Here is a 102854-nt window from a genome sequence, read left to right on the forward strand (position 1 = left end):
GCATTTTTTTTTGTTTACAAATATATCATTGTTTGGAATGAAAAAAAATACTTTTTTTTGAAAATAAATATTAAATAAGCATTTACATATTAAATTATAAATTTATTAATTTAATTACACATAAATTCTCTCAAAAAAAGAAAAAACAAACTTACACGCCTAAAATCTAAAGAGATTGGGTCGATACAAGTACCAATTTAAACGGAATCAAAGACACATAATTATTGTTAGGTATTGATAAAAAATTAGATGTGAAAAGAAACGAGGGCCAAATGTTGTGTTGGGGGTCTGCTGTAATTTTGTTTTACAGCAGACCCCACCTTAATAAATATAAGGTACTTAAAATTTTCTAAAAATAAAATTATGAACGTGTTTTGATTGAGTTTATGAATCCAACGGTATATTTTTTGTCCCAAATAAAAATCAAATTCATTAAAAGATAGACATATAATATTTCAATTTTATATTTCATTTCTTTTTCATATTCAATTTGATTTTTTTACCATACAAAAAAATACCGTTACACTCGTAAACCCGATTAATACATATTCATAATTTTCAAAAAATAAAATAATTTTTTTTAAATGACTTTAGAGCTATTACAGTGGGATGTGTTGTAAAATTGGCCAATTGAGGCTTAATTGCATGTGATGGCTAATTGGCTACTGGTGGTTGGAACTTGGCCAAGTGTTAGCATATGAAACACGAAGGAAAGAAAGCAAAAACTAAATTGACAAGCTTGCATTAAATGATGCATGTGTAAGTGTAACAATAATCACAATGGTGTAAATTTATTAATGGTGTAAATTTGTTAGAGCCAACAAAATGTATTAAAGAATGTGTTTTGTTGATGTCGATGGTTATTTTATTGATGTGATTGGGTTAACAAAATATATTGATACAATGATGTAAATTTGATGACTTACTTTTTGATGTAATAAAGGTGAGACCCAATATTGATTTTTGGTATAATTATGAGTGTGGTATAAGTGGACCCATGTGTTGAAGCCAACATGAAAGCCACCCATATTCCCTTTCTCCATATCGTTTCCAACAAAATTGGGATAACAAATTATCACCATTGGAGGAATTTTCTTCCCATGTCACATTAAAAGAGACAATAAAAGGCATCTATTCCCCCTTCAAATGGAGTCATTGTGGTTGCTCTAATAAAAGCTTTGGATGTGTGAGATTTGTCATGCAGAAGTGACAGAGAAAATGTGCCATGCAAATGATCCAAGTCGGTAGGATATGTTTTACAACTCAATGAGATGGGAGGGGCTCCAATTATCTCGTTGTGTGAAAATGACGTATTAGAGTTTAGGAGTTCGAAATTAGTGTTTAGGGTTTATAGTTGATGGTTTAGGATTTAAAATTTAGTATTCAAAATTTTTTTTCTCAAAATATATTATATTATGACATTATGAACACCAAAATACTTTAGGCTCAAAGGTTTCACTCGAGTGTATAGATACAAGATAGTGTAATGAAACTCTCAATCTTTTCTTTATGTCGGAGATTTTAGAGAAAATAAGAAATAACAAGATAGATTATTTGTGCTCACGGGAGGGAAGATAGAGAGAATAAGTCTTTGCTTTGAAAATTTCTTTGATTAATGCAAATGATTCCTAGCTAACTCAACTCTTCTCTTATCTTCTTGTGTAATAAATCTGGGCTCCATATTCTTCCCTCTAAAAGGACTATTAGAGAAAAGGAAGGCTTATTTCTATATACAGACCTTTCACTTGGTTCGCAGTCGATGTGGGAGGTTTGACACCCCCCTCACGTGTGTGGGTCGTGTGCTAGACTTGGGCTTCACACGCCACGCACACGTGCAAACAAGAACAGGATCCACATCGGATTGAGCCTAAACGCTCCGATACTATGTAATAAATTTGAGCCCTCATATTCTTCCCATTAAAAGGCCTATTAGAGGGAATGAAGACTTGTTTCTATATACAAACCCTTCACTTGGTTCCCAACTGATGTGGGAGGTTTGACATCTTGTTAAATAGATGGGTGTACTAATAGTGCAGCACTTGTCTTCATAAGTGATAGGCGCACCACAAGAAGTGTGGTCTTAGGCTTCTTCTTACAACCGGCTAGGATTTCTTTGTCTTGAAATCGGCTTTTAATGCTTTGATCTATATAATTCAGCTTTAAACTTTGGAAACTTTCTTGAGGTAATGATGCTCAGTAATTTCCTACGAAATCTCTTCTAAATATATACGCAATAAAAAACTTCCATTTTGTTCCAACAACCAGCTAAGATTTCTTCACTTTTGGCTTTGATATATATATATATATATGCCATAATGTCTTGATGTACCCTCCACATAATCAGCTACTTATTTGTCTCCACAGGTTAATTTTAATAATTGGATAGCCCGAAACCTTTCCTAGATCATTCTTGAGCTACCATATATTTTAGGTAACTTTGACATTTCTTTTACTTAACCTGAAAAATGTAAATGGTGTATTACACCACATTATGCTTGTAAGTTCAAAGGAGTTCCATGCTTTGCATATAAGTTAGTCAATATATATATAAATTTAAAGTGAAAAATTAATTTAACTGCACGACAATTTATATTTATCATTTAGAAATATTCATGTCGATTTTTATGCCAATCTATATTTATCATTTAGAAATATTCATGTCGATTTTTATGCCAATCGAATGTCATTTGTATGAAAAATAGGAATTGCACCTGATTAGGATTCCTAGTTAATTACCGAATTATTAAGTACCATTTTGTACACGTTAGATTTAATCATGTAGCATATAAATTCATCACATCAAATATTTAATCAAATAACACGACATGGTACCGTCATCAAAACTAAAATGTAGGACATTTGGTCTAACATCCCCATCATAAGAATAAAGACGACTGCCTCTCTTTTTCTTTATGGATCATGTGACATGTTTGCACCATTTGAATGTAATTTCTCAAATACCTTGGTGTTCCTATTGGAAGAATTCATCTATAGACAACTCATCCTCCTCCTTTGGGTGGGGTAATGTTCTTTCAATTGCAACTTGATTTCACCTGTTTGGGCACTTGAGGTTTTCTCATGATTGTCAAGGTGATCGTCTAATTTAATTTTCTCACTCAATTCACTATGGTATGCTTTCTAAACAAGGATAATTGGCAAGAAGATATATCCTGTAGATCTCCTAAAGTTTCAGAATTCTTCAATCGTGTGGTTTACATGTTTTTTTCTGCGACAGAGCCTCGATGTAATATAGGTTCATTGAATTGTCTGTAATATATTCTAAATCTAATGAAGTCTAATTTCGGGTCATTATAAACAATGAATGAGCTGTCAACATGGGAGCCGAAGAGAAAAAGGTCTGGTGCCACAAGAAAATTCAAGTTTGGCCTGTCCTAGTACGAACTGTCCACTCACCGACACACAATATTTGACTGAGAGACTTTTTTTTTTTTTTTTAATGGGGAGGGAGATTTGAGTACTGATTATCATGGTGATACACATCATCTTTACTGTTGGATTTGTTGGTGAAAAACGCAACTTTTTGGTGCAGTAGAGTTTTACCCGTCCAGACGGCTAATGCAAATTGATAGTTTTTTAAACACGAATTTAGTTTTGATTTCTGGGTTTCTTAGGTGTTTTAGGATTTTAAGTCGTCTAAAGCTCCTCATTTAGTATAAGTAGGCTATATGTTGTAAACCCTAGGCACTACAACAAAAAATTAGGCATATTTTTTTCTTTGCGGTAACCCTTTGGTAACTTTAGGGTGGGTTTTGTTGATCTGCTTTGTTTAGGAAGAGTGTGAGAGAGTTGATTATTATTCCGGGTGAGATTTTGGGTAGTTCTTGACATAGAGAGCTTTTCTCTTTGGAATTCTTTGTAACATTGATTCATATTAGTGGAACCTTCATTGTCTTCGCTCGAGGATTAGACAACTAGTGACTCGAGTGTATTAATAGACCTCCCTTTGTCGCAACATTATCTTTATTTTTTTCGTACAACTAGGTTAATTGCCCTTTTTAAAATATATCATAATCAGATTCAGAAATTGGGAGAGTGAACGTGTGGTTGAAAATTGAATATTGTATTCTAAAGTTTGACAAACACTTTTGTCTGTCAGTCAAAATCCAAGAAAAAAACAAAGAAGGGATGAGAAAAATGGTGAAAAGCCAACATCAGGAATCAAGAATTGGCTCAAGGGATCACCAAAGGGCCATGTTGTCTTGTCTCCCTAAAACTATAACCCCCTCGCATTCCCTATTAGCCATTCGCCGTCCCCAGTAGTTACACTACCTAGCGTGACCCACTGACCCTTTCCTCATTTGTTAACCACGACCCTTTCCTTATTCGTTAACCACGACCCTCTTCTCTCTCTTTCTAGGTAGCTTGGTGCTTGGAAAACCCGCTCCATGCTTCCGCTCATTGGCTGTTCGGGGACTCCATGCGCCACTTCACATGAACAATGTGCGCCCCTTCTTTCATTAGTTCGTTCTTTCACTTATTGCCGCCGCATGCATGCATGGACTGTTGAAAATCCCGAGACATACTCACATCATAGATATTGTCATCTTCCCCGTGAATACATCGAACCCACACGACTTTGATTCTCCCTAACTAACAAGTGGACCAAGACCCAACTCACTTAATTAGGGAAAAGACCTCTTACGTGTAGTAGGGACTTGGACAAACTTATATACCACATGGCTGGATATCACTTAACCGATGTGGTATTCTTACATGGACTACACCAAACACACAAACACTAATTTCACTGCCTTAATAAATTTAACCTTCTCAATTTTATAGGGTACAAATGTCGTAAGGACACTTGTCAAGGATTGACTACAATATATCACAATATGTCATGTGTCATGCATACTCTCTCACTTAATTTTTTTAAACTTAAAATACATATATTTTTCAGATTTCAATGCACATTTTTCACCATTATCTAGTGTGCGCCCTGAGGACACTCATTATGATTTTCCTTTATAAAATAGCTCTATATATTAAAATAATTTATTAAAAATGATCCAGGGATGGTTTATCTATAAAATTTGTTCAAAACAAATATACCACATTCAATTGGGTAAGTCCCAACCGATTGGTATATAAGTGCAAAGTCCACACCTAACATTACAATAACTCAATAAGGCTTTTTCTTAGTCTAATGTGCTGGACTTTGACCCATATAGTTGCTGGGCTTGCACAGTGAGTTGGATTTCGGCCTGTAATAGTTGGGATAAGAATGAACAAAACTGTGTGGGTTCGATGTATCCATGGAAAACAAATGACCCAAAGTGAACAACATTGCTGACATGTATGGAGGTGTGGATTTCTGAAAATACTTTTTTTTACCCTTACCAACAATGGACGTATGAGCAGCTAATTCAACATTGCACCTCATGCAAGGGGTGTACCCAAGTTAGAACAATGCTACAAACTCCAAATTTATGACTTTCAATTTACTCCTAATTCATAGTCATTAATTATAAACACACATGTAAATCACCTTAACTTCCAACACTTCCACATGAATCGGAGGTAAAATGAGAGTCACAAATTAGGCGTCTCATATATTTTTCCCAAAGTTCTTAGCTGATTTGAGGCAATTTTATAATTCTTGAAGGGTTAGGTCAAGGTTTTAAATTTTTAGTTGGTTCAAAATACTAAAATTTGTTGGGGAAATAGTATGATTATAAATATTTTTTATATGATTTTTCTTTCCAATAGAGTCAACTGACCCCAGAAAATTGGTCTTGGGTCCATCCTTGCCTCAATGGATAATTTATAACTTATTTTAGGCTAGATTTTGCATGAACTGATCATGATGGAGAACCAAAAATTATATTTTTAATTTGTTTTGTAGTTATATAAAGGATTTGGAAAATCAACAAATATCGATCCCTCCTTTAGTGTCCCCTCGAGAGTTAACTCTTTCTTCTTTCTTGTCACCATCCCTCCAAAAAAATTATCCATTAAAATCCAGATAATTTCTCACTTTTGGAATTTGTAAATCTAAAAAGAAAATTGTTTACGCAATGTCAACGTGGTTATAAAATTATATACTGATATCGTCCAAAATTGTGTACTCGGAGGACCTCTCTGATCCGACGCTCAAGTCGTATTAGCAAGCAGTGCAGGGGTACAAAATTAAGATCGTTTAGCTATAGTAGAGTCTCCTTTTATATGAGTTGGATGACTTCTAGTTTTCATAGGAGTATATCTCTTCTCCCTCCCCGATCTTAGATGGATTTCCAGGAAAGTGAATCATATTTTCATTCTTTTCCTAAGTGGAGTTGGTATCCTCTTGAACTCCTGATTTCCTTGAGGTTTTTGGTCACTGCGAGTTACCAAAAGATATATATGTCTAGGGAGAGTTTTGATCGTTAACGAGATACTCTCTCCTCAGTTATCATTCCTCTCGCGAGTTCTTTAGATATCTTCTCTTTAGTTAGTATCCTCGGCTCTACCTTGTTCCGTGATCGAGGAAGCTTCTCGATTCATCTTGTTAAAGTCTCATATCGAAATATGTGGGCGCTAATGCCTTATTTATAAGGTCAAACCCACCCTTAACCACTAACAAGGCATTTTCCTAGGCTTGAATGAGTTAAGACTAGCCCACTTGTTTGGGTCTAAGGAGAAACAAAGTCGTACAGAACCGATGTATCCACCGGAACTGGACAATCCAAAGCAGACAATATTGTTGGTGTGTATGAGGGTGCGGATTTATAACATGGTATCGGAGCAATTCAGTCCAGTTGGACATGACATCTACTCCATTTATTGGGTCTGACATAACCCAGTCCACAAGTGCGTGGAAATATTAAAGTCTCACATCGAAATATGGGGGCATTAATGCATTATTTATAAGGTCAAGCCCACCCTTTACCACTAACAATGCATTTTCTTAGGCTTGAGTAAGTTGGGCCTAACCCACTTGCTTGGACTTAAAGAGAAACAAAGTTGTACGGGACCGATATATTCACGGAAACTAGACGTATTTTCCTTGCACGTATCAAAATTCGAGTGTTGGTTATTTTGTTACTATCATATACAAAACTTGTCTAGTTTGAGTGACTTACAGATCATTGTACGGATTAATTTGTTTATTCAGTGTATGACTGAAGGATTTCTATTTAAAATCTGGAGTTTATTAACCATACTAAAATGGTATGTTGCCCACTTGTTCTTGCTATTTGAGGATTTTTTTTTCCTACTCTTTTTTATTTTTTATTTTATGTGGTACATATTTATCATAGGATAGCCGCGTATTCTCTCTGTGGCTCTAGCCACTAGCAAGTAGCAATAAACCATATCGCACACAGCAACCACTCAAGCCACGGCTCCACCCTTAGCCGAATCGACACTCTCTCATTACACAGACTCTCGATCTGACGTCACTGGTTTTTTGTCCAACGCAACCGTATGAGTTTAGTTGGTCCCACAGCGTCCCTTTGACACGTTTTGTACCACTCCACACCACGAGTCCTATACTCCTATGGCTATATATAAGTCCATCACCACTGCAACTCTTTCGCAGCAGCAGAGAAGAGGAGAGAGAGAGTGAGATTTTCCTTTTCTTATTATCTATTGACGCTGTAAAAAAGATCTCTCATGGCGGCCTCAGTCGATAACGGCCACTTTACAACTTCGTTGAATGGCGTTGTTCGGTCACTGAAGCCAGGTACAAACCACAGGTCCGGCTCGCCGGCACGGAATTGTAATTTCTCATCTCCGGTACATGAACTCACTCAGCCCAAAAAAGCAGTCCAAATGGCGGATGACTTGTCAAGCGAAGACGATGAGGATGAGAATGATTATAAGGCTTTGATTCTAAAAGGCAACAATGAATTGGAGCCTTCGATTTTGGATCCTAGAGATGAAGGCACGGCGGACAATTGGATTGAGCGGAACCCTTCCATGATCCGGCTCACAGGGAAACACCCCTTCAATTCTGAACCGCCGCTTAACCGGCTTATGCATCACGGTTTCATTACTCCGGTCTCTCTCCACTATGTTCGGAACCACGGATATGTCCCCAAAGCTAACTGGGATGAGTGGACAGTCGAGGTCACCGGTTTAGTCAAAAGACCGACCCGGTTCACCATGGACCAGCTTGCTAACGACTTCCCGAGCAGGGAATTCCCGGTCACGCTTGTTTGCGCAGGGAACAGGCGCAAGGAACAAAACCTGGTCAAGCAAACAATTGGTTTCAATTGGGGCGCTTCAGGAGTATCCACTTCAGTGTGGCGGGGTGTACCGTTGCGTATCTTGCTCAAGCGATGTGGCATCTATAGTAGAAAAGGTGGGGCCCTCAACGTGTGCTTCGAAGGAGCCGAAGATTTACCCGGTGGCGGCGGATCCAAATACGGGACAAGTATCCGTAAAGAGATCGCTATGGATCCATCGCGTGACATCATTCTCGCTTACATGCAAAACGGCGATGTCTTAAAGCCGGATCACGGGTTCCCGGTTCGGGTTATCATGCCCGGTTTCATCGGTGGTCGTATGGTGAAATGGTTAAAACGCATCGTAGTGACGACAAAGGAATCCGACAATTACTACCATTACAAGGACAATAGGGTCCTTCCATCTCATGTTGACGCCGAGCTCGCTAATGCTGAAGGTATTTTTAATGAATCAAACGTAGTGGCACATGAATTTTGTCTTTGTGTGAAATATTTTTTGTTCGAACCTATTTGAATTTTGTTTGACGCGTTTGGGTTTTGTTGGTTTCTTCTGCTGCAGCCTGGTGGTACAAGAAGGAGTATATCATCAATGAACTCAACATTAACTCGGTCATAACGACGCCGTGTCATGAGGAGATATTGCCGATAACTTCATGGACCACTCAAAGGCCATACACCATGAGGGGATACGCATATTCCGGTGAGTTTTATTGAAATTCCAAGTCCAAACACATCAATAATATTATTTTATTTGAGTTTATCGAATCAATGTCAATACATCGAGGCCGTAAAATGTTTTTTTTGATGTCTCATTATGGTACTTGAGCACGGAAAACAAGATATGATATTTGTTTATAAACCACTCAATCGAGTTATTGCATGTGATATTATAGTCGTGACAAGTCTTGCGAGTTCTATCCAAATGTTCGTTTTGTGGGGACATAAAACAAAAACTTGAAGTGGAAGTAGTTCTAATTTTGGAAGTACCGCTAATTTTGTTACCTTGACAGGAGGTGGGAAGTACGTGACACGTGTCGAGGTAACAATGGACGGTGGGGAGACGTGGCACGTGTGTAGTTTGGACCACCCTGAGAAGCCCAACAAGTATGGTAAATATTGGTGTTGGTGCTTCTGGTCCGTGGAGGTGGAGGTGCTGGACCTACTTGGGGCCAAGGAAATTGCAGTCCGAGCCTGGGACGAGACCCACAACACCCAGCCCGAGAAGCTTATTTGGAATCTTATGGTATATTCTCCTCTCTTTTTTCCTGCCCAAATACTGTTACTAGTGCCGTCCATTCTGGGTGTTGGTGCCTAAGAGATGGTCAAAATGGATGTTTCTGTCATGGCCTCTGACTTGTTAGTGCTTGCATCACCTTCATAGGCTAACCATTTTTGATTGATTGAATAATCGATCGAGTTGGTGACAAATTTGCCAGCTGGGTCTTATGAAGGTGATTTGATGAGCTAGGGTCATGAAGGTGATGTGAGAGTCTTATTCATGCTTTCAACTTTAGATTCCTTTTATTAATTTCGGCCCCATAAGTGTGGAAGTGGAGGCTGATATATCTTTGTCTAGTTAGGCGGCTAATTAGAAATTAGAACTCTTTTTTATATGTTCGAAGTTGGTACATACGTAGTTGCCCCAGTTGCCATTAGTTTTATCAAAGAAAGTTACCAAGACAGTAGTCTTTGGAAAAGTCAAAAGTTCTCCTAAGCTATTATATTGCTAGTGACTAATATGGTGCATTAGTATATATAGTTTTCATAAATGATAAAGATTTCAATAGTTAGTATTTCAATTATCCTCGGAGTTGGTATACGCATCGGATTCAATTAAATTCGTGGACTTTACATGTCTTATATGAAATCAGATACGTATAATTTAAATAGTTGAGATAACTAGGATACCAACTGTTAATATCCTTATGTATAGTATTTTATGTGATGACATCAAAGTAGTTGACTGAGTTGAATTTATTATGACATGGTGTTTTGATTTATAGAAATTGTATTATAATGTGCAGGGAATGATGAACAACTGCTGGTTCCGAGTCAAAACCAATATTTGTAAACCTCACAAGGGTGAAATTGGTATAATATTTGAACACCCAACACTCCCAGGCAATCAATCTGGTGGATGGATGGCTAAAGAGAGACGCCTAGAAATATTATCGGAGACCCAACAAGCCTTAAAGAAGAGCGTCTCATCGCCCTTCATAAACACTTCTTCAAAGTCCTTCTCATTGTCGGAGGTCAAGAAGCACCACTCCCCTGATTCTGCCTGGATTATCATCCACGGCCACGTCTACGACTGCACACGCTTCCTCAAAGACCACCCCGGAGGCGTCGACAGTATTCTGATAAATGCTGGCACAGATTGTACTGAAGAATTTGATGCAATCCATTCTGATAAGGCCAAGAAGATGCTGGAAGACTATCGAATTGGTGAGTTGATCACCGTCGATTATAGCTCGGATTCAGCTGCCTCGTCTCCTAATAGCTCCGTCCACGGTGCCTCTAACTTGACACATTTAGCTCCGATCACTGAAGTTGCACCGGCAAGGCCTGTTGCTCTTGTTCCACGCGAAATTATTCACTGCAAGCTTATCGAAAAGATATCGTTATCTCACGACGTTCGTCTCTTTCGGTTCGCATTGCCATCTGAGGATCAAGTTCTTGGATTACCAGTAGGAAAACACATATTTTTACGTGCCACCATTGAAGACAAATTGTGCATGAGAGCTTATACTCCAACAAGCACCATTGATGAAGTTGGTCACTTTGATCTAGTGATCAAGATTTATTTCAAGGGCGTCCACCCCAGATTTCCCAATGGTGGGCTCCTCTCACAACACCTTGATTCGCTCCCGATTGGGTCTATTTTGGACGTGAAGGGGCCATTGGGACACATTGAATATAACGGGCGTGGAAATTTCATGGTTCATGGAAAACCCAAGTTCGCCAAGAAGCTAGCAATGTTGGCCGGTGGGACCGGGATCACACCAATTTACCAAGTGGTTCAAGCCATTTTGAAGAACCCAGAGGATGAAACAGAGATGTACGTGGTCTATGCGAACAGAACAGAGGAGGATATACTGTTGAAGGAAGAATTTGATTCCTGGGCTTCAAAGCATGATAGGCTAAAGGTGTGGTACGTGATTCAAGAGTCGATCAGGGAAGATTGGAAATATAGTGTGGGATTCATTACAGAGAGTATCTTGAGAGATCATATTCCAGAAGGATCAAATGATACTCTGGCTCTGGCATGTGGGCCACCACCAATGATCCAGTTTGCAGTGCAGCCAAATTTGGAGAAGATGAATTATGATGTCAAGAATTCTTTGTTGATCTTTTAGAGAGAAAATTCGTACGTGTTGTTGATCTTTTTGAAGAAATAATGCTTTGTAGTTTGTGTATATATATATATATGATTTTTCTAAGCATGTTTCGCGTGAAATTATCAACCCGACTTCATGGGTTGGTTAACCGTTGATTATCAACTGGCCGATAATAAGTCGATTGGTTGATAATAGCCGATAAAATCAACACAGTACCAACCCTAATTTTATGTCTTGATATTAGCCAAAGGCAGAGGATAAGAGAATGGTTGAGGCAAAAAAACATAAAGTGGTCAATGATGTGGAGAAATCAATAACAATATGATTTAAAATAAAACCTTCTTGTATGGATTGCATGCCTTCGGCATACATATATCAAATGTAATAATGGTTTTTATGTTTTGTGCACCTATTTGGCAGTTACAATAGTGGAAAAGAAAAACCCTGTTTTCTTAGTAGTTTTTAGTTATAAAATAATCTCAAATATTTATTATTAAATTATCTTGTGTTTGGATATGCTTAAAATACAACGTTTTGGTTGAAAATATATATTTTTTGAAATAACACATAGAAATTATGTTTACGGTTGGAATCGAATATTGTGCACATATATGCCTAACACTACCAATTGTCAACCAAGTCAACCCTCATTGGTTTCAAATAGAATTTTCTTATTTGAAAACCAAAAAAAAATTGTATTTTTTTATTCATAATCTAGACCCCTTGTTCAACAATATATTCATAGTTTGTATTTACATGTCCGGACTCTAACTTGAATTGGATTTTAGACGTATTTAATTGACTAAATTCGGATTGGTTTAAATCTGGACAAGTAGATCGGATGATGATCTAATTCAGATTAGGAGCCGGACAAGTAGATCGGATAAGATTTCAGTGTTTAGACCCTAACTCGGTTTTTAACCAAGCAAAAATTTTATGTTTGGACTCGAATTTCGAACATATACTTTATGTCCAAACTTAATTTAATCCGGGTCGGACAACTTCGATCATCTGATACATATATAGTTTTCCCACCCCTTGATTTATCCATAATATCTTGGCGCCGCCGCCGAATTCATGCCCCAAAATCCCGCACCTCGCAAACCAGCCGAGGGTCGTTCAAGGCCCCACAAACCCGGTTGTTGCTTGGTGCGTGGAAGGGTCACCCACTTTGCCACTTAGCCACATACATTAATATGACCCCAAATCAATTTTGTAATCATATAAATATGACCTCGTTAAAGTTTAATAATTACCCGCACATGTAATGGAATCATCCAACATAATAATCATTAATCAATAATTTATTTTTGTATTCTCTTCAATGATTAATTATTAATCTTCAATAAACTCAATCGTCACAACCTATTTTGGCATACATTGTAACATTGACACGTATATAAATTATAATACAATGCATCTTCTTACTTTCTTAGGGTTTCTACAATTTGCTGTGCTTTTCAAGTGTGATGAAATCAGATTAGGCAGCAAAATATCTTGCGAAATTTAAAAACAAAATATATAAGACAACGCAATGATGTGGAAATTAAAAATAAAAGAAAGGAGGGTGACGTGGTCGTTGCTCATATTTTAATGAGGCAGCTTGAACTTGGTGTTAGTTGGTAGGGGTTCTTGACTAGGTATTAAAAATGTACACAACTTGGACAATTGAGCCACTGGTTGATCAAATATGGCTCCAGAAATCCTGGGAATTTTCAATTAATTTTACAGTGCATACACGGCTGTCATGTATGAGACACAAATCTTCCAATTTCAGTCACTTTTCTCACTGTTTTTTGTATTAATTTATACGCAACTAGGAGATAAGGTGGTGAGTTTTGAATCCACAACCTCTATTACTCTGCTGTGTGTGGACTACAAATACTATGGGTCAAGCAAACTGGACCAAGTTTAGGTTTAATTTGCTAAACCTAAGCCTAAGCCCAGCCCAAAAGTGTCTAAACTCATCTCATAACCTAACCCCAGCACAAAAGGTGGGCTCTGCCGGCCGCGGACCATATGGCACATTATTGATACTTTGATAGGATGTCAATAATGAGGTCGAATCATGGACCAGGGCCGCAGGCCCATGTTTCTTGTTGGGTAGTCGTTTTGATTCCCCTAAATGTTTTATTTTCTTCAGGGACGAGGAAGATTTCTCTAGGGTTTTAGTTAAATATCAATGTATTGTTTTGGTTTATTTTTGCTGTATAAATTTTGAAAAATCTTTCTGATCATCCAATAATGGGGAGAAGGAAGAAAGGATGCACAGAAACTAAAATGTTGGCCGCAATCACATACCTGACGAAATACTGAATTAAGATGAATTGACTTAATCTTGAATTTACTTTGATCGTTAAATCTTATCGGTTAGAAATCAAAGCCCAAAAACATCGAGAAATATTATTTGTTCTGGGTCATGCATTCGCACGGATTTGTTTATATTGGCCATCTCCGACTTGATAGTACTTAGGTTCAGGAAAAAAAAAAATTTGTTGTGTGAAAGATGCAAGACTTTACTTATATGTCATTTGGTTGTGTTATATCAATGCTATGTGGTATTGTAAGTCTTGACATTATATGTAGTACAATTATTTTTAACTTGTATTTTATGCTTTGTGCAAATCACATTCTTGATATGGTACCAGATCCTAATAGAACATCAATAATGGTAATTGCTAGCTGGAAGCAACTCCAGGGAATCAAAATGACTTTTTTTAGTGGCCAAGTGAAATTATTTGGTATTTAGAATCACTTATAAGTTGATGGCACGTCTCAGATGGATCGAAATTAGATCGGATACAGTGCTATTAGTGAAAATCTTTAAACTGAAATATCAACAAACGTAAGTTACGAAGTCTAACCCAAGATGTTTTTCTTTGGAAAAGATACTCTGATACTTAAGTCAGAAAAACAGAAAGAATAAAGCCAACAACTTGAATGATCAAAGATCTTAGCCAAAGCTGTGTATGAATATTTACCTGGCCGGGATGCCTTTATATAGTGATGGATTAATTCGAGTATGTAAAGGAGTAGGAGCGTTGTCTTCTGTTTTGTTTAGAAGACGTTGATCTTAGTTCTTTGAGTTAGAGTTGGAGTCATATATTACTTTTGTATAACTCTATTGCATTCAAGCAAGATGTACTCCTCAGTGTCGAGAAAGATTTCTCGGGACCGAGATAAGTCTTACGTGGCTTACCAACTTTGACAGATGAGGACATCATCCTATACTATTTAAGAGAGAGAATTTTTGCTCATCTCGGTTAGGCCACGTGTCTCCTTCTGATTGGGGTTTAGAGTGGTATTATTCAGAAGTGTTATTAGATAATACTTGCATGGGAATATATATATATTCCAATGCAATTGAGGATAAGAATCAAAAACTTTCAAGCGCATAAGAATCTTTCTTCCTTTCTACTTTTATCTCTACTTGTGAGTCACGATTCCTCAATTCCCACCATTTATAAGAGCAGTTCATCAAGAACAAGAAAATAAAAGTGAAGTTGCCCATCAGCTCCTACAATTAATCTAAGCATAATTCCAATGGCTCAGTTGGGTTCTCTCTCTGCAGAAACTGAGACACTGAGTTATGCCCTAAGCCTCATTGAGGCATTTAGGGCATTCGACTCCGACAACGATGGATCGATCACTGCTGCAGAGCTCGGAGGAGTCCTGGCTTCACTCGGGTACAACGCAAGCGAAGAAGACACAGGAGCCATGATGCAACAAGGAGACAAAAACAAAGATGGGTTACTAAGCATTGAGGAGTTCTTAGAGATGAACACCAGAGATTTGGAACATGGTGGACTTGCAAGTTTACTCAGAGACGCTTTCGAGCATCTTGACCTTAACAATGATCAAAGTGTCACAGCAGAGGAACTCTGTCAGAATATGGAGAATATGGGATTGGAGTTGTCTTTGGAGGATTGCCAAAGTATTATTGCTTCAATGGATGCTGATGGGGATGGAGCTGCTAGTCTTGAAGATCTCAAGCTCATACTCAATTCCCTTCTCTAGATCAATCTTTAGTGTCATATATATATATATATATATAGATATAGATATAGATTGTGTGTACGACTATGATCGTGGAAGCTTTTTCTATCTCAAATAAGAAGTTAGAAATGGAATTGTTGCAGTATACGTGTGGTGTATGTTTGGATGATCATGAACTACCTAAGATGGGTGTTAGCATATTGAGGTGAACTTTTATTGTAACATTAAACATGTCTTTACATTTCTATATATATATGTTTATGTTTAGATACTTACGACTAGCTAGTTAAAACTAATTCAAACCTTCATCTATTGAGAACTACTAAAAAAATTATATATGGAGACTAATCATGCAAGAAACATAACTTAATATTAACAGCACCATTAGGTATCCACAGTTTATCTCAACATGACATGACGAACTGACTCAGCAAGTGACATGTAAAAATTGATTTTTTTTTTGAACCAAAATACTCTTATTTTTATAAAACTATCAGTCCAATTACTCTCCGACACATGCTGACATCATTTTTTATTTGTCCATTCTTATAGTCCATTGTCTTGTTGAAACACAATGGAATTTCAAAAAGTGATGAAATTTTACTGTTTTTCAAAAACAATAGAGTTTATTAAATAGTGAGATTAAGTCTTAAAATGTGAGATTAGGACTAAATTCATATTCTAAAAAAATAACGATATTCGCAAACAGTGAAATTTGGACTAAATTTACAATTAAAAAATAATGGAATTTAATAAAAAAAAACAATGGAATTTATTAAAATATTAAAATTAGCCTTAAGAGGTGAAATTAATTATAATTCACATTCCAAAAAAGTAATGAAATTGGCCCTAAAATGTAAAATTGGACTAAATTCAAAGTTAAAAAAAACAATAGAATTTCCAAAAATGATATAATTTCATTGTTTTTAAAAAAATAATGAAATTTATTAAAACATTGAAATAATGAAATTAAGCCTATGCAGCCACGAAAATGTCATAGTGAAGTTTTTCGCCATTATCAAGGCATACACATGTTGTTATCAAGGACAATTAGAAATGCCCATAAAACCAAAATTAAAGGAAAATGGTTTGGCATAATTTATGATAAAAAATCATAAAATGCATAATAATCCCTCTTGAAATCACACCAACAGGCCAGTAAATAATGGGGCCTTCTTGGGCCCGCATAGAAAGAGACAAGAAATGGCCCAATGCAGGACTAATGGGCTGCAAACTTGGGCTACAAAATTGACCCGGGAAATCTAAGTGGATCTGGGTACCCAATCCAGTGGTTTTTCTGCAACGAAGATGTAAAACGGCTGTGCAACCTTCTCTTCGTCGCTCTCGCTCTCGCTCTCGCTCTCGCCGTCACATATTTCAGCCATGTTTGGATTTCGCAGTTCGGTGGCAGCCGCATCTGATATTGGGCTCCGTCTTCTTCGAAATACGTCGGTAAGTGCCATTGACTCCGTTTCAGTCAGCAAATCCTTATGTGGCTAAGAGATTCATCTAATTTGGTTGCCTAGGGTTTTGTAAGTAGGATTTATTTCTGCGATTTCTTGTTGAATAGGTGAAATAAGTTATAATACGAGAGTAGAATAGGTGTTCAGCGATCATGTCGAGTCTTATCAGTTTTGCTTGCTTGTTTCGTCCTTCGATTTGTAATTATTAGGGTTTAGGGTTTATTTTGAAAAGTTGTCGGGAGGGATGCCAAACTCTAATGTACTTACAATTGCTTGGCTGATCACAACTAACTGATCTGCCAACATTGATGACATTTTCACATCTACTTGGGATTTCCTTATATTGACTTTATTATCATTTCATAGTTGTGCTTGCTAATGAGGAAAATAACGAATTTGTGAAATTCAGAAATATACTTTCTTCAAAAAACTTTATAATATCTTCTATTTTACCCCTTTTGAGGCAAAGACTTGAATGATTTTTGTTGAAAAGAAATTCTAGACTACTGCTTTTGAAATTGTAACTGAACCGTGGGTCGAGTTTTGGTGGACATACAAATATGGCTGAAATAGTTATTCCATAATGTTTTATGGTATCAACTTGTTAATCTGGGATTGATGTTATTCTACAGATCAACTCGAGGTTTAGTCTTTTAGTTACGGTTATTCAGTATTCCAACATAGGGTGAGAGTTTCTGTTTGTTTACACCTCAATCTCTTAATGTATTTGCTGTCTACGAGTAGAATTGAAATCATATGAATGGGGCATTTAAGATTGTAAGTTCTTGGAACCTCCCTGTTGTGTTCTGCTCTGCAGTTTCATGGTCTGTGGGTCCAATGCTTTCGTTTGGGAAACACAGAGATTCCAATCAACAAGCGACTGGCAGTCTCTCTTCAGCACATCCATGGAGTTGGCCGTGCCAGAGCCAACCAAATTCTCGCTGACCTCAGTATGGTGAACAAGCCCACTTGTGATTTGACTGCATTTGAAATCAATTCTCTGCGCGAGGAAGTCCGAAAGTATATGATAGGAGAAGATTTGGTAATTCTTTGATCTATCCTTTGCTTTCGATTTCATATGTTTGACTATTTGTAACTTAAATTTCTGGTGTTGTAGAAACGAGCTGTTAGAAGTGATATACATAGACTGATAGACGTCCAATGCTACAAAGGGATTCGGCATACTCAGGGGTTGCCAGTCAGAGGACAGCGCACGAAAACGAATGCTCGGACAGTTAAGGGTCGGGGGGCTGCTGTTCCGGGAAAGAAGAAACCTACTAGATAATCTGAATTCTCACCCCCCATTGTTTTCTTGTTTTATTATAAGGTATGTTTTTGGTTATATCTGAAATGGTTAAGCCGCTATGGTTTCTTTTTACTGGAAATTGTAGACATTAGCTGTTGGATTTTGCTTTTGCTTTGCATTAGCTTTTGGGGAAACAATGGCACGAGTTAGGGGAAGCCTATTGCTGTTTCAGGAAAGGTGAAACCCTCTAGTTTTTTTGATAACCCAGATGAGACCCTCTTGTTAATCTGACGCAATAATCAATACCCCCTCCCCCAAAAACTTATTTTCGTCTTTTATTCTAAGTTGGATTTTTTGTTTATATCCCAAATGGTGTTAAGGTTGCTTGTTACTGGAAATTTTTAGCATTTGTAGTTGAATTTGACTTGGGCCTTGCGTTAGCCTTTAGCCGTTGAGGCAACAATGGCACCTCTCCCATGGTGGAATTGAGTGTACTTGCAGTGTTTTAAAGCTAATATTGCAAACCTGGCGGCTGATTGGCTTGTGAGGATATTATAACTGTTCTATCTTTCTGAATTTGTTTGTAGCAATGAATTTGGAAGTCATTACAGTCATGGATTAAGGAATGCATGTATGTTGAAGTGCCTCATAGGAATTTCATTTGCTTAAATGACAATCTTGTAGGAAAGTTGCGTTTAAGCAATGTTGGTCTATTCGATGGAAATTATTAAGATTTAAGAGCACTCTTCGTGGACCAACATGATTATCCTTCTTGAGCAATGCAGGCAAATATGATTAGATTCTCAATTTGTGAATTGTGACCTCGTCGATAATAGTTCAGCGAGAGAGTACATCTTGCCTGTCGCTCCGTTCATTGTGAAAATTTTGTGCACAATATTTGTTTAAAAAGTCTTTAGCATTATACGTCTTTGGTTGTAGATGTCATGTTCTCTGGAGTGAATTAATCCCCCTTTCCTGTTGTCAGCCAAACTATTATTATGAAGTTCTTGGTCTTCCTCTATGCTCACTTGTCTGTTTCTTATGACTGCAGGACTCTATGGACAAGCAGAACTTAGGTAAACCGGGCATTTCTAGGCTTAACCAATAAATTATGTAAAACATAATGAACATACATAATGAAAACCTTCCGAGGTTGTGTTGCTTTTGTTGCTCCAACTGTTATTGCATGGTACACAGAATTTCGAGTCTTTGTGTGCCATGTGGCACAATTGTTCAGTGCATTATACTTGTCACTGAGTTCCACATTTTCATCAGCGCTGAACGAGTGGATTGGGAAGGCAGGCATTAGATTCATACATATATTTATGTATGTATATAAAACTCTTTAACTAAGCAAAACGTACATAGATATATTTATGTCTATATATATATATATATATATTGAACGTTATACTAAAAATTTTCCTTCGAAGTACAAAAATTGACCTATCAATTAAGAAGCCTTTCTTTCATCTGACAAGTATAAGCAAATATATTAGCCCGTGCACCAAAATCATCCAAAAGACGATCACAGGAGAGGCTGGGCCTCGCTTAAAAATAATTTTGGATCACATCAAGAGCCCGACTCCGACTAGCCCAGCCTAATGATCAAGCCATACATCACTAATGAGAAAGTGAATGAATTAGAATCAAAAAAACCATGAGTGTCTCATGAAAAGACATCTTTTAAGGCAAAATCTCATTGAAGCAAAAATAGTAAACCATCTGAAATGAGATTCATGAAGTGTTTCAACTGCAAAATCTTCAGCTAGTGCAGCAAAAAGTGTATTCATAAAGCTTGCAGAGCAAAAGTAAACGTTACACGCAGACATACCATTAGTGTCCTAATATCACTGAATTGTAATCATCCAAAATCTCGACCACAAAGACTAATAAGAGAGCAAGATCTCATCACATCACATCAAAACTCTCGAATCAATCGAGTCATGAAAAAGCAAAGAACTAAACACTGGATTTACTGAATCACCAATTCAATACATTTAAGTAATCTAAAGTCTAAACCCATGGCAGATTAGGCAAATATATACACATACATGATTACATTTCCTTACATTTCTCACTTAAGGAAGCAACTTGGAAAGATTAGTTTGTTAATTTCATTATCTCACTTTCTAAGTATTCCAATACATAGGTGCCGGCGTACAAACTTGCATATACAAATCATAAGGAATGAAGAGGGGTTAAAAGTAAAAAAGAAGCCATTTGGAAGTAATCTAAAACCAATGTGCGATGATACAACCCTTTCACTTAACCAAGATCATGAGAACCGCGATAAACAGCGAACAAAAAGGTTTCACGCAACATCACTAGGTCTTGTGTAATATTTGGAACCCACACAAAGTCCCACATTAGAAAATAGAAAGAAATTATGTGGTTTATAAGAGGCATGGGGAGACCCAACTCATTTGCAGTTATATGGGTTTTCCTCCATTGTCAAGTAAGCCCACATGTGTTAAACCCATGTGACAGCTCACCCCCCAATCTAAATTCTTAAAACATTCTATCGAAGCCCGGTTGGGGGTATGTGTTTAAGGGCTTAGTTGGTGACATAGGTTGCCATGGGCACTATGTTAAAGGGTGGGAGGGTCGTGTGTTTGATTCCCACCAACAACCTGCCTGCCTTGGGAGGGGGTGATGGGTTGGGGGTAGCGGTCCAAGGGCCCGGCTGGAGCCTGCCGGTTGACTAGTCGTTAAAATAAAATAAGTACCTCTGAACATGGATTCGATAAGACGATGACATGTGTATCACCACGTCTGAGCACGCAAAGACGTGACAAGTGGATAAATACCTCTAAGCATGGATTCTATAAGACGATGACATGTGAATCACCACGTCTGAACACGCAAAGACGTGACAAGTGGATAAGTAACTCTAAGCATGGATTCGATGTAACAAGTAACATGACAAGTGGATAAGTAACTCTAATCATTGATTCGATGTTACAAGTGGAATGGGATTTAAGGGACTTGTGTGTGAGGGGGAGTGTTGGAAGTCACACAAAATCCCACATTAAAAAAATAGAAAGGAGATGTGTGATTTATAAGGCATGAGGTGGTCCAACTCATTGGCTTAAACTTTTGGGTTAAATGAGTTTTCCTCCAACACCAAGTAAACTCATCGCTATTCGCGACCAAGTATTCAATTTTATCATCAATCCAATCACCGTTCACGTTTTTTCTTTTTCTTATCAATTAATAGATCTCTTTACTTGTATGTCTCGTATTTTCTCGAAAAAGTGATTCGATTGATGGGATTTGGTATGATACTTATGAGATCGATGAGATTGATATTCAAATATTTCTTCTTAGAACATATTGATTTGACCCCATAAGTGGGACTACCACCCCATAGCATGTTGCCATCAGAAACATAACCCCGTATTTTTTTCTAAAGAATCTCCTAATTGTTCCAGAGCAACTAGAAAGAGATTCTTTAACCAGAAAGAATTTAGTAGTGTTAGGCCTACGTAACGTGGGCTCACCCCGTCCAAATTCTTAACTTAACCGAGTAGCTGCAATCTAACAAATAACTGGCAGTTTCCTCCCTTGAAATAGAGTCTCCTATCTTCTAGGAATTCATGCGATTATGTACACTTGCACTGGCAATTATGTTACGTATGATCTACACCCAACAATCTCACACAATTGAGCATACTACCAATTTATAACAATTATTCAAACATCCATGCAGAACACACTCAATATGAATGGAAGCCATGTTTGGTAGGCAAAAAATCATAAATATACACAAGAAAAGAAATCAACCAATTATCATTAACACTGCCAATAATTACAAAGAGAAGCAACATAGATAATACATATCAGATCAGTAAACAATCTCAGAATTGAATAACTGTTGTTTTAGTATATATGCAATAACATCACCAAATGACAGAACTGCATTCTTCAACAAGTTTATAAGCAAGCAAACTGAGTTTAGCATTTCTTGAACCAACAAGAGGTTTTAAGACATACAAGATTTGCACAGGAAAATGAAATTGAATGGTCTGAACACCAACCGAATCATCCCCAATTAAGAAAAAGTAAACAACTTCCGTTGGGTAGGGTCGAGGACAAACATGATATATGTAAATCTAATTGTATGAAAATCTTATCGTTACCACCACATAATATGTAGAGAGATTGTTCTCAGAAATTGATCATGTGACCAACTCTACCACTAGACCACATTTTCGTAAGTAAACAACTCTCGCGCACAAGACACTACAGTCTGCAGCAGGCAAAGTCGGGGATAAAAAAGTTGTACACATCCCCAATCTCGTAGCAAAATTGAGATTACCTAATTTTGTTCATTCTAAAGAAAGAAGCTGCATTTACTAGAGTAGCAAGGAAATACATGTTCATGGACAGAAACTAACAGTAGATAGCAAGACACAACAAAGCTAGCATACACCGGATCAGGGTATGTGTATACAACACAACACAAACTACCGTTCCAATGTTTCCAGTTCACCCCAGATTTTTGCAGAAATCTTAGGGAGACAATGAAAACAAAGGCATCCAAACCTAGGAATAGTCAACTGAAAGGAAACACATACAACATACCGCCACGTAGGATGATGAACCAACTGTACCGTGCACCGGTCATGGAAGCTCAAAGTCTAGCTAGTTCCGAACCCTAGAAAGCTACACGCGCCTGCCAACGCGAGTGGCTTGGGTGCGAACGAAACCATCACGCGGCGGAGAGAAAACCACTGGAAGGTAACTGTCCCTACGACACGGAAATGCAGAATTCTTGAAGTGGTTCTGGAGAGCGTCTTTACCCTGTAAATTCAACAGTATTTCACTTGCATATGAGACCAATCATCGAAAGAAGACAAATTGTTCATTGCATCCAAGTGCAAAAAACTAGAGAGGACCTGGATTTTGGCGATGGTAACTTGACAAATTTTCCTGCTCACAGACACCCGCCAATGGTACTCCTCAAAGGCCTTCGCAAACCTAGACGCCGCTACTGCAGTGGTGAAGTTGACAAACGCATATCCCTTGTTCGCTCCGCGTCTGAAAATTTGCACAAAATTGTTGATAAAGAAAGAAGACAAAAGTTTATCAATAAAGAAAGAAGGGAGACGAAATAACGATTGTGTATTGGAGAAGAAACAATGGAAGGCTGAGACACCTGAAATCCATCGGCAGATACAGAAAGTCATACTCGGACCGAATGAAATTGGGCTTATCTGCATCCGAAGAAGTCTTCGTGTTCTCTTCACGGCAGTGTTTGTCTAGAATATCGACTAGTGTGTCACTCCTGATGAATTATATATATCAGACCAAAAAAACCCCAGTGCTTCATTAATGGCCAATAATCAAACAACAATTTCTAAAAACAGAATCTTTTAAGAGATCAGAAAGGAGGAAGATGACGAGGGACCTACTCGAACTGATTCGGTATGTTCTTGATCATGACACTAGAAGTCGTTCCGTTAAACATTTGTGGTTCAGGTACAGAGGAAGAAGACGACGGAGGAGGAACAACATCGGCGTTTTTCTTGGGGCACCAAATCTTCTGATGCAAAACTCGTCGACCGTTCACATACTTTCTTCTAGAAATAAATTTCCTTGCACTTGTCCGAAATTTCTTCTTCTCACAAACCAAGCTGGTTCGAGAACACTCCATCGCCGCCTTTTCCCGAACCGCCGGTACTAGTGCAGCTCTGGAGAGGAATGGTGGAGCATATGGATTTAGGGGTTTTGAGGAGTTAGGGTTCATTTTCGGTTTTGGAGATCGAGGAATTCGACGAAGAGTTGATGGTTTCGAATTTCCAAAATATATGGAAGGAGAAACTGGCACAAACAGTATAGGGGATGAGTTTTTGGTGGAGCTGGTGACTACTGTGCAGCAATGGTGGTGGAGGTTATTGAACAGACTAGTAGGTATAGACTGAAGGGTTTATTTTTACGTATGAAATCGTGTGTAATGATGATTGCATTAAATGACATGCAGACAAAATCCTTACATTTTGGCGGCGTGAATGATAGAGAAAGAAAGACGGAGAGACGGAGAGTGACACGGATAGCTTACTCGCAGGGTTGTATGATCTGCAGGTTCCACGATCATGCAACAACCACTTTCTTGGGCTAAAAATACCAACGGGAGATTTTTTGTGTTTATGTTGGCTTTGGAACTTGAGCAAAGCAATCATCATTAACGTATCCTTTCAAAGATCCACAATATATTTCACTTGCAAATTGCACTATAGGGTGAGTGTATAGCATATAGTAGTGTATGTTATCATTATATGTGTCCGGTGAATTCAACGATAGATCTCTATTGGTATTATAGTCTTAGTGCTTAGGGTTTAGGGTTTAGTCTTCCTTCTCTTTTCATGATCTATTTAAAAGAGAATTCAATATTACTTGATCCTATTGGTCATGAATAGATCCCATAAATATTTGTTTGTGTTGTTTTCAATGTTGTGTACAAACGGACCTATATTTCAAAGGATTAAAAAGAAGAACCATTTTTTGCTCCAAATTAATAGGGTCCCATACCATTTTTTGGTGTCAAAGACTACCACATTATGGATAATAATTGGTAATGCGATTTTTGGTTCAGGTAACTCTTTATTTGCATATATTTGACTTCATCTTCTCTTTAATACTTGCCAAATATAATTTGTTGAAATTTAATTTAGATTGTGGTATGCTTCTCTTTTAAAAGAAGCAATCCTTACTCTCTCTTTTTTCTAATCTCAATCATTCCTCTAATCTAAGTTGATTGAGATGTATGGGAAATGTGGAGAGTATGAGAGAGACGCTCATGCAAGAAATTTTACATAGGAATAGAAATCAAAAGCAATAAAAGCCTACTAATTGTAAATAACATATATGGAAGAGACATTTTTTCATAAATATAGGTAACCTTCGTTCATACTAGGCTTTCAACCTCATTGTCAAAAATGACAAATATCCCTTTAAATTCCCCTTCACAGTTTCTGCTAGCTTTTTTCTTCCATGGTCCATGTTTTCCTTCATATTCATTAAAATGAAAACTTTTCCAAGTCGAGAGAGAGCACAAACACTTGTTGCACATAATCTTCTCTCTGTCTTTCTCTGAACTCCACCATTCATATATAGCTTTTATGCTATAATCATGCAAGATAGAGCTAAAGTGTATTTGGCAGGTTTGACTATGCCCACTAATGGGTTAAACCCATTGGGTTTTCACTTGGTGACTTGTTTTTAGCTGAAATAGAAACCCATGCTTATTCTGACAATTTGAAGTGCCATAACAAACCAAACAAGTTAATAGTACAATTGGGTTTCCATTTTGGCCATTCTAGGTGCTCATGCTTTCTTGCCAAATGCATCAACTGTCTTTTCTCTATTTTTTTTGCATTTGCATATAAAGACATACTACACCAAGGAAAAGAAGAAAGTGGAGTTATAGCATGAATATACCTTGTGTGTCCCAATCCAAAACCCAAAAAGAGACAAACCTTATTGAATATACCTTCTCATTAAAACCAAAAAAAAACTTGCATTCGCGAACAAATACCAGTCGGGAGGGCTCCAATTTTAATTTCAATTCTCCCCTAAAATCATGTTAAATTATTATTTTATTTGCTTAAAAATAACATATTAGAGTTTAAGAATTACTCCGTATTTAGGGTTTAGGATTTTGAATTTCTTTTTAAAATCTACTATATTCCAATATTATAAATACCAAAATATTCAAAAACACATTTTTATTTATAATTTAAAAAAATTTGGAGGAAAAATTGTAGTTACAATTATAGCCAAAAACAGTTTCTCCTTCAAAATTTAATTAGATATATTAGAAATTAGGCATGCATGCTTATATAAAAAAAAAAACATTAGGCATGCATATAATAATGAATATTTTGCTTGCACGTAATTTGAGTTTTGAGTTGAGACGAGAAAGGACATAATGATTGTAGAGAAGCTTCGGATTGGATTGGAGGAATGGGTGGGAGATATGGAGGTCATCAGCAATCAGATCATCTGATATTAAGTCTAGAGAGAGAATTATAGCTTTTGTATTCACACTTTCACAGTGCCTACTGCCATAGTATTGCCCTATTTTCACTATTTCGTATATATATAAATGAGATGAAGAAAGTTTATACGAAAAGTATAAAATCTCAACAATAGTATTCTATTGTCTGGTTTACTTGTTCGGACTATAACTCGGATTAGATTATTGTTCAATTTACTTATTCGTGTTTGGTCAATTAAGTACGATTGAAATCCAATCCGAACATACAAATATTTTATAAACACGTGATGTTATCTGATCCGAAACCGATTGTTTTTTGCCACTGCTAGGCCTTTAACCCAACCCAATTCACCAAACAAAAGACTTGCATTATTTCGTCCAATGACACGTGGACACGTTTGGGCTGCGGAAACAAATTAAATTCCGGGCTTGGGCTTCTGATCAAAAAGGTGAATGCAAAGAGTTTGTGGTTGTCTTAAGGCCCAAATGTAGGAAGACCCCGTCATTGATTGGGCTTGCTAAGCTGTTGCGGCGTTGCCCTTCGTCTTCTTCCATTATTGGTTTGGGTCTGTTCTTTACTAGTATGTTTTCAATCATTGTGGGCCGAATATGGACTTAGATTGGGCTCAATTAGACATCAGATCCACTATTTAATTGAAATCTATGTGTTATGCTATACGGTGCACAATCCTAAAAAATAATCAAAAACACATGAATTTCTTTCTTTTTCCCGAGCAAAAAAGATATACTTTAATTGAATGATTTTGATTAAAGTTGGTCCTCGGATACTTCCTAATTCCTATAAAATGCAAAAAATAAAATAAAAAATCGAGTTAACCAAATAACAATATAAAACATTAAATGAGAGATACTTTCATGATTAAAGTCTAGTGATTGTGAAAAAGATTGAAAACTTTAATCGAAATGTAGGTCCCATTTAAACTACTCATTTTTTGTCAAGACTGAAGATGATTGATAAATATCGAGTCATATTGAAGATCCAACAATCCTATGAATCAGTTGAGACCTACATTGTAGGTCTAAAGCCCAGTACATGAACACACTGTTATACATCTTTAACCCAAAAAGAAAACATATATTTGTCTATTCATTGGGACAATGAGTTAACCAAGAACAAAGCTTTCTTATAATGATAATTACTTGTACTTACGAATACAAAAAGGATAAAAAGAAAAATTAATATAATCACTTGTAATTATGAAAGCTTTCTAAAAGGTGCATGTATGTGTGTATAAAGCCTATAAGATGGGTACTTGTACATTTTCCAAAGAAAATAATAATAATATGTATAACCTTTTTGTAGTTGAGACATTATAATTATGTTGCCCTTTGTGACCTTTCTCATGTAGTTTGAAATTTACATTATGTGTAGTTTGATTAAGCAATAGATAAGTAAACCCAAGAAAATAGTTGGGCAAGTGTCTCCTTCTATGGAACCTCATGTTGGCAATGATAGAGACCTCTCTTATAACACCAATATTAGCCCCGCTTTCTCATTTTCAAAATTCCAATCTGGCCAGTTTAGGTCATTGAAGGGTCGACATACTACGTTTTTGTTAACGACAATATTATATAAGTTTGTCCTTTAAATGTTTGATATTGACTTAAACTCATGTCATCAGATTTATAAAAATTTATTGTTTAACGACATAATAAATTAAGTCAAAACAAGATAATTGAACACGCCACCTTTTCTTTTCTAATTTATTTGTTGTCTTGATGGTCATCACCTTTTCATGTGTCGGTTTATCTAACTCCAATTTCTAAATTAATATAATATTCGATTAATTGGGGAAAAAAAGAGTAACGACAAAGGGTAACTCCAATTTCTAAATTAATATAATATTCGATTAATTGGGGAAAAAAAGAGTAACGACAAAGGGTGTATCATGAGTTTTGAATATTTGTCCTTTAACTATTAGTTTTTGTTTTGAAAATAACTACTACTTCCTATATCAGTCACTATTAAAGAGAATACATGACTTTAGACTATTATAAAATTAACTTGGAAATAAATACTATTATTTTTTTTAGAGAAATAAAAAAACAAGAAAAACATGGTAATTGTCAACAACGAAGTGTGTATCACGTAGAGGGTGTGGCATCATTAGTTATAGGAAATCTACAAGTTGACATACATACGATACGATGTCCATCAATATTCGTCTACGTGCCATGCGCAATTAGCGCAAAGATGCTGTCCATGTACATTATTATTTACTAAATTAATATTATATAGTAAAACAGTCTGCATTAATAAGTAAAAAACTGGTCATTTTGACCAACACAAAACGCAAAAAGCAAAGGGAGAGTAGGTGCACATATGCTAGCTTGCCAATATTTTTATTGCACACCCATGCTTGAATTGAAAGTTTGATATAGGAATGGTTGAAAGTTGGAGCTATTAATCAAAAGTACCGGTTAGTAAAAATTATTTGATTGGTTGAAGAGAAACGAAGTTATGAACCGAACCAGTTGTCTTTGGCACTGGCCTCGTCATGTTTCACGAAATTCCATTATTTATGGTCTCCAATAGGCCGTTTTCTACCTTTTTTAGGGATATTTTCATAATTTTACATTTTATGTCATAGGGTTATAGTCAACCCTAATGGTCATTATCTTCTATTTGATGAAATATATCAAACCCCTATAGATGTTTCTCTCATTTTCTAATAGATTCCAATGTTATTCATTACGTTGGTTTGTTTCTTTTGTTGTTCTATCTAAGTTAAAGGTAATTAATGAAAATTACAGTTTTTTTTTTTTTGTTTATGGTGTCTCCATTAAGCATATGTAAAATATATAGTTGTATCTACATTTAATCTAGTACAAAGGCAAAGCCCATTATGTCTAGCGGAGCCACCCTATCTCATAATGGACGTAGTATTATGGACAATAATGTCCATTAATTAGGCACACCAACTATACATCATTGAAAAGAAAGAGGGGGGAAAAAAATCTGAGATAGCATGGGGAAGGGGGTTGTCTCCTCGAGGACAAGTCTTGTGTCGGGTATGATTATAGCCTTTTCCCGACATATGACCGCACCACATTTAAGAATTTGAGGCCACGAAGAACATCATGTATATATAGGTCCACATAACATTAGACCAGGCGATCGTATCATGTAATAGTTTAAGGGGAATGATAACGAGTGTCGATGATGTATTAGATAAAGATGAAAAGATATGAATTGTAAAATTAAAAAATACGATGATGGAGTGTTCATCGTATATGACATATTTTGATATGTTGTAGTCAATTATTAACAAGTGTTCTTAAGGTATGTGTTATCAATACCCATAATTTAATTAATGCTGAAATTCAAAGATTTATGTTTCCATTTGTGAACAACATTCCATGTTCGTTTTGTAGCTACTTACACGTCTCATTACATATAATTAAGTCATTCAACATTTAATTTAAATGTGGGTGACACCACAACCTGTATTTATAAATTAACACAACATTTTTTTTTAAAAAAAAATCGAGAACTACCCACACTTACAATAAGACCCTTTAATTGAGCATACTGAGTTAGGGTTTAACCCATAATGATTGAGTTTGCTCAATGAGTTAGGCTTAAATCCGTAATAACAAGTGTATTCTTTGGATAATCCACTTAACCTAAATTCGAACCGGACTACGCACGCGAAAAGCAACACAACACCACATCGGTGATATGGTAATAATTCCAAGATTTCATGATAAAATAATGGACATTAGTCACTTGTCTTTCGATCGTTTGTTCGTTCGTTGTTGCTTTCAAAGTTGTTCCATCACACGTGGTGTGAACCAGCTCTAAATTAATGCGAACATGATTGTCGACACTGATCGTGGAATCGGTAGGGGGTAGGTTTGGAATTTGGACCGGGCTTTGGGACAGTTATTGGGGCCCACAGGAGTGTTTTTGTGGTTAATGCCCAAGAGAGTTGGCAATAATATTGTTATTAATGCATTTTATTTAATTGATGATTTTAACACCACAAAAATACATGTGACATGGAGCCCAAGTCACACCCACATATTATAATCATTTGAAAAAAATTGAGAGGTATTATTAGAGTAAGGAGTTGAGAATTAAAAGAAGAATGTGACAAGATTTGATCCAAGTTAACTCACTTGTGATATTGTCCGTTCGAAGTCTAAATTCATACGATTTTATTTGTTAAAAAGATTCTCAACTGTTTTGAATTTAAGTTTCATCTTAGAGCATCTCCAATGGAAAACATCAAAATGGAGCATCAAATTTATCATTTGATGCCCAATTTGTAATTTGATGTCCCATTTCATGTTTCAATAAAGTGATGCATTCCAACCCAAATAATCAAAAGAGTCATCAAATTTTAAACTTACTCAAATTAGCCCATATCCTACCGGTAGGATACTTAAGTATCGTCTAATTACAATATCCTACCTATAGGATACATAAGTATCCTATCACTAGGATACATAAGTATCCTATCACTAGGATACATACCGTATCCTATCGATAGGATACATTAAGTATCCTATCACTATGCTACAATATATGCTTGCACCGTAATCCATCCAGATAAATATAAAAATAAAAAACAAAAAGTCAAGAACCACATATAGCACCAAAACCCAGATAGCTCACCGATCCAAAACCCATACAAAGAAGAAGATAAATACCATATCCAGAATAACAAAGCAGATCTGTTTAATGGAGACACAAAGAAGAAGATAAAGACATACAAGATCAAAATCAAGAATTACAAAGCCTTGGAGAAAGAAACAAATAGTCGTTGGAGACAAATACCAGATCCAGATCTTCAGAGCCTTGGAGAAAGAAACAAATGTGTATTCTCAAAGGAAGAGATAGAGAGAGGATGAACTGACATATTTTTCAAGTTTGGAAGACTATTTAAAGATTTGAATAGAGTCGTTGAAGGAAAAAATAGCCGTTGATGAGAGCCGTTGGTGACCCGCCACAAATTTGATGTCTCTGATTTTCTCTCTCCTTTGGAGGTATATTTGCATCCAGAAGCTTGAAGCATCAAATTGATGTCTCAATTTGATGTTTGCGTTGGAGACCTTAAAAAGCATATTAAGGCATCAAATTGGCAGTTAGCCAATTTGATGTCTCATTTGATGCTCCGGTTGGAGCTGCTCTTATAAACCAAATCACTTAATTTTTACCGAGCGATTCGATACATTTTTTTAAAAGTTTTTTTTAACACATATTATCATTGATTGGTAGACTCGATCGATAGATAGGGGCCAAGTTTTGTTTTGGTGGCTGTGGTAATTGGATGGGTTGTTTTCAAGAGATATATATATATATATAACTCCAACCAACACTGATTGGATTAATTAACGTGGCTTGAAATTAAGAACAAAATAGCTAGTTGGATATAACTAGTAGCCTGCATCAATCATAACCAGCCCTCTCTTATTGCTTATGCCATCGCATCTTGGGGTCCTGTTGTAATGCTGCTGGGGTGCATATATATTGGGTCGCTTCTGAACCCTCCTAATCAAAAATCAAAACAAATTGATATATAATATTTTAAAAACTGAAACGCTTAGAGTTTATATGTCGCGCCATGTGATGATAGGTCGATAGCCAATAAGAAATTTTTTTACTAAACAATAATTTATTTTTTTTAAATTTGTATGCTAATAATTGTATCTGGACTCTATAAATACTAGTCATTAATCTGTGTGATACACAAGAAGTTATTAAAAAAAAAATTTGTCAAGTACTCTTGAATTAATTTGATTCTTTGGCCATTTACATCTAAATGTTAAAGTAATTAGCTTTTTTTTTTTAATTCTATTGAACTCGTATACTGGCTCAAATAAGATTGTATTTTGACATCAGAAATTGTGTAAATATGTAGGTCATATTTCTTTATATGACCTACAAATTTACATAAATTCAAAAGAATTAAAAAAAGAAGTTACCTTAACAGTTAGATGTAAATGGCGAAAATATCATATTAATTAATTTAAGAATACTTGATAAGCAAAATATTTAATATCATTCCGTATATCCTACGGATTAATGAATAATTATACATAATTAATAATAATACATAGATATACATTGATTTTCAATTGGAGTTGTAATTCTTGTATCTTTTGAAACGGAAAAGGGGAGATTCGAACCCTTATCACCAGGATGATACACACCATCCTCACCACTCAAACCCTGATCAACAGGGTAATTAATTCTTGTGTCTTACTGCTACTATTATTATTATCATACATAGGTCATGACCGAGGAAGAATCTTCTCCAAGAAGACTCATAGCCTCCCTCTAAGGTTGGTTTGGGACTATGAAAAAGGGCATTTTGTACTCCAAAAAAATGATAAAGCAACAAAATGAGGACTAGATCCCTTTGAATTCATCTAGCATTAGTCAATAATAGTGTACTAGTTATGTCCTATTTTGTCGAATTAAAATCAACAATGTACGTCCTTATTAGATGCAACAAAAAGCAGAATCAAACGGGATACAAGGAACGTGTCTCTAGTTGATGTAATTTGAAGCACTTATTAGAGTTCAAACCTTCCAGAGGAAGCATAGCATATATTGTCCAGTGTGCTTTTGTTTGAGATTAAGATATTTATCTCACTTGTTGAAGTTTATCATTGAGGGCCTTCCCAGGGGCAGCGTCTCAGATATTTGGATTATTTATTAATTATGTCGCTAAAAATAAGAAAGCTAATAGCTGTGTCCAGAATGAATTGCTCGTTGACTTGAATTGAGATTGCCACGCGCCATAAATATAAGGTCAAATGAAGCCTAGACTAGAAGGTCGGAATGGGTGGCCAAAAGGCAGTTTCTGCCCCGAAAGCTTAACCAAGAGACGACTTGTAGGACAAAGACAAACCAACAGATGCCGATTGAGGATCTATGACTTGAGACTGAGAGGTTTAGACTATATAATAGAGTTCATGAAGCGAATGTTTTCTAATTGTTTGGTGTGAGTGGTACGAGAGGATTGACATATATGAAATTTATCGTGAATAGGGTCCAATATAGTCGTGTCGTGGATGAGTTTTTCCTAAAAAAAAAGATTTTTTCGTAAATTTCAAATGCAATAACTTTAATGAAATATCTAAAATGCAGATTTTCCAGCTATTGAAAAATCATTTTAGTGATGATTTTGTGGATTCAGAGGTGAAATATTGGTAGATTTTTATAGAGGAATGTTAATAGCTAGGAAGATGACATGAATGCATGACTGGCACAGGCGGCGGGTGTGTCGTGGTTAAGAAAGACAGGGAGCACCATTTACATTAATTATCTATTTCAACATAATAATAAATGCTCCACAAAACACAGACTCTGAAAGATCAGATCATCATCAGATCCATATCCTCTTTCACTGAAAGCACTCATATTACATGTATTTAACATATCTTATTTCACTCATTCGTACCAATAAAAAGTAACAACTATTTTACATTCTTATTTTAAACCTTTATATGAAAGAAAAAAAAAATATATATATATATATGTATGGTTTCAAAACCCGATTATATATATATATGTAAAATTAAAGAGGAAACAAAAATAACAACCACAAACCTATGTTGTTTCTTAAAAATGGGCTTGACCCAAAAAATGGACTTTTGAATAAGAGAGTTCAAACACATGTTAAGCTGAGCTGCTAATAATTTCCATATGAGACCAATTAATGCCCAAATAAGGGAAAGAAAGTGGACTTGGGTTTCAAATTTGATAGGCACCAACAAATATCTAAAATGTCAATCACATTTCAAACTTAGAGACCTCACACGTGGTTTGGCCATAAGTTTCAGACAACATAAATCATTTCTGTTTTTTTTTTAACTGTGGAACTGTCTTTATCTTATGTTAGTTAACCCGAAGCACAAATAATTTCCAAACCTCATGTTCTTATAATAGAATGAAATAATTTCTTATTATGTGTAAAGTAATTTCAATGAGTTTCTTTTTACAATTTTATTGTTTTAACTTATTATGCTAAAAATCCTACTTAATAAATAATATTTCATTCATTGACAAGTTATATAATAATAATAATACTGAATTTGTGGGCATTAAAATGGCCAAAAATCAGAATATATTGCACACATGATCAAATTGGACAAGCCAACTTGGTGGACAAATCAAGCGAATCTTGCAGGAAAATGTTAAAATTGAGAGTGATACAGACGGGTGGCTTTGGGTGTGAGTGAATTAGATGTTAGAAGCTCCCAAAAGAGCGAGCAAAGTCAAAAAGAGAAGCAAAATACTAAATACTACTGTTTCAACCCAACCTAGCCAGCCAGACTTTGACCTATCCTGTCTACTTACTTGTATAAACCTAGCACGAGTCACGATGACATAATATATAACGCACTTGAACTGACAGTTTTGCCCTCACAATCTCCTGGAATGATTTCTATTTGCTTATGCCTGCCACGTGTCAGCTGATTCCAACCAAACTGAATGGGCCCATTCAGTTGAATACTAGCAAATGGCTACAGTTGCTCTCGCCTGGATTCAAAAAATAGTAGTGGTGAAAATGAAATCAGAGGGATTTTTTTCTTACTTTTGATTTTCGAGGAAAAAATAGTATATATATATATATGCAGATATATACACAAGAACAGTAAAAAGAGAAGGGGAAACAAAGTGAGGTGGTACAAGAAACAAAACACTTTCTCGTGCTTTCTCTGCTTTTCATGGCAAGCTTGGCTCTACCTGCACAATCCCCTTACCTTTCACTGCTAAAAGCAAATCAAAGGACCCATTTCTATACAACAGACATTTATATATAACAGAGAGAATGCAAAAAGAGAGATCCCATGGGTCCTCTTTGAGAGAGAGAGAGAGAGAAGGATGTGATTCAAACATTTTCTTTTAATAAAATATCCCCCCAAAAAAATATTCAAGAAACTCTCCATAAAACTATCTCCAACTTTTCTTCTATACGCTGTACACTTTCTTATTCCACAGTCACCCCACCCAGCACTCTGAATCTTCAGAGGGAAAAACGTTTTCCCAGTTCCCTATATACCTATCTTTCAAATGTTCACAATTCACATAACCCAGTGAACAACAAAAATTCCAAAAAACAAATCAGGATAGTGTGATCCCCAGATGCTTCCTCGCTTTCCCATGTACAATAATGAATAATCTGCCCCCCCTTCAACACCATGGCTGTTCCACAAAATTCAGCCAGTAACACCCCAAAAAATAGCCGAAAACTCCTGCCACATTGCAGTGGCTTGCTAGATTTCATTAACCCACAAATCATTTGCTCCATCCACTATTCATGCTCTGCGAAGCTGCAAGCCCTGGCACTAGAAGGGTGCAGCTGAGGTTTCGTCGAATTTCCTTCGAGAAAAAACGATGTGCTTGTCTTCAATTCTCCCATTGCTACCTGTCTTCTATAAAGATTCTCCCGATGAAGTCACGGAACCTCTTAGAATAGAGTTTGGGATCCACTGCCGAGATTGAAGCAGGGTCTGCTTGCAAGGATTTGTAGGCATGCTCCAGCTTTTTGCTAATATCATAGTCTTGTAAGATGTCGATAATCCCAAAATAAAGGACTACTTCACAGATCTCACCACTGCGTGAAGGGGTCAAATCACTAAATCCACCAGGGGTGTACTGATCAAAGTCACTTCTCCGAGCCATCCGCTCTGCTCTTGCTGGCATGTTTGCTCCTAACCTGATCAAAGGCTTCCTGGTGAAGAAATTGTTTCAGTCAGTCCACTGTAAAAATCATCGTATTGGTATTTCAGATATCAATATTTTCATATATAGTTACACCACGAAGATCTAACTGCATTTTACATTAACATTTTACTTTTATTTCTCTTAAATTTCATTTTCCCTCAAACATTTTAGCACAAGGGGGACAATAGAAAAGGAGGACTTGTCTCCCCAGATTATAAAGAGGATATTGGTGAAATGTTCTTTTCAAATGAACGTAACACTTAACGAGAGTGAAGCCCTTTGATCTTTGCAGAGAATTTGCAGCAAGGAATTCTCTATGATAATGCTAGTTTCTATCTAGAACAGAAATTGCCTGTATATGCCCCACAACCAAGTTTGCAGCAACACAAAAAGCAATAATAATAACAAATGAACAAAAAGGTAACACAAACTCACCGCCCAGATAAAACTCGGTCCATGTCTTGCAGTTCTGCTTCAAGGAAGCGGTGGCCACGCATGAACTTCATATTTTGAAAAGAATCTTTCTTCCCTGTATGACAATAATACATGGTAAGGAATAAGAAAATTGCATCTACTTTTTTTTTTTTTATAAACAAGGAAGTTGTCGTCAAACAAAAACTGTGGCAAAATCGGGAAGGAATGTTTAATTACCGGTACGCAAAAGAAAAGGCGACAAGCCTATCTTGTCATACTTGTTGTCGTCGCGAAAATGAAGACCAACTAGAAGACTGTAATCCATTATTTTCTCAGCTTCCAAAAACTCACAGTCCCGTTCAATTTGCCTGGAAATTATTCGTATAGCATCACAAAAGACGCAAGAAACCGAGGGAACAAAACCTGTTAAGCAAACACCACAAAAGCAAATGGATCCCCAGTACTTACTTCATAAGATCCTGGAACCAGTTCAGCTGCAGGCGAAAAACAAAATTGAGGTCCAAGTCTTTTAGTGTTGTTGTTTCATCAATCTCACCCTCAGGCTTATCAGTTGTGCGGCCATGAGAGGATCCTTTCAGGTCAAATCTCCTATGTATTAGGTACTCGGAGCAGAACAAATTACCCATCACTATAAATCGTGTCTGGTTCCCAATCAAAACATGCAGTTAGATGTTTGCAGGAAAATCATAACAGACGAAGCACAGCAATGAAAATTTAATTCAGAAGTAACAAACATGTACCTTCTGGCCACCAATAGGTTTAACACAATGTACACCATAAAACTTTGTCACGAGGGAGTTCTCGTACCGACAAACATGGTCGTAGTAGCTAGGAAGCATCCTTATGAGCACCTGATCATAATTAGCATACTATAAGAACCAATGATGTCTTATGTATCATTAAATTATGAGTAGACCTTAAGCAAAAAAAAATAAAAAATCCACAAGTTGCTTAGTAGGCCAGCTAGACATTATCAAAATCATCAAGATAAAAGTCAATGCGGTAGGCACAGACCTTGATTTCTGATTTCCTCACTGTTTTTATCATGAATCTATCATCCTGAGTTAGGTAAAAGAAGCTTCCACTCTTCCCTGGAGAAGAAAGTTCCCTAAGGGCATCATTTCCACATATGGCCAGCATGTAATCAGCAGGATCCACCTGGAAAAGCTCCCTCAATCGCCTATTGTTTCCAGAAGAAAATTCGAGTTAGCACCATAGAAAAAAGACTACGGCAAAATTGCAAACTGTTTAAGAAACAATATCATCCGATCAACACGAAACCTTGGGGTAGAGAATAGGCACATATCCACCGATGCCAACCCTTAACATCTGAATAATATAATCAGAAATAAGAATTACATCTGAGTAACTTAAAGAATGGCAATTACCTAAAGACTACAGGACAATAATCCTTCCACCGAAAATCCCCTGATTGATGCGGCGGAGTTATCTTCGACCCTCCCGGTGGGAACCTCGTCCAGAACTTCTCCTTCGGATCAAAATCACTGGGCTTCAGTTCCCGTATTATGGAAGCATGTTTCCCGACCGAATACCTGAAGAATCACCCATAAAACCCCAAGCTGAACAGCCCGCAGAAATTTAAAGAAATCAACACAATAAAATGTTTACAAATAGAGACCGACCCACGAATCATTCCATAAATTACCTGATACCCAGTTGTAAATTAAGCATCAATTCGTAATTCTTGTGCCCCTTCGATATCGTCTGTCCAGGCTTCTTCACCTCGCCACTAAAGCAACATGGATTCCTCTTGAACTGCTTAATTTCATCGCGACCGAGGCCCAAACCCTCCCTGTAAATCATCGAAGCCTCAACATTGTCAATAATATCACAGGTAATGTCCCCAGCTTCCCCATCGGACTCCCAAATGCATATCCTCGGAAAATTCCTCTCCGTCAGGCTACCCCTTACACCATCCACCGACGACCTCTTCCTTGTGGCCACCATCAAATTACTCACCATACTGTTCTCGTACTCTTTCAACGAATGATCCTTCCCGTTCCCTGGATAGAATGTCCCGGTCAGTTGCTGCACCTTGACGTCCTTGTTCCAGGTCCCAAGGTAGCAGCTGCCATCGGGCCAAGTGAAGACTCCATCTCCCTTAGGAACTCCGTTCTCCCACTGCCCATCATAACGATTTCCATTCGACCAAATCAAGACTCCGCGACCAGCAATTACGCCGTTCTTCCATTCGCCGACATACTCGTTCCCATTCTTCCACACGTACCGGCCCCGCCCGTCTTGAAGATTTCTTTTCCAGGTTCCTTCGTAGAATTCTCCGTTGGCGTAGCGCTTCTGTCCATACCCGTGCTTGCGATCCGAACTCCAGGTTCCACGGTAGGTGATGTGAAGTTTAGTACCCGCTAAAAATATAGCGATTATAAACCCAAATTATACTCGCAAGTGCACGAATCAATTGTAGTATAGAAGTGGCAAATACGAGTGTCGTACCCACAGGGACTGAATATTAAATATCTGCAATTCCAACTCTTTGTAATTATCAATGGAAACAAAATAAATAAGGATTAACACAAATAAACAAACACTAAGGATCCGATTTCACCAACTCTATTGTATTTAAATTATTTAGCCAATAATTATCATTTCATTCATGCATGCAAAGATCAAGTCCCCTAATTTATGTAATAGTCATGGGCATTTGACTTACCACGTCTATTCCCAATTGCAACCATCCATGGGCATTTGGATTGGCTAGGACAATCAAGAATGCATTAGGATTTATGGTAACTTATGTAGCGATCACAAAGATCCTAGCATATGACATTTATGTCTAGGTAACTCCGGTGTTAACTGCAAGAAGCTGGTCTCAAATTGGACATGGGCATTTGCCTCAATTTGCATCATGGTAATCAAACCTAGATGGTAGCTAAGCATCAAGATTTAATTATCAATAAGGAATAGCTAATTAACACTTGACATAGCATAAATAAACTAATAATCAAACCAAATTTATTTAGACACAATAGAGTGGATCCATCATCACCCTAGTAAGAGGATTAGTTCCTCATACTAGGTTTACACCACCAACAATTGATCTCACAAAATTCTAGAAAGAATATGTGAGCAAATTGCTGTAAAAGAGAAAATAAAACTCAAGAACTCACTCCTTGATTTCTTTCTCCTCTTCCTCCTTGATTTCTTCTCCTCTTTCCTCTCTGATTTCTTCTCTGGTTTTTGTGATGTCTTTCTTCAATGTTTTCCGTCTCTATTTATAGAAGAAAAAAAAGACGAAGAAATAATATAATTACTATTCATCATGCGACTTTACATATATTACTGTTCATGAATAGTAAATATTACTATACATTCTGCGACTTTTATGTATTACTATTCATGAATAGTAATGTTACTATGCACTTTACGACTTATATATATAACAGAATACAAAGTCAAACAAAACTAAGATTGTTTATGGAATAAAGCCTGACCTGAAATATGAGTTATATGTTTTTGGGCCTAAAAATATAGAAATAAATATAAAGTGATTAAAAAAAATGACATTTGTACTTTTAATTGTGTAATAATCACTTTACGCCCAAATTATATGACAAATGTTCATGATAATTTATCATTTAAAGTGTATATTTGAACATTTATCACAACCCCCAACCAGCTTATTGCTAGTCCCTAGTAATTGAAGCGCTCAAACAATTCATGTCATATATGTAAATAATCCAATTATCTCATAAGTATGAATATATGCAAGAATCTACCAACCACCATCACTAGAAGCAATCATTCTGACTAAATCTCATACCACCCATTCTATCTTAGCGTGATGTGTAGTGCGTAGCGAATTTAACATAAATACGTGGCTTTAATTTAATCTTAACACAAATATTGCAATATCACAAGAATCATCAGACTCAATGAATAATTAATATCAAGGGATTTTATTTATTGACTTTTCATTTTTTTTTTTATATATATATAATATTATGTGACTTGTGCAATGCTCAGTCTCATTAAGCTTTCTAAATGACCCTTGTAACAAGCGTTCAACCAATGACTCCCAATCCAGTTGGCTCAGGGCATTAGGTGTAAAGACACCCCAACGGGTTTAATAACTCGAGTCAAAAAGGCTACAAAACTTCGCTTGTCACATGGGTTGATGTCTTGATTTTTCTACCTTTTTACGCGAACACTCACTGCTTACTGAGGCAAGAGGCCCGGTTACTCAGCAGAAAAACTTACAAACACTCCCATTTATTCATAATGTACTCTCTTTTTTTTTTTTTCTTTTTAATATAAATATGAATATATACATGTATCCCAAGATATTAATATTCAAAGAATTCTAATTCAACTCAAGAAAATCACAGTATTCATAATTAATCTTAAATATCGTACCTCACAAATATGTAATTCTGTGCAATTGATCCAATTATTAAATAGAATAGGTGAGACAAAACTAAAGTCAGAAAAAAAAAATCCACAAGTGATTATGGGTATTCAACTCAAATTGTTATCCACACTTCAGAGATATTCAGACCAATTTAGAAATATGATAAGAACATGACTTCCAAATCACAATTATTTATTTATTTTTTTTAGCAATCATTAAACAGAATAGATATTTAACAAACAAACGGTTCTAAGACTCAATATTCCCAAAGCACCGTAAATAAACGGAATTTGTCTCAACACCAGGATCCTTGAGACTGGATGCTAGGTTACTATCAACCTAACTAAAGAGATGTACCCCGTAGCAAGGGCAAAAGGCTAACAAGGCCTTACAATAGGTTGTCATTCTCTAAGAGTTTCTGGTCGGCTCAATAGAACCCAAGCCAAGGTCAACAATCCTTTGTATCTCCACTTTGGGGCTTTACAATTATGGACATTTCGTCCAGTCCATGCTTAGGACTCCCAAATACCTTATCGGTGGTTGTTTCCTGGACAAACTACTAATTACTTAGCTGGTTGAGTTGGCATCCCTCTAAGAGATCAACTACAAGTGTTTCAAGCTTGCACCTAAAGTAGCACAGCACTTGCCTCCTCTAGCTACCATTTTTTTTTTTTTTTAAATATCAAACCAATTCCTCCCCCTCTTAAAATCTGGCATTGTCCTCAATGGGAAAAGAAAAATAAAATAAAAAATAAAAAAATAAAAAAAATAAAAAAAATAAAAAAAATAAAAAAAATAAAAAAAAAGGAAAATTTGAAAAGTACATATGCAAAGCTATGGTTCAGAAAAATACAACCTGACACAAAAACAATTCTGACCGTTGGATGGCTATGTTTTCACTTTCGTATCATATCCATGAGTGCGGCCATCATGTGCTCCAGTCTGTGTTGTCCATCCTCTAGTGTTTGTAGCCCCATCTCTAGCCGGGCTATTGCTGCACTTATGTGATCTGATTGTGGAGACACTGCAACTCCTGATGAGGAATCTCCAGGTGGTGATGTTGAGGGAGCTTCTTGGGTCTGCTTCTGTCTAGCAGAAGTTGTTTTCAAATGGCTGATGCTCTGACGCCATGTCCATTTTTCCAGCATGGTGACCTGATAACCCAAAGATGCTTGAGGCCGAGGAGGTCGAATGCTTTTGAACAAAAGCAACCTTGTGATAAGCCGTGGGAAAAATAACTTCCCCACCTTTTTTGGCTTATTCTCAACAACATATTTGGCTTTGCAGATCATGGCCAGATAGATCTTTCCAATATCAAACCAACACCCTTTATACATATAGTATAAAACTGAGAGGAATTTTCCCCGTCGTTCTTGCTCATGGCCTATAGGACAAAGATTTTTCCTAATAGCATCATCCAACAACCACATCTTTGATGGCAAGTAGGCGCGGCGTGCAGCGTTATTGTGTTTATTCATCTTTCCACCGCACATATCATCAATCATTTCTTGCTTTGATGCATAGATTGGTTGTCGAGATCCAGTGGGCTCATCATCTGTTGGTGGATACCCTAAGCAGCAACACAGATCTGCTGTTGTGAATTGAACTTTCACACCAGCAATGATAACCTGATAAACCAGTTGATCCCTAGTCCGCTCGCTTCGTGGTAACTCGATGAGAGTGTGATAGAAAGAGCGAATGATCTGAGGATACACCAGTAAGTTATTTTCTGGATCTGGATCTACGAGAAACAACAAAGAATGCTCCCTCAAGTAGTTCATCGCCCATCTGTTGATGGCTTCTCGTTGTATCGTTTTGTCAATTTGACACTCCGGAATTATTTCAGCTTTATTGAACAACGCAAGCCTGGATTGCAATTGTGATACGATGGTGCGTGGTTGCCTCGGCATGGCTTCTGATCTCTGTTAAAGAGAAAACACACTCTTGCCAGAAAATGAGTGAGATGAAAATGAAAACTGATCGAGACAATAAAGAAAGAAATTCGTGGTGCTTGTCACATCAGTACTTACTTTACTGTCACGCTTTGCGGCTCATTATCACACTCGAGGATGACTTTTTTTTTTTTTTCTCTTTTGTTTTTTTTTTTTTTAAATCAGATAATATATAAAAAATAAAATAAAATAAAATAAAATAAAGAAAGAAAAAAAATAGATGAAAAAGAAATATGGGTTGCCTCCCATAAGCGCTGTATTTATCGTCTGGGCAAGACGGAGTGTTCCCAACACTCAATTACCTGGATCTTGGAGAGTAATGTCTGGGCAAGACAAAGTGTTCTCACCAGCTGCATTGTAATGAAAATTCAACTTTTTTATTACCCAGAATGCTTTATGCTCGAGCTCCATAAGAAGATGGCTACCCTTGCTAAAAATCAAACGATATGGAGACATGCCAATTGGAGTTTTGTATGCAGTGCGATATGCCCAAAGAGCATCATTCAATTTTATACTCCAGTCAGTTCTTTTGATATTCACAGTCTTCTCCAAAATTCGTTTAATTTCACCATGAGGAATATCAACTGGGCAGATTGTCGAGTCAACCATTAGAGAATGATGGTGGAAAGGCCAAAATGAAATTTTTTTTTTTTTTTTAATTTTAAAATTTTTTTTTTTTAATTTTTTTTTAATTTTTACTTTTTATGCAAGGTGAACTTGTAGTTTTTTTTTTTTCAACAAAATTAAAAGAGTTAATATACACAAAATAAAAAAATTAATATAAAAGACAGTAAAATGGGGCATAAAGGCCAACCATAAGTATTAACAGAAATAAAAAGTTATAGTAGGCGGCTTAGCCGACCATATAAGTATATATGTACAGGTGGGGCAGTGTAAAGCCAACCACAAATATAAATAATACTGTATAAATAAATAAATGAATAAATGTTAGTAAGTTAGTAAATGTTTGTGACAGTTATTATAAACAGATATAGGCGGTAGCAGTAGAACCAGCCAATAATATATAGTTAGATGGGGCGGTAAAGCCATCCACAAAAAAATAAAAATAAATAAATAAATAAAATGAAATGAAAAATGAAAAACCTTCCATTAAGGAGGTGTAGTATACTAATATTAATATATACATATATACATATATACAAGAGTTAGATAACAATATATTAAATCAGTCCCCGGCAACGGCGCCAAAAACTTGATGTGAGATTTAATACCCGCTAAAAATATAGCGATTATAAACCCAAATTATACTCGCAAGTGCACGAATCAATTGTAGTATAGAAGTGGCAAATACGAGTGTCGTACCCACAGGGACTGAATATTAAATATCTGCAATTCCAACTCTTTGTAATTATCAATGGAAACAAAATAAATAAGGATTAACACAAATAAACAAACACTAAGGATCCGATTTCACCAACTCTATTGTATTTAAATTATTTAGCCAATAATTATCATTTCATTCATGCATGCAAAGATCAAGTCCCCTAATTTATGTAATAGTCATGGGCATTTGACTTACCACGTCTATTCCCAATTGCAACCATCCATGGGCATTTGGATTGGCTAGGACAATCAAGAATGCATTAGGATTTATGGTAACTTATGTAGCGATCACAAAGATCCTAGCATATGACATTTATGTCTAGGTAACTCCGGTGTTAACTGCAAGAAGCTGGTCTCAAATTGGACATGGGCATTTGCCTCAATTTGCATCATGGTAATCAAACCTAGATGGTAGCTAAGCATCAAGATTTAATTATCAATAAGGAATAGCTAATTAACACTTGACATAGCATAAATAAACTAATAATCAAACCAAATTTATTTAGACACAATAGAGTGGATCCATCATCACCCTAGTAAGAGGATTAGTTCCTCATACTAGGTTTACACCACCAACAATTGATCTCACAAAATTCTAGAAAGAATATGTGAGCAAATTGCTGTAAAAGAGAAAATAAAACTCAAGAACTCACTCCTTGATTTCTTTCTCCTCTTCCTCCTTGATTTCTTCTCCTCTTTCCTCTCTGATTTCTTCTCTGGTTTTTGTGATGTCTTTCTTCAATGTTTTCCGTCTCTATTTATAGAAGAAAAAAAAGACGAAGAAATAATATAATTACTATTCATCATGCGACTTTACATATATTACTGTTCATGAATAGTAAATATTACTATACATTCTGCGACTTTTATGTATTACTATTCATGAATAGTAATGTTACTATGCACTTTACGACTTATATATATAACAGAATACAAAGTCAAACAAAACTAAGATTGTTTATGGAATAAAGCCTGACCTGAAATATGAGTTATATGTTTTTGGGCCTAAAAATATAGAAATAAATATAAAGTGATTAAAAAAAATGACATTTGTACTTTTAATTGTGTAATAATCACTTTACGCCCAAATTATATGACAAATGTTCATGATAATTTATCATTTAAAGTGTATATTTGAACATTTATCAGTAGGTATCGCCATCAGATCCGATGAAGGTCCCAAACCCCTCCATTTTTGCCGACTTAAACTCTCCCTCGTATGTGGCACCGGACGGCCAAGAGAACTTCCCTTTCCCCGAGGCCTTCCCTCTCCGCCAGTCGCCCTCGTACATGCACCCGTCCGTCCACAAATACTTTCCCGATCCGTGCGGGACGTTCCCGCACAAGCTTCCAATGTAGAGATCGCCGTTTGGGAGCGGCTTCTCGACCACTGAGTCTGCCGTCCCGGCGGCTATGGTGGTGTCAGGTAAAGTGATAGTGGTCGGAGTTACACGGCGAGTGGCCGCCTGAGATCGACTACGGTTAACTATAGGTGGTGGTGCGGGCACCAGTAATTTTTCCGTCACCGTACCCTTATCTTCGTCGGATTTCTTCTTCTTAGTGCTTGAAACGACATCGTTAGGCTCCACAAGCAGAACTGGTTCCGGCATTTTTCTCTCATAAACTCTCTCTCCTCTATCTCTCTCGTTTTTCGTTCCTCTCTTATTGCATTTCTAGGGATAACTGCTTGTGGATTGGATTCTAGGTATTACGCAGCCTCAGAGAGCGTGCAAATGAAGTGGAAACGACGCCGGAAAGAGGAGCATTTCCGGCGATATGGTTCTAGCTATAAATTTCTCTGCTTGTGTTTGGGAAAATTTGGTGGGAATCCTACTAACAGAAACAACACACAACTACATAGGATAGAGAGAGAAGGGAAGAGAGAAATGTGTGTAATGAAAAAAGTAAAAATTGAAAAATAAAAAATAAAAAATAAAAAATAAAAATAAAAAGGAGAGAGAGAGAGAGAGTATGTACTGGACTAATGAGCCGGCTTTTGCCTAGGGAACGTAGCCGGGGTAGCTCTACGCCTCTACCATGCAAAGTAAATATACGAACAGCTCAGCTTTAATAATTTAATGACGAATATGCCCTCGTGATTTGTCCGTAATTCTGCGATAGAATCTTCGCCTGGTTCCGTCGTGCCGTGACGGAATGGCCTATTCGGCTAGGAAGTGGCAAAAACCAAAGGGGGTGATGACTGATGAGTGCGTAATTTTTCGAAAACCTTTCCTTGCCCTTTGTCTTTTGCTTTAACTACAAAAGTGCCATTTTTATTTTGTGGTCCAATCCAATGGTCCCAAAAAAGGCAGTAGCGGTGAGCAGTCTAAGATTTGACGACTCTAATTTGTTTGGTTGAAATTTAGTTTTAAAAAATCATTTCAATTCAGACCAAACAGAAGCATAATAGAGTCCCAAAACTCATGCTTTATAAGGATTACTGTCTTATGTTGTGATCAACAAGGGAATATTATTTTGGCTTTTGCAACGACGTCGTATCTGTCATATATATATATATATATATATATATATGGACCGAAATCGACGTGGCCCACCTTTGAGCCCAACTCGTTTTGACTGGACTTTCTTGGATTTGGAACCGCACGCACGAGGCTACCATGTGAGTATCATTCCCATTTCTATGCAACAAATGCCCTAATTGGGTTTAGATTATCCAACACAAAATTTATCCTCCTATTAGATAAAACTTAATTGGACTTGAGATGCGAATGGGAGGAAAATAAGAGGACTTGATGAGCAATTTTTTTTTGTATAAAATTGATATGAAAATCTGTTAGAGACCAATGTACCACATCTAAGATTGTGGGCATACAATCTAACTTATAAGTATAGATTCATAACCTTTTCTCAAAGATGTGTCTTTTCTAATAAAAGGATAAAGTCGTACGAGTCTGATGTATCAAAGGGAACTGGACAATTCAAAGTGGATAATACCTATGGTGGATTAGATTGGGCCCAATTTATAAGAAAATCACTATGTTTAGCAAAAAATCATTTAGATGTGGACCATTAGTAGCAACAAATAACAAACTAATAACGACTTAAGTAAAGACTACATAATTCCACAAATTGGAGAAAAAAAAAATATCGTTGGAAATTTGTTTGACTTTAAAGGCATTAATTAAATGAATATAATATAAATAATATGCACATAATAAATTTGTTTGTGAACCAGAAATAATCACTTGGTCCTCCTCTCTCGTGAGTAGCAACCCATATAATTAATAAGGTCCATTATTTATTGTTCTTAAATTACAGTAAGCGAACCCCATCTCTCTTTCTATATATATATAGCTAGAATTAATGACTTAGAGTACATATACTTTCAAATGCCCATGCATCAATTTAATTATAACAGCTATGTATATATAGCTAGGAAGGTAGCTCAACACATGCATGTCTTGAATTTTCATGGGTCATCGGTCTTAATTGGTGCAATTTGCTCCGTATGTAATTAAGTACGGGCTATATGCCTTCCATGTGGGGTAGAAATCTCAACTCACTTACATCAATAATATTATTTATTTTGGTTTATCGGTCGATTTTCATTAATACATCGGGCCGCACGATTTTATTTTTCTCGAGCCGTCTCTCTATAATACTTAGATCAAAGAAAATTTTATTGTTAACAGAGAGGGAATGAAAATTTTCTTATAAACCACGTTGTTTGGGTTTACCAAACGATATAAGACATATAGCAAGTTTATAAGCTAGTTTATAAGCTGTTTTGCTTTTGGGTGTCATCCACAGATTCACTAAATTACCTTATAAGCTAATTATAATCTTCACTGTATTTTTTTCACAATGATTCAAGGGCTCAATTATACACAATATTATAATATGTTGTGCGGTGCACTTTCTATCAGGATATGCCCCCATGGGTAGTCCTACCAATGTGTAAATAGGACAATATTCACTTTAGATCAGGTTTTTATTAATTTAACTTTTAACCTTGCATCATTGAAGATTACCACCACACCTATACTCATTAGTATTAAGATTATTATCAACAAACACAATGTTATTAATATAAATTTAATAAGTTGTCCATAATTTATCCTACCATAATTCACTACTTAATTGATTATTACTCCTACTTTGATGGTAAGGTGTAATTAAGACTATCGACTTTATTCAAAATCAATCCATAATTTCAATTGAGTTTTTAAAGGTGATAATACCAAAATAACCTCCACCCAAATATTGACACGTGGTCTGACACGCGATGCTTCACACCAGGGCGATGTTTTTTGTTATCGACTGAAGACATCAACTGAGAAAGTGGATTTGACCAGATCCCACAAAGGATGACATTGGAAGAGAATAACAGGACCTTGGCGAGACCAAGGAGCTCCTTCGGTGAAGTACCGAGCACACATTCTCGGTAATCTACGGTGACCAAACATCGTAAGGAGAGCAAGTGTCCAAAGGAGGACCAATTCTATCAAGAAAAGGAATCAATATATAATTCACATCGCTTCTGCCTGAGATCATAAATAAGACATATATTTCCGCCAAAACTAGAACTCTTCTACCTCATACAAAAGGTGAGTTAACAATTTCAATTTTTACACTCCTGCATAGTTTACTAGCTATTTGAGAGAGAGTGCTCCGAACACTCCATCTCCATTTGATAGTTACTGACTTAAGAATCATAGAGATCGTCAAGTACACCCTCGGAGCCCCATATAGCTCACGTGTTCTCTTGTTTAGGCAATCCTCAGCATAACCGAGGACGACTTCTGACGTCTGTCTTCCCATCAGGCTCTTCAACAAGACTGATAACAGTTTCGGACGTCATCGGAAGGGATAGACTTATAATTTATTACATAACACTAAGGAGATCAAATTGAGCAAAGTATGATAGTTATGTTTAGTTTGTAGTCAATAAAGCATGAGAAAGAATAATAAAATTATTGACATGTTAATGACACTCACATATTATTAGCACTTTCTGCGTTGCCGGCTCCGCTTTGTTTTCTAATGCAGTTGGTGTTTTTTTTCTTCTTGTTTTGAACTTTTGGTTGTTCAGTAAAAAACACACTGGTTTCTTGTCTCAACCATTATTGAATCTTAAGAGTCCGGCTTTTGTCTTTGCAGGAGAAAAAAGAAAAAGAAAAGGAATGAATACTTCATATTCATTACTCATTTGCTTACAATCTAAAAACTAATTGACTAAATATGTTTTGTTATTCACCATATCCCTCTAATTAATATTAATGGTCAAATTTATATGAAGTTGTTGTGATCCAACTAAAAATTATATTATCTCAAAATTGGACACTGTTGCGATTTTTTTTTCTTTTTTAAAATACCGTTGAGAAATATGCATTTTATTGGAATCAGATATTGAACAAATACGTCTAATCCAGTCGATTGTTAACTGAACCACCTCTTGTTAGTGACACCATTGCGACTTGATAATTGTATCCAATTCTTTATAGATCAATATCTCCTCTTCTCATTGATATTAAATTGAGTTCCCGAAGTTAATCATCCAATAACCTTCTGCCATTTTTTTCCATAATATTTACATATAATTATGCAAACCTGCTCATTGTTTTTTTTTTTTTAAAAGTACCGTTGAGAAATACGTTTATCATTGGAATCGAACATTGAATATACATATAAGTATAACCCAATCAATTATCAATCGGGTCACCTCTCGTTGGTTATTATTATTTGATATTATCACCAACTTCTTTTATTTTTAATGCAAGAATTACTATTTATTATTGGTTTTTTCGCGTTAGAATAAAAAAGAAGGAAGCCAAAGAACCGCTTTTATGGTTGGACCGCAGCGGCCCGAGCTGGCACGTTGTGGGACCGCGTAGTGTGTTGCGAAATGCGGGGGCCCATGATAGACGGCGTCGTTTTCGTAAACAGGCAGACGTGCAAAGCTGTCCGAGGCCATCTCGCCAGTTCAACGGGACAGTATCGTCAAGCACGCCTCCACCTGTCACACTATGCGGAAGCTGACCACCTGTCACACTGCCAGGTCTGATGCTCTTCGTTTATTTGTTTTTTTTTTTTCACCGAAATTAATAAGGAAGACGGCAGGGCAGGAATTATTAATTTTTGTTTGTAAGAAAAAACAGAAACATTAAAAGTGGGTTTATCATTTAATTTGGGATGGAATTATTGAAGGAACATAAGAAGAAAATGTGTTGTCAAAAGGACAAACATGGAGTTGGATGGGGCATGTCTGAACAAGACAACACAAAAACAAACGCAGGCATCTCCATCTTCTCTCCTTGACTTCATCAACCCGAAGAGGAGAGATGGTCGGTGCATTCACGCGCTTGTAATCTTTACTGGCACATTTATTGGGGGGAAAATCACTCGGCTCTTTTTTGGTGGGGGTGTACAAACAATAAATACCCTAATCAGTGAATTTTTCTTGCATGGTAATCTAATTGATAAATTTTTTGAGGGTAAATTGTATGGATTCGTCAGCGTTCGATTTTCATCCTATCATCAACTGAGTAAATTTTATATTTATATCGGATGTTTAAATAAAAAATTCATATGATGTTATTCTTGATTAGTAAAAAAAAAAAAACACGTTGTGACCCCTTCCTGCAACAAATTTCTTCGCCACTAAACCATATATTATTATTGTAAAATCTCCGGCCTTTTAAGTTATTATATATGAGTAATGCATCAGAAGGAATACACATGGAGTCATTGAAGGATCTTGAGTAGACAAATGTTAGCATGGGCCAGAGGCCCAGAACCGTACATATATGGGCCCATCATATTCGGTTCCAAAATTCAGCTTCACCTCCCTTACTGCCTTACACAGTCAGACTGATGAAACAGCTTGTCACTATTAAACTGCAGTGCAAGTAGCTCTGCCATTTACGCAGGGCTAAGGTCATCGCTTGTCGTCCATTAGGTCATTGAAACAAAAAAAGAAAAAGAAAAAGAAAAAGGAAGGGTTAATATCACTTGGTAGAAATTAAATATTATCACAGAACTCAGTTTGTGATTTAAGGTACGAATTCTCAAACAACACACCAGTACACCACCTCCTCGTATTCTAATTAATTCTAACATTAGAACTTTAATTTACTACCAATCGTTCGTGCATTGTGTTTTGTGTGGCTGTGCAATTATCATTCTCGAGATGGGAGCATTACAGATGATGGAACAGCAAGAAACCGACCAGATGGAGATATTGAGTCACAGTCGCCGCCCTATGCTCTGCACCTTATGGAGAGAATTAGACCATGAAACATGAATGAGAGATGACATAACAGTAAAGTGCCTCGTTTGCATGCATGAAGTGGGTGAAATTTGTTTGGAAGACCGTGATCACAAAACCATCACAAATCAGTATCAGATGAATGATGATGATGATCTTGTGTTTGTTGGTTTTTTGTTCTGATGGGTCCCTATCGAGTGATTGAACGGTCAAGATTGATCAGACAGTTAGATCATGTCGTGACGATATATATATATGTCTAATCCATATATATTAAGACAGAGAAGAGAAAACAGAATAAGAGGATGGAGGGAGGGAGAGAGAGGCCGAGTGATTAAAACGCTCTCATGTAATTTTTTAAATTAAAAATAAGTATATTTTTTAGATTTCAATACATTTTTTTAATCTTTATCTAGTGTTCTAACAACACATATTATCATTTTCCTATAAGAATTCATGTAAATGTCAAATTTTGAATTGTTCCCCTCCCCAAATATTTTTTTTTAATGTCAATACAATGGTTAAAATGATTTTGACATTATCCCATTTGCCCTCAGAAACATTACAAACCGAAAAACATAGGATTTCGACATGCTGTAGAGTGTAGACGGAGAATGAATTGGAGATTCCAATAAAATGACATGTAAGCCATTAGTTTGGGAGCCCAATAGCTTTATTCCATTGATTGAATCAATGAAATAATTTTATTTCACTCTTTTATCCCATAGTTCATCGTCCAAAATTTATTGTTTTAATATAGATTTCATTGTTTTTTAAAGCGTAATATAGAATTTATTGTTTTAGTTTTAAATAAATTGTTTTTGAAATTTCATTAAAAAAACAATGAAATTAACGTCCATCCGATAAAACTCATTGACCATGATCTTGTTAGAAAGAACTTTATGCATTGATTCCGAATATGTAATTTTTTTTTTAAAAATCTAACATGTATTTTGAGAAAGAGAACGTTTTAAAATTTTGTTTAAGAAACTTGATCTTCCATGGACTATGAGCTACTTAACACTGCTGTTAGTTAACATTTAAGGCAAATATTTGATTAACGTTTAACTTTTTACTATCCCATGTCTAATATCGTCCGCATCTTATTATCTTCACGTTGGCAATAACTTTTTAGAGTAAATAGAACAGCATGGCTCATGAGCACGAAGCAGTAATCCGAGTAACAGCAAACCAGGCCATACCTGACCGCTCTGGCCAGAAAACCAAAACAGCCAGGCATCAGAGTTGGCATCCTCATCCCATTCCTACTCGAGCAGGGCTGTTGAACCAATGGATCATCGCATGTTACGATCTCAAGTTCTACATCGAACTCTCCAACCTCACAAGCTAGTTTTTTGGGTGTGGTTCTCTCAAGGCTCATATCAAATGGTACCATACTAAATCCCTAATCACAACAGTCTAGAACACTTTCAAGAGAATTACAGACCTCTTTTACTTTCAATCAACTGCCATGACTTAATTGGTATACTATCTCTAAGAAGCCCATTGACGATGCCTCTGAAATCTGAGTAACTAGTTACAAGGTAGAAGCCAAGCTGGCGCCTTTCCCAGATACTGAAGGGACCAAATGCACCACAACCTAGCTAAGACATTGCCTAAAAAAGAGCCATTTCTCTTGTTGTAACAGCCCTATGTCACGCTGAGGGTGACAGCAGATGCTGAGCATTCGCAATGCATGCAAACAGGGGATAGGCATATGCCAGTGCAGGCTTGGTGACATGCCGTCCGCGCATAAATATCCACATCATTCAAATAAAAGGACAGGAAATAAGGTAAAAAAAAAATTCTTTTATTACCTGGCAATACCTGTGCGTTTACTTAAATGAATTTTGTGGCACTTCAACTGCTTCGTTACAGAAGAAGTCATTAGCCCAGAAAAATGATCAAAAACGAGCCGAGAACCAAAGATAAGGCGATTGAAGAAATTTATTCCAGGGGCTGATCAGAATGGGTAGGACCAAATATATCAGGACATGAGCCCCAATTGCCCTGTTCTCTGGCCTCCCAATATCCACCAATATAGCGATACGTGTGGCTTCCTTTATCCATTGCAAACCAACGAGGCTTCCATCCACTCTCTTGCATCTTCCGCGCCTGATTTGCAAAGGAAACAATAGACCAATTAGATGCCATCAGAATAGCCCAAGCTTCTAAGCAGATATTTTAATGTAGATAATGTCCAAGAAATTCTCATCAAAAAGCATCTCCACCCTAGATATTGGTACCAAATTGCTTCATAAGCTTCACTATATCTTGTGATGCATGATATCTAGTGTGTAGATTTTTCCCCATACGTTATAAATTCTGCACAGATGTCGTTAGTATGTGTACTTTTTACTCAGTTGCACATCCTACATTAACACGTCAAAGGCAGGAAAAGTAGAATTTGTTTTGTATCTAAGATGACAAAACCAATCCGAAAGCTAAAATATTAATATCCAAAGGCATTACAGGAACCAGTTATAAAATGCAAAGCAGTGCATAATTTATCCTACAAGCTTCTAAACATGTCCCCAAGAATTATTTGTTCTGTGCTCATTCCACATGGTATTGATGCCCATAAAAATGATAACAATAATTCACCTGACGTTGCTGCTGCTCTAGCCGCAGTTTTTCTGAATTGGCCATATCGAATTCCCCATTCTCTAAACACCATTGATCAGGTCTCAGCCTTGAATCTGTAGGTGGCAACTGTTCCTACACAAGAATAAGGAGGGAGAGGGACAGAAATATTCAATCAAAATGCACAAACTACAGATAGGGCATCCTCATTCTGTAAACAGAAGTATATTTTCTCAACTTTCTGAATATCTCTAGAATAGCGAGAATCAACTAATTAGTCGAAAAGTTGAAACAATTCCATGGATGACTAGTGAGTTCTTCCGGCCTTAATAAATCAAGTATAATTACAGAGTACACCCCTAAATACCATGAGCACGAATAAGTGTGTGTACTGTGAACCCACATACGAACACATACATGGGCACCAGGCTGAATTGCAATCAGCTTGTTATAGCACTCACCTTCAGTCCAGGCATCAGCTCGTTCAATGTAATGGCGAAGCTTGTAAAGTTATAACGAGTGGGAAATCTGGGAGGCTTGCTCCGCTTCCAAAGCAAATGTTGTTCAGAGGGAGTCCCTGGTCCTTTCCCCTTACCAGAATAGTCACCAATCATATAATGCATGCTCTCATCCCACTTTCCAAATAGGGTTGCCACTGTTTTCCCATTCTTATCTTGAACTATACCTTGCACCTGACAAGCATTCCAGTTTGAATAAGTCAATAAAGTCCTTTTGTTTCTTCAAAAAATAATTTCACACACTGATGGAAGCAAAATCCCATCATGTCTTAGTTTTTTTAGTTTTTAGAAATGACGTAAACCGCAGTAAACTATTCAAAAATCTTGGATTTTCCCATCAAAAGATATAATTCAAGTTACTAGTATCAAATTTTAAGAGTGCGTATTGCAAAGCATTGCAATGAGAATGGGATTCAGAATCCAACTGCCATGACCACAAGTTGTGATATAACTTAAAGCCCAAGTTGAGTAAGTAATGGACAATCAATAATTGGATTCCTTTTGCTCACAAAAGGGAAAAAAAAAATGGATAACCATTCTCATTACATACTTGTGCAAGAAAAGTAGCCTCAATATTTGAAAGTAAGAACTGAATTTGAAGCTCAAAAACTTTCACCTAGGACTTAACCCCAGCAAGTTATATTCCCACAATACAAAGAACAGGAGAATAACTTAAAACTGCACAACTTAGGAACATCCCAAAGCAAACATAATGGAATCCTGGCATCAAGTATTTGCTAATGAGAGGTGAATTGGGATCCAGCTTATACAAAGTAAGAACGTAGTCACATTTTTTTTGTGCCCCTTATTTATTAATTTCTATGACAGCATAATGTGGAACTCTGCCACTATTTTGCATCACTTGTCAGGACTATAAAGAATAAGTCACATATGCATAAACTAATTTGATCTTACATCAGCAAATGTAAAACATTTAATATGAGAGGCTGAGAGCACCTGATGAGGATTCCGGTCTATAATAGACTGTTCCTTGAATTTCAGCTTACACGAATATCCACAATTTCCCTCTATACGCATGGTACCATAGTGATCGCAGTATAACTTTCCTAATATGAGATTGTATATTGATGTCGTAACCTGAAAGAAAGAAGTCCAATTTTCAACTTTGAAACCAACGAGGAAAGAACGCTACTTTATTATCAGGTCTTGTACCTTGCTCCATTTGTAAACTTCTCCATCATCAAACTCCAAGGTCAAAATACCAACAGGATCAAGTTGAATTGAACGACCCCAAAATTTGCTTTTCAGATTGCTATCGGCCCAAAATTTCCATCCCGTACCCTCACAATGGCATGCAACAATCATGGGATGATGACTGACCTGACACCAAAGTTCATAGTTATTAGATATTTTCATTCTTAGCATCAACAGAAGGCTTAATTACACATATTTACAAAAAATATTTCCGCTGTGATAAAATTAGAATTTTTATTAAAAAGTAGATTAACGAGAATAAATTCTACATTGCTAATAATATCATCATAATCATCACCGCCTTAATGCCAAACACTCCATTCTGGTGTCAAGGACATATAAAGAAAAAAATAGTTGGAATCACTACATCGATTTTCCTTCGTCACTCAATCCTATCTATATCTATGCTCGCTGCTAATATAATAGCTTTCACCGCCTTGGCTTAATGTGTTACTAGGCAGAATTATATTGCTCTTAATTTGGCAGTGAAATATCAAAAACCACTAAGCAGTTGGGCTGGAGGTGAAATGCATCAAAACAACTGTTATTTAACTCCCCTAAAAGGTACTGGAACTGAGCATTATCATCTATATGCAGCACAAAGTTGACAATAGAAGAAGATTATCCGTTTGAACTCTTAGATACAGAGACCAAACCTTCTCTGAGAAAAAACGAAGGCCTTTGTCTGGGTAATCAGCCTCATACGTTTCCCCAAGTAATGGGTTAAATGGTTTGCAACTTCTTCCATCCGTTGAAGCGTAACCAGACACAGCAAAAGCAGCCACATTAAGAATTCTCATGAGGCTATTACCCTGCAGCATATAAAAGAAAATTCTAATATAAGAAAAGAACTGCACATTTTAATTCATAGAAAGAAGCTTATGGCGCACCACATATACTATTGCAGCATCAAGAGCCTGTGGATACATGATGTGCTTATATTCCTTTTTCTGAATTAACTACTGGGACACAAGTAGCAGAGTTCAAAACGGAGACATCTATCAGATCAGTGCATAACCAAGATTCAACTCCTATGTTCAACTAATTGTTAGAAATAAATTTTAGACTAAAGTTCTGGAAAGTAGATAAAAGCTCTTCCACAATCATATACACAACTCAGATGGAATTACTCATTCTAAATTTCGTCTCCACAAATCATATAACCAAACACACATGACCCAAACTTCACTGAAACTTGAAACAATACTGCGTGCATTTTTATAATTTCCAAAAAAAAAAAAGAGTAAATGAAGCAGTAAAAAGTTTAAGTAGTATGAATATGTTGAAAGAAACAAGGTTTCAGATGAATACAGAAGAATGGAAAGAAAAAGTGTAAAGATACTTAATCGATATAAATTGGTGCATCAACTGAGCATGACATGCAAAGTAATATGAAAGACGTAGAGTGGCAGATACTTTTTCCATAGGAAAGCATTAAAGCAATATAAAATTAGTCGTATGAGGAGTGAAACCATAATACCATCAAATTTGTATATTCAAACTTACTCTTTTTCCCCATTCATATGCCCGGTCAATGAGATACGAATATTCCAGATCTTCAAAACACTTCTGTAAAGAAGAGAGAGGCTCATTAAAGTAAACTGGAAGACAAACTCTACTGAGATCCTTTCCGATGTTATCCTTAATCATTGACCAAAGACTGACACCCTTCTCTTTTTCAACTGGGTCTGGTAATTTCTTACGCCGCTTAACATAGGGGTAGTTTCTTCGAACAGATTTCATTGAAGGATCAATGTCGTCATCAGATTCCATTGCCCATAGCCCATCATCATCAGTAGAGAAAGACAATGTCTGAAGATCAGACCCATTGCTTCTGAAAGAACTAGATGAGAGAAAGTCACGTGTCTCAAAGAATGTATTATCCTCATCATCTGTTTCTTCCTCTGCAGCATCAACTCTTTCATTATCCTCATCAGATTCGCTCAGACTTCTTTCTGGTGGGAAGATGAAAGTGGTGAGTTTTACTGCTAAAACACACATGCATACACCGACTCACGCTGACACAAACTATTGAAAACTTCCAGACCTCTTGAGAAAGTTACGTCATATCATTGGTACTAAAAATGACAGTCAGCACATGGTCAAGTAATGAGAAGATAAAAACGAAAATATGACTGACAAATTGAAAGCATAGTAATGACAGAGAACGAGAAAAGCAACTGCCAGGCAGCGGGGAAGTGTCATTACAGTAACATAACTTATAACAAGTAAAACAGCAATCAAAACACAGTCCAGAGAAATGAACCATATATTTTTACAGGAGATATCATATTGCCTAACATTCGATGGGCTGATGGATGAATGTTAGTACTTGGCAAGCAAGAAGTAAGTTAAAGTTGCATATAACAACCACATTGGGATAAATCTTTCAAACATTATCAGTCCCACGACCAACAGCCAAGCAGACTATCAAAATTCTTAGATTTGATAAGAGCACTTATACTTTAAAGTTTCAATACACATGCTTTAAGACCACTGATGGGATCATGGAAACATTGATATGTACAGGCTGATTTAATGGACAAGTACATGAACAATCTTAAGTTAGCCATATGATTAAGAATACGGAATAAGGAACAAAAAACAGTGCGAGCTTTCCAAATTTTGGCAGTTTAAGTGGATTTAACTGATAAATAAGCTATTTAGCAGTTAAAATAAGCCAGAAATGCCTCATTCCTAACTGAAACCAAAAATTTCAAAGATTGCATTGAAAGCACAGTCCAAGTGTAATAATATGGGGGATAAAGTGTTTGCATTTCGCAGTGGCTTACAAACAAACTCGTGCTAGTAATGAGTTCTCTTGCGTGAAAGCTTACCACTATATTTTTCTTGACATAACACAGAGGATGCCCCTTGGTCATTCAGCTGTTTTTGGCTCTCATCCACAACCGTATTCTCCAGATCAACCTTTTCTGTCTACACAATATCGTATAAAATGCAATTTCTTAGCAGACACGAAAAATAAAAAAAGTACAGCCACATACAAGAATCCAAAAGCTCAAGTGAAACAAGCATGCACAATATTGATAAAAGATGTAATGGAAGTTGAAGCGGGGCGGGGGTTGCCGGGGGGGGGGGGTGTGCAGGCTTTCTTTTATCTTCCAAGCTCCTAAAAACATACAGTGGACGTAATTTTCCTTTAATACTAAACAAGCTACATCATGACTGTCATTAGCAATATATGAATTCTAGAATAATAGGGATCTTGCCAAACACAATTCTTAATAGAATAATTTGATTAACACTTCTGTCCTCAGTTAATGTCCTGAAACATTTCATGAAAATTATGGAGGCCATACTATTGAGCCCAAGAGGTAACGTAACAAATAACAATCGCTACCTTGCTTCCAATTATCATACATTGTGATTGAAGAGAAATTTCAGAGAATTTATGATGTATCATAAGCCACTTGCTCATTCCTCCGGAAGTATCGCACTTGTATACTTAAAATAAAGAGTTGCTGTCAGTCCTTTCATAGATACAGCAGAAATTTTTCTATGATAATAGGTAAAAACTCTTTTACATCAACAAGAAAATATATCATTGACAGCTAAAAAGCATTTGATGGGCACCTACGCATTCTTTGGAAGGAAAATGACCAGAGACTATTAAAACTTGCTGAATTTGAATAAATATTAGTGCACTATACCATCATTCCATCACCAAACAAAGAACCTAAGTCGGGGAAATCGATCCTGTAATCTACACTAGAAGTCTAAAGTGATAACTCTTGCCTCTAACAGTAACTCTACCATTGAAAGGCAATCTCCCGAGCACTTAAAACCACCACCGTTACCACACAAACACTGTAACTCCCTCAACCGAAACCATCAACAAAACCATATATGCAGAACGATGATCAGTTTTTTTACGACCTCTATTGCCCTCAGAGGCTCAGAGCAAGTGCAGTGCCACAAATTGCCAGACTAACACAAGGAGGATGGAAGGTTGTGGTAGATTGGCAACTAACATAAGACTTTGCCATGCCATGAAGATATATACATTAGATAATATTGTTTGGGCATCCCCTATTTATGATGGGTCGCATCACACCCCAGTTATTGATATATGAACACAGGTGCTAGGTCCAATTGTGTAAGGAACACGTTGCATAGAAGAGAACCCACACAGTACATTCAAATTGATTTCTCTTATGGATTTACATAGACAAACCCAAATTTTGTGGGACAAAATCTTTGATGATGATGATGGTGAAAGGAAAACACCTAGTTTAGTCTGCAAGGCCACCATAGTGGTGGAAACTTCCGGCAAGGGCACATGCATGCAGTATTACCCACACATTGCGATTCTCCGTGAAGAGTTGTTTTGTGGCTGACACAAACAACTTTACCATTTAGAGTTGCCAAGTTTCTAGGAAATTTTGCATAAAGGCACATCTATATTCAACACAAAGTTAAGCTATCAGATATTTCCATTGGAATACTGTAAAGAACATTGAAAATCTAGGATGACCATAACAGTAGGCAATATGAGGTATCTGAAGTCCTAGGTGACTCACAACACAATCTACAAAAACATGGTAACTGCAGATCTATAAGTCGAAGTAAAAAAGGTTGACAAAACATTGTGACTAAACTCATATTGTAGGTAGGACCGTAGGAACATTATGATAACAAAGCTACACTGCAGTGTTTAAAAGCAATATTCTGGTTATTCTAAAGCAAGTAACAACAAGCTATTTAAATTTTAATAGGATTTTTTATGTCCTAAAGGAGAAATTGCAACAACTTTTATACAAGAAAACTCTCAAGAAAGGCAAAAATCTATTGCACAATCTAGGGATGTATCTCATATTCCCATAATAGTAGAGCAAACCAAGTTTCTTCCTGATCTATTGTGTGCATTGAATTCAAGAGCAGTAAAGAGAGCTATTGGTCCATGTTGTCCATTCAACAACTAATTTGAGCCTCTCATGTAAGCCTTAACCCTAGCCACTTAAATCTAAAAGGAAGGAAAAGTAATACATACACTACTATAAACCAAAAACAATCATCATTTTCATTTCAATTTGAAAAAAGAATTCACTTGAGAGTTAATTGAAAAAAATTACCTAAACTGTCCCTCTAAGAAAATCTATACAGAGGAATCAATGAAGGGTTGAACAATTAACATCTCCTAACTATACAACAAAAAATCGAATCAACATCTCAGGTGAAACAAAAGCAAACCATCACAGACCACACTTTACACCATCTCCAAGAAATTTAATACGTAGCTTTGAAAAATTGTTGAGTATCCTGAAATGCAGTGGAAACTGTAGAGGAAGAAGAATTCCGAATTTGACGTTTCCTAATGTTCATGACATGTACCTCTAACTGGCGGAGGGTGTCCATGAGGAGCCATTGCTTCTGCTTAAGCAACCCAACCTGATTCTGAAGAGCAGAGAACTCATTTCTCATGATCTGCTCGCTATCGACGATTGCTGCTTCGCTTAAACCCTCTTCCTGGAGTCGCTGCCTCAACTTCTCTGTTGAGACCATTAGGTTGTCCGACGGAGCCATCAGCTCGCTGTTTGACATACGCGGGAACATGTCCTTCACTGCCTGCAATGCCTCCATCCATGCCGTTCGATCATCTCGCGTCTCTGCCCGTAAATGGAGCCTCTTCGTGCCGGTGAATATGGAGAATTTCTTGTCGTCTGATCTGCTTTCACGAATCGAAGAAACCTGCAAGAATACCAAGCCATGAACAAAAAAGGGAAAAAAATAATTAAAACTCAAACTACTATCAAAATTTGAGCTGAAACCAAATATTATCAGATGCAATTATCCGGCCGAATTTATGCCAGAACAGAACTTCGAACCAAAATTTCTATCCAAACAGCTTAAAAAACACATTAATATTCCACAATTAACGGAATCAAGCCACGAAAAAAAAAAAGAATTCAAACTCGAAATGAACCGAATAACGACTGCATTTGACGCGGACCTTAAGGTGTACTTCGCCAAACGGCTTGCGCCTGCGCTGCGAGGGGTTCCCGTGACTAGTACTCCTAGAAATCCTGCGCAGGGACTCTTCACCAATAACCTTGCATCCTTTCTCGGTCTCCTGGTTAACGATGATCTTATCAGGTCCATGAATCTTGTAATAAGACACCACACCGTCCTGCAATACAAACCACCTCGGCCTCCATCCTTTCCCGTAATTCACCCACTTATAGAGTATCCCCGACACCCCGTTCCCTACTATGTCGTTAATGACGGCGTCCACCGCCGGTGCCTCCCTACTCAGTCTATTTACATCGACGCCGTTCTGTTGGCTGTGATTCATCAGATTGTGGATTTGTGAATTAGAGCGAGCATGGCGGTTGTCGGATCGCGCGGATGTGGAAGTCATGACGGAGAGGTACGGCAAGGGCTTAGCTGGAGAGGCAGTGTGATCGGTCACGGTGGAGACACAGCAGAAGGTATGCATTGGTGGAATTCAAAACGAACGAAAGAGCTCGCAAACCCGACGTGGAGGCGCAGTGGTCAAAGCGATGGAGGCGTCTGCGGTTAAGGAATACGAGAAAATCTGGTTCGTTCTCATGTTATGCTGAACAACAAAAAATGAATCAATCGGAAAGAAAGGAAAATGATGAAGAGAGAGATAGAGAGAGCGGGTTGCTTGGAAAGCTCAGATACGTTGAAAAATAAGAAAGAGGATAATCAAAAGCAGAGGAATATTGAAAACTAAGAGATCGGTTAGGTTTGAATTTTTGAAGGGAGAAGTTTGAGCGAGAATTCCGGTGGAGGAAGAAAAGGTGTGTGGAGTGGAGTTGCCGGAGAGACAAGGAATCAGTTGGCACAGTGAATGCTTTTGGCGAAATTAAATGCAGGGCGGTAGTTCTAAAACGACAGGACATGTCGCCGTTTTTGCTATCTTTTAATTTTTATTATTATTTTGGGGGTTAGAGGGATTTGTTCGTATGTGGCATGATGTATGGAGAAAAGAGTATACTCTATAAATCTAAATTAATTTTTATTAATTGGCAGGTAATAAAAGTAAACCTAGTTGTATAGGACTAATTAGTAATTAGTGCCGTCGTCATTATGAGAAAAGTAGAAAACATATATGAGCCGGCATGACAGCCCAAGTGAGCGACCGGGGATAGGACCTGCACAATAGTGCATAGGTCGTATGACCGACGCACCATATTGTTTCGATCAGAATAAATATAATTTTTCTTTCAGAAAAGAAAAATATCATTCAATTCGTTATGCTAAATATTATACATTTAAATTTTTTTGTGCACAGGACATAGAATCTGTGCATAGAGCATAGGTCCTCCCCGAGTCCCCAAGTGAGGGCTGCATCTTGCTATTGATTCCATCCAAAAAAAATCAATTGGTGATAAGTCTGGTACAAAACAACCAATGCATCAAAATATGTTTTAAAATTTTGAAAAAAAAATTTAATAGATAGACATATCTTAACATTGTGAATGTAATAATGTTATTTTTTAAAAAAAAAAAAACAATTGATTCATAAAAAAGTCATATCGATTTTAAGCAACATTTTTTTATTTCATGTAATTTTTAGATAAAATGACAAATAGCGTAGTCTCAATGTCAAGACTATCTTTAGGAATTTATAATTTTTGTATGCGTCTAATAATAAATGAAAGCTTTTGGTCTTTACCAATTATTAATGAGATCAATTTAATTAAGACACCAATGAGAGGTGGTTCGGTTGATAATCGGTTGGGTTATACATATGTGTGTTTAATGTTCAATTGCAACGAAAAACATATTTCTCGACGATATTTCAAAAAAAATAAAAAATTAAGAGTGTCAACCAAAATAAACCCAAGCCTCAAAATGATCACGTAACCAATGGCATTCTTATACTCTAATACTCTTCTTCCGCGAAAGTTCTCTTGAGTTATCGTTGGAGCGTGTGTAACTCTATCTTTATAAATATGAAAAAGAAGTTCCCAATTGTGTTGTCAATATGCTAAGATTTGGCGTGTGGTGTCTTATTTGTATTCATTAGGAAGCATATCCACACGTATCCATCCTCAATTGAAAGAATCCACAACAAGTCGGGTGACAGCCTAATTGATTCTCATTCTTGTATTTATACATTGTGGTCAATGGTTCAATCCTTGTGAATAGCATCCACACGTATTCATTAGAAGCATAGATGGTATATATCATAATAATAATAGAGTACAAAAGCAAATAAGAAGAGTAAGAAGGAAGGATTTGGAAATCTTATATGATGAAGATTAGAAAATACTTCACTCACCCAACACCAACACAACGTAAAATTTTGTTTTACATAAATTATTAGAATTATAGACGAACATGTGTAGCCTGTTTGACATAACTTATTTTCAAGCTTATAAACTAATTTATATAGGCTTCAAAATTGAAACTTATTTTAGAGTTATGTTTATTAAGATAATATTATGTATAATATTATAAACTTTTTTATTTTATCTTTTAAATGAAATTTAAATAGATTTTTTTAGAGCCCGTAAGCTAACTTATGTTATAAGTTTCACCAAACACCTGATAGTTTATTTCACAGCTTATAAACTAATTTTTCACAACTTATAAGCTTAACTTACTTTGATAGCAAATAAATCCATGGATAGAATTGTAATGTTGCAATTTAGAGGTCACATGTATAATTATTCAAACTAGTTTCTCACATACATTATGTAGGATAAGGTCGGCGTGAATTTGAAAAATTCATGAAAAAAAGAAAAGAAAATGAACACGTGGAAAGGACCAGTTGTTGCGGAGTACCATAGAACAAAGAATCGGCCAATCGGGTATGATAGGGTTGACTGAAAAAGAGGCAGTCAAAGACTCAAAGGTTGCAGTTAGTGACGTGTCGAACATTCATTATTATATACATCGTCCTCATACTGGTTCCAACTCCTCATCCCTTTAGCAACCACAATGATAATTTTTTGTTAGGGACAGCAAAATTGGTTGGAATAAGTGTTTTATTAATGTGATCGAGACAACAAAATATATTGATACAACTATATAAATTTGATAGATTGACTTTTGTGTAATAAAGGTGGGATCCATTATCGATTTAAATGAAAAAATGTGAGAATATGTGAGACATGGGCCCCATTTTGGGCAAACATGTAGGCATTGCATGTGTTCATGCCTTGATGTTGGGGCAATTAAAAGGAGACAAACAAATAGGCATTGCTGGAGCATAAAAAATTTGATGGGCCAAGAAAGACGTTTTTTTGGCACTCATGCCCTAATAAATTGCAACTATTGTGGTTGCCCTTAAGCCATGTGGAATCCAACTGTGGATACTTCTCTTTCTCTTTGATTCTTCCAATAGTTTTTCAGTTTAGGCTTCGTTTGAAAACAATTTGAGATTATGTTGTCTAAAATATTTTCACTATTTAGTTCAACAGTATTTTTATATTGTCCAAATTACTGTAGTAAATTACATAAAAAGACATATGAGAAGAGTATATTTGAAGAGTGGCTGTATCGACATCCAAAAAAGTGGTCTTTGCATCCCATTTACGACATGCGTGCCAATAATTTGAGTATTCAATTATTGAAAAGTCTGTATTATATATTAAAATTTATAGTATTTTTAATTTGCTTATCATCTTTAATGTTACCAACACCTAAGAGAAGCTCTGATATACGTAATATCATAAAAGAATGCAGAATCTTCGACATTTACCAAAAAATAATCCTACTAATTTTTTTTTTAAAGAAAACACAGAATAATTATTTTATAATAGATCTAACGCCCAAGATAGGATAATCGAGACGCTCTCATATAATTTCCTCTCATATCATAGAAGAAATGTAGAATCTTCAATGTTACCAAAAAAAATAAAAAAGCACAGAATAACTATCTTTTATTTTTAAAATAGGGATTTGGGGAGGGGGTAGAATTCGAACCCACGACCTAATGGGTGAGTGATTCTTTACATGCAATGTCATTGCCGTTCAACGAACGACTCAAATAACTATCTTATCATTCATGTGATTGGGTGTGAAGTCACTAGATAAAATAAGATGGAGCCTTCTCACGCGCATTAACAAGTTAATTATGTTTGTCGATTTGGACTCTTGTGGTCATTTTCTCACATATCCCACTTAATAAGAGCATTTGTTTGATTCTCTCTCAAACCTTTTTAGGCCTACCATACCATGTTGGCCATGTGAAGTTCTACACAACATTTTGACTGATTTTTATTCCTTTCTTCTCCATCTCACTCTCTTAAAGAGAGAACAATCCGTGTCTACATTTGTTGAATGTGACCTTCACATCTCCATGTCTCTATGCCTTACACAACTTAATCGCTTTCCAATATACATTTCCCAACCAATTGCCAGGTAAGCACATGCTTCCAGTCCCAGCAAACTCAACCACTAAAAGTCCACCATACCCATAATCAGGGGCCCCCGGCGGGCCACACAGGCCGCCACCCAGGGCCCCAGAATTCCGGAGGCCCCATATTTTTGAAAAATTATTAGTATTATAGTAGCTCCAATCTTAACTTTTTCTTAAAGAGGGTTCTTTTTTAGAGCTCGTCTAGGCCCCCCCGGGAGACTCAGGTACAGACACAAGGCTTGTTATAATGCAAGATGTTCACTTCCTTCTCATTATGCATATACTTGATGAAACAAGACTATCTGTAATATTTAATGGTCATGAGACAGGGTCAAGTATGAGACAATTACTCAGCAATCGTACATGACCCCACAAACACTAAATCGACACAAGGAATTCAACACATCTGAAGCAAGAGAGAAGCCCAAAAGAGACAAAAACTAACGAGTCTGACTCTTATGGGTTGAATTTTGACCCCTTCAACTCTTTACAATTTCACTATAAATATCTGAATAAACTTAGACATAGCACCTTCAGGATTTCATAACACAAAAATAGGAAGGATGAGTTTAACACTCACATGCTCTTTGCAGTCCTTTTGAGGAAAAACTTAGACCTCAAATATAATTTCTGCAATTCAGTTGGAGACAATGTTTCTGTAACATGGACCCCAAAGACAATTAAATATCAGTTGCACTAAAACCTTTGTCAGTCTACATGTGGGGAGTGATAGTGTCCCTCACTTTCTAAAGAAAAAAAAAAGAGACAGATACGTAGAGGAAAAGGAAGAAGGAGACAAATAACAACAAATCATAGGACATACCAATGTCGGATTGTTGGATTGAACTAGTGCCCCAAGATATCAACCATTCATCTTATTGGGAAAAAAGAATCTTCATCCTGCATGTCTCTTATGAGCAACAGTGGTAAGAGGCAGTACAATCCATTTTTGCATCAAAACTGTGAATCTCTTGAACTACAATATGTTCACATCAGGGATCACAAAGGATTGCTTTATTAACAGCTACCTGTATATAAATCGAGCGTGCTAGAACCGTAAATGGAATCAAGCAACTCGAAGACCATTCCCGTTTATAATCAAACAGCTCTAATGCCATTCTAGTATTCTATATAATTCAATAGATTGAATAAGTGCCAGCATAAAAGGATAAATTATAGATAGCAACAATTCTTTAATGGTAACCATTTTGTAACTTGACAACTGTATCCAGAGGAAAAAGCTAGACAAAGATCTTCATTGAAGTTTCCTTCTGATTAGTCCTTTGAAGAAATCAAAACTGCAGGCACATGAGAAGAAGCAACGTGAGATTAGCAATAAACCAATGTAAATTATGATCTTGGTTCCGCATCCTAATGCATCAATGTAAGATCAACAATATCACATTGATTACCACACAATATGGAAAGTTTGGAAATTCTGGTGGAAGGCAACATGATGATAGAGAAATAACTCATTGAAAAGATATATTTGACATGTTCCAACTCTTGAAAAGATAGATAGAATAACATGGTCCCTAGGGGCCATCTTTTCATTAATGCAGACAACATATCAAACAGTTGTCAATTATCGCTACAGGGCCAGAAATTCAAATGAGCAATTACATGGAAAATATCAGAGCGAACTTCTAAGTGCACAAAGCACCAAATCTTCACTATTTGAACTCTTGACATGATGCACCCAAACCTGATTTTCTAAGTGCACAAAGCACCAAATCTTCACTATTTGAACTCTCGATATGATGCACCCAAATCTCAAATCAGGTACTTAAAATAGATGGCTTCCAACATAAGCAGGGTTCATGTGTGTTTGCCAAACTGAAAAAATTTGCTCATTACTAAGGAAAGTTATATCTTCAACAATTATCTAGCCCAAACGCTAGGTGAATGACTTATGGGTGGATAGAGATCCTGAGTTTCATTATCAACAGCCATAAAAAAAAACCCCTAATAAAAAAGTGTCGAGAAAAGTCTCACATTGCTAAAATAAAGATCTAATGGACATGTTATGAGCCCATGTGTTCCGTAACTAAGTAAGACGTGTTTTAAAGCTGTGAGACCAGGAAGGCCCTGTGATGGGTTCCGCTTGGACTTAAACTTGGGAAAGCAGACAATATCTCACAATGATAGTCAAGTTTGGGCAAGGGAGTCCATTGGTGTCTCCTAACAAAGAGAAACGAGGAAGATCATAAAAAGCTGTGCTCATTGTCGTTTACTGATACAACGAATTGGTCAGCAGTGTCTCCAAAGTCAAATAGACAAAGGCAAGAGTTCATATCCAACAATAGCTGTCACATGCAGCAGACGCTAGCTTTGCTAAAATTTTTAAAGATGACTTGGATTCAAGAAGCTCCACTAAATTTGAAACCAAAGGAGAGGTCCAACACATGAAATAATATGTTCAGAACCAGAAGTCTAGTCTCTCTAACAATTATAGATATGGTTGAACTGATGTTAATTACTGCAGAATCAAACATAATAGTTACGAGCTGAACAGAAGTAGAATCAAACATAATAATGTAGAACAACATCAGAATCAAACATCATAATAGCCTAAGACAGAGCAATTGAAGACATAAAACTATTAGCATGTATCCATTCTTTTCAAAAAGCAATTTGCGATTCCCAAAAGATGCTGAAACAGCAAACGAGAAACTGTTTGAAGATAACTTTTTGTTCTTCCATCTGTTTGTAATTTTTCTCAGAATGAAAGAAGGAAAATCCATGGCAGAATAGCTCTTCATCATATCACAATGAGACCATCTAGAAACATATGAATAATTGGTCAATCAAGCTTTTCCAAAAAATGTCTTTTAAAATTTAAACTATACCTATTGCCATCAGGGTGAAGCTCACACAGTTGATTGTCTTCTGCAATAGCTAATAAATATCCTGATGATGTTAAACCCTGCAGAGCAAATAAAAGAAAAAATGGAAAGGAAACATTTTACTCCAAGTTTCAGCTCCAGCAATACCCCATGGAGGAGAGAAGGAAGGATGCGAAACTTGGCACTAGTAAGTAAGATGGAATTTCTATTGTACACTATTCTATCTTCAAGGAGCAGATAATTATCCCCTTTCTGTCAAGTATTTATCTTCATTCGTTTGTAAATGAACTGCACAGACATTGTTTACTGTGAACTAAACTGGAACATTTAAAAGGCCTCTTATGTCTTGCACCCAACTCATTCATCCATGAAGCACAATTAAAATGACAAAATGACAGAAAGAGACTATCTACCTAAAGCAATACGGCTGAAGTCTCAAGGTAGAGGTTTCATTAAAAAATTCACCCAGATATGGAAAGAAAAATAAAGTCCCAGTTTGATCATATTCCAGAAAATAGAAGTTACCCTCAAGTTGATCTGATAAAAGAGCCTAGTTGGTGGCCTCTGCCAATGTATTCACATCGAAATTTTTAAAGAAAAACTTTTTGAAGAGAGAATTCTGTCACTCATACCTGAACTGTAACCACATTTTCCACCACTTGGTCGTCATTGTTTTCCTGTACTATAACTCTCTGTCCACTGCATGCATGAATCAAAACAAAATTTAACTGTATAAGTTTTAACACTTGCACGAACGATTATATACATATGAAAAATGATAAAGTTTCTACGAAAATCAAAGTCTGATCATGACTGAAAATTTTGAAATCAAGCTTTGGCTAATTGGTTCAGACTGGTTGAGTGGTGGGGATACTTGGTGTGGAAACTAGTCAACCAATAGTCTAATACCAATAGAAATCGGTCTTCGAGTGGGTGTAGTAGGTTTTGCCTCAAAATACCAAGTACGAAATCCAATGGTAAAAGGGTTGCAACTTGCCATAGTGAATAGTCTTTCAATGTCACAACTTTGGCATTTTCCACATAACTAAAACTCTATATTGGTGAAAAACATTGCTAGATAGAGGTTTTTATCTAGTACTGTAAACAGCAGAATAGCAGTAGTTGACACATATATATATATAAAGAACCTGAATGCACCATACTATAAATTTATGCCGTTCTTCTCTGGGAAAAAAAGAAAAGAAAGAAATACATGCAATCTCTAGTCCAACCCTGATGGGCGTGAATTTAAATACACAAATCATGTGGGCTGTGGCGCAGCTTTAGCCATATGCACAAGCAAATAGAACCATCAGTGTCCTTTCTAATTCAAGTATTGTACAAAAAATTACACAAGAGAAGAAATAACACAACAGAGAATGAAAATTGCAATCTGACCTATGTAACCATGTTTTATAGTACAGCCCCTCAAGTGTTTGAAATCCTGCATGATATTCAACATAAAGAAAAATAAGAGTGGTGTTATCCTTAGTACTGAAGAGAATTTTAGAGGGGAAAAGAGCGAGAGAGTCACCAAGCAGTCAGAAACCTTTTACAGTTATTAGAATGTCAGGCGACTAGACAGGTTTAGGCTGGAATGTCAGATGTGTAGACAGGTTTCAGAAGTTTTTCCTCATTTGGAATGGAAATCTGGTGCAGGTACTAAGGAAAAAAGAGTATTTATGGACGACTTTTGGGTTCATCTTCCCCACAACTATGATTGCAACTGTAAACGACTTGGCAATGGCAAGGAAAAATAAAAGCCAGGAGAGTTGAGCAAGCTGTTGGTGTGAAAGATTCAAAAAGTTTTGGACAAGAATCACCGCTAAAGCAGTGAAAGATCTATAAGCTAATTTTAAGTACCCAAATAAGAAGCAGTTGATTGCTCTGATTAGTGATACCCAGTTGATCAGGCACCCAGAGCGGACACCTAGAATTTACTGATTTAAAACCAGAATAGTATCTAACAGACAATGAGCAATTGCACTGATGGTTGCAGGAGCAATAACCATCCGAAATAATAAGCTTATTTGATATTTCTTATTTTATTGTCAATCTTGGTGAACTGTGGAATGAGGGTACTCTACTACTTGGAAGAACATAACTAATTAACTATGAAACAATCCAGCGGCCTGGAAAAAGTAATACAAAGCAAGCTCATAAAAATATTCCATCACACAATGTTCAGCTATTTTGAAACATTTTGCCTTAACTTTCTTACCTAGTTACCTTCAAAGATATTGATTGAATATCCATTACCTTATCTAAATTGATATGGACCAGATTTTTCCTTCTTCATATGGTGTATGGAGGCAAATAGTGTAATTTTCCTCTGTCCATAAAGGACAATTGAAAGATAACTACATGCAGTCATATTTAGTTCACAGAAATAGCAGTACCCTTGTGATCTAGAAGCCAGAAGAATCATTGAATGATTTAGGTTATGCATAGCAAAGGATTGATTTGATTGAGTATTGGAATGAAAAATATGACAATGGAAGTGGCAAAGCAATGATTACAACATCACCTTGATTTATGAAAAGGTCATAAAAGTTCTCAAACTTGTTAAAAAATGCTGCAAGTATGTCTTCTCTTCTCAATTGACATGCAGCAGCAGACAATTCTCTTAGCTTGTCATTCAAGCATGTTGTTGGTTTCCCGTTATCAACATTCAAACCAATACCTGCAATATCAAGCTTAGTTTTCAGTTCTCTACAGAATGTAATCAGCCTTTCTATTGCAATAGCCATGGAACCTTATCTACATACTAAGTTTGTTAAAACAAGCTACCTATGTTGGTGTTTGGTAGTTGGAAAGGAACAAAAGAGTAGCATATCAGCCAAAGGACTATTCTATTTACCTGCACTGACGTCGAACTTCTTTGATCTATAAGCTGAGGTGCAAAGAATGCCTCCTACTTTAAAGCCATTTAGGTAAAGATCATTTGGCCACTTTATTCTAACGTCAAGATACGGTAATCCCTGAAATACCAGATTTCCCAAATTCATGACTATCAGTTTCTAAGCTCCAAAATAACATATCATTCAAAATGTGGAATTCAAAATGAAAATGTAAACATCATTTATAGGGAAAATTTCTTCAAAATTCGTGATATAAACAGCTGTGAAAGTCCATCAATGATTCAGATCCAAATTTAACTTGCTTTCACCATATGAAATTTAACTTACTTTCACCATATGGCCCTTTATATAAGAGCAACCACAACAAACTGAAAGGTCCCATTAAGTCTTATTACTACAATCCTACAAGCTGTAATGCCACTATATTTCCTAGAATGAACACTCTGCATGCAATCAAAAATTATCTCCCTATACATATTGCACCCATTGGATTAAGGACCACAAGCATATCTCAATAGAAATTGATGGCTGCCATAAATAAGCAGATTCCATAATCAATAAATCATCCACTCGAAGGAAAAGGTCAACTTCTAGACCAAAATGCAGCACACGTGCCTGATCAGTACTAAATTAACACATAGTCACATACATATTTCTAGGTATATTTCTTCCGTCCCCAGATTAGTCACACACGTTTAACTTTCAGTATTTTCTAGTTAGGCCCAACAGGTTGAACTCGAAACATTATCAAAAATGAAGGAAGAGAAAACTCTTGTTTGGTATCTTCCCTATTAACTTGTATGGACTTACTGAAAAAGTAAAACATATGACCAAAAGGACTTACATTTCTGTCACACACATCTTTTATTGCCTCTGTGACTGCAAGAGACACTACGTATTGTAACATAGGCACCGTTCGTCCATCCTCCATTTGCACGGTAAAAGAAAATAGAAGGCAGCCTACGGGAGATTCCCACACATTCTTTGACCGGCCTGCACCAGAATCAGGCATCCCATCTCACCATAAAGTTTTAAAAAATTGATGACATTTGCCTAGGTCAGTAAATATCACTCAAACCTCTTCCTTTGTATTGCACATCTGCTACACAAACAGTACCAATTGGAAGCTCGCCAAAATTGCTGTTGTCAAAGACTAAAACAAAATTAACATCTTAATTAACCCAAATTCAATCTTAAAAACAATATTCGGAAATTCCATTACACGGATGCTTACCGTGACACAACGTCTTGAGTGGATGGCAAGCGGGGGGACCAAATGAGTAACCTGCCAAACCTACCGGTCGAAAGAGAACTCATGAACAATTCCACATTGAAAGACTGTTCTTTGGATTCTTTATCATCCATTTCTGCCTGCAAAAGCATCGATACTTCGCTAATATCAGGAAGTTTAACAGAGTTATTGTTCTTCAGTGATTTCGCTACTTCCTTCTCAGAGCTCGATTTCCCGCAGAGCACCAGCGTACAAGACGAATTGTTTTCCATATCTGAATTCAACGGGAACTTAAGAATAAGTATTCAAACCTTAGACGCTACAAAACAAGCACTCGTTGACGCATATATATAAATGTAGGTGACGATCGATAAAACCTGTAGCGGCTGTAGAGAGGCTGGAGAGATTCCTATTTGCAGAGACGAGTCTTCGAAGAGAGCGAATAGCTAGTGAATAAGTATACAGAGTAACGTAACTGGGGTAAGATGCGAATGGCATGACCTTCTGCGTCTTTTGAAATTTGAGGCTGCCGGAGGTTGAGCGAACCCACCAAACTGGCTTGGGAGACGGAGGAAACAATACGCGCTACTGTCACTGGACTGTTAGATGCAATTGTCACCGACTCATCCAGACCCGTTGATTTTCAGTTGGGACATATATATGGGTCCCATCGATAAATCGAACTGTAACTAAATTTAAGGTGGTAAAACTCTGTTGGGATGACTAAATTTATTCCATTCGAATTAAATTAAATTTGAATATACATTATCTTTGTTGGAAATTCGGGTCTAAATATAAATTTTTATTCAATTTAAAATTGAGTTTGAGTCTAAACACAAAAATGTTATTCGATTTACTTGTCTGAATTTAAATCAATTCAAATTTACTCAATTAAGTATGTCAAAATATTCAAATATTTCATAAATACGTGTTTTTGTGTGAACCGGAATCCACGTGTAAGCCACCCCTAACTAAATTGTTAGATGCAATTGTCACCGACTCATCTAGACCCGTTGATTTTCAGTTGTGTGGGACCTATTATGGGTTAATTGCACTCCACGTTTTCCCGTTCACACCTCAAAATTAGGAAACCCCATTAAAATTTAACCTATTCTGAATACACCCATTTTCATGTTTTTTTAAAAAAAAAACCCAAAGACATCCCAAAAGTAATCTCACTAGGCACCATCATCTCCTTTTTCTCTCCCTAAAGAGTTCAAGTGTTTCCTTGACAAAACCATTAATAACTAATGCAACACTAAGAGTTGTCCAGAAAACCACATTCTTCTCTCCCATTTCATTAAAAACTTGTTGTGCCTCTCTAATGCTCCCATACTTGGCACAAAGATCCAGCAATGCATTAGACAATAAACTGACCTTAGTGAACCCATCAGGCTCAACACCTTCCAAAGTCATGTCCCATATAAGAGTCAGAGCCTCCGTGGACCTTCTGTTAAGAGTAAACCCATTAATCACAGAATTCCAAGCCACGAGATCTCTTTCAGTCATTAAATCAAACACCTTGTATGCACTCTCTATATACCCACAAGCAGCATAAAAATGAACTAATCTATGAGAGGGTAACAAAGATTGTGGCGTCAATGGTGCGGAAAGAGCGATGGTTTGCGGACGCTGTGGACAGCTGGGGATGTTTGACTCTATTAATGACAAGAAATCAAGGATAACATGGTGCTGGGTATCCTCATCGTCAGAGCTCTCTTCGTCGTCGGAGCTCTCCTCATCGTCGAAGATGAGATGTCCTCTTCGCCCATCATTGTTGATAGAATGTGGTAATAGGTGAGGTGAGAGACGAAATAGAGAGGGAGAGGGAAGAAAAGAGAAGAAGGAGGGAATGTGAAATAAGTTGGCGCTTGGGGTGTTTTTCAGATTGGTATTTTTGTGTGAAAAGGGGTGGGAATGGAAATCTGTGGAGTGCAAATAGTCCCAATCTTTGGCAATTCGTAAGCGTCTAGTGCTGTCGAGCTGCGTTCGCAGTATTCCAAGAAGGGGGTTAGCGCCTGTAGTGATGGAGGAGTTGAAGAGTGCTCTGCACGATCATGGTTTAACTGTGTCAAACCTCCCAGATAAAGGCTGATGCCTCCTCGCCACCATAGATTTTCATCCAAGTCTCTCTCTCACTCCCTCTTGGTAATTTCATCGAATAGTTGCAAGGTCCTTTTACATTATGAGTAGAATAGATATCATCATCTCCTATAGCGTGCTTGGACATTGGAACTATCATTGGGTCGTCTTTCACAGAGAATGCTATCATATCTCTGACCAAGGCAGCGGATATATTACAAAAGACTTATAAGACGAATACGCCCCTCATGAAAGAGCTCCTAGTGAAGTTGGAGGAAGCTCGTGCTGAAGCCTCTTACAAACTTCCTTCTGCTGATAAAGATGAATGACCAAATATTTTCAGGAATGTGAAATATACAATGCTAATGTACATATTCTGATGTCAATGCCTGTTTTGTTAAGTCCCACATCGGTAAGATGTGGGCCTAGCAATGCTAATGTACCTATTCTCATGTCAACTTTTTGTTTATAAGGAGTAAGTTCACCCTTAACCACTAATAAGGTCTTTTCCGAAGCTTGAGTGAGTTGGGCCGAGTCCATTTGCTTGGGCCTAAGGAGAAACGAAGTCGTGCGGACCGGATGTATTTACGGAAACCGGACAACCAGAAGCGAGCAATATTATTGGTGTGTATGGGAGTGTGGATTTACAAATTACAAAATGGTATCGGAGCAATTCTATCCAGTTGAACATGACCTCGTCTCCACTTGTTGAGTCTAGCATAACCCAGCTCACAAGTTCTGGGGAGTCTTAAGTAAGATGTGGGAACAACTCCATAAGGAGCAAACTCACCCTTAACCCCTAACAAGGTCTTTTCCTAGACTTGAGTGAGTTGGGTCTAGCCCACTTGCTTGGGCATGATAAAAAACAAAGCCGTACAGGCCTGATATATCCACGGGAGCCGAACAATCCAAAACGGATAATATTGTTGGTGTATATGGGGGTGTGGATTTACAATATGTTTTGCTAATTGATGCAAGAATCCCACATCGGAAGTGAAGGGGTTCAATGTCTAGTTTATAAGTTGGGCAAACCTAATATTAGTCAACCAGTTTTCTAATGGATAGTTAGGTCCAATCTTGTGAGCTGAGCTTGGGCCTGGGGATTTGCCCCCTATCCATGTGGGCCTGTGTGTTCTGTTAGTGGTGTACCCACCTTCCCTTGGGCGTGTGCGGGTCTCGCTGCATCAGTTTGGTATCGAAGCCCGGGTTCGGGAGTGTGCCTGTGTCTGTCTGACGGGCTGGCGTTGGTCTATGTGGCGGGCCAGTGGGTTAGGCTAGACATGCATGAGGGCGTGCACGTTTTAAGTGGGAGGGAATGATGCGGGAATCCCACATCGGAAGCGAAGGGGTTCAATGTCTAGTTTATAAGTTGGGCAAACCTAACATTAATCAACTGGTTTTCTAATGGATAGTTAGGTCCAATCTTGTGAGCTGGGCTTAGGCCTGAGGATTTGCCCCCTGTCCATGTGGGCCTGTGTGTTCTGTTAGTGGTGTACCCACCTTCCCTTGGGCATGTACGGGTCTCGCTGCATCACTAATATCAATGATAGTGCCTCACAGGTCTTTGAAAGCAAAGCATTAGCTCTGCTTTCTAAAAGTAGAAATAACAATCTACATGGTATGATCTGGATGACTGGATGAGTTCTCATTGTAGTTACAGCTGCCATGTTTGATTGGCTCGAGTTGGAGGATATCTGCATTATTTTCTCCATACAAATTTGAGATCCACCATTTGTGTTCGGGTTTATCTTTTGGGCTTCAGCAGGGATCTGGTACTTCCATAAGCTGATTTGATTATTTGAGCTCGAACAACAAAAGGACAATTTCATACGTTTTTAACTCCTTCCTTGTCCTTGTGGTACTCTTACATCCTGTCTTAAATTTTACAAATATTTGCTTCCAAAAAGAGTTGGGAGGAAAATACATTACTTTTGGCTCTGTGGGCTTGTACAGACCACTGACTACCTCCCACAGATTACACTGAAAAAGACGAAGAATCAATGCATTTAATTTGCCTACTGGTCGCAATTCGACGAAATCCCAGAATATCCACTTGGATGAAGCACACAATTGCCTTATAAGACCAAACTGGCAGATAGAATTTGAACTTATCTTATGTGACCCTAAATTCTGTACAAAGTAAACAAAGGGGACAAGCTTATTTGCATAATGTGCATGGGCAATACCCATTCTGCAACCGAAAAACATGGTCGTTAAATAAATCGTTTCTGAGTGTAGCTTCTCCCAAACGCCATAACACAGCAGAAACGATAATATATAGTACAACCAAAAGGGGAAAACATGTGAGCATGATCATCCCCAGCTCCTTCTACACCAAAAGAGGAATTCACAAAGTGGATACATTTACACATGGTGATTTACAACCTTTCATTTTTAGTTCTGCCCTCTAATTTTCGCTAAACAATCATGAAGCTGAGAGCAAAGCGATGAAATTTGTGAAAGAAACTCACATTGTTGAGAAGGAAATGACTGAGATGGTAGAGGTATAACTGGGTCAACCAATAGTTGCTTGAGCTGACTGGACAGCATGGCAGCTTCCTGGTTATTGGCACAAGATTCAGCAATAAATTGAAGCAGTTTGCAGCCGTTGTATTGCGATAAAGATGGTTGCAGTGGGACAGGGGGCACGAGAAAAGGATGTTGAAGTAGTTGAGGTATCCGCCACCTTTCATTGCGATCCCAGGCCAGACATTTTTTCATCAGATCAAGAAGCCATGGGTTCGAAACTGGTTCGTATGTTATTTCATGGTTTGGATCTGTTATAACTTTGAATTTAGCCCAGAATGTTCTGTACTCAGAAAAGGGGGTTCTCCCATATACCATCTGATAAAGTATGCAGCCAAGCGACCAAATGTCCGATGGCCGACCACACTTAATAGTGTTTCCATTTGCATCACTTTCATTGCACATGAATGCCTCAGGAGACATGTAGCTCAAAGTACCAACCTGCAGTTCCAGCAGATAAAAGCGAAGCTAAAAGAGCATGATAAATTTAAAGGCACTCTTAAGTCTGATCGGTGACTACAATGACCAAATCAGGTAAATAACATAGTCATGAAGGCATATTCGACTAAAAAACAATTTTGAGAAGTCCCAAAATCATGAAGGCATGGTTGATTAAATATTTTCCTTCAACCATACATCTGACACTATATTAAAACCTCTCCAGCCTTTGAAATTCCTCAAAAAAAAAGATATAAAATAGATAAATGAAAAAGAGATGAAGAAAACATCTAACACCATATGAAAGACATCACAATGATTCCAGTATGCATCAGAATAAATAAGCAGTGCATAAATGGAGGTTACCTGTGAATCCCTTTGTATATTGGTTGTATCACTCATTATTGCCTTCGCAATACCGAAATCAATCAGCTTGAGAGAACCTTTGACAAGAAGAAAATTTGCTGGCTTCAGGTCAGAGTGCACAATACGCTCTTCATGAATTGTATTTACAGCTTGCAGTATTTGCTGCAAATGTTGGTGAAAATCAATTCAATTTTCCACATAATGAAATAGTAATACGATTTTAAAGTTATGCTCAATGACTATACTCTGTTGTTTAGGGGGATCAAAGGTAGGAGAATAACATGATGGCACTAGGCAATTCAACAATCACAGAACCAAAATTGTATAGTGGCTGAGGCGTATATTCCTATCCTGAATGTAGGAGAAAATGAATATGGAGAAAATACAAAAAAAGAAAAAGAAAAAAGAAAAGGGTTACCCTGCTTACAAGTATAGAAGTATAACAATCACATTCCTTGTCAATAATATCATAAAGCCTTAACCTCAAGTATTGAGGGTTGGCTACATGAATCTTTAATGAATAATGTTAGGAGTGCACCAAGTGGATATTCCTTCATTACTCAACCTGATGTCTAGAACAATTATTGTTACAAGAAAAATACATCGAAGACTAAAATATAAAAAACAACGAGTAACCAGTACGAAGGATAAGGTTTAAATTAAAGACCTGCCAGTAAAATCGAAGCCAGTTATCATCAATGGTCTGGTCAGAGCCATCCAGTTCCTTCCATTTCTGCGACAGCATGTGAGCTAAATCAATTTCGCCATATTCAAGTACCATGTATATGCATCCATCATCCTTGACTCTGCAATCCTTATAATTCATGGAGCCACTCATGACTTCCCGGAGCAAGGTTTTATCTGTCACCTGATACCAAGAGAAAGGTTTGGAGTATTATTAAACATGTAAATCCAGAATCAATTTTTTCAGGTTCTAAAACTTCATAAAATGAAAGCCTGAAGAAAATTAAGATGGCAGTACAAGGTTTAAATTTAAAAGAAGAAATTGTCTTTCAACAAATAAGGTTTTTCTTCTTTGTATATGCTGGAAGCCCATATACTTACATAACAACCTCTAAAGGAACAAGTGCATCAGCCATCATTACTGATGAAGTATTTTGGCCAAAGAGAGAAATGCATGAACTGGAATAAGTATTTTGGTTACTAGTGCCTAATATTAGTCCATTATGAAGGGGAGAACAATTGTTTGATTGATTACCTGTATTGCCAACAAAGAATTAACGTGGACAGATGAGTGCATACACCCATTTAAAATTTTAAATGAATGTTCCCATAACATTGAAGCATTCAAAGTGGAACAGCCCTCTCTATTACAGCCTAATAAAATTTTATGTGCACAGTATTTCCAAATATATAACAAATGATTAAAAGGTTAGGGTAGGAATCATAATGATTGTATTAAAATTTTCATTCATTACATTATAATACTAGTAAATACACAAATCTAGGTTGAAAATTAGTACCTCATAATCAACTAACTGTATAATGTTGTTCTTTCCCTTCAGCTTGTTTAAATACTCAATTTCCTGACAAAACCCATAAGCTGTTGCGTAATCACGACCTTTGAGCTTGATTTTCTTAAGTGCATATATTGTACAGTCTGATGAGATGACTTTGTGGACCTCACTGCTACCTCCACTGCCTATCTTGCCAAGTCTTTGGTAAAGCTTTCCATTGACTTTGAAGAACAAGTCTGGATCATAATTTTTTTTACGAGGCACTGTTGTACCTTTACCACTTGGAACCCTTTGCTGTTTTTCTGACTTTGAAGGCTCCAACTTCACATCAGACAATGAAGCCCGAGGTTGTGCATCACCTAAGTCATCAACACGAGCAGAGGGATTCTTTGGCATTTCATTCTCCTTAGGCACACAGTCTTCTTGCTTCTTAGATGAGTCGCACTCATTAACTCCCACATGATTATCAGTAGCTAATGAAGAAACCTGAGCTGCAATACCTGTCTGGTTAATCAATGTACCAAAGGTGTCCTTATGTGACGAAACCATATTCCTTTGAGATAGACGTTGAGAATTCGAATTGCAATCCCCCACACTCTGCCCTCTGGCATGAGAACCAGTATCTGGATGCAACTGAGAACTATAGGTCATTGAATTAAGTATGGGTGCCGAAGTTGAATGAACATTCGTTGTGGTAGCACAAAGTGGCCCAGCAACTGAAAATTGAGTGGCAGGTTGGCTTAAAAAGCTTCTGAACTCGTGCAACTGGTCCTGAATAACTATACTCCCTTTTGACAATGAAGCTGATACCCCGCGGTCCCCGCCTTCAGATCTTAAGCTGATATCCAGTTCTGGGTTCTGGAAATTATGCTTACTTGACACGTGATTGATGAGAGTTGATACCTCTGCTTGATTGCCTGCATCCCATTCCATTTCTGTCAATGCAAGTGAATCCATATGAGATGATAAGTTCTCCAATTCAATGGCCATTTGAACATCGGCCCCTGCATATTGAAAGAGAAGGGACAATATATTGGGGGTATGGTGAGAGGTTCCAGAATTAAACAGCATTGGCTATAACTCAAAATTTTTGGCAACATGTCCCAGTGACAGCAGCTGAATAATAACAGGTAAAGATCAAAAGCAAAAGCTACAGTCAAAAGGAAAAGGGATAGATGAAATACTCTGAGAACTGGTATGCATTCCACTTGAAACTTCACCTTTTTTCTCACCATCAAGGTGTTGAGGCTCAACATGCGACGGCAATTTCACATTGTCATTTTTATGACCAGCAATGGGCTTGAATTGAGCTGTCTGAACACCAAATGGGTTAAAACCATCTTCAAAGGTTTTGGTGAGAGTGCCGGAAATGGAAGGTGTCGTAATTGATGCATCTTCCAAAGTTTCCCCAACAACAGTTGCTTCAGTTTTTGGTTGTACCACTGAATTTCTCAAAGCATGACTTTGGCTCCGTGAAATAACATCATGGGACTTCTCAGTGTCCACCTTAGAGCCCACATTGGAAGCTGCGCTGCTAGATGCTTCATGTTGGGGAACAAACATACGCCTAGGTCCTATACTACTTGACTGCATTGTACCTGAAGATTCGTCAATTTAAAGAGATAAAAAGCAAACACAATTAGGCATGTCTGGGCAACATATTCAAAATTGGAAAATGTTGGGCTGAGTTCACAAAGAAAGGTAATACTAGCATCCTACTTCCCAAATTTTAGGATTTAACTTCACAAGGAAATCATGCAGTACTAGCATCTTAACATAAGCACTGAAGCAAATATTGACTAATTTGGATAGTTCAAACTTCATTTCAACCTTCCAAATCCTAGGATTTTACTTCACCAATAACTCGGGTGATACAGAGTTCTTAACATAATTACTGGAGGAAATACCTGGGCAGCTAACTTAATCACCATAGTAAATTAAAGGCTGTTAATTTGCACAAAATTTTCTTTTCTTTTTGAAATGAGTTGCCTGGCACAAATTTAAGACCACAAAATAGTTAAAACAGTAAAAAAAAAACACAATGAAGCTATCTACTTCAACAAATAATACTCCATCTCCGCTTGACAAAATAACAATAAAATATAGCTACATAATTAATATAGCAAAAATTGAAATCAAATTCAAATTTATCTACACTCTTCGTTTTGAAACCCTAATTTTCAGTCAGTGAAAATAAGCTTGCATTCATTGAGATACATAAAAATCAGAACAAAATTATGACTATGTATAAGGCGTGCTTGCATATGGATAGAGAAGAGTGGTACCGAGAGGGCGGTGTCGCTTGAATGCCGCTTGAACATGCCGGAGAAAATCCGGCGGAGGAGAGGAGGAGGAGAGCGATGAAGAAGCCGATGATGTCCTGTCTGAATTAGCTATCTGAGGGACTATATTCTTCGAAGCGGTTGGTTGCACAGATGGGACCGGAAGGTTAGCCTCCCTGTCCATTGCCAGATCTCACCGGCATTTCTGTTCGGAGAGGGGTAACTTCAAAAATACGGTAAAATCAGAAGAAACAGAGGGCATGATTAAATTCGAGGGAAGTCGAGTTTCGTTGCAGTTCCTGAGAAGAAAATCTGACATTGAGATATCGAAAGCACAGCCATGCCATAGCTGAGAGAGCGCAGGAGTCGAGGAGAGAGAGAAATACGAGCATTTTACTTTTTTAAAATGCCTGTTGGCGCTCTCCAGTAACTTGCTTGAATGTAATGGGCCTCTGTAATTGGGCCCATTGGGCCCCAACTGTGAATCGTGTAATACGGCTCATTTTGAAGTCCTAGGGATTTGCCCACGGGTTTGGCCCATATTTGAACAATAAGGTTCTGGGCCGTGTAAACCAACCAGTCCATAGTGTCGTATATTATACTCGACCAGTTAAGATTGTTCGTTTTTGTCGATACAAATAACTGAATAAGGCCCAACAGCCCAAGCACAAGAACTATTTTTTTTTCAAAGAATTAAGCTACTAGCCCAAAAGTAGGGATGACAAAAAAAAATCAGTTTCGGGTCGGACAACATCACGTGTTTACGAAATATTTACATGTCAGGACCCTAAGCCGAATTTAATTTTGAACGTACGTAATTGACCAAATTTGGATTGGTTTAAATCCGAACAAGTAAACTAGATAATAACATAATCCGGGTTAAGGTCCAAACAAGATTTCTATGTTTGGACCAAAACCCAGTTTTAAACCAAAAAGAAATTTTGTGTTTAGACTATGATCTTGGACATATAATTTATGTACAAACTTGATTTAATCCGGATCAGACAAATTCATTCATTCGGATTAAACATAATTTTGCCACCGCTACCTAAAAGGGATACTGTATATATTTAAATTTGAACTTAAGTACTTAACCAAGTGATCAACGGTCACTAGTTTGATCTTTCTCTTTAAGTGCTGTTTTACAAATGAAGGCAAAGTGTAAAGTGCAAAATATGAAAATACACGAACGTTGTCACAGAGTTAAGAGATTTGAAAAGAACAGTCAGTAACATTGATGGTGTTGATTTCTTATTATTTGGGTTAATCAAAAGTAAAGAACTTTATTCGCTTAGGCATATGGATATGGTCTCTCGCATGATTTTGAGGCAAAAGGAATCGTGCAGCTTTTCCTTCCCGAAAACAGGCACCATTATGGTGCAATTAGTGTGCACCTTCTTTGATGATGTGTTGCACTTAGCCCCAAATATACCACATAATAAAGCTGTCTGTCAGCGGGCCTAATTGTTTTATTTTATAAACTGAGGATTAAGAAAAGTAAAATCATCAGATAGGTCAGCCTCCTTCATAGATTAAGAAAGGTAATGCAATCTGAGTTGAGACAGCTATGAAGTATGAACCATGGACAGTATAAATTTCCACCATTACAAAATCTAGGATTAGGGGCTCCTACAGTAGAAATCAGTGCACTTTCCCTGTCGTTTTAATCGCAAGATGTCTTCTTTAACAGTGTGGAATCCACATAATTTTTTGAATTTGATAAACATATTAGACATATGTGATGATCACTACAATGATTTCTACTGTAGAAACCCTATCCCCGAGTAATCTTGTGGGATTGAGTAAAAATCATGACCGTCCAGTTTGTTGACCAATCTCCTCACTCTACAGGGCAGAAGTAGCTTACTGGACAATAAAGAAGGCCCATCCAGTAAGTTAAGGAGGGGCCCATTAAGCTTTTCTGCACCTAATCAATCGTGAATCAAAGAGTCTCTCTCTTGTAACGGAACGGCAGATGTTGATTAAGAAGTAAAGAAACATGTCATAAGCAGAGCACTTAATATATAAAACCAAAATAGGTACATATCATAAAAGCCCCACAACCTCCCAAATCTTGGAATAGGCTACAAAATGACCTTACCTAAGCTGCTCATTTAAGTTCTCCCACCACACCACTTCTCTGCATCAATAGTCTTTAATGCCTTCCCATCTGAGATTCTAAAACAAAATTTCAAGCAATCTAGCTCAAGCTATACACTTTTTACAGTCATCAATGGCTAGACCCAGAAACCCAAAAAACCCAATGAAGGAAATCCAAGAAGACCAGAACAAAAAGGCTCAAAAATTGGAGAAATCACCTTCCTGGACGGTTATGAGAGGGCTTTTCACCTCTAAATACCTCCAACCTCAGAAACTGCAGCAACAACAGAAGCCAGAGAAGCATGAAAATCAGAAGCCAGAGAAGCATCAGAAGCAAAACAAAGAGCAAAAGCAGAACCGTCAAGAACAAGCTACAGAGGAGGCTAACAAGAAATGCAAGAAAATGAAGTGTTCAGGGTCATTATGCAGCAACACAAAGGTCATGCACAGGCCTGAAGCAGTAACACCATCCCCTGAAGTTCGGAGAAAGAGGACTTCTATGGGTTCAATCAATAATGAATCTTCTAGACGGGTCATGAAAACTCCTTTACATGAACTCAATGGGATTGTTTCTACAACAAACTCTTCATTCTCTCCATCTTCCAATTCCTCCATTGGAGGGTCTTTTAGAGGAATGCCATTCAGAAGATTTTCCGGCTGTTATGAGTGTAGAATGGTGGTTGATCCTGTTCTTGGATTCACTAGAGAGAGGAGCACCATTTGTCCTTGTCCTGAATGTGGTGAGATCTTCATGAAACCTGAAAATCTGGAGCTTCATCAAGCTGTTATGCATGCAGGTAATTGTTCCATTTCTACTGCAATTATGAATTATCAAAATCTTGAAATTATAGTATATCTTCAATTGAAAAAGATTCTAATTTTCTGTTATTTGTAATTCTTCTCTGAATGTTCATTGAAAATATTTGTGATGAATATTTCGTAATGTCTGATAGAATAGTTCATTAATTTCCCATATCAATGCACTATGACCCTTTTTCTAAATTTGACAAAAGTTTAGACAACTATATGCAGTTTCTGAACTGGGTCCAGAAGACACAAGCAAGAACATAGTGGAGATCATATTCCAATCAAGCTGGCTAAAGAAACAAAATCCAGTCTGCAAAATAGACCGCATCCTCAAAGTCCAGAACACACAAAGGACCATCTCCAAATTCGAAGAATACCGAGAATCCATCAAAGAAAAGGCCAACAAACACCCAAGGAAACACCCAAGATGTATAGCTGACGGCAATGAACTCCTCAGGTTCCATTGCACCACATTTACATGCTCACTAGGCCTAAATGGTTCCTCCAACTTGTGCAACTCAATCCCAAACTGCAAAGTTTGTAGCATTATCAAGAATGGGTTCAAGATCCCTGAAGTGTCCAGTGAAGGTGACAATGAAAATGGAATTTTAACCACCGCGACAAGCGGTAAGGCCCATGACAAGGCCGAAGCAGAGGATGGTAATGACAAGAGGGCAATGCTGGTCTGCAGGGTGATTGCGGGGAGGGTAAAGAAGGGCATGGAGGGAAGCATGGACGAGTACGACTCAGTGGCTGGTGCTGTGGGTTTATACTCTAACTTAGACGAGTTGTATGTGTTCAATCCTAAAGCTATTTTGCCTTGTTTTGTTGTTATGTATGGAGGGTTTTAGTGACTGCTTTTGATCAATCCTTTGTCTTTCTCATTTTATCTATTATAATGTAAGAAATTTCTATACTGTCTTATTGTTCTTTGGTATGTTTATGCTCTGAATGGTAGATTCATACATGGAGTTTTCTGGGTTGTGGTCAACAAGATTAATTTAATAGCTAATGTTTATGGATGCAAGCGAGCAACTTGGGAGAAAGAGCTTTAGGTTTATTAAATTACAGCAGGACTTGCCCAACCCAATACAGGGTATTAATTGCACATAGGGCACATGAATTTTATACAAAGAAAAGGCATGGTAGAAATGGAATCGTGACTTGTTGAATTACAAGGTGACTTACCCAACCCAGGACATTAATTGCACATAGTGGCACATTAATTTTATAACAAAGAAACTTTTTTCAATCTGAAATCTGAATTCTCAAGTGCGGTTGAATCATTTCCAAGAACATTAGGTTTGGGAGCATTGTTTGTTGTTACTTTTGCATAAAAGTTTTACAAATATAGGGAAGATAAGCCAAGGCAAGTAAAAAGGAAACAATGCCAAACTCAATACAAGAACTTTGAAGCTCAAAAAATGGATGTGGTGTTCAAAATTCAAATAATCTTGATGTGAGAGTTGAGCAGGGGATTATTGTAGCTACCAACTTAATTTAACAGTAAAATTGAGTTGGTGAACATGATTTTCATTGACACCTTTGAGAAATCATTTGCAGTAAGGGCACCTTTTGTTTCTTTTTGGCAATACCCAAGTCAGCTTCAAAGCATGCTGACCTAGTTACCAGGTCAGATGCTAAGAGTACCTTTTTGTTTAGCTAAATTGTCAATGTAAATATTCATAATACTAGTAGACAGACCTGAGTGAAAGCTGCGCTGATACTTTTTGTAGTTTGTTGTTCTCCACCGCAGGTTCAGACACCAACTTCTCCATCAGTACAGGCTGAGCTTGCTTTAGCATTTGTGTCCTGCCTTTGTCTTGTAGCCTGCATTGACGGTCACGCGTAAATTCTTGATTTCTGGTAAAATTTTTCATTCACTCTAGGTTTAATATATTGTTCTGACTCTTGTTTTGTACTCATTGTCTCATGATTTGGTTTTTTCTTGATGCTCGACAAGAAAGCTAAGCAACTCAGTATGGGCATAATAAGCACTACAAAGTATCAAATCATAATACTAATTCAGTGAACCTTTTTTCCACAAAAAATAAAAATAACATTAGTGAGGAAACCAATAAAATACATGAAAATGACCAATCAACCTATCTTTGGGTCTCCAATTCCAAAGCTTGGACAATCATAGAGGCCGTGTGTGTAGTCATATTAGGCCATTAAAACTAAAAAGTGGTCTCACTGGTTTGTCAAAATGAGTGGACCACCATACTTTTAAGGTTTACAGTCACAAGATAAAAAGAGATAAAAACAAATGCCTAAAGCCAGAAACTCAAGCAGTCATAATAATGTACATTTAGGAGGAGGGGGGGAGGATGAATGAAGAAGAAAAAGCCGTAGCATGAGAAAGAAGACTAGTATTCAAGACTCTAACTGCAAGAGTGGGATCAGGGCTCATAGTGCTACTAGGGACAATACGTTGGTTTGGTGGGGCCTAGATTTTGATATCTCACACTAGAACACACCATGTTCCTCTGGCTCCTTATTGTTGTGGCTTTGGGGTTAGGTTCAATTGCTGGACCAGGACTTGATTTATGGGACCATTTTAGTTGTATAAGAAGATCCTTCCTTCCTTTTTTGACCATGAAATAATTGTGCTTTCCATTGGAGGGCCTGATTTAGGTACTCCTACCGTACTGTCGTTTAATCATGGTGCTAAAAAGGATTATATATACCCCAAGTCTCGTGCAATGTTTACCTATAAACCTAATCAAAAGCTTCAGGCTGGTCCATTTGAACAAGCTATTGTTAATGATAAATCAAGCCTCTCATAAAAAAAAGTGAATTGACATTATTCTAAAAGTAGTTGCAGGTGATTTTTGCATTCTCATCATCTTGAAACTCTCATGGCTGCTGCTAAGAGCTCAAATACTACCCAATAATTAAACCCTTCAGCAATTCCTTCATTATTCAATGGACGAGAGACCATTCTTTCTCAAAAGCTATATCTCAGAAGATTGAGTCCATGCATTGTATTATAAGCCCTTCACAATTCTCTAATTTTTTTCAATGCGGGATCTTGTGTGGAGGTGTCTTTCTCCAACATTTACATCAACTTCATTGCAATTCATGTGAATTCTAACACCATCTTACTTCAAAAACCAAATTTGGTGTCCACGTCAAGAAAACCTCATCAAATATCGACTTCTACATCCTGTAACTGTGCAAAATGCACTACAATGTTCCAAACTGGGTTGCACAATTGTCAACACCTCCTTGCTAACTCATCCAAGGGCATCACAGGATATGCATAAGATTCAGTCAACACTTGAGGGTATCGTGGGAAATTCTCAGGTCTATTTTCAGTGCCTCAATATGGCCATGCTTGTTGCAAAGACTTCATCTTATTCAATCCAGGATAGCCCAAAATGTGCCATTGGTAAAGGACTGTTGCACCCACTTCACTACTTTGTCTATTGTACTAAGTTAGTAAATCCAAGCAGTAGTGGAAGACAGGGCCAATAGGATCTCAAGAGCTCCTACTCTTAGGCTTACCTAATTCTAATGCCTAATTTTAAAAAAGCTCTCTCTAGGTACAAACGTTGGGGTTAGAAGTCATGTTTGCATCAATTGAATTTATTTTACCTACTAAAGATCGAAAAAAAGTCAGGCACTAAAAACAGGTAAACATCCATCTATAATCAAAGTTGTAAATCAGGTCCCTTTCAAGTCTGGTGGACGAATAAAATATTCACAGGTTAGTCTTCAAGCTCATTCACACCAACCTACGAGCTATGACCATGCAGTTAGGGCCGCAACACGCTGATCATCTTGTCTTAGGCCAGATCAATGACCAGTATAAAACAGAATTGGTAAGAACCCACCTACATTTTTACTCCTATTCAATAGATGATTGTTTTACCAAGCTTCTTGATTTTACCCCAGAGCATTTTTTAATATATATTCCTATCATTCCATTCCATTAGATCTCCAAAGAGTTGAGTAAAAGTGAATTGAGTACCTTGGATCTCTCCGGACACTATGGGAATCAAAGTGACGAATGAATATTATTGCATCCAGGAATCCAGCTACAGCCCCCCATTGCTGGTCTACAAAAGGAAAGACTGAACTGAATAGAGCAGGCCTCAAATGCAGAAATTGAATCAAACCAATATAAGATTATCATTGCGTCATCATGGACATTTGGAATCCTTAATCCTCTGACCAGTTTCTGAGAAAACATATTATAGCAGACATGGTGCAACACCAACTGTGAAAGGCTAGTCAGTAATATTAGTACGGAAAAATAGCGTACCACAGAGTATGCTGTTGGTTAAGACCACCATTAGCCTCAAAATCAAGTAACCACTAATAACAGAGTACTGAAAATGCAACAGAAACATCAATTTTTTCTGTGCAAAACTGTACCTATTTTGTTATCAGATTACATATTAACTAGCAAAAAGTTGTTCCAAATGAATTGTTTCCTTTAAATGAACTGGAAGCCATAAATTAACTTATCAAAAGAAAACAAAAACATAATTATACTACCTTTGCCCACACCAAAATGTTGTCCAGCTATTGAATTTGGACAATGTATTTGCATTTTGCACCTTCTTTGTATTTCAGAACAGAAGATACCTAGAAGAAATATAGAAAAACATTTCAACAGATATAAGACAGCATGCAATAAATTATCTCTCAAAGAATACGCCGGTAAGCCCATAGAATGCACAGCATCTGTTTATAAACCAAAACTATGCTGCTTATTGAAAAAAAAGTTCAATACAAGGATTCGAGAATAATAAAAGGCTCAACATAGATGAAGCAATCAGTCCCTGATGTAAGAAAATAAAAACTAAGAAATTTTCACTAATATTTCCATTCCAAGCCATTATCATAGGAAAATTTTCTATCTTAGCAGACAGCACTTGCGTTTGGCAAGGTATATTCATTGATACATTGTTGGTGTTCCCCTAGTAAATAAAGCCTAAATCACATTATCAGAACCAGAGAATTTGTGTTATCTCCGCCTGAATGCACAGTCCACTTTCTTCGCTCCAGTTTCCTTGGGAATAAGACGTCACACTAAAAACTAAGAAGTTTAGAATGCGAAAAAAGCACCTTTCTGTGCAAACAAATAGAAAGATTGCATCACATCAATTCTTTTGTTATGTCTGATCAACCAACCAGGGCACTAGCAAGAAAAACTTGGATTGGCAATTTATAGTAGTAGAAGCAGCCAATTCATAACTCTAAATAGCTGAAGTAAGCATGACACTATCCCAATCCATTCAGAAGCAACTGAGACCCTCTAATTTCCACTTTTCAGTAAAATTGACACCTCATAGTAAACCCTCATTTTTCATATAAGAAATGACACTTCAGAGCTTATTTAAATTGCCACAAGACTTCAGTAATTTACAGTGATTTTTAAATAACATCTCTGCCATCACAAAAACCACTTGCAAAATTAGAATAAAAAAATAGGAAAAAAATGTCGAAAGAGGCTCTCATGTGAAGCTAACATTGGTAGCTAGCTTCATAATAGTATAGCCAAATTAAGATGAGAAGGAAAGGGCAGTAAGAGGCAGCAACAGGAATACCATAGCAAACCTGACCTGACCTCCACTAGCTAAAGTAGTCATCAATCTCTAGAAGCAGTAGTCTTGATGAACAATCTCTATCCGAACAGCACAACCCCTTCAAGAAAGCTTAGATTGGCAGTGCTGCCTGCTTATTTTGACAATTTCTCGAACACGAAAGTATGCAGTTCAGCATCCTTTTCCCACGCTGGGTCACAAGCTGCATCTTGGAAAGCACAGAAGAGCCTACTCAAGAAAGCAAATACCCCATTAATTCCTCCTTTTGTTCATTTACAAAAATCCTAACATCCAACCATTCATTCCGTTTTCATTCTCCACATTCTTCCAGCAGCCAACTATGACTCATTGCCCAAAAAGAAGGGGTATGCCTGGGAATGATTTCTTAAGAGAAACTCAATCGCATCATGCCTGTACTCGTTTCAATAACCAACTCCAATAGTTGAGCACATTTATTGTCTTGTACAATAATTCCGATTGAAATTAATATTGTACTAAATCAAGAATTGAGGAGCAACCGCCTAACTCTGATTAACTATGGATTGTTGTGCACTGTACAATGCATCTAATACCTTTGGTTAACTTCAAATCTCAATCCAGCTCATTCCAGCTTCTTTTCTACCCAACTTCTTAACAGTTTCCCTCACTTTGCTTAACTTGTCCCACATTCCCAATTTTGCATAAACATTTGAAAGCATAACATAGATCGAAGGGTCTTTTCCTGAGGTTGCAAGAAGGTGTTCAGCTATAACATTAACCAGATTAGTTTTATTGTGAATAGCACAGGCCTCGAGCATAGAGCCCCAAATGGACTTATCAGGCTCAAAGGGCATGTCAGCAATCAACTTTTCAGCCTCTTTTGTACATCCAGCTTGACCAAGCAGATCAACCATGCAATAATAATGCTCCAAATGAGGTTCTAGTCCATGATCAGGCTTCATGGAGTTAAATATGGTCCATGCCTCTTCAACCAAACCAGCATGTCTGCAGGCAGAAAGGACACCAAGAAATGTGACTTCATTTGGCTTCAACCCTGATCCTATCATGTCATGGAAAAACTTGATCGCTTCTTTTGGTCTTCCATTCTGCCCACAACCAACAATGATCCCTGTCCAACACACAACATCTCTTTTTGGCATTGAAAGAAATAAAGCCAAACCATCCTCAATTTCACCACATTTAGAATACATATCAATAAGTGATGTGAGGGTGACCTCTTCTAATTCATATCCTCTCTTCATGCAGAGAGCATGAACCTGTTTGCCACTTCCAAGAGAAGATAAACTTGAACAAACTTTCAGAACACTAGAGATAATAAATTGATCTACTTCAACATTCAAATTAATCATATCTCTGAACAGAGAAAAAGCTGCAAGTAACAATCCCATATTAGCACACCCCATTATTAAGCCTGACCAAGCTACAATATCTTTCTTTGGAAGCCTATGAAAAAGTCCAAAAGCATCCTTTATATTACCCTGTCTGGCATAAAGATCAATGAGAATGCTTCCAACTACACAGTCTAATTCATATCCACCAGTAACAACAAGACCATGAACTTGACGTCCCAGTCTTAAGTTGAGTATATTGATGCAGACCTTCAAAGCATTGCTGTAAAAGTAGGAATCTTTAGAGACACCAGAATGATATATTTGCAAAAGCAGATTGACAGCATTTACATTGCATTCATTGACAACATAACCAGAAAGCATAGAGTTCCAAATTGCCAGGCTGTCACAGATGTAAGTGTTGCAGCACGCATATTGATCAAAAATCTTGATTGCCTGCTTTATTTCATTGCAATTTGCGTACATATCGATCATTGCTGAAAGAGTGAAATAGCTGGACTCGAACCCAGACTTTTGGACATAACCATGAATTTGCATCCCCATTGCCAACAAACCAACAAAGCTGCAGGTTTTAAGAGCACATGGGAATGTGAACTCATCAAGCCTGAGGCCTCCTTGGTGCATCATACACACAAATTCCAACGCACGCAAACTGCCTATATCTGCGAAACCAGCAATGATGCTGTTCCAAGACACAGCATTTGGTTCTGGCATTCTATGAAATAACCCTACTGCTTCCTCCATCAAACCTTCCTTACAAAACCCTGAAATTATGGTATTCCATGAAGTAGAATTCGCACTTGAAAAGTCAAGGAAAATCTCCCTCGCATCATTAAAATTCCCGCATTTAATATACATGTCCAAAAGGGTATTCATTAGAACAGTGTCACGCTCTAACTTTTCTGAAATAATTCTTTTATGAATCAGCCGACCCAATTCGACATTACCCACATAGCCACATGCTTTCAGCACGGCAGAGTACATGAAGCCATTGGGTTCCTCATCTGTTTTAGATTCTAACATCTTCAAATATAGCTCGATGGCTTCATAAGGTCTTCCGCGACTAGTATATGCGGAGACCATCGTAGTCCATGTAACAACATTTCTGTGAACCATATCATCGAACAGTTTGCGAGCATCATCCAAGAGCGTCAAATCAACGTACATAGAAATTAAATTGTTGGCTATAAAGATGTCGTGATGAACCCCAGATTTGATCAAATGCGAGTGATACGATTTCCCGAGTTTGGGAGCTTGAACTCGCCCACAATGACGCAAAGCTATAGCAATCCGCTTCAAGTCTACGGTTACCCATGAAGTGCAATAAGTCATGGATGAGCCGCGAACTGGAAGGGTTTTATTTCACCATTCTAATACCACGAGTAGAGTTTAATGACACCCAAATACGGACACAAGTTTTTCGTTCTACCATACCAAGGTAGCACTACAAAGCGAGGTTGAGATTTGATCGAAGAATCAAACTTGGGCAAAGCAGTCAAAGCAAGGGCTTTCGGCACCGGGGCCGGCCCAAGGCACCAGATTTTATTGTACTATTATTATTATTTATAAATAAATTTACAAAACCAAAATGATATGTCATCCCCATATTTTCCCTATGCCACCTAATTATGATCCTCATTTTTTCTCATGCTATCTAATTATGAACACATTATCCACATGCCATCTAATTATGATCCCCACATTTTCCTATGCCACCTAGTTATAATCCTCACTTTTCTCCATACCACCTAATTATACACACATTATGAATGCATAAATTATGAACATATAATGCTTCCGTTTACAAACCATTTACAAAATATGCGATTCAATCTTTGATCATTCGGGCCAATTGGTTAGACCTTCAAAAATTATTATCGCGGATCGATTTTAATAACATTGTTTATCCCATCCCAAAATCTACATTACACTACAAGCCCAACCAGAAATAAACCATAATTTCATCTCACTTCATATAAGTACTATCTCCCTTTGCGATTTTTTTTTCAATAGGACACCACTTTACCACGCCGCTTTGAGCACCAAACAAGCTAGGGCCGGCCCTGCAAAATATGCCAGACAAGAACGAATACCAGCAGAGAAGAAAACTGAGCTTCTAAGAGAAATTTTAGTGCCATTATTGGCTCGTTAAAACAGTCTCAAGGGCTTGAGTGGGCGGTTAGTGACCTTTCCAAAGGAACTTCAAATCCTAGCTAAGCCCAAATCGTCACATGAATGAGAAACTGCACTTCATTGTTCTCTATTCATTTTGACTTCTATGTTTTGATAAAAGGATAAAATAAACATAAAAAAACACGAGATTTACCCAAGCCCCACCAAAATGAACCAAACCCTCAGCCCAAGCATCCGAGTCACAGCCCGGGCACAGTTTGCCCACAAGTGCTGCATAAGCCAGAATGAGATTCTGGGCTTACAGAAAGTAACCCAGCAATACTACCCGTTTAATAACATACTCATAATTATCTCTTTTTCTTGGTCTAGCCACCTTTTACCGCGGTATTATAAAGCTCATGATATCACTTACACGAGTTATAATGGGAGGAAAATGAAAAGAACCAAAAAAAAAGTCGTTATATGAAATAGATACCACACTACTGGACCCACTATAATCAGAAAAGGCAGAAAAAAGTCTCTTCAGTCACTTTTATTTGCTCTCTGATGGATGAACTCCTCAGTAGGATGATATACAGTTTTCATTTTTCAATACCCAAAAGCTCCAACCCTATCACGGGGGATCAAGCGCAGTTCTGAGCCATGTTTGAGGAAGACATTGCCTGTGAAAAAAAACAATGCATCACAAAGAAAAAAAATAATTTAATATGCGTTAAAACCCACTTCTCATACTGAAGGAATAATGCAATGACAAGCAATTGAAAGATAAGTGGATCCATAAGCACTTAAGCAGCTACTATCAGATAAAGTAAGAAGTTGGATTATAAAGCCAGACTAATTTGAATATAAAGAAATCATCAGCTTAACGTTATTAATTCTGGCTGTCAAGCCACTAAATAAACTTCTTAGAGGCCATAAACCTTGCTACTCATGATCGATGCATCCCTTGGTTTCTTTCCCTAGTTTATCCTTTTGTACTTGCTTTCCCTTTGGGACCTGCTGGATACTTCAATAAAATTCCTTAAAAAGAAGAAAATTTAGATGAAGACCAGGATAAAGCCTTGAACTTCATTCAAGACTGACCAGGATAAGTAAAGAAAGAGCTTAAATAGTGCCCCTGGAAACAGTTTGATTAAGTAGCAATATTGGAAGCATTAAGAGGCAGAACCTAGCAAATTAGATATTATCTAATTAGACATATCTTCCTAACGCTCAAATAAAAAGGAAGCAAATGCCCTTATATGCAATGCAACAGTGGCATACATGGAATACTAGGCACCCACTAACATGATGAGGCATAAATAAGTCATCATGCATGCCATCCTATCATCTTTCGCCTCCTCAAAAATCAAGTAGAATGTCATAATGATCAATGATCCAGTCCTAGAATATACCACAGCAAGTAAAAAACATTTCTAACCATCAGAAATACAAATAATATAACACAAAAACTAAACAGCATATCCCTATCTTAGGCACATAAAATGGCATATGAATGACACCTATGAAACCAACAGCTTGACCAAAGTGATGATAAAGAAACCTGATTTGATCTGGCACCTATCCTTCATCCTAAGGTTTTCATAACCAAGTAAAAATAGTAAAATACTAACTGAAGCATTATGCAGATGCCATATTAAGCTTAGAGACACCATGAAAAGATTTTCTGTGCAGTACTTATAAGAAAATATAAAATTCAATTTAAATTGAATTACGGTCTAAAGTTACTCATTCTTCCTTTCTGTGTGCGGGTGAGGGTAGGATTGAAAGGGTGTTGTAATATGCCTCCAGTCATACAAAATATAATGACAGTTAACACCATGTGGTCAGGGAAGGGAAGGGAACTTATTGGAAACACAGATGAGTATAAAGAGAGCACTGGCATACCTGCACTTTGCTGAGGATTGATTCCAACACCATCTGAATAAGCAACAGTTTTAAGTAAGATACAATGAAAGATACCATTTCAAAAAAAAGATAAAATGAAATACATAGCATAAATCAAATATTGGAAGCTGGAAAGATTCAAAAAACATGGGGAACTGCTGCCATCAAATGGCTTAATCCAAGGTATCATAAGGACAAATTGAGAAGTTTCAATTTTATTTATGATGCCGATTCAGCTATCTCATCTGGCTATTTCAATTCCATTTTCATAATCTTATTTCATCCAACAGAATTATTTTTTTGTTCTTTCTTTTTCCCGATTTTGGCATGCTCATCAAGTGAGGGTATCAGCAATGCTTCATGGATGGTGACAAGTGGTCTCTTAAAAGTATGAGTTTTGTTGGAGCCTTACTCTTAGTAATGTACATTAGTTTTTGGATCAATTCCAGCAGGCTCAATTTCTTCTCAAGGAAGAATGAAAGTTTATAATTACATTTTAAGAAGAGAAGCAGTATCTATCCTCCAGCCCCTGAGGCACCACAGTTGTGCCCTGAGCGACTCATATAGTCATATTGACGCTCCTCATGGGAAGTTGTGATTGGAGGTGTGAGTTAACAAGAAACGTGCCCGGGTCTCCTAAAGGCCAGGGACCTCAGGGACACTGTTGGATGGGACAATGAACAAATATTGGAAATTATTTTCGCATAGATATTAAGATGTGGGAACACTGCACACTCAGTTGTGGGTGAAAGAACTATATTTTGCTTCCAGATGAATGGAAAGGTCAACTTTATAAGGGGCAAAGAGAGTAATTCCCAAGGGAATGAAGCAAGTGCTTAGGCAGTTCTTTTAAACTCTCGGCTCATGGGACTTGGTATCAAAGCAAGGTGCGATCTGCTGGAAAAGCTTAAAAAACAAGTATCTAATAGTATGACACCTGCATCATTCTACTTAAATCACCCTGTTCATGTTTTTTTTTTCTCAAAAAAAATCTTAAAAAATGTCACTATGGTAGTTATACATGTCAAATTGGAATCTAAAGGACGACCAATTTGGCCACTAGTTTAAATTTTTAACATAGAAAGACCATCACAAAAAACAAGGCTTTGAATCTCAATACCACAAGTCACGGTGATTCCTCAGAAGATTGATAATGAGGTGGTTAAGAAACAATGCAGAAATAAAAATATCTTTAAATCTAAAGATTACAATTCTAAGAACTCTCTGGCATGATAACAGGTCCTATTGAAAGAACCCTTGTTAGGAGTTAATTTGGACACTGTAGAAGTATATATAACACTATTCTGCCAGAAAATCTTCGTAGAGTCCGAATGCTGGATGCCTTTATGTTTCTCCATTTTACATAGACATGTTGCCCAATTTTACAGCCCAAGTATATTAAGCCATGTCAAGTTGATTGCTAAGAAAGATGGCCAGAATGACCCAAGGATTGAACTACCTCAATAGACGATGATGTAGCAGCTTAAACGCATTGTGACAATCACCTATACAATTATTTTTATGATTTAAAAGGCAACAGCTAATACTCAACAAGTTTGAAATAACAAGTAAACACTAAGAATTTGATACAACTACTTATTAGTCTTTTCATAAATTACACAAATGTACATCCTGCTGGACCTAATCTAAGAATCAATAATGGTTTCATATAAGAAAACATTCGTCACATCCAAGATCTAGCTAGTCGAATCATATAACAAACAGAAGATCGCAATACAAACTAAGAAACCAATCAGATTAATAAAAAAATCGAAAGATAGTAGAACAAATAAACGGCATAAAAAGAAAATCCTAGCTAGCAAGAGCACAAAACATTAGCAATGGAAACCGAAAAGTGGCAAGAAAGTCAGAATTACCGTTGGTGATGATCGCGCTGGTCTGAGGAGGCACTTTGAATTCCTCCGCCGCAAACTTCAGAACAGCCGTGAAGGGGGCTGCTTCTGGCACGCTAAACCTGGAAATTCGATTAGATTGAATAGTAAATAAGAATAATTACCAGACGATTAAGGTTATCGCTCGATTAGAAAAACATAAATAGGAAACGAAGAACAGGAAATACGCGGATCTGCTCACACTTTGAAAGGGAGCTTAGGGTCGGAGGTGAGAGTGACTTTGAAGGAGACTTTGCCACCACCAGCGCTCGCCATTCTCGAGTTCTGTATACCAGGTTGAACGTAGTCGGTTTATTGGTTCATTTGGGATTATAAATGGGCCATGGGCCTGATTCGGCATTCGCGTATTTATAACGCGAGGCCCACAATATGCATTTTGGGGTAGTTTCGTAAGTTAATCGTAATCACATTACGCGAACTGGAGATGGATGGGATGAACCGGATCCAACTCGGTCTACCTTCTATCAATCTTCTCCTGCAAAGTGCGTTTCTGTGAAGCCCCGCCAAAAGATCATATCTTTTCCCCTGCAAGTCCTCTCTGGCGATATATACCCGCCCTCTCTGTTCTTCTTTAATCAATCTCCTCTGTTTTTTCCACGAAGAGAGAGAGCTCTAGCTCTTCGTCCTCGCAACCCTATAGTTCTTTCTCGTTCTTCCACTATTCGTTTCTTCAATCGCAATCTTCCCCAGGTATTTCTTTCGACTTATATAGCCTCTGCGAGCTTGTGCATTCGAAAATTGGGCTCTTTAGGTTAGTTGTTTCTTGTCATTGTACTTGTTTAGAATTTGATTGAATGTGAATTTTGCATAGATTAGGGGTTCACATTCAAGAAATTGAGTGTGAATTTCCTGTCAATCTTCAATCGCTTTCACTCTCCAATCTCTATTCGTTTCTTGAATCACAATGTTCTTCCCCAGGTAGTTATTTCTACTTATATTGTTTCTGTGTGGTCGTTCATTTGACAATTGGGGGTTCTGAGTTATTTCTTGTCATTCTACAAATGATTTGCTGAGGACTTTATTGGATGTGAATTTCGTGTAGATATTTCTTGTCATTTTCCAAAGTTGATTATTTAGAATCTGCTTGAATCTGACTTTTGGAATGGTTGATTCTTGTCATTTTTATATATAAAAAAAGGTCTAGAATTCGCTGCAATTTGAATTTTGCATCCTTGGTTTTCTGGAGTGAACAGTTGCAGCAAGTTATGGCAAAAGACCAAGTTTCATTGACAGTGGCTAATTTAGAGATCCTGAAAATTTTGTTCCTAACAGTGATATGTTCCAGTCATAATTAATTTGGGTTCCTTACTAGCAATGGGATGATATCTCTAAAGGGTTTACCAGGCATGATGAACCTGTTAATGGCCGATCTCATGTGGTGTTGGCATTCATTTGACTTCTCCAGACTATCTTCTTGATGAGTAAGGAGGACGTGTCAGTAAATTCTTATGTTACCATCATTTTATAGCTGAGAATTTAATTTCTTTTCCTCTGATAGGGTATATTGCATTCAGCTCCTGATGAAGAGGGCATCAGGCATATTTTTACCTGTATTTCTATAATGGGAAAGACAGAAGTGACTAGTGATGGTTCAAAGCAGTTTAAGCCAAGTCAGTTGAGTTTGACACTGGAGTAGACACTACTTTAGCCCCGGAAAAAATAGATTGTGTGGAGTGCTAATATGATGTCTCACTTGAAACCAGATATAGTAATAAGTTTCAAGTCTCCCACATTGCAAAGTAAGCTTCTTTTGTGCATCATGAACTTCTCATTTCATTAACCTAATCTGATATTGAACTTTTTTTAATCTTTCTGTTTCAGTTATTCAAGAGGAGAATTAAGTTCTTTAATGCCAACCACGTCACTGGATCAGCTTATCTTTTCTTCGCATTTTACATTCTCAACTATATTTTTCAAGAAGTTGAAGCACCTGAGTAGTTTACCAGCCTGGCCATAGGGTCAGAAAGTGTTTTGGTAGGCTTAATCTAAGTTAATTTAAAAAATGTTTGATTGCAGCAAGAGAAATTCTGATTTCTCAGATGATACATGTGGTGAGGCAAACAGCTGGGGACGAGTTGTTGCATACTTTGGTTAAATACAACAAAAACAAGTTATGAATAGTCTGGTAATTTGTTAAAGACCATGGATCACTTCATTTTTGTGTCTTTTTATACAGCGTGTGAAGTAAAAGACATCCAGATGCTTAATACTGACATGTTGTTATGCAGTAAGTTTGGTAAAGGGAGACACCGTAATCTAGCATATATCAGCACAGATGATCGAAAGCATGGTTATATAGTAAAGGCACACATCTTTTTCTGACATGATGTTGAAACAACTACTGGTGCTCAAAGGCTCTTTTTGTTGTTGCTGGATTCCTGAAGCCTGAGAGGATTTCTTCTGTTTCTTGTTCCAGTTGTTCCATATGTTTTTTTCTCTTACGACGTTTCGTATATGCCATTTGACATTTTAACCCAATTAACAAAGCAAATTTGTTTATATGATTCTGTCATTTGTTTCTGCTGAATCTATTCCATATTGTTGTATGATTCAATAGGATTATATAGTGAATAGTGATGTTTGATGAAAGTATGAAACCAAGCTTGTAGAAGAAAAATGAAAGGATTGAACAGAACAAATCTAGCTATATTTACTTAGAATCCAAACATCCATTCTCCAGACAGAGAATAAACAGAAAAATCTCAAATTTTCAAAACACAAACGAAAACTCTATATATCCCTAACAATTTCTTCCACAAGCGGTGATAATAGTATTATGTTATCTAATTATATATTACGTTGTCTAATTATATTGAGTTTCGTTATTATATTGTCTTTTGTTATTACGTTGTCTAATTACATGAACCGTTGTCCAATTACATTGATTTTTGTTATTACGTTGTCTAATTACATGTTATAGCTGATTATGGTTGAATTTGTTAGGGATACGTAGTGCTACCAAAACACAAATGGCTGCTTTATTATAGTTTATAAAACAGTCCAGGCAATATTGATTAGAACCATCAATGCAAGCGTCACAACCCATCCTAACCCCATCAATGATTTTAAGCCGTTGGATCCACTGCATTGTAGCTTATTATTATGATAAGTGCAGACTGTTTGGTTCCTGAAAATAAGCAAACAAATCAATAACATACTAAATGTGACACAATGTAGTAGAAATCAAATCTGTAAACAAACCTGGGGGAGCAGAAGGTGATGACGTAGTCGGTGCCGGAGCAAGTAAAAATGCTGGTAGGATCATCATAAGCATAACTATATGCAGTAGGGCATGCCTGCTTGAACTTCTTGGAGTAATACGTAGGTTGGCATGTTGCTGGGTTTCCATAAATACCCTTGCAACAGTACTCATCGGTGCTGAACACATCGCAGGCGCTCCGGCAACCCACCACCTTCCCATTCGATTTAACGGATAGTTCAGATGGGCATTGTGGTCTTAAATCTGAATCACATCCGGCAACACTGCAATTCCCTCTACCGTTTATAGGTTTAACGGCCAGTGGCAAATTGAAACCGTCAACAAGGCTAACATCGTAAAAATCGAGAGTTGCGAGGGTAAATTCGGCAAGTGTTACAGGAGTCGACCCTGATGCGGTGCACTTTATGGACGAGCCACATGAACCGGTCTGGCATGAACCTTTGCCGGTTTTGTCGAAGTTGCATCCGGTTCGACCCCATATTCGACCACTCCAACCGACCGGTGCGTTGAATACAACAGATTGGCCTGATGTGAGTGGAAATCCTCCACCGTTGAAGTTCTCCCCTGGTGTTATTGCAGGCCAAATTGTTTCTTTGCAATCATTTATTATTGTAAAAATTCTTGCCGAGTCCACCATTTTTGTCCCTACAAGTGTGGACAAAAAAAATTACATAAATTCATCAAATCTGATGGCATATTATGTCCACTACTAAAAATTTCGCATCAGATTTATATAATCCAACCGAATTATTTATAAGTAAAGATCTATTTTCTCTGACACAACAATACCAGATCAAAGAGCCAACAAAGCCGATCAATAATTTGATGTATCCACAATGAATCAAAATCCCAGGGTGAATAATATTTTTGTGTAAGATGGTCAAATCTCCAATTTCCAACATTGTGTTTTCTAGGCTTAAGTAACATAGACGATGGTTAAGAAAAATAAAACCGTGCAACCTCATACCCAAACGAACCGTATGTAATAATTTGTAGTGTTGTGGTGAATTTTCAAACATACTATTCAAATAAAATACTTAGCGAAAAAGAATTAGAAATACCACCAAATGAAATAGTGAGTAGAAACAAGAGAAGAGGAAGAAACATGTTGGGGAGTGATGATGCCATATCTGCTGCAGTCTCCTTTTGTCGTCCTTCCTCTGGTGGGTTATAGTTGGATAATATACAGAGAAAATGAAGGGTTTCCATATAAGAAGAGCAAAGGAAGGAAGAATACGTGTGGAGGGAGGTGATAAGAGTGATAGTATTAATGAAATCTAATTAGAGAGGGGAATGCTTCATGTCAAAGACTTGGAAGATACTTTCTCCAATTCTTTCAAGCAAGCTTATTCCGAGGTTCCCTTCTTGCTGCAGAGCTCCTTTTTGGTGCTCTTTTAACTTTCTGAATCAATAATTAGTGTGGATCAAAAGAATCCCAAACAAAGCAAATTGATATATTCATCATACTTTTAATTATTTGTCGGTTTTTTTTTTAAAGGTCAGAGACTTGTATATATTTATAATCCAAAAGCTGGATAAAATTTGAGGCCAAAAGGCACTCGAGCCACCCAATATGGTGTATATATTTGTCAGTTTCTCTAGTTCTGAAAGTATATATACAAGTCAATGATGAACCAAACCAAAACAGTACAAGGCAATAGCTTAGCTTCTCCTATTTTGTTTTGGTAGAGGGTACGACGTCGTTTTATAGCAAATAGCATTATTGGTGGGCTTTTTGAATCAGGGCCTCATCTTTATTATGTTAGCCTGTTAGGCATGAGCGTGGCCCAAAGTTAAGGACTTTTGTTGAATATGGTC

The 102854-nt window shown here is 37.1% G+C and overlaps 12 protein-coding genes and 1 long non-coding RNA gene across 19 annotated transcripts; 5 read left to right on the top strand and 8 right to left on the bottom strand.

Moving 5' to 3' along the window:
• The first annotated feature begins 7526 nt into the window (after positions 1-7526).
• On the top strand, positions 7527-11632 carry LOC120009223 (nitrate reductase [NADH]-like). Its single transcript, XM_038859705.1, has 4 exons — positions 7527-8626; positions 8749-8889; positions 9200-9432; positions 10214-11632. The coding sequence occupies exons 1-4, from the start codon at positions 7615-7617 to the stop codon at positions 11543-11545; spliced, it is 2718 nt and encodes a 905-aa protein (XP_038715633.1). The 5' UTR covers positions 7527-7614; the 3' UTR covers positions 11546-11632.
• Positions 11633-15005: 3373 nt separating this feature from the next.
• LOC120009734 (probable calcium-binding protein CML29) lies at positions 15006-15762 on the top strand. The gene has a single exon (XM_038860428.1). The coding sequence runs from the start codon at positions 15071-15073 to the stop codon at positions 15542-15544; it is 474 nt and encodes a 157-aa protein (XP_038716356.1). The 5' UTR covers positions 15006-15070; the 3' UTR covers positions 15545-15762.
• Positions 15763-16820: 1058 nt separating this feature from the next.
• On the top strand, positions 16821-18302 carry LOC120009002 (small ribosomal subunit protein S13, mitochondrial). Its single transcript, XM_038859422.1, has 3 exons — positions 16821-16975; positions 17804-18028; positions 18104-18302. Exons 1-3 carry the CDS (start codon positions 16907-16909, stop codon positions 18269-18271), a joined length of 462 nt encoding a protein of 153 aa, XP_038715350.1. The 5' UTR covers positions 16821-16906; the 3' UTR covers positions 18272-18302.
• A 16684-nt stretch (positions 18303-34986) lies between these two features.
• Positions 34987-46000, bottom strand: LOC120009630 (phosphatidylinositol 4-phosphate 5-kinase 1-like). Its single transcript, XM_038860282.1, has 9 exons — positions 45214-46000; positions 38042-38740; positions 37764-37928; positions 37390-37555; positions 37116-37226; positions 36823-37016; positions 36592-36722; positions 36376-36469; positions 34987-35947 (listed from the first exon to the last, which is right to left on the bottom strand). Exons 1-9 carry the CDS (start codon positions 45666-45668, stop codon positions 35638-35640), a joined length of 2325 nt encoding a protein of 774 aa, XP_038716210.1. The 5' UTR covers positions 45669-46000; the 3' UTR covers positions 34987-35637.
• LOC120009629 lies at positions 39569-42627 on the bottom strand. Its single transcript, XM_038860281.1, has 2 exons — positions 41619-42627; positions 39569-39622 (listed from the first exon to the last, which is right to left on the bottom strand). Exon 1 carries the CDS (start codon positions 42541-42543, stop codon positions 41659-41661), a length of 885 nt encoding a protein of 294 aa, XP_038716209.1. The 5' UTR covers positions 42544-42627; the 3' UTR covers positions 39569-39622; positions 41619-41658.
• A 7075-nt stretch (positions 46001-53075) lies between the features above and the next one.
• Positions 53076-62419, bottom strand: LOC120009635 (oxysterol-binding protein-related protein 1C-like). Its single transcript, XM_038860286.1, has 10 exons — positions 61574-62419; positions 60955-61311; positions 58440-58539; positions 57109-57557; positions 56259-56414; positions 55561-55728; positions 55345-55485; positions 54331-54561; positions 53891-54004; positions 53076-53401 (listed from the first exon to the last, which is right to left on the bottom strand). Exons 1-10 carry the CDS (start codon positions 62057-62059, stop codon positions 53234-53236), a joined length of 2370 nt encoding a protein of 789 aa, XP_038716214.1. The 5' UTR covers positions 62060-62419; the 3' UTR covers positions 53076-53233.
• A 4467-nt stretch (positions 62420-66886) lies between these two features.
• On the bottom strand, positions 66887-73500 carry LOC120008484 (biotin--protein ligase 2-like). Its single transcript, XM_038858813.1, has 10 exons — positions 73275-73500; positions 72901-73171; positions 72745-72806; positions 72511-72659; positions 71666-71786; positions 71333-71488; positions 70204-70249; positions 69438-69504; positions 68809-68885; positions 66887-67257 (listed from the first exon to the last, which is right to left on the bottom strand). Exons 1-10 carry the CDS (start codon positions 73393-73395, stop codon positions 67215-67217), a joined length of 1113 nt encoding a protein of 370 aa, XP_038714741.1. The 5' UTR covers positions 73396-73500; the 3' UTR covers positions 66887-67214.
• A 3140-nt stretch (positions 73501-76640) lies between these two features.
• On the bottom strand, positions 76641-82458 carry LOC120008565 (serine/threonine-protein kinase MPS1-like). 2 transcript variants are annotated; one of them, XM_038858940.1, is made up of 6 exons: positions 82073-82458; positions 80972-81385; positions 79794-80791; positions 78977-79177; positions 78310-78471; positions 76641-77946 (listed from the first exon to the last, which is right to left on the bottom strand). In XM_038858940.1, exons 1-6 carry the CDS (start codon positions 82251-82253, stop codon positions 77374-77376), a joined length of 2529 nt encoding a protein of 842 aa, XP_038714868.1. In that variant the 5' UTR covers positions 82254-82458; the 3' UTR covers positions 76641-77373. The 2 variants fall into 2 exon arrangements, with proteins under 2 accessions (XP_038714868.1, XP_038714869.1); XM_038858941.1 differs by having other exon boundaries at positions 76845-77946; positions 79794-80722.
• A 1844-nt stretch (positions 82459-84302) lies between these two features.
• LOC120008636 lies at positions 84303-86250 on the top strand. The gene is made up of 2 exons (XM_038859023.1): positions 84303-84966; positions 85202-86250. The coding sequence occupies exons 1-2, from the start codon at positions 84303-84305 to the stop codon at positions 85825-85827; spliced, it is 1290 nt and encodes a 429-aa protein (XP_038714951.1). The 3' UTR covers positions 85828-86250.
• Positions 84802-93414, bottom strand: LOC120008634 (pentatricopeptide repeat-containing protein At4g08210). 4 transcript variants are annotated; one of them, XM_038859017.1, is made up of 4 exons: positions 90553-93414; positions 89483-89572; positions 86681-86806; positions 84802-84935 (listed from the first exon to the last, which is right to left on the bottom strand). In XM_038859017.1, the coding sequence occupies exon 1, from the start codon at positions 93213-93215 to the stop codon at positions 91119-91121; it is 2097 nt and encodes a 698-aa protein (XP_038714945.1). In that variant the 5' UTR covers positions 93216-93414; the 3' UTR covers positions 84802-84935; positions 86681-86806; positions 89483-89572; positions 90553-91118. The 4 variants fall into 4 exon arrangements, with proteins under 4 accessions (XP_038714945.1, XP_038714946.1, XP_038714947.1 ...); XM_038859018.1 differs by having other exon boundaries at positions 90538-93414; XM_038859019.1 differs by lacking the exons at positions 84802-84935; positions 86681-86806 and adding an exon at positions 88992-89040.
• Positions 93415-94324: 910 nt separating this feature from the next.
• On the bottom strand, positions 94325-98128 carry LOC120008639 (ubiquitin-fold modifier 1). Its single transcript, XM_038859028.1, has 4 exons — positions 97998-98128; positions 97781-97878; positions 95904-95936; positions 94325-94678 (listed from the first exon to the last, which is right to left on the bottom strand). The coding sequence occupies exons 1-4, from the start codon at positions 98069-98071 to the stop codon at positions 94605-94607; spliced, it is 279 nt and encodes a 92-aa protein (XP_038714956.1). The 5' UTR covers positions 98072-98128; the 3' UTR covers positions 94325-94604.
• A 202-nt stretch (positions 98129-98330) lies between these two features.
• LOC120008640 lies at positions 98331-100276 on the top strand. Of its 2 annotated transcripts, none has more exons than XR_005470542.1 (5): positions 98331-98506; positions 99089-99237; positions 99315-99555; positions 99638-99941; positions 100045-100276. It is a non-coding gene; the product is annotated as an uncharacterized LOC120008640 (long non-coding RNA). The 2 variants fall into 2 exon arrangements; XR_005470543.1 differs by having other exon boundaries at positions 99161-99237.
• A 459-nt stretch (positions 100277-100735) lies between these two features.
• LOC120008637 (pathogenesis-related thaumatin-like protein 3.5) lies at positions 100736-102235 on the bottom strand. Of its 2 annotated transcripts, none has more exons than XM_038859025.1 (3): positions 102101-102235; positions 101018-101681; positions 100736-100943 (listed from the first exon to the last, which is right to left on the bottom strand). In XM_038859025.1, exons 1-3 carry the CDS (start codon positions 102162-102164, stop codon positions 100805-100807), a joined length of 867 nt encoding a protein of 288 aa, XP_038714953.1. In that variant the 5' UTR covers positions 102165-102235; the 3' UTR covers positions 100736-100804. The 2 variants fall into 2 exon arrangements, with proteins under 2 accessions (XP_038714953.1, XP_038714952.1); XM_038859024.1 differs by having other exon boundaries at positions 102098-102235.
• Positions 102236-102854: the final 619 nt, after the last annotated feature.

Source organism: Tripterygium wilfordii, chromosome 11 (assembly GCF_013401445.1).
Source record: "Tripterygium wilfordii isolate XIE 37 chromosome 11, ASM1340144v1, whole genome shotgun sequence".
In the NCBI taxonomy this organism is placed as follows: domain Eukaryota; kingdom Viridiplantae; phylum Streptophyta; class Magnoliopsida; order Celastrales; family Celastraceae; genus Tripterygium; species Tripterygium wilfordii.

Coding starts and splice junctions, on each gene's coding strand:
- LOC120008639 (XM_038859028.1), bottom strand. CDS start 98,071: ATGGCGAGCGCTGGTGGTGGCAAAGTCTCCTTCAAAGTCACTCTCACC. Junction 97,879..97,997: donor CCTAAGCTCCCTTTCAAAGT/GTGAGCAGATCC, acceptor TCGAATTTCCAG/GTTTAGCGTGCCAGAAGCAG. Junction 94,679..95,903: donor CAATCCTCAGCAAAGTGCAG/GTATGCCAGTGC, acceptor TTTTTTTCACAG/GCAATGTCTTCCTCAAACAT.
- LOC120008637 (XM_038859024.1), bottom strand. CDS start 102,164: ATGGCATCATCACTCCCCAACATGTTTCTTCCTCTTCTCTTGTTTCTA. Junction 101,682..102,097: donor ACTCACTATTTCATTTGGTG/GTATTTCTAATT, acceptor CCACACTTGTAG/GGACAAAAATGGTGGACTCG. Junction 100,944..101,017: donor ATCACCTTCTGCTCCCCCAG/GTTTGTTTACAG, acceptor GCTTATTTTCAG/GAACCAAACAGTCTGCACTT.
- LOC120009734 (XM_038860428.1), top strand. CDS start 15,071: ATGGCTCAGTTGGGTTCTCTCTCTGCAGAAACTGAGACACTGAGTTAT.
- LOC120008636 (XM_038859023.1), top strand. CDS start 84,303: ATGGCTAGACCCAGAAACCCAAAAAACCCAATGAAGGAAATCCAAGAA. Junction 84,967..85,201: donor TCAAGCTGTTATGCATGCAG/GTAATTGTTCCA, acceptor AACTATATGCAG/TTTCTGAACTGGGTCCAGAA.
- LOC120009223 (XM_038859705.1), top strand. CDS start 7,615: ATGGCGGCCTCAGTCGATAACGGCCACTTTACAACTTCGTTGAATGGC. Junction 8,890..9,199: donor GAGGGGATACGCATATTCCG/GTGAGTTTTATT, acceptor TTACCTTGACAG/GAGGTGGGAAGTACGTGACA. Junction 9,433..10,213: donor AGCTTATTTGGAATCTTATG/GTATATTCTCCT, acceptor TATAATGTGCAG/GGAATGATGAACAACTGCTG.
- LOC120009635 (XM_038860286.1), bottom strand. CDS start 62,059: ATGCATACCTTCTGCTGTGTCTCCACCGTGACCGATCACACTGCCTCT. Junction 61,312..61,573: donor TTGGCGAAGTACACCTTAAG/GTCCGCGTCAAA, acceptor GTATTCTTGCAG/GTTTCTTCGATTCGTGAAAG. Junction 53,402..53,890: donor TAGAGCAGCAGCAACGTCAG/GTGAATTATTGT, acceptor TTTGCAAATCAG/GCGCGGAAGATGCAAGAGAG.
- LOC120008634 (XM_038859017.1), bottom strand. CDS start 93,215: ATGACTTATTGCACTTCATGGGTAACCGTAGACTTGAAGCGGATTGCT.
- LOC120008565 (XM_038858940.1), bottom strand. CDS start 82,253: ATGGACAGGGAGGCTAACCTTCCGGTCCCATCTGTGCAACCAACCGCT. Junction 81,386..82,072: donor CAAGCGACACCGCCCTCTCG/GTACCACTCTTC, acceptor ACGAATCTTCAG/GTACAATGCAGTCAAGTAGT. Junction 78,472..78,976: donor GGCTTCGATTTTACTGGCAG/GTCTTTAATTTA, acceptor CAACATTTGCAG/CAAATACTGCAAGCTGTAAA.
- LOC120008484 (XM_038858813.1), bottom strand. CDS start 73,395: ATGCCATTCGCATCTTACCCCAGTTACGTTACTCTGTATACTTATTCA. Junction 72,660..72,744: donor TGTGCAATACAAAGGAAGAG/GTTTGAGTGATA, acceptor ATTCTGGTGCAG/GCCGGTCAAAGAATGTGTGG. Junction 68,886..69,437: donor AAAATGTGGTTACAGTTCAG/GTATGAGTGACA, acceptor TTTGCTCTGCAG/GGTTTAACATCATCAGGATA.
- LOC120009630 (XM_038860282.1), bottom strand. CDS start 45,668: ATGCCGGAACCAGTTCTGCTTGTGGAGCCTAACGATGTCGTTTCAAGC. Junction 36,470..36,591: donor GCCTTTTCTTTTGCGTACCG/GTAATTAAACAT, acceptor ATTGTCATACAG/GGAAGAAAGATTCTTTTCAA. Junction 35,948..36,375: donor GACCGAGTTTTATCTGGGCG/GTGAGTTTGTGT, acceptor TTTCTTCACCAG/GAAGCCTTTGATCAGGTTAG.
- LOC120009002 (XM_038859422.1), top strand. CDS start 16,907: ATGTTTGGATTTCGCAGTTCGGTGGCAGCCGCATCTGATATTGGGCTC. Junction 16,976..17,803: donor GTCTTCTTCGAAATACGTCG/GTAAGTGCCATT, acceptor TCTGCTCTGCAG/TTTCATGGTCTGTGGGTCCA. Junction 18,029..18,103: donor ATATGATAGGAGAAGATTTG/GTAATTCTTTGA, acceptor CTGGTGTTGTAG/AAACGAGCTGTTAGAAGTGA.
- LOC120009629 (XM_038860281.1), bottom strand. CDS start 42,543: ATGAACTACTTGAGGGAGCATTCTTTGTTGTTTCTCGTAGATCCAGAT.